The sequence below is a fragment of the Myzus persicae genome, unplaced genomic scaffold, assembly GCF_001856785.1.
Source record: "Myzus persicae strain clone G006 unplaced genomic scaffold, MPER_G0061.0, whole genome shotgun sequence".
In the NCBI taxonomy this organism is placed as follows: Eukaryota; Metazoa; Arthropoda; class Insecta; order Hemiptera; family Aphididae; genus Myzus; species Myzus persicae.
In genome coordinates, this window is record NW_019104055.1 from 1,184 (window position 1) to 145,362 (window position 144,179).

Genomic DNA, 144,179 nt, shown 5'->3' on the forward strand with positions numbered 1-144,179 from the left:
GAGAATCGCGTGTTGTTCCGGTGAGGGGTAGGTATATACCTTAAACTACTGCATTGACATGTTTAATCTTTCACAACGACGGCAACGTCGCCATTGTCGTTTTCACTACCTACACATAGAGACATAGAGTAGTGGTGTTGGGTCGGTCTAAAATTTTTTTTTACTCACACTTCTACCCTACGGTATTATAATAGACGGTCCCTGAAACGATTTTCAAGCCAAAAGCATACTACCTACCTACGTATTTTAAATACCAATATTATTGTTTTATTTTATTGAATTGAATTCAATAAATCGATACTCGCATAACCTACTTTACCGTTCGTAATTTGTTGATAAATTAATTCACATTAAACGGATTAAGAACTATTGGGCATACCTACCTAACTCACCCATGGTAACCAATAACTTTATTGTTAAATAACTGTTCCGCATCTCCACGGCCGACAAACCAAACTCCGAAATCCAAGTAACATTCAAACACATTATTTTACAGAATGACACTCAAATATGAACAGAAAAGATAAAAACTTTTCCGACCAATTACACTGAATTTAATCAATCAATAAACATAATACATTTTTTAAAACAAACGGGACTGCGTAGGATAAGAAAAAAATTGCCATGTAATATCTAATAATTATATTGTTGTGAAATCTTAAGGTCAAATTGTATTTTGTGTTAAGTTGTGTACCTATACGATCGATTCTACGCGGCCACGGCGACTATTTGCATGCCGAGTAAAAATATAAGCGACGAAAAAACGTTTAAAAGATCACTTTGTTTGGACATAATCAGGGGCGTTTCACAATTGGCGTGATATGGCCTCTGAATAATGGTTCTCGAAAACTGTTATTTTAATCAGCACAAATCAATATGAACTCGGTGGACCTGAGTTCTACCTCGATCCACCTTAAAAATCGTGTTTTTTGAATCATCGTGTACGTGTCACGGCTGTTTATAATGAGGCACCTGTATCAGTTTTGGATCGAAACGAAATGACGCAGCTGCTTTTGTTGGTATCGGTCTTACGATTAACAAATTGTGTGCATTCACACTTTAACGGATCGTTTCAAAAAGTACGGTTAGGGCCTAGAAAACAGAGTGAACAGACCAACTTCCTGTGATTTTTTCTCTAGATAGGGAATTAGGTACAGGTAATATCGTTTTAAAAAATGTTAAATGTTTAAAATGTCATAACCATCGGTTTCCAGACGAATCTTGATCATAATTGTCGAGTGATCTCTTGCACTACCTACGACCTAAGTCGATTTTCGAATAAAATGATTAATTGTTGGTCTTAAATAAAAAGAAAGACTCCCACCCTAATGGACCACCCGACAACTGCAGCAGTACCATACATTTATACATAAGTATATAGGGTTTATCGCGAAGTTCTGACATATGGTCCATATGTCCAAATAGTATACGAGATATGTCAGAACTTCATGATACACCCTATATACGAGCATATAGTTATAAATAACCTCCTATTTGTATTGTCACGAATGGAGTACATAGTATACATTTTGCCACACTAACCAAATTCATTATAAATTAACCATTTCAAATGTATATATATGCAGGGTTTAATGTTTGTCGGAAAACAGACAGTGGCTGTAAATTTGATTTTGATACATACGAGAATGTATATAGGTATTACGTGATTTGTTTCTACGTATATGTATAAAAGAAAAAAAAGATATTTTTCAAAGTTTCTTTATTACCCCCCGTGACTTAAACCATGTTTTATTTATTGACCGGTGCACTTTTAATTAAATTCTATGAACGCTTTTGCTTTACACAATTTATTGTTTTAATTTCTATGCGTATTTATCCAAAATAAAACATAAAAATATTATTTAAACTCAAATAAATTATCTTATTAGGGCACCACGGGATTTCAATTATTTTATTTCAGCGGGTACGGACGAACCTAAAAGTATTGTGGTACTTAAAATAATAGTTATATTATGCTATATTGTAGCAAAAATTATTTCAACCTTAACTGAATAAAGTCAGTACTAATAATAATTTAAATTGTACGTATTATGATGGATTATCCTCGGAAATATATACAGCATTCCACTATAAGGTCATCCAAATTCAGAATACTTTTTTGTATATTATGTACGTATACTGAATTATTTTATAATTCAAATCCATTGCATCAATTATTAAACACAGTAACGAATTACATTCGAAATCTACCATACAGCAGACCCTAGTACCCCATAATTGTTTTTAATACTAAATTTATGATATATCTTCTATAAATAGAAATCATAGATGATAGACATGTTTACAAATATTTTTTCAACTTGCCAAGTGGTTTTGTGAACCCTTTGATGCGTGATTTGATATTATATTTTTGATATAATCTGGCTGTAACAATAATATACTATCAGATTTTATTGTAGTTAAACATATTATAATATTTATTATTATACTTACCGTTTCAGTTTCTTTAAAATTCATCATATAAATCTTCATGTATAATCTTTTATAATATTAATGCTCTTCGGTTATTTAATGATTCGATGATATAATTAAAACGTTATAATATTGTGTTTACCAAATAAAAAATTCATTGTTTATTATTATTTATTGCTTAGTGTAATACGATTATTTTCTTTCATTAATATCAAATTCTATTAAAATGACGGAAAACTTATCAACTCGGCCTTATTTTTATTTTTATTTATAAAATGTGTTAAGTATTTCATACTTTGTTACCATATTTATTCGGTTTCAGAGAGAAATTTAATATTATTTTAAAAATGTACTTAAAGTTTTTTTGACAACATTAATTAAGATTTTTTGTTGTACCAAGTTTTCATGTATACCGACAAAGATTCACGAATCACCTTAATTATTATTTTTAAGTTTTATTTTTTATTTTACATTTTAGTGATGGTTAAACAAAATTAAAAGAAGCCAAAAAGAAAAAAAAAATAGAATTGTTATAGCTATAAATATTTTACTAACTGTAGTTTGTTATTGTCTTACTTTCCACGTTCAAGGGCTTTTTTACCATCACAAATTAACTGTTTTCCCTACAAGTATAAGAGTAGAGTGACTATCATTTGATAAAGCAGTATGCCCTGCCTATGAAACCTTTAATTTGTTGTATCAACATTTGGAGTTAAAATGTCGACGGATTTAGATATTTACAAGAATGTCTAACTATTTTGTAGGAGAAAAAAAATCGAGTGGACTTGAAAGTTGTTTGTTAATTCTTATGTTATTCTACTATACACTAAACCATTTTACAATTATTTAGATTCATTTTAAGCTATTGCCTATTTAGATTTTAGAACGTATCACTAATAGTAAAATGAATTATTAAAATAGGCAGTTATATAAATAAATAATGAAATATCCTTAAAAATAGAAGCGTATACTCTTTTTCTACCACATTTCCACTGAAATAAATTTTTCGTATGTAATGTCGTAATATTATTGAATTCAAATATAACTTATCTATTACTCAGTAACTTACACAATGACGAGGTACACTAAAGACATGACTATACAGCAGAGTGACTTCAACAGTTTTTTTCTGGATCATAATTATTTAACGTATCTACCAATTTTTTTACAGCGCAAGTTGTAAAGTCATAATATTTATTCTAGAAATAAATACGTTATTATTATACTCGTTTTTTATTTATACAATAATTTGCGTACCTACCGTGGGTTGGATTTTTGTGTAATCTTTATATTCCTGTAGCGTTTTAATTACTTTTTTAAATTTTAGTTAAAAAAAATATTTTGTGGATTTAATATTAACATTTTAAACATAATCTCACCACAAAAGTTTGGGAATATGAAGTTCATCGATTTGTTAAATACTCATTAAAGTTAGAGTTTGTAAAAAATTATATTTTCAAGAATTTCAATAATTTTGAATTGTTGATAGAGCAAGTGCTCATAAATAATCCAAAGAAGCTAAAATTTGTGTTTACTCTTTATGCAAAGCAATTTGTAACTTATAACTTATAAGCATTTAAAATGATATTATATACATTGAAGTAAAGTTCCTAATAATAAATTATAAAGTTCTTGATCGATACACGCGATGTAAAAAAACGAATGTATACAATTTGTCTTATAAAACTTTAATCTGTAATTATTAAGTAATATAAGAGTTAGGTCTAATATGTTTTTGGTATTTTCAACTAATAGTTAATAAATTATATCAACAAAATTAGTAATTGTTTATTTAACATTTATTTTTCATGATATCCTAAAAATGTTTTGAATTAAACTCATTATTGAATGCCACAGAATTTAGTTTCCTTCATAATCAATGCATAATCATGTACACTGACTCACTCAGTGCTCTCAAAAACTTAGATAATTCCCCCAAAAACGACCCTATATGCACTCAAATATTGAGTATACTAATTAAAACAAAAAAAATACATTAGATTCCTCTGGGTACGTAGATACAATAATACTACTTTAAATGAAATAGCAGATGATATATCCGAAAAGGCAACCAAAGAACGTACAGCTGATTTTTGGAATATAACAACCCACTTTGACACAGAACTCCTAATAGTCCTAATACATATAAACCTAAACCAAAGATGCCATCTAGAATGTAGATTAATAAAAACTTTACCGCGGACATCCAACCATAATAAACAGATTAAGATTAGGTCAAACCCTTATACACTCACGAACATCTAATGAACCTAAAGGAACAACGTAAATTCACCTCATGTAGCACCACCACAACTACATAAAAACACCTATTGACCGAATGCCTCCTGGCCAAAGACACAAGAGACAAACTGATGCACCCCTACAATCTATGCGAAATACTATCACCCAACACAGAGAGAACATCGACTCAACAACTCCTCAGAGAGACGAACCTATTTCAGAAAATATAACAAAAACACATATTAGATTAAATGACATGTATTTTCAATAACTTAAAGCTTAATGTATCATTTTAAGATATTTTCTATACAAATTTAGTAGTAATGTATTTAAGAAATTATAAAATATAACGTGTTTCTCCAGAAACGCCAATAACCCTGGTAGCTGAGGCTTAATTTAAATTCAGAAAAGTCTTAAAATCTAATCAATAATCATGTCATAATGACTAGAATTATGTCAGAAACGCACAGATTAAATAGGGGTAAGTTATAGTATAACCTATTACCTACCTAAATTATTATATAATTTATTATGTATAAATCGTTATTATAATTATTATAATAATACTACCGTTTTTTGATGGTATGATAGAAATATTCTTTGTAAATCGTAATCGTTCTGTCGTAATTGTTCTTTCATATTATTATTATTATTTTTATGGGTCTTTAAATCTGAGTGCAGTTTTATTATAAATCTAGATTGCATTTGAACATTGATTTAAATTTGATCTTCGCGAAGGATTAGTTGCGACTTGTCTTTATAAAAAATATTACTCATATTTCAATGACAATAAAATTTTGCTAATTAAATTTCATACTATAATAAACTCTACTGTTATTTAGAAAAACGTAATAGTATAAAACATAATATATTTAATGACTGTAAGCCTCGAGAGATTTTAGAATGTAATACTTAATCGATTTTAAGCACCAATAGGTAATCTAGTATCATCACAGATGATCTGGTACAGAATCATGTTAATGCGTTTGAAATCCAGAAACTCTAGTTCACAATGGGGTGAGAACATTTCGCATATTTTTTTTTTTTTGAATATATTATAATATTAGGTACTGTATTAAGCTATTCGAACTACATCCTGAATTATTAGGACTATTAACTTTACAATACTCGATTAATGTACTGCTGTATTAATGTATATCGATTCGGCAAAGGTACTGCGATTAATGCGATTAATATATTTACGTTTAACGAGTACAATTTCCGAAATTCCCATTCTTCGAATCGGACGCAAACCGATGTCGTGTCGTAGCGATAATCCATATACGTTCTACACACGCACCCATGACCTGGAAGTGCCACTCAATGTGACAGACATCTGCCCCTTTAGAGGCTGTTTGATTATACAAGTCTTGGTGCAGTGCATCCCCGATATATTTGTTAGGTGGTTGTTGATTCGTCGGAAATTTTCTGACCACAATATGTATGCTTTATTTATTGATATTTAATTTTCCTTAAAAGTACTTTAACCAGTGATAATCGTGGTGTTGATTCATTCGGTCATCGGGTGTAGTTTTATTGGAAGTCCCATAGTTTATAGAGGGGGGGAGGCATTGGGTGGATGTGGACCATTTGTGTCTTGCACCACCAAATAATATTATACCTATACTTTAAAACCGCTCCTGCTCTGAATACTGAATGGTCGAATGGTCCGAATACCGAATCGAATATAATATTATGGACTTACCGTGGAAACATACCGAGCACGACGGTGTATACATGGTATACTAATTCGATTCAGCGTGTGGTGGCCGGCGTTTCATATTAGATAAATTGACGGTCCGGGGGACGTAGTGAATAGACTTGGAGAACTTCCAACATTAGTCGTTTTTAAGATACTACGACGTAAATGTTAAACGCCGAATTCGATTCTGCTTATAAATTTATAATTTTTTTTGTTTCGATGCTGAACAAAGTTGTTTAATGTAATGTATGCGTCATTTCGTTACTATAATAATAAATTATACATTATACGTGTTTACTCAAGATATTTATTCGAATACCGGTAGTACTAAATGAAGAATCATTTTATTTTTCATTTATATCATTTATATTCTTGAAATTCAGAAACCAATTAGATCATCATGTTTATACTAAATAATTTTAAAGTATTATCCCTTTTCCGCAGACGCGTTACATTTTAATAATTCTAACAATAACATAAGTTATTATCATAAACCTTTGATTTAAATTGTAAAGTTTAATAATAACAATATTATAAAAATATTTGTATATTTTTGTAAATATTTTTGTGAATACTATTTTATTTTTATTCAAAGTATTATTGAAATAAAAAATGAAATTAATTTTATTTAAGTTTGAGTGGATTGTTTAATTATAAGTGCATTATTAACTATAATTCAGTAATATAATTATTAACTCCACACTAAATGTTTAAGTTTTTGGAATAAAAAAAATCTTTATACTTCGGAGCTCATGTATATATGGTTAACAACTTCTGAAAATTAATTTATATAGGCGTTTTCTTGATTATAAAATCATTACTTTTTTTAGTCAACTGTCTCTTAATTAATTGTATCTTAAAGTATACATTTGCATTTATCATAGTATCCAGAGTATTATCCACTAACATTGATGACCAAATAATGAGTATACAGTATAATAATATCATATTAATTATAAACTGTAGTATAATTATCAATATATTAACTCAGTATTTACTTTTGAAGGAAAATAAAAAGAATAATCGATATTAGTATATAATAGTATACAATATTATTTTAGTTTATATATTAATATAATTTTAGTACAGATTTAGGTTAACAGTAAAAATTGCCAATAGTTCAAGGTATTAGGAACTTCTCTATGTTATTGTACTGTTTACTTGAACTATACCCACCCACTATTCAGCATAAGATACTACATAAGAATATAATTATATTACTTTTAATTTTATTACTATCACTATGATTGTTTTCAATTTCAATGCGAATTTAAAGACATTTTTCGCTGAATTCGCTTTATAACACCACGGCCACATGTCCAACAATAAAATTAATATAAATTCGTATTGTTTATCTTTGAATCGTCAATCGTCATCGTATACATAATATTATTATACGCGTGCCTACTCGAGCAGCTATTATAATATTGTTTTTCTTACGTACACGTCAACTGGAAATATAGCAAAAAAAAAATCATGTGAAAGCATCGAGATAGTGTTCGGAGAATTTACGCGATAATGTTATTGTGTACATTTGTATATGTAGGTACTTTATTATTGTATGTCTTTCGATTAATCATAAAAAAAACTCACACTTACGCGTCCCAGAGATAACATTGTTAATTACATATTATATATACTTTTGTTCGTTCTCGCCGCAACAAAGTCGGGTGCGCGCGTGCCTCTGCCTCTCGCCTTCTTCTATCACTAACCACCCTCTTTCATAGTCTCTTCGGGATCTGCAAAAACAATCTCGGCAAACGTGACGGAGATCCACCTCGCTCTTGTATATATTCAGTGTACGACGAGCCGCAGTGAGGTGAGCAGAGTGGCTGGCCGGGGGATGGGCGAATGATTTCCCCAGACTAATAGCCTGGCCGAGAAATTCGGTCACGTCTCAGGTAAAAATCTGGCCGAGACGTAATACGACTTTTAATTATTGCGAATGCCCGTCGGCCGTGACGCGCTTTTCGTACCTATGTATATACATATACACATAATATATATATATATATATATATATATATACATCGTATTTAGTACATATAGGTAGGTATGTGTGGTACCCACCCTCGGGCTTGGACGTCGTCGGCACATCACGCAAAACCTGTGGCTCTTCTGCAAGTCACATTTTGTCAAAATAATACTCATAATATAATATTATAATATTATAATATAATTATCTCTAGTCACACAATCAACATACTCGCTGTGTAGACTCTTGTAACCAGCATAATATTGTTATAATACCCTGCGCCTGATTAAAAAGCTCGGTGCCCATAGGGCACAGCCAAAATATATGTCGAGCCTTCCAATATTTCACTAGGTATAAAAAAAACATTCAAAACAGTTTCAAAAAGTCTTCAAATCACAATAATGTAATATAATTTCGTTGTTAAAGTATTTGTTGTAAGCCACTGGGTAATAAATCTGCACGTTTCCACTGAGTGGTTGTTAAAAATGCTAAGAATTTATTCGTAAGGATTAGGTTTATAAATAAACAGGTGACACACATTGTAATATCTGACTATTATTTACAAATTTATATCAGTGGTAATGATGCAAATATGAGCTCTGGCGTGTATTCCCGGTATTGTATAGGTAATATTAGTATGTATATTTATAAAGTTCTACACTTTCATGACATTTATTATTTTTAAATATTTAATCATTTTAATCTTTATGAAAAAAAATGAATGTATTTATCTAATTTTTAAATTCACAATTATTACAGTGACTGACAGCAGGCACATCCTCAAGTGAAAATGATAATAGGAATGTTTCGTACACACATACACAATTTAGGTTATATCAGTTATGATATTGTATATTTAATAAATGCGTCATAAGTTACAGCCTTACAATAAATGGATTATTTCAGTGTACAATTAACTATTATTTTTATTTTTAAGTAAAACTAATAGTCTTTCCTACATTTATTTTTATTTTCGGGAACATTTTCGATCAGCTAAGCGTTCAAACTAATATTTTCTTACCACTTACAAAGCCAAAACTAGTGTGGGCGTTCCTAATTTTTTGTATACATTATACTTGTATTATAATTTATAGTGTATACATATACATCTTTGTCAAATTTTTTTTTTAAATAAAAAATATAATTTTTTTTAATTTTAAAATTTGAATGACAACCGAACAAAAACCTCGTGTCACGGCTATGACCTACGAAGGCTATTCCTTAATCCAGCCCTTAATGCAGATGTCTACGACTGTCTCACAGTTTTCGTGCGCACGTACGTCATTTCAGTTGTACTCCTGGCTATACATGAATATATAATGGAAATCAGAAAGCCACTAAAAATACTTGAGTTACTGCAACAAACATGAATTTATAATACCGAAATGATTGATGAAAAGAAAATTAATTTGAACAAAAATAATTGACGGTAGCTATAAGACGGCGAAGTGTCTATTACTCCGTCTTGAGGTACCTACTATAGTACATTTATTATACATATATGTTATGGCGTCAATTAAATATTTTTATACGACGTGCGTGCTCTTAAAAAATAATACATTGTGTGTCTCATATTTCTTATGTCTATTATATTTTTGAAATGAAGTATTCCGTCTTGGTCGATTATTATATTGTGTATTGAAGTGAACATTAACATTTTAATCGAAACTATTCCAACGACCATCAGGTGCGTCATCGCATATTATTTTATCCTAACGAATTTTGATAATTTCTTCAGCTGATGAAAATCTGCTCGGAGCGTACTCAGATATTTTAATTGGCCGTCATGTCAGAGTAAAATATCTTTAGAATACATTGGAACGGTCGGAATCGATAAAATTGAATTGTTTTGTCAAACGCATCCTCATTCTCCGCCGTCATTGCTGTATTTCAAATTTCCATATAGCTATACATATATTTTTGCTTAATGTTAAAATCCATAAACAATGCATGTCATTCTTCATTTTTTTTCCATATTGACGTTTGTCGAAATGAATAATAACCGTAGATTTATCGCATATTTCCAGGACTCTTAGGGGGGTGTTGTCAAATCCAATACAATTTAATATTAATCATAGTCCTTTTTTACATTATTTTTATTGTAGACTTAAATAATATATAAAATAGCAAACTTTTCAATAAATAAATTTTTTCAGGTTAAGTTTGTTCAGTTCTATATATTATAATACATAAAATATGTATAAAATGTTGTTTAACATACTTTTAGCTGCACAGGCGAACTATGACTATATTATAATTTAAATATCGTATAAATACGAATACAATAAAATAAAAACAGTATATAATATAGTTAATCTATAGACTATAATGAGACTTTAACAATATTAAACTGTTCGTTGTTAATACATTCTATGTGTAATGGAACACTGCCATTAGATGTGGACAATAAATTTGGCTTATCATCTCAAAAGCCAATAAATAAACTAATTTCGTTTTTTCCAGACACGTATTTCGTAATTGTATTTGAACTATATCCGTGACATTTGATTGGTATTGGAATTTCGGTATTTTTTTATATCGCAATACAATGTATAGGTATATTAAATTCACGTGCAATAGTTTTTGGCCTTTATTAGGTCTCGGTTCTTTTTTTTTTGATTTGTCTTTAGATTATAGGTGAATTTAATGTGTGCAAAAGAAACCAAATCGTATAAAAATTAAACACGAAAACCCCAATATATTCTTTTAGTCTTTCAGTACCGAATTTGTACACACCTGTGTATTTCATACGCACTATTCATTGGCAGCCTCCGTGTGGATGTATTATTATAATTCAGCACAACTTCATATTCTTATTATTATCGTTTCTACTCGCGATTTTCGGATTCTAGGGATAGTTGTGTAGGCAACTCATTATGCGTTCGGCCGTCGGCATGTGGTCGTGTTAATCGTAAAATATGATCATTAATGTGAGCACAATACGAGTATTATATTATTATAGAAACAGCCGACGGTGATGGGGTGGACTATTTTACGCAACCGCTTGCATATTCGCACTATTATATTGTCTGACTTATTTTATATCATGACATTTTAGGAAAAATTGTGCATTTCAAAAGCGAATATATTCCCAACAATCGCTATTAAATATTATGAGTCGTATATACGTAATAAGGATAGTACGTATTGTACGGATACTTAATATTATATTTTAGCAGTCCAATAAAAATCGATTTCCTTACGAACTCATGACATAAGGTAAACCGCATGCCTTTCCCTGCACTCGACACCTATTCAGACAAATTTATAACGTTGACATCAACTATAGCGTTTAGTTGGGAGGCTGATTTTCAACTAGATGGGTAAGCCACGTCCTGTTTTCGCCTATGTCTACGAGGAAAGGACCTATAAAATAGTTTTGCATTTGGTCCTCAAAATTGTATCCATCAAGGTACATTCATTCCTGGTACTTACGCATAACACATAGGATTCCGTACAGGCTTATGCTTTTTCTCTTTTCAAGCACTCAGGTTTATTTTTTGTATTTTTGTCTCGCGCTCAAACGAATTTGTGAAACGTAGCAATATTTTGTCTTATCTTTTCTTTTTATTCACTATAGACGCAATTGTGTCAATTGTCATTCAATGTTTTTTTCTATCACGTTTTTTTTTTTTTTAAGTTAACATATCACTGTACATTTACAGAGAAATACATTCACGGCACGAAGCATCTGTACCTGCACGCCACGTAGACAAAATAATTTTATTTTTGATTTGTATACCATTTTAATAATATTTTATTTGATAGTGACACGCAGACACGTTAAATGAACAACTAGTATTATTCTTATATAAGTACTTGTACTATAAATTGACTAATATGCTTTTAGAACATTTAACTATTACAATAACATTTTCATAATATTAACTTCATCACACAAGTTGTCCATTATTCGTAAATATAATTTTGTATAATATGAAAAATTCAAATTGATTAAATTGTGAGTAGGTATTCCATTATCTCGTATTTGCTTACAATCATATAATGAGATTTATTATTGTATGTTATTTCTTAATGTTTGATTTTTTTGACTGTAGTTATTTCGTTACACATAAATGTAATGGTTATTTTATTTTTATATCATGTCTTATACCGTTGAACTGTTTGAATTTTGAATTTGGTATTCCTTCTGTATTGCAAATTAAATTTAAATGGTATTTTCAGTTAACGACTAATATACCTACCGCCTTTCTAAAGGTCTCACTTTAAAAATTAATAATTAATTTTGTGATAATAATAACCAACATTTTAATTTTGTTTATTTTTATTGAACTTTTTTTAGTTATATTTAGCTTTGATAGAATTTGTTGAAGTTAAACTATTGTTGTTCATTTTTTTCTTCTCCTGATAGTGTTTTATGGAATTTTAACATAATATGTTAGCGTTATTGATTATAACAATTTCTGAAATTTTGGTCTAACATTTCGATTGATACAAAACAATTATAAATGTATATTTTATAGGTATGTTACTATTTAAAACAATTTATGTTTATACATTGTGATACACCAAGTATTTTTTGAATACTCCGCCCCCTCCCTTTTTTCCTCAATAATGCAGTTATTCAAATTCTGATTATTTAAATTTTTAAATATACTTTAAGACCATATTTGTAGTACTTAAGGAATTTCCTCTAGAGATACCAATTTAAAATGAGAACAACTTCATCAACTATAAATTATGCAGTAGATAATTTTAATAACATTTTTAACGTATCAAAATCAAAATTTTGTTCGAAATGTTTTTGAGTTATTTAATTTCGAGTTCTAAGGTGATGTGAAAATTGTAGTAATTTATATTAATAATTTGTAAAAATGGCCCAAGTATAATAAACACCAGATCCAATTTTACGTCTATTTTATATTTATGTAAAACCTGTTTTAAGGAATTTTATTCTTAATACAAACATTTTAATAACTAAGAAACTACTCTTTTGAATTTTAAATGTGATACATAAAAACCGTCAAAAAAATTATCTCTTATTAATTTAGAGTAAAAAAGGTGGGTTGTAATTTGAAAAACAGAAGTTTGTTTCACCACAGGACACTCCTTAAGTAGTGACAAAAATTCAAGAGTTTGACAATAGAGTCTCTGAGAATATTTAAAAATCCCAAAAATCAGAATTTAAATAAATTCATTATTTAAGGAAAAATAAGGGTGAGCATGCTTGGTGAAGCACTCTGTATAAAAAAATAATAAACTGGGGCTTTTAAAATAATATTTGACATATTTATGATTAAGTTATTTTATACATTTAATAAACGTAATTGGATTTATTTTTTTACTTTGTTTTATGAGCCATTTAAATAACAAAGTTCATGCAAAGATGTTATGTATAAAGAATAAATTAAAATGAGTTAATACATTTAGAAAACAAATATATATATATATATACTATATCTAATAACTTATTCAAAACTTTACGGTTAAGTATAATAATTATTTTATCAAACAATGTATAATATTCAATATTTCTTGTAGGTGTAAGTTAATTTAAAGGCAACTTTATATCCTGTATAGGCGGACTTTGGTATAATGATTTAATACTCACATTTTTTTCTCAAACAATTTTCGTGTAACCATCTCATTAATTATTCAAATTGAAAATTGAATATCATTAATAAAATATAACCTGTGTGGTCATACTGTATGGGAACCATGGTTATCCTTATACTTTTGTTGCTACATCGGTAAATGTGTTGAAGATCGTAAATATTTTACCACTTACTGCTTATCGAGTTTTTTTTCTATATCGCATGACAACAGACAAAGAAATTATTTAAGAAAATTTTCACACAGATACTAGGAAGCAGTGATAAACTGATATTATTCATGTCGTTTTGTAACATAACAATTTCACGCTGTAAATAAATTTACCATTGCCCACCTATTAGGGACCATATTAAAACTGTATAAAACATGTTTTCTCAGGTATTGAGAAGACATTGGTAAAATATATTAACACTTAAAATACGTATTATTTGTATTAATGAAACAAAAAATTTAAATTTACACAGGGTACCGATTTTTAGATTAGCTGGGTTAAAAGCGCAGTATAATCTACAAAGGGTAGCAGTTATTCTCCGTACCAAAATTTTTGCAGTATATTCATCACCAATTAAAATAAATCATAAATTAATAAAATCACAAATTAAGCTTTTAATATTGTTTTTATGACAGTAAAATATATTGACTGACCTTTATTAAAACAAAAAAAAAAAAGAAAATATGTTTTTCGTGAATTTATTATGTTATTATGTTATTACATGTTATTGATGTATTTATTGTATTTTTGATAAAGACAACGATAAATATGTGGGATAAATTAAATTGAAATTCCTAACACTATTTCAAATCTATATCAACCAAATAATATTTAATTTGTTTAAATATGTATCAGTTATTCAATAGTTAATACGTCTTAATGTGAATTAAAAAAAAAAAAAATACATTTCAGTTATTCCAATTGTATCAAAACGTATGCACAGAGTATTAATATATTATACGAATTATTATATGTGTTAAATCGTTACGTAAAACGTACTTCTAATAGTTATTAAAAAGTTACAATATATGTATTTTACAAAATTATTATGGATAGTGGATACACTTATACGGTATATATATAATATTGTACGGTTTCAGTCTCAAAATCTATTGAAAATGGAGCATGCCTACTGTAATAAGAAACGAAAACAAGTTTTGGCCCCATCACATTTTACAGTTACATGAAGTAAAAATAATAAAACGAAAAAATGAACGTGAAAAATAGATTACGACGTCAATAACCGAATACCGTACCTTGTCAGTGTACCTACGTAAAAAATAAAAAAAAAGTTGCGGTATACCATTGGTTTGACCCCGTAGGGATATAAAATACCCTCTTCAAAACGTCGAACTTTCACCCACTAAAATGTGAAGTGAAACTTGCCCACAATACTGTCTTTAATGAATGTGTCCCGCTTGTGTTCATTTATTTTTGTTAACTTTTAAAGTCCAAAAATAATATTTTATTTGTTGTATATTTGTTACGTATGTACTTAAATAATATATTTTAAGCTCTTTTTTAAATTTTCGAAGATGAGTCAACTGCTAAATTCATATGGCTGAATTTGACACTGACACTGAAACACACACACACCATAGTAATTTGACTTCATAATAATTTGTCACTTACGGCATAGAATCGTTTATATTTGTTTTTTTTTCGGGATCTATTACATATTAAAAGTGTTAACGTTTGGCAATTAAATAAATTGTGTGTACAGCAGCAATCGATATAAGTTAAACTTGGGTATTCTAAGGAGCATTGAAGTAATGGTAAATAATTATATAATAATAATATAAGATTAATTAAATTTTATTTCAATCTAAATTGACTACAATATTTTAATTTTATATTCCTACCTAATTATTGTTCTGTTTTAATATACGGAACAATTTATATTAAAAAAATAAAGAGTTGATTAATGTTAATTAATTAATAAATAAAGCTTTAATTTACATAAATATTATTTACATTTATTTTCCAGTCGTTGAAAAACAAACAAATTACTCAATTACATAACATATTAAAAGTTATGGATTTTTAATTATGTTTTAGTCCGATGGAGACGGGTTCGGTGACCGCTATAGTGTAATATACTAATATATATGTAAAGAACAGTATATGAGATTTGAAACAAGTCTGGGATTAGATCGATAACTGCTTTCGCATCACAAGACGTGTAACTAATAATAATGTTCGCTAAAAGTGATCTGGAACTATATTGTGGCTTAGAACTGTGGGTATATGAACACCGGGAATTGTAAAATCTCAGAGGGTAAATCCTCACTGTGGCTGCGTAATATATAAAATATATATATTATATACAGTCATTCAAATTTGTACACGAATAGAATTTCCGAGTAGCTCAGAGCGAGTTTTCTATACAATATAAAATTCTACTAGTTATTTCGTTTCTTTTTGTTTTTGCAATGTTATTATTGAACGATATAAACTTAAAACGATACGCGTAATAAAAAAAAAACATTTTAAATTATACATTTTTATCGCGCTCGGGTAAAGATTTTAATTTGGTATTTAAAATATGTTCCCAGGAAAATATGATATTTCCTAGTCACAGTGAAACTATACGGAAAACATTTTTGGGTGTTAAGCTTATTATTTCAATATTGACATCATTAATAACGCATTATTTGAAATAATGTACATTTTTTTTTAAATCAAAACTTATTATAGTTTTAACTACGTATGTCATAACAGTCAATTTTAATGGGGGTTTTTATTTTTAACTATGATTAATTTTTGCATTCATTTGGAAATTTTCAAACCTAACTATTACTATAATATTGTGCACATACAAATTATAATTACTCACAATTATTGGAAAGTAAATATTTAAAAAATGTTATTATCATTAAAATATTATTTAATAATACTACGATTTTAGTATGATTTACACTACCAATTAATAAATTTAGACTGCATAATTTTCACCTATACCTAAATGCATAAAATATATAATACACTAAAAGTTTAAATTTGACACACACAAGAATTTCAATAACACTGCATAGGAAATTGGTTCACGAACTTCGATTACAATATGTGTAACGTAAATTCATAACCCTAAATTTAAATACGTATTAATATGACGTTTTTTTGATAATATTCATGAAGTACGCAAAACCGATATCATTACGAAACATGAATTGTAAAATTAAAATAATCGTAATCTCTACACTCGTACTGAAATTGATTTTTAATTTATTAACTTTTATTAAATAATCACTATTGGTTTTTTCGTTTATTTTTATTGAATAAATCCTGCTTTGGAAAAACATTTAGACATTATTATAGCACCATACAATGTATAATTAATATTATTCTCAATATATTGAAAATTTTAACAGGCTGTATTCAAGTAGTAACTAATAAGTAATAATCAAAAGGAATGAAATCAATATAATAAATTAAGATTACATAAACTTAATTGCCATATTCATTAGACAATTTGCTAAAATAATATTAATTATACATTGTCATCTACAATGTGGGCAATATTTTTATTAGCTTAAAGAATTGAATGGTTTGCATTCATTCTCTGAATCTGGGCCTAAACGTTCTGCTTTAAGATGACTTATTTTTAGTTTCTCTAGTTTGTGTATTCAAATTGACTGCATCCGTCAAATACTTGATTGATTGTTAGAGTACTGTCTCACGATTGACATAAGGAATCCATGTATAAATTTATTGGTTTAATATGCCCAATTCTGACCAGATTACATTATTTTTTCTATTGAGATGCTGGGTATTTGGGTTTCCGTTCCATTTTTATTTTTTATAACCGAATGTTGAACTCGATTAAACTTATTTGTTTAACTGATTCACACAATTTCCTCAGAGAAAATGTGTATTTTAAATTTTTGTTTTGTTTTCTAACATCGGTGTATGGATAAATGTTTACGAATCGTGAATCGGGGCGATCTGTTACTGTCCTTAAAATAAGTTCTATTTGTCTAAATGTATCCACTAATTATGTTTATTTCTGATGTTTACCGAATAATATACAACGAAATTTGGATTCAATGTTCAAATGTTGATTCTTCAAAATTTGTAACAGTAAATTGATAAATAATATCATGGTGTGAAATTGTACAGTATTTGATTTCCCATTGTTTTAGGCGGTTGTTGAATTAGCGAAATACGTTGTAGGATATAACAATTACATAACATAATATATGCTGTATACACAATATGTTTATTATATACATATATTAGACCGTAATCCTATGTGATGGTAATTAGTCATTATTAATAATAACTAGTCACTATAAAGCCAAGGCTATTTCGCTTTTAGGCAATCAACCTAATATTATTCTCGATATATTCTATAATATAGAAATTTCATGAATCACGCAACTGTTTAATAACTAGGTATGTATGTATAATAGTTGATTAAGTGCTAAGTTTATAGTTGTAGGTATAAAAATAAGTGTGATAAGATATAACTTATGTGTATGGCCAGTGACGTTCAGTACAAGTGGGCGAGGAGCTGGGGATAAAAACCTCAAATTTTTTTTGGATGAGCCAGTGTTTCATGAAATTTTCAGATTTAAAGCCATGCTCCAAAATTAAAGTCTAAGGAAGCAATAGTTTAAGTGTAAAAAATTGAAGTAAATTATTTTTTTAATGTTATAAAACGGTAGCTCATTAAGTAGAAAATGCGTTTTAGTAATATTGTATTAATATAATTTTTATTTTATATATTTCAACGAATTAGGTAACTTTTCAGTGTATTTTTTTAAAGTTTTTCCATGGAATTATAAAGTCTTATAAGATTTAAATATTTATTTATTTTTTACAATTTTTAATTTTCCCAAAAAACAAATGAGTAATAACTAATATTATAACTGATTTCATAATTTTTCAATGATCACAGAAACCACAATAATTATATATTTTATAATTTTCATTATTGCACGATACTTATTTAATGTAATAAAATATAACAAAATTATCATATTAGTGGTGATCGGCTTTAGAAAAGGGGATCGAATAGTTTGTATAACAATAAATACTTCTATTATAGTATACTATTACCATAGGCGTGTTCAGACTTTGGTGACCGAGGGGGCACAATTAATTTTTAAATCATGAGACCTATTTTTTTTTAGACATTTTTAATGTTACAAAATTCACAATTATAGGAATATTTTTTAAATTATGATCAAAAAGTATAACCACTGTCAAAACAATAAAAATACATTAAAACTAAATGAAAAACAGATACATAATATTTATATATAATTGTTTTATAAATCCATTCTTCTTTCATATGGTCTTAATACTTTAAAATCGTGAGACCTATATTTTTTTTACACATTTTTAAACATTCTTTATGTTACAAAATTCACAATTATATGAATATTTTTTAATTGTGATCAAAAAGTATAACCACTGTCAAAACAATAAAAATACATTAAAACTAAATGAAAAACAGATAAGTAATATTTATAATATTTATACATTGTTTATTAATCCATTCTTTTTTCATATGGTTTTAATACTAATACTCAATGACATCATCAAAGTTTATATTTCTTGCTCGATATTATATAATAATATAATCACTAATTAATAAATGCTTAAATATAATAACTCAAATATCAATAAAATGTTCTATTATTATTTATTTGTGTGCAACAATAAAACAAGTTACAAAAATTACAATCAATCAAATCTATAGGTAGGTACTGCAGAGTGCAGGGTACCTTCACACAGCACAACTTTTTTTCCCCTGGCATTTTACTTGAGGCACAGTCCGCCGGGGAGGCCAGTGCCCACCCGGCCCCTCCCGTAAACACGCCTATGGATAACACTTTTTAACTACTATTGTTCTATCAAATACACTATAAGTATGTTCGAATTATAATAATACCCACAGAAGTTAATCCCTGCAAAATAGANATAATCACTAATTAATAAATGCTTAAATATAATAACTCAAATATCAATAAAATGTTCTATTATTATTTATTTGTGTGCAACAATAAAACAAGTTACAAAAATTACAATCAATCAAATCTATAGGTACTGCAGAGTGCAGGGTACCTTCACACAGCACAACTTTTTTTCCCCTGGCATTTTACTTGAGGCACAGTCCGCCGGGGAGGCCAGTGCCCACCCGGCACCCGGCCCCTCCCGTAAACACGCCTATGACTATTACACTAGATTTGTTCCACTCTTCTACATTATTTTTTTATTAGTCTCGCGTACTTTGAGTGAAGAGTATGCTCGCTTATCGCACACAAAGTTACTAAAGTAATTTAATATACCATTATATTGTATAGATTATTCATAGTTCATGATTTTAACATGGACAACTGCAGATAAGCGAAGTTTGAGAACTATATGAAAATATTTATTTGTACACATAATAATATGATTGCTATAAAGACGTTTATTTGTGAACACATTTTATTATATTCTATATACAATTTTATTACAACCAACATTCTATTGACAGTCCTTAAATATTATTTATATTTTACGTTAAAATTGATTTTTCTCATGCACGATTTATTGAATAGGTAGGGGTATGAATGAATGATTTATTATAGTAATCATTGTTATGGACCAATAAAATGAATGAAGCGTTTAATATTATGACGTAGGGGTTTCTTCACATATGTTCAGTCGACCATAGTCGTTCAGATGTTTACTGTTTTTGTCGAACTACCTATATAATGATTTACCAATATTTTTATTTTTTATTGCCTGCACAAAACTTTTCAACGACTTAAATGTGTACAAATCAAACATTTTTTTATAGGTTTTAATAGAAAAGTCAAGCTGACCAAACTATATTTCAGTTTAACAACAACATTACCTACCTATAATAGTTATTTGTAGTAGCAATAATTTTTTTTTTGTTTTCGCCCAGCTTAAATATGTCTTAACTTATATTTATAAAAATTTTTTAGCTTATCGTAAAGAGTGTAATGAACAATGTTTTAGCCTGTTTAAGTAAACAATTCATAAATATGGTATTGGATGCTTTAAGGGGCAATCCATTTATATGAATTACAGTTAATTAGTTTAACAGTTTGCGTACAACTGTACTCATTATTGTTTCCTCTATCTAACGAATCATACAAAATATTTTGTTGAGTAGATAAATTATAATACGATATTTCTGCAGTTACTATTGTTAGAATTTGTAAATAAAATAATATTTATACATTGTGTTGAAAATGAAACACTGTTATTAGTTTAAAAAACAAACAAAATGTGTAGGCTACGACTCGATTGATATTTTTTATTGTTTCGATGTATTCGTAGATTATTGACTTATATAATAATGTCAGACTTCCTTTGTACGTTAAAAAGCTCATAACATTACGTTACTTAAAAATAAAAAAATTCAATTACTCGTTGTATTACTAAAGGATTGGTTTAGATATAAACTTATACTCGTAATGGTACTCTCATAAAAGTTATAATATTATATCGTTTTTTTTTTTAATTTCTATGTTATCCGTAAATACAATGAAAAATTAAATATTAACAACTCATTTCACTCACATCGTTACTTTTTGTATTATATTAACTCAATGTGAATAATGATCTGAATATCTACAAGGATTTTCTTACCTCTGTACATAGTTAAATATTTAAATCATATATTCAAATTTTATCAAAAGTATTTTTTAAGCTATTTATCGGAACTAGGAACGTACATTTTTATTTTATTTTCAAACAATACAAACTATATTATTCAAATGTGTACTGAACAGTTATGTTTATTTCAAGAAAATAAATTACGTCTTTTGGTTCCATAAAAAGTGTGTTACTGCCTATTGCCACTACAGGAACGTATTTCTGTATGAAAGGTGTTGTTCACATTTGTATTTATTTTACAACCTATTTAGAGGTAAGTTACTAAAAATATATATAGTTTTTAATTTATGGTTTCAACATTATTAAAATATGTATACATGCATAAATTATATATAAAATTTGACCTTTTTAAAATCATAATGGTTTCAAATGTCAGGTTTCACTAAAACGTTTTGGAATTATCACGGGGACATTTAATAAAATATTAATATGTGTAATACATTTATGTTTCGTCACAATGTGATATTTACATAATAGTGGAAAATGAAGAAAAACCGATTATTTTTTTCCCCTATAATAACTATCATTTTTTTTTTATCCCGGATAATATATAATACATATCTAGAATACTGATGTTATTGCATAATATTTTGTATTAATAAAATAAACATATATGGAATCAAATTGTAATATTATAATCGGTTATACTAATTTAATAAAAAATATCTATAGTACATAATACTCGGGTTGAAAATATTTTGTATATTCAAATAGAAACTTTGAAATGAAATAATAATAGCTTTACCGTGCGTACACGTATTGTATTACTATGAAATACAATTTTGAACAAACGAATTATTGATAAAATATTACATTTTCGAATATTGGATATATTAGCCTTACAAATGATTTGGAAATTCAGAATTGTCAAATCTGGACAGCAGGATATGTTAAACTTACGGTTTTTGGGTGAAACTAGCAGCTGTGAAATGCAATTTAAAAAAAAACAAAATACAAAACCGATTATATTACAGTTAGCTGCAGACTACGTTCATACTCTCTTTGCATGCGAATATAAATATTTGTATAGCAATACAAAGTGTGTGTACCTAAATATATTTGCTTGTACAATGTAACACGAAAATGCCATAACAGATTATATCTGTGCAATTTGTACGTATTTTTAAAATTAATAAATAATATCAGGTAAATTTAAAGAAAAAAAAAAATTAATTGAATAATTTAAATAACATTAATATTATATTAACAAATTTTAGATTAAGGTGAATAATGTATATATTTATGTTGCATTATAATGTTATAATGTCTATTATTATTTTTATAGTGTTGAAGTATAATGTTATTATAGAACAAAGTTTATGTACATAGTTATAAACAGCATGTAAGGCTAAAAGATATTTTTGAATTCTTAGAAAAGTAAATGCATAATACATAATATTATACAAAAACGAATAGCTTAAAAAAGTAATACAGTTTCTGAACTTTCATTATTTTTATGACCATGTAAGTAGAGGTAGATTAGGTACTCGTAATATTATACGGAATAATTTCATTTAAAAAAAAATGTATTGGAAAAATGTATTCTGTACTTTACATGTCTTAATCACATAAAGACGTCTTTATAACGAAACATTTTCAGACACATTTATATTCAAGTCATGTACAATATATAAAATAAATTACGCGTTTCAACAAATAATTATTTAAATCTACCAAAAAAAAGACTGGAATGTTCAAATGATCAAATAAAAATTATACACCTACTTCCAGACGATTTTCGAATAAAATTGATGTCTAATACTTTTATTAAGGTAATATATTCAAACGAAAAAATCGGGGAAGTCACTCTGCTGTATAGTAGGTTTATAGTGTACCCCGGTATTGAGTAGGTCACTGTAATATAGATGACTTGTTAAATTGTAATTCAATGGTAAATAATTGCATCTGTCAGCCTATATTTTCTTAGGATATTTCGTAATATGTATATTTTATATCACTACTAGTTATTTATTTTTCTATTTTTCACACTGTATGCGTTACCTGTTCCAAAATGTGGCGATCGGGGTAAAAAAATGGACATTATTGTTCGTAAATGATTTAAAAATAACTAAATGTAAAACAATATTACTTTTATAATTATTATAATTATTTTTTAAATGTATGATGTAAACGTAATAATAAACTGGCACTCTGGATAAGCTGTATACCTATGTATTGTATATAATATAGGTACATCACGCAGTGTTATTTATTAAGTACAAAATTTTACGTTGCATTAAGATTATTAACAAACACTTGTGGAAAAAAATGTTTATTAAAAATAATTAATTATATGGATAATATGGTATACTGGCATACCGTATAACTTACACGAGAAATAGAAACCGTCTTGGGAAGTGAAATAAACCAGCAGCCTAAGTTGGTTTTCCAGATATATAACTTTTAGTATTTTTTTTTATTTGATAAATCTAATGATATAATATTCGTATATCTAATATTCGTTGTAAAACTGTCTCTCTACTACGAATGTTTCCATTAAAATATAAAAATATTTTTCACATAATTGAATTTTTAATAATTTTATACACCATGCCCACAGCCCTATTGAGTATGCCTATAGTACATAGAAACTATTGTTTTGTCTTTATTTGTCACATCATTGTCAGTATTCTTCAATCCTTATCAGTACCTGTTGATACCTCTATAATAACTACTATTATCTGCTTTATACTCGTCGATACCGGCACAATATCTGCCAGCACTTGTTGATGTCTATCAATGCAACTAATTAATTGTTTTGAGGAAAGCAAAATATCGTCAGTATAAAAATCAATATCATGGAGGTACTTATGAAATATTAATAAAGCTTTATTTTTGTTTACTAATAAATAAAGTTCAAGAGGGCATGGGAGTATATTTTACAACAACAATAATAATTAAAATATTAATTATGAGTTAGTAATGTGGTTATTATTATGTTTATATATTTTTTTACAATCTATACAATTAATTAACACAATAAGTTAATTTGTTCAGAGAAAAAAAAATTGATGTGAGATTCATATGGCCAGAGAAAATATTTGTTGACACAACCATATTATAATTTACATTATAGTAACAATAAGATTATTGTATGTTATCTAGATATCTAAATCCAAGTTTTGTTTTTATTTTTTTAAATAATATTATATTATCAATAAAATTATTTTAAAATGTAACATAAGGACAACATACGTGACGTATCAGTCTACACGTACGTCCCATGGAGTTTTATTTTTGAAGTTTAAGCAGTAAATATTACACTCTGATGTATCTCTTTATTATTTATAGTTCTTAATATCTAATGATATATTTTATCATTATTTTACTGTAATTGTATCATTATATTAATAAAATAACTCGATTGCACAAGTATACAATTTCGATCTGTAAGTTGAGTGTAGGTACGCACTACACACTACACACTACACACTACACACACACACACACACACACACACACACACACACATTACACATATATATTTTATCTCCCCTAATAATAATCTACCTATTATCTATCTACTCCAATGTCTGTTTTGGCTCGTCGTGCCTGCGTTGTACGATTGAAATTTATCGGGATCTTTGGGACGGATCGCACCGTGGACGGACCGATATATTTCGTTTAAAACGTTTCAAAATTGAATTAGCCCATTGCCCTCCGTATGCAGTACGGATATGCAGGTCGGCACCAACCTCTACTACCGGTCTAATAAACCAACCGGCCGAATTTATTGGCTACTCTTTGTTTTTAAATATTTTATAACCACTCTTTCAGATAACGCGACTCCTTGATTGGTGCGCGCGTGTGCCGAGTTATTTTTTTTATTTTTTTAATTATCTCTAAAAGCCTTTTACACCGCATTGGGATATAGAACGCACATAACCGTGTCCGGCCGAAAAGGACGTCTGCCGGTCACGCTCGCTTTGGTATATAATATTGTCGCGCTTTACCACACACACACCAGCGACTTGTCATTGAATTATTCAACCAAGGTTGATTATTCGCGGCGCCGCCAGCCCGACGACTGCTCCGGTGGTACATACCTTCTGCACCAGTGCGTATACCAGTTACCTCTTGCGGCTACCGTTGGGGTCGAGAGGGCTTTCGAAAATATATCCCGCCAACACTGTCACCGCTAAACAGACCGCCGTACCGAAACCAACTACGGGTTTAATAGATTTCGGTTTTTTATTTCCGTTTATATACCTTTCTCGTGCAGTAGGTACCTATACCGCTATGTGCGTTAAGGTATATATAATATAAAGAGAAAAAAAAGTAAGTAAACGGAGGAAGCTTCGGAACTTTTGATTTACCATTATAATTTACGACCCGCGGCTATACGACTTGCGTGGGTGTGAGTGTGATTGGCGTGGTTGTGTGTGTATATATATTGGTGTGCTTGAGTGTGTGTCTGTTCTATTTTCACTTTATTGGTTTTTTTCTCCCTTTACTTCTCCTACTTTGTACTACGACTATATACGCACACATCTCTTGGAATCAATTTAAAAGGTCCGAAGGTATTAAGTCTGGTCGGTGACCGCCCGCGGACCCGTTCCGCGTCTCTCCTCCACCGGGCACGTCCAGCGCCCTTTTCGCAAACGCAAAACCTATAATATATAAAAGCTCTTCTCCGACGATATGTGTGTGTGTGTGTGTGTGTGTGTGTGTGTGTGTGTGTGTGTGTGTGTGTGTGTGTGTGTGTGTGTGTGTGTGTGTGTGTGAAAACAATGACTGTCGCGTGCTTTTTATCAACCAAAAACTTCATTCGACCGTAGCTGGCAGTCCCGCAGCGACCGCCGACTGCGGACGATTCGTCACGGTGTCCAGACAATAAATGTATAATTCTTCAGACATCTATACACATAAAACAGTTAAATTGGTATGACGATTTTATTAAACAATATTCATGTTATAATAATTAAAAGAATCCGACCAAAGGTTCAATTATAAAATGAAAAGATCTAACGGTGGTAAAACCTAAAAATCCACAATATAAAGCGTAAGAAGCCACTCCTCCAACACCACCATATTATAATATTTTCTTATAATAATATCATAAAAAATGTATCAAATAAAAGTATGGAGTTGAAATTTTATATATTGATTTTAAACTAACCGTTATTATTATTCGCTATTATTAATTTTTCAATATTTAACTCGTATTTCTATAGGCACACTGTTTGTGATCAAATAATGAACAGTCAGGTTGTTAACGATAAGTCGATAACTAAAATAACTGTGACTCTTCGACGAACTTTATTTAAAATAAAATAAAATATATAAATTGTACACAATACCTATTGAATAAGAAATATTATAATGATGTAGAAATAAGCGATTGATCATTGATGTCTAAACAAGACGCGAATCCTGCATTCAGTGAAATTCATAGCGGATGTACAGAAATTTTATGAGAATAAACTTATAAGATGTGTAAAAGAAAAATATTGTTCAAAGAAATTTTTTGCTAAAATGAAAAATCGTATTCTACAAGAAACGAACGTAGTATTTACCATATGGCTTTGAATATAGAACATTTGACATATATATTTAAATAACTAAACCATGAATCCAATGTCCATAGATATTAGATATATATATATATATATATATTATATAATATAATATATCATACATAGTAAAAAGGTATTTAGGGCGGGGCACAATATTTTCTAGTTTTCCCATGAGGTTAACAAAAGAAAACAGACAGACCTACCTTAAAATACAGAGAGGTTCAACAAAGCATGCCAACCAATTTTTTCCCTATAATAATGAATTTATCAAATTTGGAAAATAGGTTGAAGTATCTAAATCGAAATTGTTTAAACCAATAGTTTTGGAGTTATCCAACTTTGTGTTCTACGGATAATAAACAAATGGAAATGAGTGTGGAGTAAATGGTATATTGATAGTGATTTGAACGTTTTTTGTAATTAATATTAATACATCAACTTAGTAAAAATTGTTCGAGTATATAAAATTTCTAAGTCAGTACTATATAATATAAATAATATTTTTGTAATACGACATTTAAGGACCATTATCCTTAGTATGTATAGTAAATTCATTCAAATAAACCAGAAATTACTCGTCCGAATTTTGATATATTTGCATATCCAAATCATCTGCATAACAATTTCCAGTAAAAAAGGTTAGTTGTCGTTTGAAAAAAAATAAGTTTGTACCGTTACGGGACACTCCACGGTTCATATAAAAATCTAAATGATTGTAAATGATGATATTACTGTGTCTCCATAAGCATATAGTATTCCAAAAATTATAATTTCAATAAATTTATTTTCGAAATAGTCTTCGAAGGAGAAATTGGGAACGGTTTACCTAGCTAGGTATAATAATGTAATAGCTATTAACTGTTTATATACAGCGAAACCTCCAAATACCGGACACTCTCGGTCGCCAACATTCGGAGATTATTGGGAGGTGTCCGTTGGGTTGGGGGATGTTTCACTGTAATATTACATGCTGGCCGAGAGTGAAGACAGGAACCGCAGGGATGTCGCTCATACGTGGTGCAGGTGGTTGCACGTATGATTACATATAAATTCCGACGAAACGCACGCGACGCGAAACATCTTGATGAATACGATTAAACGCCACTAACATTATTTAGAACGTGTACGCGTATATTACAGCGGTGTCCGCCCCTGTTCCGTATTATATGCACGCAAGGGCATAATAATTTATAATTAGTCCGCTAAAATTATACACGCTACAATAATAATATATTCTATCCGTCAATTACAGCCCACACACGTATACATCGTACGGCTGGGCTCATCGTGTACATTTGTATTTATTTTTTTGTTCAAGCGACGGACGGACGGAAAAAAAAAAGTATATAAAGAGTAATACAATTATTGGCATTCGATGAAAAATAATTTGCATACTCTAATTAAAAAAAATAATCCCTAGCTCTTAACACATAATAATATATATATTAGAGTATAGGTATGTAACATCAAATATTTATATATACATCGAATTTACAACACGTTCACGATTTCATAGTTACCTATACCTGTATGTAATATTAATACTACTGCAGAGGGTAGGGGAAAGCCAACTGAAAATCGTATTTTTTTCACCAACAAATTTGATATTTTTTTTTCATTAATTGTTCTATTCAAAATTAATTAAACTCTATTAAACTATAATGCAAACTGGACAAGACCATATTATTATTACATATTACGTTTGTTCATATTTATTCTTCATATCTTTATAGCTACGTATCTGTAAATTTAATTAAATGTGCACTGTACAATTCGATTTTGATAACTCAACTACCTATATTGTAATTCGAATTATAATTTATAGAAATGGAAATTTAAAATTATTATTCATCGTTACTATACAATATTCAAACCTCTGGGGTTTGGATGTTTGGAATAATGCAGAGGTATTTTCAAAAAAAAATGTAATTATTTCAAATTGGTGGACGTTCTTGATTATTTAAGATTCAACGAAATTCATCGTTTGTTATAGCAAATGAACTATACACATTCTCAAGTCTCCATTAAATTTTTTTTGTTAAAATTATTTATCACATATTATAAATAACAATTTAAATATTTTAAAAATTATGAACAATTATTATTCACTGTTTTATTTTATTCTAGTTTTTTAATTATAAGATTCCGTTACAATCGTGTTTGCTGTTGTTTATAAACAAGTATAAAACTGTTTTCAGCAACTTTGTACTTGATGTTATTAACTATTTTATTTATTTATTTTTCACTATAACCTCAACAAATTAAAGAACATTCTTTCAATTGTTGTCGGTTGTGGTTAAAAGTGTAGGTACTGAGAAACGGATCTTGTGTCTTAATCGTTTGAAGATAATACTTGCGGAAGGGGTGGAGGCAACAGATGTTTGATCACAAAAATAAATTGTTATTTCTTTAAATCTAAACTTACCTTTGTAATAAGTTTTAATGTTTTCGGACGAATAGCTTTCAAAATACCACGTTTGTACACGATATTGTATATTATGTTTATATAAGTACATAAATACTGTAGTAGCCCGAGTAAATAACACAGTTTTTCAGATTCTTCGAGCCCACTAATCCTGAGAACAAAATTATGTCATTAAAAATATTAATGTATAGGTACAGCATAGTCGGCGTATTATCCCATATTATTATAGCTCTTGGACAAGGAATGCAGTGAAATGGGGAAATACCACTAACCACCTACGTAAGATTATTATTTTAAGGTTTAAAGTTTTAAACATCCAACATTTTCGTCAAATTAAATGTTTTTAAAATATCTCACTAAATAGTTGTATATTATAATAATATAATTGTAATCTAAATAATATTGCAATATAATTACTGTTAAAATTATGCTCATTTAGTGGCTACCTATTTATACATTTAAGTGGATTTGATGAAAATGAAAGAATGTGAAATAGAAATTCGATTTCGTAGGGGTGTTATGCTATTGAATTATCGCATATTCGCCATTAAAATTGGATCGCCCGGGTCGTGTTTGTAGGAGACTTGTTAAAATCCAATGCATTTGTCTCATTATTTTTCGAGTCCGCGTGCACGGTGTATGGTAAGAGGGAGTGTTTTTCTATATAATTTGTTGGAGGGAGAACGATATAATAAACGACTAGTCTCGATGGTCATTAATGCGATTTTTTCCCTCGTTCCACGTTTTCTCCGGCAAATGTAAAAATGCGTCGAATGCGATGATCGTACAAGAGGCGCAATCAACGGACGAGTCAACAATAATAACAAATTAACGTCAACCATACTATTCCGTCAGTTTTGTCGAGACAATCGAGCAGCATTATAATATTACATCTATTCATGCAATACCTATGGAATTTGTGAGAGTGTCGACTTGTATGAGTATGATAATAGCTGCATGTTAACAACGGTGGACGTCAACAATTAATTTTATTCGCATATAGTGCAGTAGGCTGGTTGTGACCGATACAATATATGATATTGTATACAAACAGATGGGGTGACTTTTTTTTTTAGTTTTTTTTTATACCAATCCACTATTTCGCACATCGGGACATTTTATAATTTTTTTTTTGAAACATTTATTAGCATAATATGATGTATTATAGAACAATGTTTTTTTTATCACATACCCTACACCACCCTCTTTCACCCATATTATCAACAAATATCACTTATGATCGTTAAATGGTTTCGACCTTCATGGTTATAACGGAGAACCGTGATTTTAATTTGAATAATAAAAATGATCAGAGATAATATTTCCAAACATTCTTATATACAAATTAAATATTGTGCATATATTGGACTTGATGTTTTTTTTTCGTTTTTATTTAGTTTTATGATTTACGTTGTTATGTGATGGTTCTTTATTTATATAATATATTTTTAAAAGTATTTTGTTCTTTACTTTGCGAAATAGTAAATCGAAAGGCTTATTGGTGGAACATTCGATACTGATTTTGTTGATTAATTCAAAAGAATAATATATAAATATATAAGAAAGATTAACATTATAAAATTAATTATCAAAAAAAATATCAAACAGAAATCATTCGCGTGTGCACATCGAGTTCCGGTTGAATGAAAAGTTAAAAGGCAGGTATTTGTGTTACTTACGGGTTTCCATTAAATATTCGTATACCGCAAGTACGTATATAAATAAACCGTAAACCGACACCAGGAAAAGTTTTCAACTTTTATAAACACCTTTTTAAAGTTAATTTATCATTATTTATTACGCTTTCCGTTTAATATCGTATAACACGCAATGAAATAATTCCAAACCAAAATTGAACTGAAAAATAACCTATTGATTTACGTGTGTGGGTTTGATTCAAGCCAAGTTCAAAATACCTTTTGTAGTATTACTATAGGAATGAGCAATTTCCGAAAACACAACGTGACGGGAATTTTCGGAAATTCCCGGGAACATGTAGGAACAATACAGAAATTGCGGGAACGAATTAAATTTTATACATAGTAAGGATAAATAATGGTGTATTTCATTTAAATATCAAAGTTTATACAGTTATACTTCTTAAAAATATAAAAATTAAAAATTAGGTTCAATTCGAATATTTATATTGTATACCTTCACTGGCCGAATCAATGGTATATTAGCGGAATCGAATTGAATGCATTTTATAAAATAAATAAGCCTTTTATATTGCTTTAATATTTTAAATACTCAAGATATCACTGTTAAATAAATAGATGTGGTGAAAACAGAAGATACAGCTGAAATTTAATATAAATTATCAAATTATACAAGAGAAAATTATAATAACCAACTATACATTTTCTTGGACATCTAAATCCTGATAAATATTTTCGGAACATGTGAGTACTAGCTAATGTGGCTGAAGAGTAAAGACCCGGACTTATCGACTCGTTTGAAGAGTTTGGTATTTTCTTACTGTTATCCTTTTGGCTAATTTTGCATAAGGACTTGCACCTGCACCAACATAAATTTCAGCTGCACGGGAACTGAAATCCAGAGATTGCGGACAGCGAAGAAGTGACGCAGGTCTGGGGCAGAGCAGACGAAAATATGGGTTAGGTTAGGTTTATTAGTGTTATTTATCAACATAAATGTCTTTGCTGCACGCGGCTTGCCCTAGCTATCACCAATGTTTCCAGTTTTCTTAATTTTGATCACTATGTTGTGCACAGTTTAGTTTCAGTCAATAGACTGAAAACGAAAATGTAGATACTGACTGTAAATGTCGATACTCACAGTTATTTATACAGAATTGATTTTAGTTGTAAGATAATTGACCAATTTAAACGCGTTGATCGGCGCTCAAACCATGGTAAAGTAAACAGGTATTTCAGCAACTCTCTGATAAGCATACAATGTCGATTGGCTTGCAAATGTTATCAATTATTCCACCACGATAGAGTAAACGTAGAATTGATAACATAAGCTCAATCCGACCTCCAGTTTATGATTACTAGAGAGTTGCTGACATACCAGCTGTTTAATTTACCGTGGGTCAAACGATCTATTTAGTAAATGTGTTGTATCAAACTAACATTTGATGAGTTAATCAAGCGCTATATTAATGACAGCTGTATAATTTATAGTGTAAATTCTAATATAGGAAACTCAAATGGACCACATTTAACTGTAGGTACCTATAATGATGGATAACTAGCCTCTTCTACTCATAGTAACACTATGTATAAGGTTATTTTAAAATAACCTAAATATATAAAATAATATAGTTGTTATACTTATGTTAAAAATACATAAATCAAGAGACGTGACTTTCTAAAATAGCAACAAAATAATTTAAAGTAAATCTGTTTTTTTTCTTTTTTTCATGGTCACAATTATTTAAAAACATAATATTTACATTATAATTTTGCTATAGGTACCTATATAGCTTACGTTGTTTTATATTTTCCAAGGATTTCGACATTGCGTAAGTACGACATCTTTATATAGTCAAGACACGATTTGTATTTTCTATCAAGTGTACAAGAAAGAAGATTTAAAGTATTGGATTATTAAGCAATCCACGTGTTTTTTTATTTCTATGAAAAAAGTTATATTTTTTTATAATATCAAACCTCAAAATACGCGCTTCATATTATTTTGTGTAAAAGGTCATTATAGGATCTATCGAAAAGTATGTATTATATCCATTTATATATTGTATGGTCGCTCTTTATGATCATTTTATGTGAGGCTTTTCGGATTTCCTTCGTTTTCTTTGTATCCTCATCAATCGTTTACAGATCTTCCGTTTATCTAAGCTCAACGTGCAAGTTCCGAGACATTTCGGTTGTTGGATTATATTGGACAAACATCGTTCGGCAATACCTGGATGTTTTCGACGTTGTCTGGTTTAAAAGTGTGGAAATCGATTATAGTGCATATTGTCATTGACCTTACAAAGTATTTTATTTCATCCTGGATTACCCGCACTATCTCTCCAATGACAATTTATCCCTGAAATGTTATTCGGGTAACCTTTGCATAATCCTCCGATAAATTATAACAATTAGTGCAAAATATATCCATACAAAGTTTGGGATAAAAACTTAGCCAATGATATTCTATATTTTTTTCCCTATAAAATTTCCGAAATTTAAAAGAATTCATATTACCTCATGCCCAAGGTTGATCTTAATTTTTTTCGTGATAAGAAATACACTGATAGAAATTGACCTACTGTAAATTTGATGTTTTGAGTATTCGCTACACTCTTATTACTATTTATGATCTATCTAGATTCTAGAACGAAATCAAAGAACTAGAGCAGTTGTGCGTTATGAATAAATGACATTTATATTGTATTTCTGATAAAATATATTCATAGAACTTTCTCGGTAAATTTCGTTTCTAGTCTATAATGTTTAAGATGAAAGAAATAATAATTTATTTACAAGTGTCCTTTTCAGCAGAACACGTGTCTGCAATACGTTGATATATATGTATTATTTCCATTAAAGTATCAGTTGTTTTTTTTGCTTCTATTATACTTAAAACTCGTACATTTTACCCGGTTTTCAATCATTACAGAAACTTCTGATGTCTGCTTATATGTATAACAACACGTAAAACTGCTGGTTTTTGTACCTTTAAGTATTTACAATAAAGTTATATTTTGATTTCTAAAACGTTTTCATGCTTCGCAGATTTGCACCATGTTGTTGTCGTCATCGCCAGGGGAATAAAATAAGTGCGAAATGCGACTGATTGCATTCCACCCTGCAGTCGATGTATGATGATAATAATATACCTCGAGTACTACGACTAGTGTGAACACACTGTGTGCAGTGTGCGAGCGTGTGTGTGCTGGATAGACAGAGAAATAGGGAGTGACGGGATGAGAGAGTAAGACGACTTTGTCATTTTAAAAGACCGGATGGGCTTAGACGATATAAGCAATGGGCGGGAGGTGGATGATTTTGTTGCATCGTGACGGAACTCACAATGTTTATTGTGGACCCGAAGGGGTTGTCTGCGAGGTGCAGTATATAGAAGGTCGACTATGGTGGCAAAAAAAATATCGATTCGTCTAGTCTTCTATCACACACACACAAGCAAATAATATTATTATGTATAAAGTATTTTTGTCCACACATAATACAATATACGTATGTGGTATGACTATGGTGGATTTGACAATCGCGATAATTTAAAAATGTTATTTCAACTCACGAATCCTCACTGGGTATATGTTCGACACAATATGCATGTGTATATAGAGTCATATAACAAGCGTGTCGGCGCCTAACAACGGCGGCGGCGGCGGCGGCGGTGGCAGTGGTTAAAGAGCGAAAGGGCCCTCAGACTTGCGGAACGTGTTGACCGCGTGAGCCCTGCACACTCGGTGGGCATGGCGAGGAGGGTGGGTTGGCGTGGGTCAATCAAACGAGCATTGGTGGAAATACAACTTTGTAATACCCTCCGCTGTCCACGCCATATTTTAGTCTGGAGCCGAGGGAGGATTACGCCACTGTAATACAGCCATCCCAGTCGACGAGCTCTTCCAGCCACCCACCCAACGGTCCGCGCCGTACCTCATAATGATCCTCTACTGAGACTGTGTAGGTGCGTGCTGTACGCTGTTCGGATAATAGCCCCTAAAACCGAGTTCCGAGTTTTTCCGGTAGACGTTCGCGGAGACGACAATCAAAACGCAATCGAGTCGAATAGCCCGGCATAATACATGTGTTTGCCATTAGGAAATAGTAATAATAATAATAATATAACAGAAATGGACAATAAAAATAAAACGTTTAATGTGTACAGTATAAAATCCAAAAGGATACGTTTGTATGTTTACTCTATATATAGTCTATAATATTATATATTATACGTTCTTAATCCCATTCGTACTATATTATTGTTATTGTTGTTGAATATTATAGTTGTTATTGTTACATAGTTATATAAAATAAACTAAAACGGTTTTAAATCCATTCCAACTACAAAAATAACGTAAAAAAGTATATATTTTTTTGTTTGTTGAATAAAACCATTAGAGATTTAAACAAAAATGAAATACGAATTAACAGCCTGCGATGATTTTTGTTACCATCAAATAGATTCGTTTTACGACTGGTGAATGTTGATTCGTACTGACGTTTTTTTTAACATCATTATTTGCACCCCCTTGTGAAATTAAATGTAAAAACGTTATGTCAACAACGTAAATCATCTCTCCTCTAAAAATAATCAATTGGGTAGGAAAAAATGATTTGGTTATATAGGTTGTTATTTTTTCGTGGAAATCGTTTGTACCAAAATGGTTTTTAATAATTTTAAATTTGGTAGAATCACTTTATATATTCAGACCGTACTCCATATTCAAAATTAATTTCAAACTAGAATTTAGGGTACCATTCACTTCTGTTTATTATGGTTACATATGTACAATTGTTTTCAGTTGATAAAATATTACGTAATTTGTTTTAAATATATTTTTACTAAACGATCAACGTTTTTTGATCTAATTTATTACATAGGTAGTTGAAAAAATGTATCATTTTATAATGTTTTTATTCTACTTTTCCAATATGTATATTATCTGTACATTTTAGTTATGGTTATTTTATACAAATAACAACTGTATTATATAAATATATAATATCAACTTCAATTTCAATAGAAGTAATGCTTATTTTTTACCGTATTTTACTTCATTAGTAATATTACCAATTATTAATCATTGTATTTTATTTTTTTATGCTTTAAACGAAGTAAAAAATAAGAAATAACAATTTGGTAACTTTTTGTACATATTAAATAAATATAATAAAGAGTAAAATATATGCTTTTTAAAAATCACAAGCTCGGCAATTAAAAATTAATTATAAATTTGTAATGTAAATAAAAGTTATTTTATTGTGTACACAATATATATAATATTTTATTCTTTCACATATTATTATTTACGACTTACTGACTACCGTAATACGTTCAATTAAGTTTCCTACATGTTTATTTTATAATAACATATACATTTGTAATATTTTGAGTTTCCATTGTCTACAAATAACGAAAACCAAGCTTATTCTAAAATTTACCAAGGTAAATAATACGACTTACTCAACACCGCGAAAATATTTATGGTGAGATTAAAAATAAAAAATTCAATCTTTAAAATAACAGTTTGAATGTTTGATCAATATTACAATATAAAAATAGCTTATAAAACAATAACGGTTATTGATGTTTTAGAAACTGCACGGAAAAAGTTCATAACAATTTTAACTGTGGCTTTGATTAGAAGATTGCTATTTTTATTTTTTATTTATTTTATAAAATAATGAACTCGTAAAATTTGTATTTGAAATTGAGTGGCCCAACATTTTTCTATTGGTACAGTTAGGCATGATCGGTTGTCTGACGTGTTTGTACACTATATACACTATATTCTGACGCATGATATAGGTATATTTATAAGTTTTTTCTGATTTCATATTTGTTCGGTAACATATTAAACAAATTTTATTATTAAATATGCATGTATATATTATATATCTATCCAAACCCTTATAATTATTTACTGTAGGTTTATTAATAAAAACACAGCTGGATATATCGAGTAAGTACAACTTGTGTACCTCGCACATCAATGCAGGTAGTTAGTAATTAATTTTAAAAATGTAAGTAAAAGTGTTCTAAAATAAAATATACGTTCATGAATTTTGCATTGACTTCGATGTTTGAATTAAATATTTAATAATGATCTGTAGTTAAGTGCTGAGTGTTTGTTTAACCTAAATATATTTTCAATAATTCAATAAGGCGATTCAAAGACATTTTATGATTATTTATGTTATTTTTAAGTGACATCAAATGTGGACAAATAGAAATAAACTTAAAATACTTCTTTTTTTATATGTATTTATAGTTGAAAATGACCAGGAGAAAACTATTTTTCATAGTTCTCAGTTTTCTAGTTGCTTATAAGATGTTTATCAGTTTATTATATTATACATAAAAAAACACAAGTGATCACTACAATTTTTTAGAATTACTTAATATTCAATGCTTTAAATCATCAGCTTTTAATATTTTAAATATTTTGCTATATTTAATACTCAATATTTTTGAATGAAAGTATTCAAATAGGTATTGGTACTGAAACACTTAACAAGTATGCTGTCGTCTTAAAGATTCAGTCAGCTTGTGAGTGGGTAATAATATGCATATAATATGCCTATTGCATCTCGGTTTACTTACATGACGTTAGGTACTTCCGTTTCTGGGACTTTCAGTCTTCAAGTATAGCAAAATATAACATGATAATATGTGTTAAGCTCTGAGTAGAGAAAGTGTCACAAACATCTTTGCTATACGGCAGTTGTACGTCCGTACTTACTTATGTACTACGGCATTTATTTCGTTCATTCGACTACACCGAAAAAAAATGTGTGAACTGTAACGCTTCCACTTAATATGCGCAGACAGAAGACGTTGAGAAATATAATGATGTACTCTCAAGAAAGAGCCGCGCCACCGTGAATAATCCCAATGATCGTTTTTTTTTATTAAAATAAACATTCCGAGGTTAAAACGGTGATTTTTTTTACGAACGTGCTAAACACATTTCATATTATGCAATATGTAGTTTAAAATATAAAATAATACAATTATTATATAACGGTAGAACTTAGTGTATGTACACGTGAGCCGATATCACATATGATCCGAATCACAGAAAAAAAATTATAATAGGGAACGTATTTTTTTTTATTTTGATGCTCGAACATATTTTTACTGCTTTTCGCTTTCGGGTGTTTTGCATTTCACAGTTATAATGAAATAAAGTGTTATGCGCACTGTCGACATCACTTAATACGATATAAAATTTGCTTTTAAGTTTTAACAAAAACTATCTACTACATTTCATGTAAATACCCAACAAAGCGTTTTCACTATCGGAAACATTTATTTTAAAAAAATCATATTTTAATAAAATAATGGTAGATTTCTTTTTTATTTTATTCACAAGACTGAATAATATTGTTATGCAATAATATTTATTATAATTTATTAATTATAATAAATTATAAGGGTTCTTGCCTCTTCTCCCTTCACTTACTAACCTCCAATAGAAGAGTCAAGTCCTGTCGGCTTTCCTCCCATTAAAGCACCATTCTGCAGCTTGAAATTTAATATCATTAATTTAAAATGTTAAAAAAAATATATGTGGAAGATAAAATATACAGAACTTTTTTTATGTAATACAGAGTTATAGTAAATCAATATTAATGTGAATATTGATAAGATAAAATAAAAACTTGTTTTGTATTAATTTTGGATTTATTACGTCATTTATCGTAACATATATTACGCTCTCCGTAATCCAACGCCATAGTGATAAATCCAAATGATTATTCGTATAAAAATAAATAATGTGAGTTTAAAACAAGATTTTTTTAATCAATGTAGTAACTTCATTATATTTACGTGACTTACATATTATTATAACATTATTCTTTAATGGTAACGTGGTATGTGCACCCGCGGCATCACATAACATTATGATTCACTGTTTTCTAATTGTTTATGCTTTATTGTTTATCAGCGTAGTATTTACAAAGAAAAAGTGATTACAGATTTTTAAAATTCACTAGAAGTACTATGATAATGATATTGCAGTACGTTCATAATATCTAGAATATAAGGTACACTCTAAATAAAAAGTATTACAAAACGGTCTCAAACTACATAAATTTGGTGTCATGAAATTTCAACCGTTGCTTAAACTTCATGTTCAATATACGTTGTCATAAACAAACATAACAATTTACATGTCATGCCCCTACGATTATCTATAAATGTCAAATATTTTATATCAAGATGACTAAAAACACAGTAGATACCTACACGCACACAAGAATAACTCGTTACAACATTGTATGATGTAGTTCTGAAAAGTAAATCATAATAAACTTTTTATTAGATTCTGGTTCTTTGCGAAATAAGGATTCTCTCAGAATTTATTTGGATTTTCAATATAGCTGAGTTCAATTTACATTTTTCTCTTCGAGAACTCATTTTATTTTACCGGGAATATTTGATCAAAACCAGTTTTTGATCGTGAAATCGTTTCTGTTTTAATTCAAAAACAAGGTCTTACAAGAATTGTAGTTATTATACGAGAGTATAAGTATTTGTATTAGAATTTTCAAGACATTTTAAAAATATTTAAGCTTTTTTTGAGTTATTTATAGATTTTTTTTTAATGTTCTACTCCTTTCATTTTTTCCAACTTTTTCATTAATAAGCTTTTTGCGTAAGAGAATTTTTTTTAAATTAAACACTTCAGATTTTAAAATTAAATACTAGATTCCTTATAAGTTTTTTTTGTTGAAATTAAAAAAGGTTTAGCGTTAAGCTAGTCTACGGAGCAACTAATTGCTAAGCTAATTTTGAGACATACAATCCAAAAGAATAGATTGAAAATAGTTTAATTTTTATATATTTATAGAAAATATCTAAAATAAAAACAAATTAAATTCGCTTCTTCAATACATTTATAAATATATTGCATACGATTATTATAATTTATAATTTAATATTTATTTTTTAGACAAAATCCATAAAAAAATCATGTGCTTTATTTCAACTGGCCGCAATTAAACTTAAATTTTTTTCTGAAGTTGAAGTGATACTTATAATGTTCAGTCTTCTGGCTGTGAATATTATTATTGCATACAAGCTCCAGTAATGCAGTGTTATAATATTATAATTCTGTGATGGAATATTAATCATAAATTTGTTTATATTAATTACTCGACAATATCATCAAAATATTATGTTAATATATTTATTTAATAATCAAGCGGTTCGTTTAATAGATGAGTTATTTCATCGTGCAATTGTAAATTAAATTTATTAATAATATTTGTATAAATATTTATTAAAGACAAACAATACAATAACGATTTGGTTAGAGAAATATAATGAATTGCAGATATTTTGAAGTCCACTTTACAATCGATAAGATAAAGCTCTAAAAAACTTCCAAAACAAAAAAAAAACTACACAGTGTGTAATTCTAACACCAATAGTTTCTGCATTGCCTTCAGAATCTTAAATAATATATAACACCGCCATGGACTTGTGTTTCTGTAGGAAAAAATATATATTTATCGTTAAAGGCTTAAGTGCCTCCCATTCGACCGTACGCATTTAAATATATTATTAAAGAGGAAAAAAATATTTCGACGGCCCTCTGGTGACCTATTGTGTAAAAACATCTGTGAGCACCGGTCGTGGTGTTGTGACACCTTCCTATCGCTGCAACACCTTTGATGTAAAAAAATAAAAATGAAAAAGATAACAAAAATAATTTTTCGTTATAATGAAAATCTCTGTGTAAGAGGGAAAAAAACGTCGTGCTACTGCGCGTTTATTTATTTTTTTTTATACATATTTTGCACCACGTTCTTTGTTAAGAAAATGACATAGACCGTCGCCGTCTTGAAAAGAGCGGAAAAGTAAAACCTCTAGAATATAATATCATCAGGTGCGAGCATCGTCTATCCAACAAAACCGGCACTGATCATTTTTCCAGTTCTTTCAGAGTTGTGATACAGTGTTGGGGGTGGGGGGAGGTGAGATTCTTAAAACTTTCGCTTTGCCCCAACCATCTCTCAATTATACTCTCTCACACAATTCACAATAATCGGCAGTTGTTCTCATATTTTTATGGCGCGAATTCGTATATTATAAAATATTATGTAAATATGCATTTTATAACACTGTACAATAATATAATAGTGCAGTCAAAAAGTTGGAAATTATTTTAATAACTTCGTCACAAACAATTTTTTTTCGAATTCAGTAACGCGCACGGAAAATCTATTTATTACATTTTATTTATACAGCTCTGGATTACGACGTAACTTCTACAAATACTTTGCCAATTATAATGAAACGTGATCGATGCATTACATTATGCGTAGGTATACGTACCTATACACTTTTAACAAATTCCTATATACATCGTTGTTACACTGTAGAGTGACTCACAGAAATACTAACGACTATGGAGTTTCGGATTTCCAGAGGTCTAATAGCTTAGATTGTATAACCGTCACAATGGAATGAGCAATGTACAAAAAACGACATAATATTTCATGGCAACAAAATCAAACCGACATCATTATAATTTATAATATATTATATACACATTATTCACTACACGATCCAGCAGTCCGTACGCAAACCCAGAGACGTTAGATATACATTATTTGTCACCGTCCCGACAGACAAAGTTGCCAATTACTATATCGACCGAAGGAGGGAAGTCGACTCCATAGTCGCCGGGTCGGGTTCAACCAAGCGGTTTATAATAATATATTATAATAGATAGGAATTGTATTTTTGTTTTTTTTTTACGACCACGGTAACCCGCGGTCCACGGTCAGCTGATGATCAGTTTTGTGCGAGGAGGGGCGGTGTCCAATGGATGTGACCCCTTTGAGAAAGTCTACGGTTTTATGGCGGCGATTGATGTCCGGCAATCGTTTACAAGGCGATCGTGCGAACTGTTCGTACTTACGTCATACCATTATTATTATTATTGCGCAGAGCTCACTAAAAATATATATTGGGCCAATAGACGGCACTCAGTGTATGCAATTTAGCAGCATGCATGTCGTTCGGAGAAGTTGTGCACACACTTAAGAATAATAATTACGATAATAATAATTTACAAGCCCTCAGTAATACATTAAACAAAAATTATACATTTATAACACAACATAATGTAAACTGATGGGTAATTCCGTTTTGGACGTCCTGCGGGTTTTCACGATGATTGCCTTTCATTTTTTTAACACGTATTTTGGACGGTAATCGTTTTTTCGGATCCCCAAATGTTCATTGTTTTTATATTTAAATACATTACCGGTAATTCCAGTAACTTCATGGGAGTTTATTCGGTCGCGGTGTTATCGGCTGCATATGACGCTATGCGGTAGTGTTCATTTTTAAATGTTTTTATTTACATTTTTTAGATTCCTAATAGAGCGATGATGCATGTACTGATTTAACAATGATACTTTTTTTTATTGCGTCTGTCAAAAGTAAAAATTCATAGTACTAATTTAAATGTATAATACAAAATGAAAAAGGGGAAATGGATTCCGATGAAAACCATTTTTTTTCTTTTGTAATTCCAAATTGGAAAACTGTAAAATTCAGATTTTCTCCAGATATTTATATTTATATTTACTTAGGTAGATATAAATTTTATGTTACTTCAAAGTTTTTTCGGTTTTCTTTGATTTATGTATGCCGAAATGTATATTCGTGAACAAAAAATTTGATCATTTGCTACAAGGTTGAAAGAGGTGTATGGCTCTTACAATTATATACAAAGTTCTTCATAAAATGTCTTTCTGCTCAGAATCATTTTTTGGTATTTATGCAATGATATTGTATCATTGAATTTAAATTTTAGCTCATCCATTACAGTGACATCAAGGTACACTACATCTACTGTACATAACAGCGATTTTTTTTGTTGTATTTACATAGTCTATCGTAATGTGCTTCGCTTTTGTGATCGGCTATATTATTATGATTGTTAAATAATTCCACTGTTTCGACTAATTCCAAAACCACAGTGTTCATTTTCCGACAATAGACCACGGAAACCACAATATGAAATTACTTAAATCAATTATGTAACCGCTTTGCTATTGCCACGAATCGATAATAATGAAATATTTGTCTTAACTGTTAATCGATTATTACATAGTCTACAATCTCAATCGTACATATATGTATATTATTTTACTTTAACATTTTTTGCAGCGGTCAAATCGCTTATAGCGCCGAAGCTATGAAACGCGAAACAATAGTAAGTTTAACTATAACAAATGTAGCGTAACATATTTTATAAATACCGTTAATAATTGGAACTCGCCTACTTTGGGGCATTATATGGATCATATTTTCTTAAAGATTTATCGACCATACGACTCGAGCCATTACTAGTGCAGTTCGGTCCAATATCACGATTAATCACGCAGTCTCGTAGTCGATCGCTGTATAGAGTTGTAATAAACATAATAATGTTAAAACATATGATCATCGTAAGCTGTCATATTAGTATGGAGACGACTGTGTATGGTTCACGAGGTTTTCGATTAGAAATCGCTTTTCGTATATTTTTTGTATAGTCTTATAATATATTAATAAACAGCGATATGATGAAGCGGACTTTGACGATAACAACACAGGCGCACGATATATACGACAATGCGTAAAAGACTTGAACAAAAAAAAACGTATTCCATAAAATACAACTCATATACATAATGCGTTCTCTATAAACGACGACGGGCAACCATCGGCCTGGCCCCGCGGCGGCGGTGGTCTTTCTCGTAAGCGGAAAGTAATTTCAACGATTCTGTTTTACATAAATTTAAATAAAGGTTTCGGCGGCCGTTTCTCACTATTTGTGCTCGATCGCCGCCGCCGCCCAATCACCGGCACGTGTACAATATATATTATATTATGTACACATATATAAATGTGTGTGTGTGTGGTAGAGTATATTATTATTATATTATACACATATTGCGAGCGGTTTTGGGCTAATAATGCGCAGACGAGAGGACACTCGGATAGCAGACCATATCGGTTAGCGGCGATTTTGCTTACAAGGAATTTTACCGACCAAAACATGAATTTGAATGTTCTTCGATCACTCTGCGGTTGCATTCATTTTTTGGACTTTTTTCTCGTTGCAAACCACGGAGATGGGTGAATAGTGATGGACGAAAATCACTGCAGCGATTTTAAAAACGTAGAACAAAAACGCGGGGAATAATTATAGAGAACGAGAATGAATAGAGTTTTTTTTATCAGATTGCGTTTTTAATACGATCGCTTGATTGGCACTCATTTCACTTTAACATCAGCTAAATAAGGTAATGTAGGTTCGTCTGACGACGTATTACCCATACCTGTTTCTCACTGAATTCTTTTAGAATCGCGACATAGAGCTCAATATAACCTACGATATCTGTACAAATTAAATCACTATTTTGTGTAAAATGTCCTCGACGCGTGACCGTGGTTCACATGACTTGAATCTTATTTAATATCATATTTTAGATAGATGTCTAATGTAACCCGTGCTCCCGAACGATCGTAGAAATATAAAACTCGTAAATATTACGTAGTTACAACATTTCTACAAAAACAATAATATTCGTGAAATAGGGTTTCACATCCTTTGGCACTGCATCAAAAAACTGAACTCTGACATAATATTACAAATATAAAATACGCGTCGTTGAAGCAATAAAAATGTGTCTAGATCGTATTTGTTTTATGCATATTTGGCTGGCAGTTTTCGAATAATGAGAAGGCTTATGAGGGATTAGTGAATTTCGAAATTCGGATGACGGGTGTGACTGCGATATGAGTGTAGCACCGCGTGTTGCAGTAATGTGAGAAGAAAAATGCACGAGTTAATAATATTATTTAGAACAATTTATTGTTATTTTTTACCGCTCTTATTATTTGGAGCGTTATTTAAAGACGACGTGTGGCATATGACTTATATCGTCACGGTGCACACAATATACGCACGTGCGCTGGTACAGTTCAAATTCACAACAGCTGACTAATCGTACGAAAATTGTAGTAAATAATTTCGTTATGCAAGGCGTGTGACATGGACCCGTAATTTCTTGACGTTTTCCTATAACATTAACACGGTAAAAACTAGAAACACGACGGTGTGTCGTCCATCCGCTGCTTATCTATAGTACTACTTATATTATTTCGTTCTGTCGGATAATATTCTAATGCGAATGTTTGCGGATTCAAACTGCAGCAGTGATAGGAATATAATACAGATTGTCGTGCAGCAGTCGCCACGGTGGTATACGACACCATACGGTAATGACGTCAATATATAATATAATAATATGCCGTGTCCCGATAATGGCCCTACATTTCACGACAAATTACCAATTTATTATTGTTATATTATTGCATCACGTTTGAACCACGTCGAGTCAGTCACGTACTGTATTTGCCGTTTCAGCTGTTGTAGGTGTTGTATTGTTTATCGCAGGAAACGATAACAAATACGTGGCCGTCCGCCACCGCTATGACAATAATTCGTCTCATAAATCTGACGCTATGGTTTCGATTTTTTTCCGCCTGGCACTCGACTATACTTAGAGAGCACGTTACACGAGAATTCCGTTTCGATTGCTTTAGTTAAATCGGACGCGAAAAGCATATTATTTCGAACGTAAATCACGCACAGACCATATTACTATTGTTACGTGTCGGATTAATAATATTAATAAATACCTGCTCTGATATAACTATAAACTTGGTATCCGGTATAGTTCCTACCATGGATAATATAAGAACGCATATAGACTACTCGACCTCATCCCACGGACATTAATTGGACAATTATTTGAGATTACAATACACACATACATAATACATATATAACAAAATATAACTAATGATCCCTTGCGGAAGTGGCAGACCGTCTTTCTCTCTTATACGTAAAAGACAGCTACCCACTGCGTTGCAGGCCTTGACATGGTATATCCATTCTTATATTATTATCCATGGTAACTTCCTGTTTTATTTTATATATTATTGTTAGCAAAATTATTATAATAAAATATCGAGACATCGGGAAACTAGTCTAGCCTGCTATATGATATTCTGCTTAAAACCGCATCATTATTTAGAGTACTGTTATAAAATGGTGAACAAATTGTTCACCTAGTTCCCACAGGCCATAGTAGCGTGACGGTAAAATGTATAGGTGGATTGCGTTGTAATGAGTAATTTTGTAACATGCGAATACGTATATTTCAATCTAAACTCACACTTTGTCTATAAAATAGATTCATGCAGAACCTTACAAATTGTCAACCATACACGTTTTCAACGTTGCATATTATTATCAAAATAATAATACAATACATTATAGTATTGCACATAATGGGTACATACAGGTGGTACCTATATAGTATTTTGTAATATCAGACCTTTTCAGAATTTATTATCTAAACACTTGGTACTCAACAATATTACATTGTTTTTTACAGCCAAGAGAAACAACGAGCATCAAAACTATAATATTATACAGTACCTAGTTACATATTTTTATACCGTAAAAAGGGGATTTTAATATTGTTTAATATTATACTACAACTAATACACCCATGTATTAATTTTTCTATTTAATGTATAATCAGCCACGGGTGTATAGTGAACATCTGGATGGGCCATGATTTATTTAAAACGTAAATCAGCCAAATATTGTCCTCAGATATTTTTGACTAAAAACAACCTATTTTCTCTTCCTATTTATGATTTAAATTTATATCAGTTGATTTTTTTCATATAATATAATTTATTAACTAACAATAATTAAATAACAACTAAGGGTATACATATAACTATTCGGTTTCTCCAAAATAAAAGTGGAGAAGTGTGTTTTGAAAGATGGGTAAACTCCTGTCTCGCCTTGAATTCAACCCTGATTGTAACTGGTTTTTGTAGGAGTTTTATTTTATGCGCTACATTGATAGTAATAATAACAATGAAAATAGAAATAGCGATAGCGAAGCTGATCCAATATAATAATATCATAGCGAATAATGTTTATAGCCGTCTAGCGTTCGATCGTTGGAATTCGAATTAAAAATGTCAGTTGTGTTGCCGGCGTGCTCGACCTATTGATTCCGATTTCGATTAATAACACTTATTCCTTCTTTGTTTTACAGTGCTTGTAGCGATCACGGGCTGCGCTTCCCAAACCATTCAGATTACACCAAACGAAGAAGAGCCGGTAAGAGAAGAACGATCGAAATACGGTGTGACGTGCCACGGTCCAAACCTCAACGAATTTCAATGGCGTGGTCCCGCGGGTATAATATCGCAGAGCCCGCAATTCAGGTGAGATTTTCCGCAGCTATGTTTATATTTTACTCGTACCGTTAAAACAGTGTTTAGAAATAATATTTTTACGCCTCCAATGCCAAAGTATCGGTATTTTACTCTTACCGTAGCTTTTCGATTGAAAAATAAATTCGTCTTCAGGCCTATACCTATATGGACAAGATTCGAGCAAAAATAAAAAAAGTATTTATTTTAATTCTGCGTGTTACATTTACAAAAACAACTATAGTATAATATTATAGTATTATAAATCACGATTTACGCGGTGAATTTAGTATAACTATTAGTAATGACTGTTTATTAAAATATCTGAAAAATAGTAATGTATTCGAAAATTATTATACGATAATATTTCAGATATTATTGTGAAATTCCAAAACCTAATAAGAAATATTTTTTTTTTTGTCCGTAGTTGGTATTTTATGGGTCGATCAAGACATTGCCCGGAAAATTTAATAACGTCAAACTATCATCGAGAATATCATTAAAAATGTGTTTCGAGAATTCAAACTCAATATTTATTATGATTTGTTCAAAGAGATTCGTATCATTAATGTTTTAAATCGTTGTGGACGTAGTACAATTTCGTTTTTCCTCTTATCTCCTTTGACTTGTTTTACGCACTTAACATTTTTTAATATAGTGATCACATTTGAAAAACGGAGGCTGGGCTCAAATACGATAATTGGGTGTTCCTAACTACGACGGTATCAATTGATAGTAAAATCCGCAGTAAAATCTATATTATTTTTGTGCACACTAATGACAGTATCCTGTTATAGTCGCATAATGTTGTAATTGTATTTTATTGCATCTGTGCAAATTCACCAGTAGTATAATTCTAGTAAAATATATAATATTTATATAAATAAATGTAAATACATTTTTTAAGCATTCGATTATCACGAGAAAAATTAATCTAAGAATTTCAAGTATAGAATATATATCGTATTATATAGTGAGGAATATTATAGTACTATATCCCTATCAACAGTGATAATTTATATTTCCTAACTATTGGCTCTTTGTATCAATTTATTTCAAGGGTTATTAATTACTATATTTCATTTTACTATTACAACAAGTGTTTCAACTCATGGTTTAAAATAACATTAGATACATTTGCATTTCAAATGCACTAATATTATTCAAGAAAAACGATTACAGTGTTATTGTAGGATAACCAAACATCGATCGCATTTATAATAATATCAATAAACTAAAGTACACAAACAACATAATATTATTATATTCATTTAATTCAAATATTTTAAGATAAATAATACATTTGTGTTAGTTATATAATAAATCATATCTAATCGATTCGTATTTTAACTGTTTATTATCATGTATAGAAATTAAAATCAAACATATTAACAATTAATCAACCTTAAGTTTTTTATTTACTCAATTTGATAAAACTTATATACTAATATTTGTATTTGTATTTGAATACCTATATGCTGTTAAGCATAAATTATTTTGCCTATTTGACTCCCAAATGAGCATAGACGTTTTTCGTTGAAATTGTTTCCCTATATTGAATTTATACGCACACGATATTATGCAAATATAGTAACCATATATACATTATTGCAAACGAACGGTGGCAAATAATAATAGAAAACTATTTTGCCGCATTCCTGTATATAAAGTTTAATTTGCACACCAAACACCACATTATCACAAATTAGTTTTATATATTATAACAATATAATGAATATAGTGATAATATTGAGTTTAAACACACTATTATTATAGGTATCTGTGGTTTTGTGTGCATTTTGAAGGAAGGCCGATTATATTTATATATTATGTTAATATTTTAATCTCTGATGGGACCGACTTAAGATATTTTAAGATTGACCACGTTGTTATTTCGAATAAACATAATGACTATAATAGTGTATTATTGATGATATATATTTAATTAAAATGATAAAAAAGCTGGCTTTTATACATTGGCATTATTGAACCAAGCTACAGATATGGAAAATATGTCATGTTAGTTGGTCACTTACAAAAAAATAAAACAACGTTCTTGACTAAAATCCCTAGCACATACCACACCACGCTGTTTACGACGTAAATTTTCCGACCACCACTCCCGAGCCGAACGCTCATTTGGCGTAGGTAGGTAGGTACCTCTCTCGATGTGTACAAACTCCTCTGGGGCCATATATTATATTCGAACACGTACTGTGTTATTATATATCTTGCACGCTGACGACACATCTGCGTTTTTCAACAATATTATTAACGAACGAAATACAATTTAATGACTGTATTATATTATATTATAGGTAGGTATAATATGTCCAAACAGTAAAGTTAATTAATTCTAATATTCGGAGTAGGTACTATTATATAATATAATATTATAAATTATAATATTATTATCCTATTTAGCTGTCCACTGCGATTCCCACCGGTGAACATAATATACACAGTTATACCCACACGAAACGCCTGTGTGACACGCACGTTTTTATTTTTTTTTTCCTACTCCCTAGATCATAATCAGCTATTTAATCAACACAATACTATACCTAATATTATTTGTATTATTGTATCAATACATAATATAATATTTTACAATTACATTTCCACTGTGCAAGTTCAAGTAGACCCGAGTACACACATTATCATGATTATAATATTGAACGACTTTATTTTTTTTTTTGTAAATGAAAACGCACTTGATAAAAATAAATATATCATATTTATTTATAAATACGCGTATAGTGTATTCTGTGTTCAGTATAAATATTACTGGCTTAGGTTCTGGACGAAGCGAATGATGTATTAGATTTACAACGATGTGTTTTTTATTATTTATTTTTTAGTTTTGGTCTCTGATCATTTTTTTTCTTGTAGATTGAGTGCTTCTAACGTTGCATTTGACCTTATCCATCGGTTAGACATTTTTATCTATTTGGTACATTAGCGTAGTCGTTTTTTGAATTTCTCAGTAGTTTTCCGTCTAAGAGTAAAGAAAAACTACTGAAAAACCTAAACGTTTAAATTTATAGCATGCCCGAACTTAACGAAATCGATCTTGGTTATTTTGCTGCAAAATAATTATCTTATATTTAGTAAATTGTATTTTGTATAAATTAATTATTAAATTATTATACATGAGTAAACATTTTTAATTGTATTTAGTGTACTTAATTTGGGAATAAACTTTATGAAAATATGATGTTTTTATTTTATTTTATTGTTATAAGCTTGGCATTATATATTTGTATCTATAACCTCAAATTTATACCATGCTATAATATTTTGTGAACCATACAAGTTTTAACAATTTTGAAATTAGCAAGATAATCTGTTTTTAAATTTGGATAGTGGTAAATTTGTTGAATTCAAAATGTTACATTTTTTATATTTTTTTAATTTAATCCGTATGTAAGCTTTAGACTTACTATTTCAGTTCAAAAATATACTATTATATATGCATTGTTCCATTCAGAATATTTAATTTTTTAATTATTTGCATTCTTAACATAATAATAGTTAAATAATTCCATAGTTATCACAATAAACCAAACTCTATTGAGAATCATTTATTGATGGCCAGTGATTAATTTTAATAAATTATTTATCGAAAGTGGAAAGACAATATTAAATTAATATTAATTTCATTAAAAACGAAACCATATAAAAAACAATGATTACAATGAAAACATGTTTATTAATAAGAGTCGAGAGTCAATTATTATTATTACTATTAAATTATATTGTACAGAGGTACATTGATTTTCAACTAAACTAAAAAACATTATTTTCCTTGTGAGCGAATACACATTTTGTACTATTGTAATACTACGGTAAAGGTTGACTTGAATAATGTAATTAGATTTTCATATAATATTAGGTACCGAAATTTGTACAAAATATCGAATTCACATTTATGTGCTGTATCGTTTCATATCCAGATGGGTCGGGACCGTTATAATAACATGATAACTTGTAATTGAATAAAAGAAGGCGGCATGCGTTGATTTGTTTATTCATGTTTTTTCGAGACTTTATTAGGTTACGTATCTATTTTTTAGATTAAGTTACTTGTTTATTTATTGTACATGTGAATAATAACACAATTTATTACGTATTAACAATGAATGTCTTTGTAGTTCCACGAGAAACTTATTTTCATGTTATTATAGTATAGTTTATCATAATACAAAGATAATACAAGATATAGCTTGTGCACGTTTCAGGGATTTATTAAAATAGAAGACTTGGCAATAATTTAAATACTACGATCGCGGTAATGTTCCACTACAGGATTTGAACAATATGGTTGCATTTGATTTATATATCTTTTTCCCCGGGACGGTGCAGAAAATAAAAACTTCTACGGTGCATTTATAAGAAACATCCGTTTACGACGGTGAAAAACTCTTTGGAATTTAATCGTAAATATTTATTATGATATAATAATACGGAATTCATTCATATTGATTGTATACGATGTGGGCCACCGTGTTTTCTCATTTCCCAATAATTTTAGTGGGCAACGGGCCCGCGTTACTCCATCAACTATATTTGAATTATATAAATATTAAAAACCTAACCAACGTAAAAATATATGTTTCACCAGAATGTGCCCATGTATGTATTATATTATTTTAAAACTATTAGTTTTTTTTCAATTTTATATTATTATTATTACCTACTAAAAATATATATTATGGTTAAAACTTGTACAATTTTAAAATTTTAAATTGCAGTACTAACTTCGTATGATTATTGTCAAATCTACCTTATACGCATACAAGTAATTTTATTTATTTATGTTAATTTATATTAATTATTAACATAGGTACATTTTTTAATGAAAAAGAGACTAATTATTATTACCATACAGTATGAGCAATGTTCAAATAATAATTGCATTACTTACGTAAATATATTAAATCCAATTTACTGCCTCATTTTTTTCATCGTGAAGTATAAAATAAACAGAAATATATTATACACGTCATATTAAATGTACCTCCAAGGTAAAATAAATTGAAAATATGATATGCTGATATTCGTGTAATTTGTATAATATCTATATACCATAGTATACGTAATAAACGTTATTAAAAACGGTCATACTAAATAATTGAGAGTTCCAATATATGTTTCCAATAAAGATATTATTGTTAAGCTTTGTGCGAATAACATCGAGTTGTTCAAAATAGTTTGCACGAAAACCAAAAAAAAAAACAAAAAATTATATTTTTTTAATTATAATTTTTAAAATATATTACCTGCCGATGGAGTACCAATATTGATCATCATTACTTACAATAAATTATTATTTACCCTTATAACTGTTTCAACCATTCATAAATATGCGTTTACAATTATTCATAAAAATTAGAACTTCTGAAGAAAATCATATGTATTTTGTAGGTTGCTGTAAGAACAATTAATTGTTCGTTTACATTTTAATTAAAACGTTGATAAAAATTAATGTATAATTATGCATAACATTTTCTTTTATAAATGTTTGTGAGAACAATTATTATCATGAATATAACTATACATTTACAAACTTTTCGACATTCACCATATTTTTTATTAACTTTTATAGTGAAGAGAACCAAAAATATCTTTAGAAATGTCTATAAATAGATCATAAAGAGCCAAAATATCTTGAAAATTATACAATGCTTTTAAAAAAGAAGTGTAAATATTTTTGGAACATTTCTAAGATCTACTGCTATAAGTTTTTTAACAAAATTATTTCGTACAAAAATGGTCTTATACGTATTTTATACCCATTTTATCCGTAATTTTATTTTATTTTTTTTTCTTCCGATTATTATGAAAATACTGAGTACTGAGGATTGTATTACTTTTGACTCCCAAAGCATCAACAATAGATCCTATTTGATTGCGGCAACTACTCTCGAAGTTGAAGATGAGAGTGTTTTTCCTATAAAAATGTTTTTAAATTTTTTAAATGAATACGTTGTTGTAATAATACGACCTACATAATATCGAATTGTACATTTATATAGCATAATAAATCATATTACATTAACGACGTCGATGACTTCGCAGGGTGCATTCGCAGAAGTTGGCGATGCAGCGCAACCAGACCGGACTTCTGTTGGTGTTCGAGACGGTCAAACAGGAGGACGTGGGCGGCTACTTTTGCACTGCAACTGGCATGGACGGACGTGGCCATTCCATTAGCATCACGCTGACCGTGACCAGTGAGTATAATAATATAAAATTTCTTTGGTCGGTTATCGGCGCCCGTAGTTTGCTTCACAGCCCATCAATCACTCCGCCACCGGGTAGGCCCTACCCACAGTCGGCCCCGCGATACGTGTGAGCGAGCGTTATGGACACGCTTGTAAGATAGTCGATATTCTTGATATAATGTGCCCACGATACGTGCCGCTGTTTCGTTTGGGCGGTACCGATCGATCGATCGGAAACTCGGACCTATATCGACGTGTTTTGGTGCATAGTGGTTTTAGCGGTGCTCTGACTGTCAAGTTCGCGTTAGAGGTGCTACGATACGTATGCGACAGGTGATTGTGGGGAGGGGGAGAAGAGAAAAACAAATAACTCTCGCCGGGCTGCCATCATCCCAGCCGAAGATGATCAGCGAGAGCTTATAAAATATTATATACCTGTGCGATACCTGAATCCCCCTCACTCCCCTTTTCTCTCTTAATCCATCACTCACGCACGCGCATGTATAGACATGTATATAATATAATATAATATATAGTGTAATCTTGTTCCAAAGTGTTTTTCGAATATAATCTCCGACCCTTTGGACAAATTGCCGCACGTTAGAGTTTAACGCGAGACGGAAAATTGATAGGACCGCCGAGTAGTTACAAACTTTTCGCTTAAACACTTTTTTCAATTTTTTTTTTCCGGTTTTTTTGGTATTTTCTTTTTTTTTACACAATTTAACTTCAAACGCACGTCTTCGCATTGGTGTGTATTTTTTTTTTAAATTTATTACTTTAGGAATTTGTGTACAGTTTTCTTGATTAGAATGCTGTAATGTCGACTATATGCGGTAATAATCGAATATCAAAAACTCATTCATGTTATTATTGTCAGGTGAAACGCGCCAATAACTTTTCTAATGACGTCAATTACAGTAGAGTCTACAAAAACGCATTTATTCAATGTCGGTTATTTTTTAAAAATATTTTGTATTTAAACGTTTATATTTATTTTGATTACAATATTTGAATAGAAGTATTTTTTTTTCATCATTATCATTATTATTACTATACTAGTTAGAGTTTTCTCCTTAAACATCAAACGAACTAGCAATGTCATTTCGCATTCATAATTGCTTTTTAATTCAAAAAGAAACTTCTGCGACGACTTGTAATTTGTCGACTATGTAACTGCAGAAACTAAAGTTGTCTCCCTCGTGTGGTGACGTATGCCAACTAACGTCGTAACGACACCAATAAAAAAATAATAATAAAAAACGAATAAAATAATATTATTGTTTTTAATCATGAAAACAGACTCTTCGTGTTTTCTTATAATACCACATTATTTTGTACGTGCCAGTTTGTGTACATTTTTATTGTAGAGAGAAAAATATATGTGGAACTAACCCATTATGCACTACGATATAAAGTGAATAATAATATGTAATAGGATATTTATTATAGCAGCATTGTATAAATTATCACAGAATAAATGGAACACTTAGACGTCATTATTATTTTGAAAACATTGTGTATGAATAATTTATTGACTTTTATTATTCGAAATATTACACGGTTTAACTTAAACTTTACTCATTTTCAACATCAAATCAGTTTTTTTTCATGACTTGTAAAAATAAGTTTTATTGGAAAAAAGTTTAAAAACCATTGAATGTAATATATTAATTAAACTTTATAAAATTAAGTTCGCCGATGAACTTAGAAGATTGTCTTAAGACATTCAACCGCTTCGACAATACGACGTGTCTCCACATACAGTTTGGTCGAATATTTTATGGTAGACTATATGATATTAATATTTTCATCTTGCGTGCCTCGTGAAAATGTTGTTATATTTACCTGTGAGTCATATTGAAATCGTATGCATCGTATACAATAATATGAACGTGTCTTTAGTTATAATGTCCCTATCAGAAATAATGTTTTTTTTTAACAAATTTGGTCTTAGGTTTACCTTTATTTATTGCTTTCAACCAAATGCCTCGTTGGTCCCAGAGAGTAGATTCCTAAGCCTAACCTCTAAATTTGCTATTATAATATTCATTATAGACTTTTATTATTCAATATAGAGTAAGAAAATGTTAATTATATTTTATTTGTTTTGGGAACATATTATTCCTATCCTTGAAATATATTTCGATACAGAAACCGTATATTATATTACGCAAAAAGAAACGACATGACGAAATCCGACTTTATATCTGTCGGTCGCTTTATGTCAATGGTGGATTACAAGTAGGTAATATGAGATTTGAGATAGCACTCATGAAAACGTCAACGTTCTGTCGTAGACTTTATTTTATATAGATTTGTTCTTCCCGTCGCATAGGTACTCTTCTGCTGGTCTGTGCAAATCGCTAATATACGACCGATGTGGATTTAGGATTTGTTTTATGAGCATATATCTTATGCGTGTTTCGAGAAACACTGAATCATGCCGATTTTTCGAAAATTCGTCGGTGTGTAAAGCAAACGCAACACGTCTTATATAAGGTACGTTTGGGTGTAAATGTAGGTAGGTATACAAATAATAATAATAATATGTTCGATACAACCACGACGGTGGTAGCGGCCGCAGTCGACGACGGTGCTTTTTCTCGATTCGCGGTCGCACGTGTTTCGAATCGTGTTTCGAATGCACCTCCGTGCAAAGGTCTTGCTCGGTAAATATTCGTCATTCCTTATTCGACTGTATCGTGTGCGACAAACAGGCTCAGGACTAGTGCGAATGCCCGGAATATTGTTCGCATCAGTCTTCCAAGTGGCTCTCACACGTATTCGTGTTATATATTATAAAATATACTCGCCGTGGACATTCGCCTAATACTGAGCACGAGAAAGTCATATTTGGCCGTCTAACCCGACGGCGGAACGCTCGACGCCACAGGGTGGGATGTGGATATTCTGCGGTTGTAGTTTGCACTGGTGGTGGGGTGACATGGCGCACAAGTCCGGCAAAAATTAATTCGAGTTTTTTTTTACCTCCACACGCTTGAGCCATGGAATGAGAATTTAATTTAGACTCGAATATATATACCGCCATTCCGTTATTTGGGCATTTGTCATCTTCGGTGTAGAAGCGCGCGTATTTAGGAGCGGCGAGGGATTAATATGTTCATAGTTGTCTATACCTAACCAAAAATGATTTATGATTCCTGGTAATAAACTTTATTCCTTCTTAATTATGACAATATAAGAAAACTTTACGTAGAGAGATAAAACCTCTTGATTGTCAGGTTGACTTCGATTAAATTGTTCCGTAAATAAATGTATAAATAATGTAATTAAATGTAACTGACAAACAAAAGTTGTTCCAACTATAATATGGTTGATAGATTACTGTCTTGTGGTAGTTGATTTTATTAGCTACAAGCATTGTCATATATTTACAAGGGTCACAGCGTATGTGTATATTGTGAAAATACCACGCATCATCATCATCATTATCGATACTGGTTGACTGACATAGTAACATCATAATAATTTGATATATAGAGCAAGTAATAGGTTTTATATCTTATAGAGTCGAAACAATGGAACATTTAATTGTGAAATACTAGTAAAATGCAATTCTTTTGAAATGCCGCATTAATTATATTGCAATAAATATCTATAATTTGTATTGTAGACCAAACTATTTTATTGTCCCACTGTCACATTACACACTTTATTTTGGAATTTGGTTATTTTAATTTATTCCATGTGCATTATAATGAAACAAAACTAGATTTCACCACTATTATCATTATATAATATATATTTATAACAGTTTATTCTAGGAAAATGCATTATGTAGTAATAATACGAAATGCTCAGAACAAAATATTTTATCTTTTTTTTGTTTTGAATTATTTTTTGTTATGATTATTATTTATTCATGTGATTTTTTTGATTCAAAGACGATAATCACAACCTAGGTGGGATAAAAAAAAAATAAAACCTACTCGAAATCAACGGCTTAATGACCAATGACCGAATATCATCGTATAGAATATTATAATAAACAACATCAACCGTCTATAACATATCTGTCTATTTACCTAGTATACGCAATCGAATATACAATAAAATATAATGTGCATTCTGCACAGTTTATACTTATAGTTTGATTGCAGCTATAGAAAAAAAATTTGATTATTACAATTTTTTTCTGATATAGTATACGGATGCACAATGCACACGCGGATGGTTTCGATTTACATATTTTTACCTTCGAAACTATACTTACCGTACCCACCATTATCACGAACTGTAAAATGAGTTACCATATCTCCGTAATGAGGTTTTGCTATTTTGTGTGAACGCGTGTGTGTAAATATGCGATAATAGACGAAAATTTCATTAAACAACGACGTACGTCGATAGCAACAACAACAACAACATATTATAATAACACCATTATCGTCAAACGCGAATCATGGTTATAAGCGGCAACCACTTTTGTATCCGGCTATTATAAACCTCTCTCGTCTGGTAGCAGGCCGTCTAGTGCGGCTTACAATTATTATTGTAATAACACGCGGTCCTGCTGTAAGCTGAACGACTGATTTAAGTGAAAATTCGGCTAAACGTGAATATTGACGTTGCACACATTATACGCGATGAATACATTTGCGTTAATGAACTAGATCGTGGTGTCCGACATACGGTAGACGTCTGCCTGGACGTATAACAACGTTGATTGGTAATAATAATAATTCCTATTATTTAGCATTTACTGCCTCTCAAATCTACACAGGTAGTTTATTTTACTCGAGTCGCCACGAGCGTTTTCAGAGGTACTTAACTTTATTTGAGTACTTACACTGTTATACGAATGTATGCAAAACACTGTATCCTGAGATAGCATAAATATTAAATATTTTATCCAGTGTCCGAATTGGAAATTATTGAATAGAGGAGCTAAATCTAATAATTTAAAAATAACTTCGTTCCAAGTGCAAAATTATTTAACACAGACCCGTACGGGCAACGCCCCTTACGCCCTTCTCCAACCCCATTTCTATATTTTTAATACTAAATTTAAGCTTAGTTATAACATTTTAGCTTTATTATATTTCAAATACAATATTTTTTACTACTATATAACATGCAAGTGATTATAGGTTTATATATTTTTATATTCACTTTATTTTTTTAAATTTTTCCCAATATTACGTTTCATACATTCAGTCACTTAAAAAGTCATTTTTAATATTATTATTATTCCCATTTTGTTTGCAATAATATACTTACATATTTCAGAAGAAAATAAAAAAATATATTATGATCAGTGATAATATCTTAATTTGTGGTGCAGACACATCTGTGTCAACTGACAATACTAATCCCTAGATCTTCGGAAACACAATAGTTTATTTTACATATCTGTGCACTACTAAGCTAGGCAAAGAACAAGCGTGATATAATATAATTAAACTCGAATAAAAAATATAATATGGTATTAGATAATCAAAACTGCAGAAAAGATAAAAAATATTTTTGTTATGAAAACATAAAAAATTCATAAGGTAATTGATAATAATATATAATATACTAATATCATTGAGACAAATTTAAATCCACTCCACATTTTAATACAAATTATTTCAGACATTAGTTTGTACCATCTCCCTTTCAAAAAAAAAAAAAAATAGTTGGATATTTCAATGAAAATAATAGAAAAGCTCCACCTCTCCCCAACCCAATTCGAGCACTGGTCAGGCATATAAGTTTTAGTGAAAAATCCGATCATCGATTATTATATCGATGTTCGGAACTTGCACGAAATAGCTAGGAACAAATGAAATATGATTTATGATTTATAAATACAGTGGAACTACGATAAGTCGTAATTCAAGATTAGGTTAGGTTAGGAAACTTAATTTATTTCTACTTATCAAGGTTTTCGATTTATCGAGGTACTGTATTATCATATTAGTATAGTATAATAATATCAGGTATTCAGTTGGCTGTATATCTGTGCATGCACCGTCTAGTCAGTTAACTGCATATACCTAGATTTACCGTACTACATCTGAATATAATTTTATACTGCGTTTGGTTTTTTTTTTTTTATGAATTTTCATAATTTATTGCATACAGAACACATCTGATAATAATAGCATATTTGAAATAAAATAACTTCCACCAATTAATTCCGTAACCGTTTTCACAGATTTCTATATTATCAGTAATATTGTAATCGTATTTGTCAAATTCGAATGCAATAAATTCAGTATAAAAAAGATAGTCACTATATATTATTATGCAATGAAACAAACAAATAAAATATTAAGTCAACAATTCAGTAGACACATAATATAATGTAGTCACTATTAATAAAAGTTTAAATTGATTATTATTTTATTTTTTTGATGAACTTACATTCTAATGTTTAATTATGTTTTGTTTTTCATAATACATTTTGTTAATACTTATGATTTTTAATCAAAATTGTGTACATAATATATACTATCACATACGAGTAGTAATGCATAATGTGTAAATTGCAATGTGTTTAAATGTGTAATGTCGTTTGAGTTTAGTTTACCATATTATGCAGACTGCATCATTAAAAACAAATACGGTACTACCAACAAATTCGTACAAGAATTTCATTAAACACTTTAGTAATGTAGTTATATAAGCAACTTTATAGTCTATCACAATGTTAGACACAGTGCCGCAACAATAGGGGAGGCAAGGTATGCAATGCATTCCCTGGCCAGGTTTTATGTTATGGTGAGGGGCCCATCATCAAAGCGAAAAATTAAGCAAGTTATTATTTAAAAAAAAAAAAAATGGAAAATGTACATTCTATATTTCTATAATAGATTAATGTCACAATCAACCGCCAAATGTTGAATAAATATCCGATAATTTTGGGACCACTGATAACTGATAATCTTTGTTTACATGTACGATGGTAATTCACATTTGAAAATTAAAAATAGGTTTATTTATAACTCTCAACATAGACACACACAAACAAACGCTCGGGCCATGGACACACAACACATTTATTATGATATAATATCAGTAATCAGTAGGTATACTTAATGCCTACTAAAATTGTAATTCGTTAATCGTTTATCTTTATGATTATTATTATTACATAAATTCTCGAATACTTCATGAGCATTGAGCACCTCAGCACGATGGAATAAAGAAATCTAGTAATACTTTAATGATAATATTGCGGTGATACTCGTTGAATTTGATCATTTTTGTGTGTTATACTTAATTTTTAACTTTTGTAACTGAGTCAAGTTTATTGTTAATCGTTATCGTTTTATTGAAACTTCTGTGAAGAATGATGAAACCAAAAGTCCTTAGTGGTGCGGCTAAAAGGAAGAAAAATAAAGAGCAAAAAGAAATTATTTTAAAAAGTAATAAAAAAATTAAAAATTATTTTAAACCGGATCAACTTGAACAAAGTAAGTTTTATTAGAAATATTTCATTTTTTTAGTTTAATTATTTTTATTATATTACAAATTGCAAAGCATACACATAACTAGATATAATATAGTAAACCAATACAATAAATTATTTGAATTTGTTATGTTAATGACCATATGGGAAAATATTTTAAAACCTTTATCAATTGTATCAAAGGTATTACAATCACCACAAACCAATCTTCACAAGGCATGTGATTTATTGCAAGGAACAATTTTGTCAATTGAAAAAATGAGAGATGGTTATGATGAACTTGTTGTATCAGCTACTGGATTATGCCATAAATGGGGTATATCTATAACAAAACCTACAACCCGTAAAATATATTCAAAACAATACTGTGGAGAAATTCAAGGAGATAAACGATTAGATGTGCCTGAAGAAAAATTTCGTATAGCAATTTTTTATCCTCTCATTGATACAGCTTTATTTCAGTTACGTGATCGATTTAAAGGACTTCATTCCGTTTCAAGAAATTTTGAATTTTTACTTCCACAAAATATAGTTACTATGAAAGAGTCAGAAATAGTTAAATCTTGTTATGATTTCATATCATTTTACAATAACGATGTGACATCAGATTTAATAAGACAACTAATTTCATTAAAAGAATTTATTAAAAATACAAAAATTCAAACTATTCAAGAATTGACATCTTTTATAATTGAATATGATCTTTCATCTCTTTACAGTGAAATTCTCACAGCTTGTATTATATATTTAAGTCTCCCAGTTACTGTAGCTACGGCCGAAAGGTCATTTTCCAAATTAAAACTCCTAAAAAATTATCTTCGGAATTCTATTTCGCAAGATAGATTAACTGGCATAAGTATACTTAACATAGAAAAATCAAGGACAAAAGAACTAGATATTGAAAAATTGATAAATGACTTTGCTAATTTGAAGTCAAGAAAAAAAAACTTTTTAAAGTAAAATCTTTGTATAATACCTATAAATTATAATAGTACCTATTGATTGTTTATTTTTTGTTATTTAAATTTGAATATAATATTGTTTAATAAATGAATTACTTTTTATTAATTATTTGACTATTTGACTACTGATAACTGATGTATTGTTGGAGATGTGTTTAAAAATATGATGAACTTAATATAGCCACATTACTATACTGCTTGTCAAGCAGTATAGAGCTTGAAAAGTTTTAAAAATTTAGGGCCATACATTTTGTCTAGTATTAGGGATCTGCCAAAGGTTATCTGTGCACTGACTTTTTTTCATTATAATGTATAATGCAAGTACAGGGGCACCATAAAGTTTTTAGCATCAGGGCCCTACAAAACCTAGTTGCGGCACTGGTTAGACAAACTATAATATTATGGTGACAATTCCAATGAAATGAAATTATTAAATACATATTTCAATAATACAATGCACTGCGATCACCGCGAAACGATGGGCAGACTAATGCCGTTTTATTGGCCGTTGTTGCCAGTATGAATAATAACAAAATTTACCTAACCGCTGTATTAATAAGCTTACTTAGTTCTGAAATTAAAAAAAAATTATGTAAAACCATGCTATATCTTTGTATGGTGCAATACATTGTAATAATATTCGAGTATTAATTCATTGTTCATTGTGAACACAAAATTTATTATCTAACTATACTCGAAATAAATCGTTATTTGCTTAGAAATTAAAAAAAAATCAATTTATTTTTCTTCTTCTTCTTCAAATAACATTTTTCTAGTCCTTGCATACAAATTTAACCTTAATGGTATGTTACTGTCTGCTAGAATGAAATGTTATTTGATTTTTGATGCATCTCACGTTCTTTTGTATTGTCTTTCTCTTTCCTCTTCACGACAAGTACTTTTACCAGCGCCTTTTTCGCTTTGGGGGTACGCAATCGCGAAACTTCTTCAGTCTCTGTTCTAAAAACACTTTTGAGATATTACTCTCGTAGTAGCATGCTAATACTTATTGTTTCTTGTGACTGATTACTTGCTTTAATATTATTTATTTATTTCGAATGTCCATAAAAACAAGTTCGGTTTTTAAATTGGAAAGAATCGATACTTCAATTTAGATAAATAAATTGATCGTAATCAAATAAATAGGTAGGTACAGATAGTTAAATACATTTTGTTGCTGTATACTTTAATTTATTTAACATAATATCAAACTATTCATTTTTTTTTTTTTTTAGTTTTGGTTTCTTTTCTTTAAATTAATATTTCATCCATGGTTTAATAGTATAATAGTTCTATTTACCCAAATATTGTACGAAATGATTGTATACTACGTCTTTAATTCCCTATAATTTTACCTATGTCGTTTACAATTTTAAAATATTAATAATATGGTAGAGACAACTTTCAGATTAGAATGGAGTATTGGACGTCATACAGCATGTATTTTTTATCCTCATGAAAAATGATTGAGATACTTATTTTAAGACTATTGGTGTTTATCCTAGTCGTATCTGCCATGTGAGTGGTTCCAAGTGATATGAATCATTTTTGTTTATAAAACGTAAAATTAATTTAAACCTTTAAGATTTCCCAAAAAAAGATTAAACAAGTGCTAAAGTAAATTTAAAAATAAATAGTACTTTTACTTAGAATAGTGATTTGTCGCGGGTGTTGATGATGTGCTCCCTGTCGAGGAACGTTTCAGCGTGGGGTATTTATAGACATGGTTTGCCTGCTTCAATATTTTTAGTATTATTGTTGTAAGCCTAACGCCATCCGTTGCGTCGAGTGTCGTTTTATATTAAATAAGTTTTTTAGAGTTTACAAAGTTTTTTTTTTTAATCTTGGTCCTTGACACGGATGGCCATAGAGATCATGACTAGTATACTTTTTTTACCTATCGTATTCAGCAGCCTTTATGACTTGGTATTAATATTACAGGTACATTAATAAATAGGTGACTTATGTATGTACATAACATTTCCGCATGTTTATAATTAATTTTTGTGTGCTTCTGAAACCAGCGTATGTGTGTTTAGTATATTTACAATGATATAAAATGCTCTATTATGTAATTAGTTACTGCCCCCTGTCGAGAAAAGTGCACATTTCCTTTATTATTGTAATTCTTAGAGTATTATTATTTATTACAAATAGCTTTCACTTGCTGTATTTTTTTTTTTTTTGTAGTAATAAATTTATTACTATCAACCCATATAAACAATAGCATTATTAAAACGTACAGTCATAGTAATAAAAAGTGTGATGCAGGAAATATTCGTTTTATTTTAAATTTTAAATTTATAATAAATCATTATATTAAAAATAAGATTTAGTCTTGGCGTTTCTCTAGTTTTCGTTATTTTATTTAGAAATTTGTAATTAAATACATTTTCTAACATTAGTTTTATTGAGATCATCTAAACAAGTTAATATAGGTAATTGCGTATTTACAAATATATTATATATAGACGACAAGGTTGATTTTAGAATAATTTATTTACTATGTTAAATAAATAATATATATCTTGAAGTTTAAACATCATATAATATTATAATATGTATAATGTATAATATTTTTTATCTCAAATGTCAAATTATTATTATTATTATTATAAAACACTTGAAAAACAATTTGGTTGTATAAAATGAATAGGACACAATGAAATGGAATATTCTGTGACATAAAGATCCGTGTCAAAATGTCACAGTCAATTAATGAGACATGAACGTAGATGCTGTAGGTATAAACATGTCACAAGTACTTAATGTATTATTCAAATTTAAAAATGTAATTTATCAAAATAATATTTTGAATTCATATTTTTTAATGGAAATATATCACATAATATAATATTATGTAGCAACGTGGGCGATATAGTGACCTATTACGTCAATAATCTGATTTTCTACACTAACATTTTAACCACATAATTTTGATTATCTATCAAAATATGATGAAATATTTTTACATTCAGAAAAAATAATGTACAGAGTATGAACATACTTTTTAATGTATAGCTCTGACAATAATATTACTGGTAATGAAGTTATAATAATATAATATATGGAGTACGCATAACTATGTTATGTGACATTCAATATTAGGTATAAAGTTTATTAATTCATTTTGTATATAGAAGTTATAATGAACATTGCAATACCTGCATGTTAATAGGGTTGTATTTTACATTTTATTTGACTGTGTGTGTTTTTTAATGTACTTTACCTTTTACTGTCATAACTTTGGTATTGAATTGCGCTGTTTTTCTAATAACTAGAATCTAACTAAATAAATAAAGTAGTTGTTTTTACAGACGTCCCGGTGCATTACTGAAGTTCGGTAAATATATGCTTACTGACTGAGTTTGTTCCTGGTAGATATTTTGTCTAGAACGATAGGAAAGGGATCCATAAACGTTAGACTGGCGTCTTTATAGTTCGTACTGTATATTTTGTGGTAGTTTCATAACCTTCGAATTAATTACAAGTTTAATAAAATATAAGCAATATTAAAAGTTCTTACGATACGGCTGATAAGTTTGTTATGTTAACCATTATTTCAACAAAAAATGAATTCCAATATTATTCGCACGAGAGAGAACTTAAATTAAAATGCAAAATAAATATACATATATATATATTATATTATGATTCTAACACTTTTTCAGTTAAATTGTTTGAATCAAATTAAATAAGTTGGATAAGTTTCACAAGTATAATAACAATAAAAAAAATGTAATAAGCAAAGTACGTTATCTGCCGACTACTATCAACATCTTAACATCAGCACAATATAGCTGTTACGGTTTCAGTATTTCATACAACATAGTAGAGTGCATAACTGTTCAAGCCGATACAGATGCCCATACAGATACCTATATATAAATCAATATAAATTTTTGAAATCAAACCGCAGCTAAGCCGTATTCAGCAATAACTTTATTTTTGTTACTTATTTCATTCGTAAAAAAAAGTATAAGTGGATTACAGGTACTTGTGCGTATATATATATATAATATATGTATATGGTATATACGCCTATATTGACTGAAAAGGTTTAAATCTTTTTGTGTGTTATTTGAGATGAAATAACCGTTCGGATGCAACGTATGGCTGTACTTTGTGTGCGTACGTGAATATATATATATATAACATATTATATTATATTATGTAGAATATACAATATGTATATAATGTAGTATAAAACGTATCGTCGAAGTTAATGACTTTTTTTACAATATAATCCACTTACGCATTTATACATGAAATTCATTTTCGGAATGACTTACGACCGAATAATCTGTTTAGCGAGTATAATGTGTTCGTAAACATTTTATACATAAACCGTTATAACAATAATACGTGTATGACGTATGTATTAAATGCATTATATTATTGTGTGTGAAAAATCGAATCGCTCGGTCGGCACGCCAAACGAATGGCACAGCATAATAATGGTATTATTTATGTTATTATTGTATACCATAATATCATATTATTATTATTATGTGCGTACAACGATGATGACTTATTTATCAGACACATTCGTCGGCAAACATTAGGTGGTACAACCATCATAACGATATAATTATGTAATGAGTTGTCTCTGTCGAAATCGTTTCGGGAACAATTGAATCGTTTAGAAATCCTCTATAAGACGGTCTGAGTAAACGGTGTTATTCTTGTACTATATATATTATGTATATATATTATACACGTATAACGTTATCGGACTGAATAATTAATTATCGACTTTTACCGTTCGAACAAAGAGTTTTGTGTGGAGGTTTCGGAAGTACACCGCCGGAAAGATAGAAAAAAGCGACCTCTTATTTGAAGTCTATCCTCGGTTTTCTGGGTGATCAAAGGAATTTAAATTGTTTGTTTTTTTTGTCTGACGATCCAACCCTTTGGGGTGGGAGGATTATTATTATTATTAATATATAATATTGAAAAACCATCAGTGTGATATTCATTAGCCTTACCTCCACATCCCGAGATAACAAGTAGCTTTTTAGTTTGGCGAATCTACGACAATTATTCTGTTGCATCATTGTATCAAGTTAATCTATTTTAATGTCCATGACATATCTACTCATATATTATATTTGACGTTTATTAGATTCATAATATTAACTGTTCGTGAATTATAAATTATAATAGTTATAGTAAAATATAATGGGATATGGGAATGCGTATTTAATAAGAGCTTATATAATTGAAAATAATCTTAAAGGAGCTACAGTAAACGAAAAAAAAGTGAAGATTGTTCCAAAAGCCAGACAACACTGAAGAAATATGGTTTCTTAATTGATCTTAATTTAAAAAAACGGATTATGATTGATTAACTAATTTAGTAGGCGATTTTTTAATATTTCAATGATTGTTAGTGTCATAATGAATAATATAAATACAAAAATATGATTTTTTTATTCATAGATATCACAGCTGAAAAAATGTATATTTAAAATCGCCTCTATTAAAATCTAGTAAAATTGTTAATCAAAGAAAACACCACTGTCTGTATTCCCTTCAGAATACAAGTATAGGTACCTCTCAGTTGACGAAAACTTTTCGAATTTGAGCATCCCTGCCCTCTTGAACTGATCATATCTGGTTGTTCTGTATTTTTATAACGATGACATTCATCCACTATGAAAATCGTATCAAAGCAAATATTACTCCGACGTGCAAAGGTAAAGTTTCCTTGAGACATTATAATTAATTAACTATTGCTAAGAAATTACCGAGAACGTTAATCCTTTTATATGAAGCCAATAACGCGCGTTAGATGGAAAATATCTTCCAACGCAATGTACAGAGGAAATAAAAATATATGAATACATTGTGCAAACTACGAAAGTATTTTCACTGCCAAAGTTTTAAATTCTATACAATAAATTACTAAATACCAAGGATTATCCGGATTCCGGATTCTAGTTTTGAATTACACCCCACTAGAATATCGTAGCTTATCCAACTTAAACATAATATATATTATTATGTGCTCTCATTCCGTCGAAAAGGATTTTTTTTTCTTGGTATCAAACTAACAAGAATTATTGTGCATCGGTATATCATGTACAATGTACGCGTTTTAAATTCAGTCTCTTGCATTACATATGTATTTATACCATACCATTTCGCTATTAGATATAATTTATTTATATATTTTGTAAATTATAATTGATAATCGAGACTAGGAAACGTATTTCCTATAGTGCAAACCCTCTAAGCCCGCGTGGCGGTGACGACCGGGGGAACACAAACACGTTTGTATTGAATTAATAAATAAACAATTCGGTTCAAAAATAAAACGTTAAAACCATCGACGTTTTCTATACTTAAAAAAAAATACATAAATAATAATAATAACGTATACTTTTTAAAACCTCAGTAAAATAACACTTTTTATTATGAATACTTACATCATATATATGTATATAAATATAGTATATAGGTTATATATAATATATATATAGGTAGGTACACAATACGGCCAGTTTTTCATTTTAGTTTCGTTTTCTCCGTGTGATGAGTTAACAAACAATGCAAACATTAAATAAAATTGTGATTTGGTATAACGATAATAATAACAATTATTATTATTCACGTACAGCCAGCGTACGTGGACATACGGTAAAGGTTGTTCCGAAGTTAATTTAGTTTCCCAATCTTACGCTGTTAATCTAACATCCCGAATTGCCGTAAATGTGCTTTTTGGATTCGTTATAATGAAGGGCACATAATATAACGATTATGAAACAAAAATCCCATTGTAAATCATGAAAATCTAGCTGTAATTCAATGTGTAGTGTGTGACCCAATTTATCGAATATAAATGATTTATACATGAATATGAAATAAATATTGTGATATTATTTAATTTTTAATTTTTATATTTCTATCGTCTTACTAATGCAAACCAATAAAAGCCAATTGATCAATTTTACTATCTTATTTTTAGTATTAGTCATAGTAAATTGACTTGTTCATTTAAAGGTTCAAATATTATGCCAGGTCCATTATAGGTTAACTATGGGATTTTATTTTTAAGCAAGATTTATGCAATTATTAAATCATTTAAAATATCGAAAAAATCCTATGTACTTATGTTCTTTTCTAGAATTAATGTGTTGGGAAACAATGACAATTTAATTCGTTTTAACTTATAATTTAACCATCAATGGTATTTGATCAACAGATTTGAATATCTAATTTATGATTAAGAGAGTAGGAGTGGTCATTTATTATCATTAATTATTTGGTATTCCACCCATCATCGAGGATTTTCAGGAATTCCTATCAACCTACATTCCCACAAATTTTCCAACCCTAATCATGATAACATTACCGCATCTGGCGTCTTGAAGAATTACCAGGCATTTTAAAACATTATGTTTGATGAAAGGGCTTGTATCATTTTAGATTCTAAGCGGATCCATGCATTTCTAGATTTTACAATAATGATATACGAAGATGCTAATATTATAAAAATTCGGTGATACGTCATGCGTCTAAGGTTTTTTTTTTAGTTACGCCAAAAATAGAAAAATGATTTTGTCACAAACTGGTTTTGCGTAAAAAATCCAGTTTATCTTCATCTTTATTATTTTTTTTGTTTTTCCTGGCATTTCTTAAAACTTCTTTGAATTTTGATTTTGACCTTTTAAAATTACCTAGTACAACTATAACCATATTCATTTTCCTACCAAAAAAAACACTGAAATTAAAAATCGAATTATTATTTTGTCTACTTATTGTGTTTATGTATATAATAAATAATAATGACAAAACAAAACAAAACAAAGTAAAGCTATATTAGCAATGAGATATTTTCGATTTTTGTTATTGAATTAAATTTGAGTATTTATATGTAGCTAGGCTTGCACATCGTCTCTCTTTCAAAATAATTTGTAGTATACAACGATTCATCATATTTAAATTCATATTTAACACACCCTTTACAATGTATGTCATTTAACTACTGAAAATCCGAGCGGCACCCACTTGTCCGCCTTTTTTTAATTTAAATTTTTTAAGTTTGGCTTTTAATTGGTTTTTAGAATATTATAATTGCCATTGATCATTGAATACAATATCCATTTATATTATAGTTATAATAAATATAAAATAATAAAAATAAACAATTTTGTCAATTTTGAAAGCCGTATATTTACAAATTACCAAACTAAAATATATTGTATAAAATGTCAAACTCCACATGAACTAACAACTTGATAGATTACAACTATTAATCAGATTACGTCTTTCCCGCTAAAATATTATCGTGCGATATGTGGCAGTTAATCACATTCAATAAAATGTAGAAAATACACATGGATATCGGTAAGGATTTTGAATTTACTGAGAGAACTTTTTCATCTTCGTATAACTTAAATAGTTTGTGTATTAAAAACAATTTGTTATTATATCTGAGTAAAGTCCTTAATATCATCACGTTCTCGAACTTGTCTCTGAAGAATTTTCTACGTTTCCAGGTGTTTTTATATTGCTCCTTTTTTGAAATCATTAAAACTTACTATGAAAGCGAATACAATTTTTTATGTACAAAAATGTATTTATTATTATTATTTGAAATTTTGAAGCACTACTTCGTGATATAAATTAGGCATAAGCATCCATCAATAATGTTTTGTCTCTTTATTTTGCCCTCACAACTCGTTTGATCCAAAATATTCAGTTAATACAGTACATCGTAGTTGTGTGTCGTTTGGGTTGCGAAATAAATGTCCATCTATAGAATATTATTTATAGGGTTCATTATTTCTCGAGCGCGGTTTCCTGTTTGCAACCGCGCATTTGAGCTGTTGAAATTAGTTAAAGCATGAGACTCTGAACAGTTTACGTGCGCGTATATTATATTATTTTAGTATAAAATAACAATATAATGTATAACATATTTTAATAAAAAAATATCCATGATGTGCATACGAATCGCTCGCATGTGTATAAGTGTATGTGAACGTGTGTTAATGGGCAAAAGCTATTTATATAAATATAGTGAGATATTCAGCGGTGTATGTGAAGGCGCGCACATTGGAGTGGAAGTTTTAAACGACGGGAGTGATGTTTATTAACCACAACGACGTTTCCCGGTTTCTATTTATTTATTTTTTTTTTTATTTATTCGGCGTTTGTCGTATTCGAAAATATATTGCGCTTTAGTTAATGGATTTCTTTCTTATCATTACAGTTTTCGATTACGAATTGCCAATCTATTAACTTGAAGTTCTGTTTTTTTTTTTTTTTGATTTCTGTCGTACTAAAAAATATATAGGTACCTATTTATACGCACGCCAGAGGAAATATTATATATGTGTGTGTTTTTAATATTTTATTATTTATTATATTGACATGGGAGCTGATGGATGATCCGGTTGGAATCTGGCCGCTAAAGGATTGCCTGCATGTTATTATTATTACTATTATTATAACGTCGTTGCACACAGCATTCACAGCAATAATATATAATATCCCGAAGCAGTGGTGCCGCAGTCTTTAGGTACCATTTAAATGTCGACAGACATCTAGTGTGCGACAGACGTCATTACGCTTGAGAATATTGTTTCGACTTTAAAATATTGAAATATGTCGTCCAACGCCAGATGATAATAGAATATATTTTATAATATCGCTGGAGTTCACCCGACACGCGATATCTACGTGTGGACTACCGCAATAACAATAATGGTGAGTGGCGATGCACCCTTACTACTGTATAGTAATCACCCCGGGCGGCGCACCACGTTCCTCCATAATTCCGCGGGTTAGTGTCAATTGTCTGTGGATGGTACATAGATTTTGATGTGAAACATAAATGTATAAAATAATATATGATATATAATACTTTATACATTATTATCAACATTTTTTTTTCTTCACCTCATAATCTATTATACCGATCGTAAATTTCCTTCACGTTTGACGGTGCGAGAGCACCACAGGTGCACGGCACGGAGTATTATTGTTATTATTATTATTATTATTATTATTATTATTATTATTATTATTATTTACGGGGTGTTTACAGCTTCAGCCTTGGATGAGGCCATCATCCTGCAGTATATTTATAGATATATTATATTTTGACGAGATAAGAACTACTTAACCTTTATTGCTTGAACTATAAAGAAATGCATATCAAATAATTGTCATACGTACTATGAGGTCAAGATATATACGTTCAATTAGATAAGACATATACAATTAAGTTATTCTGTATAATATTACCTATCGTTTAAATTTATTTATTAATGATTTTCATTTATTATTTTTCGTTTCTTCTGCTCTTACCTTTACTTCTTACCATTAATATCATTAATGATTATTGGCTGGGGTTCGGGACTCCTTGCAGTTGAATGTTTTTTGTGATAGTTGTAGACTATATTCTAGGTAGAATATAAATGTGTTTTGTGGAGTTGAAAGAGTTGGAGGAATGAAAATAATACAATATTTGAGTTAACATATTTTCCTTCACCATACAAAAAAAAACATATTCAACAAATTCAGCCATTTTTAATAATTATTATCATCATATTACGGTATATTTTCAAATGCATGCCATTTTTATCATTATTACTATAATTTTGAGTACAATAAGTCCGAAACCCTTTTAGTTGTTAATAAATGTATTTATTCAAATGTTATTTCATTTGTAAATTAATTAACCGTACATTTTTTTTTCATAATATTATTAAGTAAATGTTAAAATGGGTCTGCTTATTTTAATTACATTTTTTCGTAATTTTTATTGCATATTTGCGTCTGCATCTTAAACATTTTCAGTACAATAATTACCTATCTAGGTATTAATATTGAACCCCTTCCGACAATCAATTTTAGGATTTAGTTGTTATATATGTATATTGTATACATAACTATTAAATCTACCAACTATAAACAATACAATACGTCGACAATTCATTTAGTACAATTCATCATTGATAACAATATTGTTATTTGTTATTCATTATTATTGTTTTGCTAGGGTACATATTGTGTATAAACATAACATTCATGAATTGTACTATTTCGAAAAAAACAATACTTTTCTAGTCCTTTCAAGTACATCTAATGGAGTAAAATATACATTTATAAAAGACACACACGTCGTTTGAAATACATTTGTCTTTGTTTTATTTTGAAGAAAAAATTATACATCTACATCACAATAAATCTTTTATCATAATTGTCTAGATAACAATTTAAATTTAAATATTTTTTTTTATAATACATGTATACGCAATACGCATATAGTAAATACATATTTTGTATTAATCTTGCAATTCCCCCTCCCCCCCATATATTTACAGTATGATAGATGGTAAATGATATTTAAGCTATTAAACACTGAATGTAAAAATCAAGCTGAACTTCGCTCCACAATAATTATAGAGGTTAGGTACATTCTATAATAACCGATGAAATAATAAATCTTAAAATAACATTTTCACACAATGTATCATTATATCATAAATGATTATTGATCACCACACGCACGATACTGCTGCTGATAATAAAAACAAATATTATTGGTTTATTCCGATGATTTATTATAGCATGATGTTTAAACCATGAAACATACTACGGATAATGATGTAAAATTGTAGCCGATTTTCGAAAACTTGCACCCGGGGGCAGATGTCCCTCTGTGCCGCTTTAATACAACCCTGACGATTATTGTAAGCTTAACTTGTACCTACACAGGGTGCGTCACCCTTGTTTTCTCATTTTCCCATACTTTAGGTACGGTGAACACGGTAAAACAAGATTCACCCTTCCCACGACAATTTAGGCCGCTATCGAATTATGTAAATAACTATACGCAGTGTTGTCGGCGGGCGTGACGTGTGGGTGTGACGCGTTGTCTGAAATTCGATAATAATAATTGCATATCGGCAGTCAGTTGCAGCGTCTTTGTTTTTGCGGTTTTAAATAAGCAAAGTAATACTCAACGTTCGATCGATATATACCTGCAGTATGCACGCATTGGAGATGTACATGTACTTCAAGTCAATCGGCCAGCGGCAAAATGTATGAATGTGCTAAACTTTCTATGGCGAAACGATTGCTGCGAATATAACGAATATTGTTTCGTACGAATATTATACCACCGCCGCGCCGGTGATATTCAATCTCAGTTTATACGCATTTATGAAATACATATAATATAGGTAAATAATAGCAATTAGAGAAAAGGCTTAGGGGGACTTAGCCTTCCACTTTTGTAAACATGTTTTTGTTGAAAATATCAGTTATATATGCCGAGTCTATGGTGCTGATACTATTTTAGCCTCCCAGAAAAATGTCCTAATAACGCCTATGTAGATACCTAAGTATACAATATTACTATAAATTAATTAAAATATATTTAAGATTATAATTATAAAAAAAAAAAATTATCCAATTACTGTAACAATCAGCCAATCAATGCATACTATAATGACGTATTTTATATTGTTTATACGCAAGGAAAAAATAATATAATTAAATGATATTAATATTTGTATACTTCATATTAAATATTGTGTATATAACACGGGTTAAATGATCGTCATATCCCCTCACCAAGCACCCCATCGCTTATATTATCCGCTAATGATATATATTATTATATACATATAGACACGTCTAGAATTATACGCCTATCGTTCGTACGTGTGTAGGTATGTGCAAATGTATATTATCAATAATCCATCTCGACCCGACAATAATGGCCGTCGTTTGAGATATTTGCGGGGAAAACTTTTTAATGACTTTAAACGCGTGTATTCGTACTCGGATACATGTGCATATATTGACATTCATCCGAATTGAAAATCCATTTCGCCGAGGTTACGGTGCGAGGCAAAAGAAACTTTTTGACGATTCTTGACTCCGCCGGCGATAACCTGCAAACTGTGCTCGAAAGTTTTTACGATTTTTTGTGAATAGTAAACGGATATTATGTATTCAATGGTGTATGTGCTTATAAAAGCATCACGGCGATATATTATTATGTTGTATTGCATTGAAAATTCAAAGAAATCAAATCAAGCGACATTTAAATTATCGCAAATAGATGTATAAGAGACAATTTCTTTGTAGGTTGTGATTCTTATAGCTGAAAAAAGATTTTCATTTTAACCATTGTAAATAAAAAAATAATTAAATAATAATTTGTCAAAGAATGATTTTTAAAATAAATAATAATAAAAATGTTCTGAACTAAGGTTATAGGGCATTAAATGAATTCAAAAGAACTCATTAAATTTAACTGTATGAAATTCATAATAATATAAAGTTTTAAAAAAAAATAAAGTGATCTATGATTGAAACATGAAGCATTAAAACATAAAGTATACAACTCAACCGTTCATTTAATATTTAATTTACCAGCCAAGTTCGCCAAGAATTTATATTAATGAAATATTTATACGAGAATATAAAATAATATAATTAAATACATTTAGTATGCATTTTATTAGTATAATACCATCTTTGAATAACCCAAAGTATTCGAATAGAAAATACAATTTAAATAATATCTGTATAATAATATAGCGATACTAATGTATTATTAAACGCGACAAATGTGTTTTAAAAAGTTAATCACAACAAATTCAATCAATATAATGTTATTATTTAGTCGTCGATTTTATATTTTAAAATCGTCATAGGTATTGTATTTTTTAAATGGAAAACAATTGGTAAAAATCTTGCTTTTAGTAAATCCGTGAAATTTCAATAAAAATACTGAACAAAAAAGTGTTTGTAAAATAAACAAATATTAAACTTTAAATTAAATTGAAATCAATGTGTGTTTTTATTATAGTAAAAATATTTTAAGTTGAAAAAAAATAGGATGAAAAAAGTTTTCATATTTACTCAGCTATGTACTAAGACGTCGAAGAAGTTTTAGTTCGGTAATTTATTATAAGTAAGTAAAAAGTACGTGCATTTTAATTGGTGAACACCTTTTAAAAATACATTGAATACAATTCATAAATTTCAAAAGTTTTAAAAACAGAAACTCTTAAAAAAAGCTAAACAATAGAGATTTGTTTGAAAAAATTAACTTTGCCTAGTAGATTTCAATTTAAAAAATAGCGAAAAGAAATTATTGACTGAAAATTTATGAGAGGATCATAAAAGTATTATATATTTATTATATTTTTAATTAAAAAAAACCTTTAAGTCGAAATACAATTAGCTGCATGTAAAATTAATATTAATACAATCAATTTATTTTGACATTTTTTCTCGATTCTTTTACAGACAACGATAATTTTATTACGGCTTTAAACGTTTATGTAAGTGATTTTAAACGTATAAAAAATTGATTGAAAAATAATAAAATTGTGTGTTGTATAAAAGCCATTTTATTTTAAAAATATAAAAAAAATATTATTTTTAATTTAAGAATACAGTGAATATAAATTAATTTGTATATATTTTTTTAAATCTCTGATTGATTCTCAAAATATCAATATTTTGTGAAGACATATAATAATAATAATCAAATGTAAAAATTATTCTGAACCTACCCTTCTTTCTGAGAAAAAGAAACAGATTTTCTTTAAAAGTATCTTCTCCAGTTGCTTCTGGTTACAACTCATTATACTTTTAACACTAGTGCAATATGCAATATTATGTACTTAAAGTTTTTTATAATTAATAATATTCATTTATTCCATCACACTTATGAATCGCTGTCTTAATCCTGTTGATCAAAACATTCTACACTATCGACAAATCTGATGACGATCCTACTACTAACCTAACCTACGAAAAGCGGGTCGATGGAAACTTTACCGTGCACATCGTATCCATCACGGCCGGTGTCGATTACAAATCACAATATTGCTTCTGAAAACGGCCGTGATGCGTGCACTGCAATATTATATATCAGAGACGATGTCCAACACGCGCCTATACGTCTGCACCTCTATCAATATAATATAATCTAAGGATACGCGTAAACGTGTGTAATAAGATCGTGTGTGTACCCAGCGTAAAACATTTTATAACGTCGTGTCATACTTTCACGATAAAGGAATACGCTGTATATAAGTGTATAGTAATCATCGTGTTACATTATTATATTTCGCATAGATCTCGCGGAGGCGTCCTGTGGTCCTTGTGATTTATGTAGTATATGCATGACACGACGTCGTCGACAAGGACACTGGCGGCTCTTGTACACTCTGCGAGTCCTGCGGGGCAAGGTACACGAGTGTTTGCGAGTATGTGTGCGTTCGGGGTAAGGTTTTAAAGCGTGTGTGTGTGTGTGTGTTCAGTGCAGGTGGTCGTAAAACATCGGTCGGAGTTGATGAAAACAAATTTCACGCAAATCGCATTAACCGTGAGTAGGAGGAGGGGGTGAAGCGGATGGGATTATGGAGCATACACCGACTCTCTCTCTCTCTATCTCACTCTGTGTGTGTCCTTCCCACACCTACACCACCCGTCACGTCGTCGTCGTCGTCGTCTTCGTCGTCGGGGATCACCAATATTATGTAGTGTTTCTGCCGCGTGACCCGAAACCGACTAAATTGGTGTGGTAAACAAGACGCTTATATTATTATGTAGGTGTACACTGTATACACACGTGCACGCGTCCCCGGAGCTATAATATTGTAATCGTCTATATTATCCTTGTGTGCAAAGGTCTATCTATAATACGAGCATTTATTTATTTGTACACGCACACGCACATGCACACGCACGCACACACAAACACACACACGCACACACACACACACACACACACACACACACACACACACACACACACACACACACACACACACACACACACACACACACACNCACACACACACACACACACACACACACACACGCACACACACACACACACACACACACACACACACACACACACACACACACACACACACGGTGTTCCGTCTACGATGGCAACACACAGTCTATTATAATATATACTCACGTATAGCTATATAGCTCACACGCCACGTGCACGCTTACGCGCTTTATTTAACGGCTCCGGGACACCGAGTATAATATTATAATAATATATATATAAATATTATAGGTATGTATACTTGATAATAGCGCACACATAATATCATCCACCGGAGGGATTTTATCCCACGGGACTTTTGGCGGCGTGTAGATTTTTTCGCCGCTTAAACCGCAATGCACAACACGCCACGCGTCCTCGGATTGTGCCTATAATATTATATATTTATATGTAATAATGATTTTGTCGCGTCCTGGAGATTAAGTGTTGGACGCAGGCTCGTTTCAATGCCTATCCCACGTGAACTTATATAAACTATATAATAACATATACACATCCGTGGGACTGACGTAATAAAATATAATAACGATTATGTACCGATAACGGTACCGCTCTTGTCTTTGTTGTACAGCTGTCGTCCGATAGCCATCAGGTCAGACACAGGTCTGCAATGATATTAATCACTGCAATTGTAATTGTAACATGAACGCGTATTACACACACCCACATTGTGCTTATACGTAACCACACCGAGATGGCAAAGCGTAATACAGAGTACCTATATTGCATGACGATGGAGTTGGGCACTCGCATTATAATATGTATTGTGTGTCGTGACGAAAATTACGTTTAATTAATATTTATCGCCGTAGGTCTTCTTTAGTTCATGCCGGCGACCCGTACCCAGCGAAACGTAACATCGATTCCGTGTTCAGTTGTTTCAGTTGTATGTACGATAAGGTGTGTACGATTGGCTTGTCGTGTTTGAATTTAAATTTAAATTTAAAATTAGGTATACCGCATGTCATCCAAAGTCCGATGTAGATATCAGTCCTCGCGTAATTTGTGTGATTTCTACTGAAGTGAAACCGATAAATCTTTGATCATACTCTTTGATTAGTGTTATAAATATATATTAATTAATATTAATATATATTAATAAACTATACAGTTTTTTTTTTCAATAGACGTTAAATTATTTTCCGTTTATATATTTACACTAACAACAACAATAATTAATACCTGCAACCCACATAGCATCGAACACAATACTCATATCTCACTAATTTATTTTAAAATATGCTAAATAATTTTTTTCCATCGGTTCTTTACTATATAATTATAGTGTTTTTGTTATTCCAAACAATGTGGCAAAATTATTCAATTTTTTGTTATAATATTTCATGCTCATCAATTATTGTTTTTGATTTAACGTATGTTTACTCTTCGATACACTCATAATAAAAAAAAATTAAAATACCCACGTGACAATTTTTTTATTGATTTTGTTCGTCACTGTATTGGGACTCACATCTAGGAGTGAGTATTATTTACATTCACCAATAACGATTGTGTGATGCTATCGGTAAGTTTCTACGACAAACTGAATTCTCGAGAAAATCGTTATAGGTATTTTCTGAAGCGTAGGTAAAGTGATGGTTTCTCTGGAAACATCCAACGGTTATTTTAAACCCCTTTGATACACAAATCCTAACGTTTTTGACAGTCTGATCTAACACGACACACACAATATGTATTTGCCTTTATACTTGCCTATTCTTAAAACGTCGTTTCCAACATTTGTTTTAATTGATGTCTAGTTTTATCCTTTTTTTATAATAAAACATTGAAAAGCTTAATATTGTGACAGATGATTTAGATTATGATCACGCGGCGTCCCGATTAGGCAATTTCGGTACACTATCGCTATTTTTTAGAAAATATTATTATAAATTATAATATGTTTTTTTTTAAATAATTTCATTAAAAAAAAAATATTATCACACAGCGTTATAACTGTAGATTGGCTATTATAAATTCATTATGAATAGTACAGTTTCAAACCCAACTCGATTCCAAAGAAATTGACACGGGTTCCTTATTTTCAAATGCGTAAAAAAAAATAATTAACAATACTATACTTATAACCCAAGGTGAGGTACATACAACCAAACCGAAGTGCCCCGGAACTGCCATTACTATAATAATATGATTTCTGCCGTGTTTTTTTTTTTTGTTCTTCACGAAACGGTTGGCTTCACTTTTATATTTTTAACAGTCGACCACAAAGTTATAATAATAATATAAAAAATTCTTATTAAAGCTTAAAAACCATTCAATGTATATGCTATAAATAATAATAATATTAATAATAGAGTTACAAGTAGTAACCTAACGGAATGTAAAAAAACAGAGCTCATGGAACGAAATGTGGCGAAAAACAATATATAAATACACAATATACATGTATAAAAAAGTTTTATTACGAATGAAACAAAGTTTACAACATATTTAATACGAACAAAAGTGTTAAAAGCCTTTTCTTTTTAAGTACGCTATTACTTTTCCAATTTAAAATGAAAAAAATTTAGATCGTTAAACATATTTTTCATTTTAAAAACATTTTCAAAGGTTTTGCTATACATATACTCAACAAAAACTTTGTGCACTTTAAAAGGTCTAAACGAATCATAAGGTGAATTTATTCCACTATTACAATAATTGGAAATTGCAAATAAAATGGAATATGATTTTAAAATTGTATCATTTTTCATGAGAACCACCTAAAAGTCAAAAACAAAATCAGCTTTGTGAGCTTTGTTTTTAATATTTATAGATTTCAAATACAAATGTATTTAATTTTTCATTTCATATTTAGAATTAAGTACACTTGTATAATATAATATTTACAAAACGTACATTTGTAATTTGTTTTATTGATTTTGTTATTAAAATTTTACATTAACAGTTTTAATACTTACACAACGTTACAAAACAAACTAAAAAAAATATTACATAGAAAAAAAGTTATCCATTTCATTTTTTTAAGTAAATTAAATGTATTTATATTAATGTAACAATATATATATATATATATGTAAATGTTGTCTGATGGAACTTAACGAAACACAAATATATAGTGTTTTAAATACTAGGACAATTAAAAAACGCATTTATTTTACAATAAAATAATTATGATCATAATATATTGTGAACACATTTTCGGGAAAACGCGAGTGTTCTACTTATCACATGTAGCACTTTTAAAATATGCAGTTGAACCTTGATTGTACATACTAATATCTCAACTGAAAGACCCGTAATCCGTCTTCAATTCGAATTTTTTATATTATTATTGTAATTTCCTAAAACTTATTGATTTATCAATACTATAGTTTATGTAAGAGGTTCTCTTTTATTTTAACTATATTTTTACGAAAAGGATTGTTATTTTTTTCAAGTCTTATAACAGTTGATAGTTAAGTATACATAGTTGCTGTCTAATGAAAAATAATGTTTCGAACCAGCACTCGGAGAAAGAAGCATTTTACGGTTGGACAGTGAGAAATGAAGTTATAAAACCTTAATGATGAAAAATTATAAAAGATTAAGTTCAACCCTTAAAGAAAGTGTATTTTATATAATAGTAGAGTAATTCAATAAGTTCATAAGCTAGATCAAGCGAGTCCACTATATGTGACGAAAAAATGTATATTAATAATAAAAAAATAAAACTGCTATAGATTTCGATACGAACAAACCCTTAGTGAATTAAAAAAAAAAATTATAATTTAAGTAAAATAATTAATTAATTTCATTATCACCAATGTGAGAAAAAACATAATGAATTTTCAAGTATTCGTATGTGCAGACATCATATGAAAGTACCTACTCCTAAATATTATTCCAAGTAATAGCAAAATTTTGCGTTATAAATTCAAAAATAAATATGTTTGGGGGCCGACAAAACGTTTTTTGGTTTCCGACAGATTTTTAGTAAGTTTTTCGTTGTCATGGTTGCTTAATAACTAAAGCATATTTTAGGATTCATAGGTTTACTTTAAAAAGGAACAATATCGAGTAGTGAGCTATGGGTTTTTGTACTAATTTAATGAACACAGTATTTATATTTTTTGCTTTATTTTCAAGTTAATTTTTGAAAAATACCTTATAAAATATTAATACTATCCTAGTGTAACGGGGAGGGACGATATGAGAATAGAAAATATTTTACAATATTCTTTCACAGTATTTTATAATATTTGTGAATAAAAATATTTCTTCCCGACAACTTAACCAACAATAAATGCTTGAAATATCTATGTACAAACTATTTTTTCTTTTGCTTTATTCGTATCTAACTCTCTCTTCTTCAGTTGTAGAACTCGAAAAATCGTCATTTGAAAAATCATATCATGACTGTTCGCTTTCAGTGCCAAATTGTATTAACAATACGATTTGCAGTGTTTCCTACTTCCAGTCGCAATAACTCTAAATAATAAGAGAAACCTTAAAGTATCGGGTAGTTATGACGAGAACTCTGTGCCCACTCCGTTGGCTAATGTATTTGTCTAATAATAATAAAAATAATAGGCGCATGGTAAATATCGTACAACGCAATGGCATAATAATAATGACTGCGATAGATAAATGCCGGGGGAGTTAGAGTAAATAATACATATTTGGTACTCACACACATACCACTTGCACAGTATGAGATTTCCTCAAGATAATGGTATTGTAAATTATATTATATTGTATAATCTATTATACTATATTGTCTATATTATATTGTATTATACGATATTGTAAACTTAAACTTAGTAGCTGTATAATATGTATAATATAGTATACTGTTACACATCATAACGAGGTTGGAGCGGAATGACAAGAATTCCGGACTTTATAAGCTTATAATAATATAATCACTTTTTGACGATTAGATTAATTAAAAAGTGACACTGCAAACGGCAAAGATTATCGATAAAATATAATATATTACATAATAATATATTATAATTTTAGAACCACAATATATACCCTATAACCTACGTATTTCCTATGTCGTCATGTCTGTTCGTAATTTGCTTGGTGTTCACTGCAGGCTAGAGAAAAAAAAATGTACCTACTTGACAACAAATTTGTGTTGAAATTGAAGAATCTTGTCCAACATGCCGGACTTGTATCAGTCGGTACAACATATTATTATCGATATATGAAATACCTTAAACCGTTTTATATAAAATAAAGTTAAGCTAAATCCCACCCCCAAAAGAACACACACATGCGCTTATATTGGATTTCATTAGCGCCATCGACGGAATTTCCACGCCAATACGTTTAATGCCCGTACTCGGACAAAAGGCTTAATAACGTGGTATAAACCGATGTGGTGGTCACCGTTACGACCTCAGCTATCACTGCCGTGGCAACGGACCTATGTTAAGGGGGATAGTTAAGTAGATAAAATTGTTTTTCCATTTGTTTGCGATTTACCCGTTAACGCATTAATATAAAATTGGTACGCGTAGTGCGTACGTAAGGCATACTTTATGTATTATTATAAATTATAATATACCAACAAATTGTTCGGTAGCATATTACCCTATAGGTACCGATAACAATACGATTTATAATATTGTATATTATGCTATATAATAATAATAATAATAATAATAATAATAATAACAATAATACGATATTGATCGATAAACGAAATAGACCATTTATTGTTAGGTACTTGACATTTTTTGTGAGCTTTCCCAAAGTATCAGAGATTTTATATATATTATAATAATAATATATTATACACACCACGTTATTACGTCAGTTATCGAATAACAATCAATACACCTTCAATTTGTCAAGGTTTTAACGGAGGTTGATAATTATTATGTTCCGAATCTAGTTAAATTCGAAATACTTTCGATTTTGGTATATAATTTTATATTTTAGGAAAACGTTTTCGGCTCGATAACTACTTAGCTTTAACATCAAATCCGTTGAATTTTAATGGCTTGGAAATTTAAAACATATTTTATCCACAAGATAGTTTAGCTAGCGTGGTTGTTTTTTTTTATAAATTTTTGAAAACGGAAGAAAAATGAAGCAAAACATAACTCAATAAAATATCATTGACACTTATTCGTATAGTTTTTCAAAAATTGTTTTGCAAAAAAATAAATATTAATTTATGGTTTGACATATTTGACAAGGACCAATACAGTTGAACTTTTTGATCTCCGATAATTCATAGTGTATTATGGTAAACAAAAAAAAATATTTAATCCCTCATAACGCTTAACCAAATGTAATACAATGCATATTTTTTTGATTTGGGCACCAACACACATCCGTTGGGTATTGGTGCACGTGTGTTATAAAAGCAGTTTTTTCTTACTTTTATTTATTTTTTCTTGCTGAACATGGAATTCGTTTTTTGGCGTAACCCTTATCGTTTTCCACCGAATTTCACTCGACGGTTATTGACAAAATCCCATTTTTACGTTTATTACAATGCCAACGATGTTCGCAGGGAACACGGAAAATCACCAGCTATAAGAGACTATTTCCTATCATTAGTTTTTAAATGGGTTTTTGGAATCCGTTTCTTGCCATATTTTTTTGCATAGCGTATTCCATTCATTTGTTTTTAATCGAATATAGTTGAAAAACAACCAGAGAGGTAACAAACATTGCAAATAAATCATTTTATATCACATATTCACCCCCGTAGTATTGCAGAATACCTGGTTTAATATGAGACACACGAAGAACAACGTTTGTGTCTAACTGACATCTCAAAATATTAGCCTGTGATAATTTTTCCAGTAACTAGTGGGGCTATAACTACGCATATACTACAATATTAATTGCCATAATTCTTTTTAAAAAACAAATTTATAAGTTCCGATTGTATCTGAAAATGTAAATACAGTTTTATCCAGTGGTTCAAACAAAAAGATAGAGAATATTATTTTTATTTATTTATTTTATTGAGATGAAAAAATAAATACATAAAAAGTAAATATTTATTGATTAAATTACTATAAAACTAATCAAAATTATCAAAATTATTTATTTAATGTTATTTCAACTCCATTATTTGTGATGTTACTCTGTTCTTAACTTATTTACTTTAATGATTAAATGGATTTTTTACATCCTGTAATGCACACCAGATATCAACTTAGTAATTAACCATGTGTAATAATATAATGTGCCTGTGCATAAAACTACATATTAATTATTATGCAACAGGAAATATTTAGTTATAAATAATAAACATGATTAAAAATAAAACAATTATTCAAAGAGTTAATGTTCACCAAAATCGAAAACTTTATTGTTCCCTCTATTACCTATATTTACATGTTATTAAAATATATCCGTGCAATATACCTGGAGAATACTCATCTCGATTGCTCACCCTAACTTACTGTAGTGGAGTATCTATGTGCTATTATAATAATGTATACATTTCTACATATTTTGTATGCAATAATAAATCATGGCGCATTCGAAAATCTCTCTAAAGCACCAACTGGATGGGTTTTAAGGCCTAAAAACATAATACATATATATCAAATCTGAAAAAGTCGTCACGTACCTACATAACTAAACCAAAAACCACGCTTGATTGTAAAACCAATACAAGTCTATTACCTCGCTCCACTCAGAATCTAAAACAAAATATTATATTTATATGATGTGCAGCATTCTTATAATATAACCATAGTATGAGTGTTCAGTAGAAATAATAATTATATAAAACAAACACTTATCATAATAAATTTGTTGTCAATATTAACATAGGACGAGTACATAACTTGAAGTCGACCACGACAGTTGCCATTGACTGATGTCAAACAGAATTAAATAAAAATAATTTAAATATAAAAATATGTTTACATAAATATTATTATATTATATACAAAATAGAAACATTAGTAAATGTGTACCTATGGTATGACGTTGTTCTATGAATAGCTGGTACCTATTGTTTAATCGGATATTTTATGTTGTCAATATAATATGCGAAAAAGTTGCATAATATCAGCTGCATATCAGTGTTGAAACTTCATATCGCATATAGTAATGAGTAACGAATACCCTGTCTGGAGGTCATGACAAAATAATTATCTAGTATTATCTGCCATTGGCATTGCGTGCGGTTTCGAAAGCGTAGCGTGGAACAGAAATATACAACTAGAGAGCGAGAGCACGATGTCTTACATCCACTCGACTGAAATACAATTATTTTTACGATATTAACAACTATACCTACCCCTATGTTCTTTTGTGAACGAAATATAATAATGACTCATCTTCCCTTTAAATGTTCGCTTCGCGACTAGTGAATTATTATATTTTTCATTTTAATGTTGTACGTACTGTAGGGAACATTTACATATTATAGAGCCGCCGTTAGTACCATTAAAATATTATTATTTTGTTCGGCGTGCGGCGGAATACAAGTACAACTGCAGTGCTGTATTATAGATCGGCATTTCCCTTCCAATATGTACCTTGGTACCTCCTGTAGTGGTTAAGTCGCGTACCACGGTATGTGCGATATTAGTCGTTTTACGGCTTACGTTAATCGAGAGATCCACTCAAACGCAATATAAATAACATATATATTTGTACAATCTACACATATATATATATATATATTGCAATAAAATCTGTGCGATTTGCTTGATTGACTGAAAAATCCCGTTTTCGATAAACGTAGAGCTCACACACACACACACACACACACACACATATATATATACGTTTCTTTGATGTGCACCGTATTGTTATATACACACACAATCTGACAATGAAACAATATAAGTACCTACCCCTGTGCTATATTTACCACCATACCGGTACACGTGCGAGCAAATTGCGTCTACAACGAGGCGATATTATAATGTTATTTTGTAAATCACAGAACCGTCGGTTTCCGTTAATATATAAGTATACACTATACAGGGTGTATTAGAAAGACCTGAAAAATGAAAAATTTTATTTCAATGTCAGAAACGTATAAAAAAAATTATGAAAATTTACATGGACAATCGTTTATAACTTAAGATTAACGTATGTCGTAAGGTAATTATTTCCTCAAAAAAAAAAATTATATTCTAAACAATTGCAAATAAACTGTGTTTACCTTCATAATTTTTCTAAAAGTTGATTTCTAAATTTCCTAATGTTTTTAATTTTATTTTTCGTATTAAAAATTTTTAATTAAAAATTGTATAATTTAATTGAAGTGAAAAGCTCTATAAATTATAAACGTATGTATAAAAAAAATGTTTAAAAATTGATTGAAACAAAAGTAATTTAATTTCTCAGGTCATTCTGTTACACCTTGTATTGGTTTTACAACAGGAAATCGGAAAACTGCGATCTGCCGTCTGTATACTGTGGAGTTCATCGGGCGTGCGACACGTGTAACCATAAAAAAGTTGACCTTAACCGAAGGTTTTTTTTTTTGTATGTTTTCATTTTTTTACGAATCCAATATTATAATTTGTTCATGAATCGGTTAAATTATCCGACGCCACTGTCGGCACCTATACAATTATATGTCATGTCAGCGTCATAATACATTACAAATTAATAATAATATATACGAGAAGACCGATCGTTTTTTTTTAGTCTCGTTCGATTTATAGCTAATTGCTCTCGTTCAAAAATTCGCCGATGAAATATTGAGTTGCATATTATATTTTTATTTATTTTGCTTTCATCGAATATTTATGATTCTGATTTGTGTGTGTAGTCGACAAATGTAATTAAAATCAAACACAGAACGATGACGTATGAATACCGATGAATCGGATATAACAGGCTTCGGTGGCGTGTGGCAAGGAATTACCATTATATATTATTGTATATTTTAATATAATATTTTGTAGGTACGTTTTAAAAAAAAATTATAAAAATATTAATAATCACCGTTATTATCGATGGCAATCGTTTTATCGTTTTGGAACATTTTTTTTTTTTTTTGCTCAAAGTAAAGAAAATACAAACCATCAAATTTGTCGTTTTTGGACGTAATCCTGTAAGTGAGTATATAAATATCAATCGACGGATCTGCCGTACAGATGAAGTCGTCGGGATAGGCATGTTCAAGGCCAATTAATAGAGATTTTTTTCACCCCTCAATATTGTCCACGGAATATTACATTAGGGTAGCATGGATTGCCGGCTACACGTATGTGGGTGGGTGTAAACGCATGTAGGGTGCACAATTCATCCGCTGTCGCCGTCACTACCAATTGCTGGAAGCGATGTATAAGGTATGGAAATCGGTAAATCTTTTAGGGATTATAATCATATAATAGAATATTATGTGCACGTATTATAATGTTTCTACTTTCAATATTTCCAATATATAACAGGTACATTATATTATGTAAGCTATTTATAATTAGTTCACACTCTAGTGAAAATTTCCCCGATGACCCATTATCGCACATATTTAGTTACAAACTACCCTCTTACACACTGCAGGCGCACAAAACCTCACAAGCTCACTTGAATTTTAATACATTTATAAACGTTGCAGACTGCATAGGTAGGTATATACACGCGCCAGGTAAATCGATACTTGCGCCAAATAACCACGTGTAATAAATTAAAACTCTCCAAAGAATTATTAATGGATCGAGATATTATAATAATATATAATAGTCATATAATAAACCAAAGCGATAAATTTTGACGTTTGTCAAATGCTCTTCGGTCGAACAAGGTAACTTATAAAAATATATAATTTTCCAAATGGCTTTTCTCCGGGTGCGTCGTCGTGTGCGTGTGTGTCTTCGACGTCGTCTTCGTGACCTTTTCGTGTTGAAACTTTATATATTACTCGATGTCATAAATCGACATTGTCCGCGTCGACGGCGGCCGCCCCATGTGATGTCTTCGGTAATGTGGTCCTTAAGTTTTTGGAATATGTGTAGCGGTCGTGCCTCGTAAACTACAAACTTCTTTATATATATATATATATATATATATATGAATGCCTGTGAGCATAAGTATGTATGTGTGTGTGTGTGTGTGTGTGTGTGTGTGTGTGTGTGTGTGTGTGTGTGTGTGTGTGTGTGTGTGTGTGTGTGTGTGTGTGTGTGTATGCATGTGACTAAAGAGAAAACATCGAGACGGTGGGGCAGAGGAGACTTTAATGGTCAGCGTGTGTGGTGTATTATTTATATGTATATATATTTAGGTTCGCGGGTGGGTGTGAGTGAGGGTGTGTAGTGCAGCAATTCGCTTCGGTGGAAACACCGCGTTATTTGTGCAATGCTCGCAAAGTGAACGACATGAAACGCAACGTTTTATTATTGAATTATTATCGCACGCACCGAATAAAGGCATTCTTCCGGGGGGCCAGCACTAAAGGTCGTATATGCAACAATGCCCGTCCAGTTCGTGCACTATTACACATACTCGGCGTTTGTATAATATCGTGGCCTAGTGTCCTCCACATATCCTATACACTCGGCTAACGGTGTGATTTTTATTTTTTCCAGATGCATTACATTATACATTTTTACAAACGTTGCATTTATTCGGAATACATTATCCCAACACCTAATAATAATTTGTTTTATTATGCAAAGTACCAACAGTAAAATTATGCCCGTGTTTATTACACTGTTATAATGTTATTGTTTTATACCGGTCCATAATAGACACTAAATTTAAACAGGAAAACATATCTGCTACGAAGAATAATTTCTCTTAATTTGTATCGAGTTAAATCGAGTAAACAGTATAAATAAAAATTCAACCACACCGTAAATCATTTCGTAATCGAAACCGGCCAACGTTATAATATTGTACTCCTTTGATTACTAATGCATACATATATTTATAAATTATAGGTACAGTATTATTATGTACATAATAACACCATAATTATTATTGTATTTATTTAGCAAGCAATTTGCTTTGTCGGCGTAATGAAAATACACTAGAAACTCACGAAGCGTATAAATTTTGTGTACCGTCCGATTATTTTTTAGATTCTGAGCTGAGCAATATAAATGTACCTATTGATTTATTTTACAATGATGATTGTGTTTTGTGTTTGAAAAGGCTCTTTAAAGTTAAAAAAATGTGGTAATTGTTTTTATTTAAAATATTTAAATAATTAAAGTATTTTCAAAATTTAATGTAAAACATGCATTTCACACAAATATATTATATAGATACATCGTTTTTCATCAATTACGTAAGATATATATAGCGTTAATAATGTAGTTTTGGCAGTTTGATAAAAATGTAATACGCGTAAATACGTTTGGATAGTACTGACCGATGATCGTTCTAGATTATATTTGTACTACTCAACCTACCTACTGTTATTGCAAATAATTGTCATTTTTGTTTTCAATAAGCAACTTGCGTTCGACATCGCATATTATATTTTATACTAAATACGAGTATTTGCTTTATTTTTAGAGTTGAGTAAAGTCTAGTAAGAGTTATAACTCAATATTTTTGTAGAACGGATTAAAATTGATTTCTTTATTTGTATAAACAAATCATGAATTCGTATTATTCGTAGATTAACCACTATTACTTGTACCTATACAACCTACTCTTATTCAGCACATCGTTATGTTTGATTAAAATATTAAGTGATATTGGCCAAAAAGGAATTGGCACTATCGACTATAACACAAATCTAGCTGTAACTAACATTTAATTAAACTGTTTTTTCTCAATAAAATTAAAATTGTGCATGATGTACTTAACGCGTGAAAATTTTGAAATTTGAATTCTTCTAGAAATAATTATAATGGTATCTCTTCACTTAGGGCCGTTCAAAATAGTCATTCGTTGTTACTTAAAAGACAAGTAACATGGGACACGATATGACAGTATGGTATTATAGTACAGATGGGTCTTCTGAAATAACCACTGGTGAAAGAGTGTCATGCGATTGTCTGTGAAATGTATAATGGGAAAAATAATGACTAGAATGTAATTCGAGCGCCACATCGCTTTTGACTTATCGGGTTAATCCCCAGTGTCATACTGGTCGGCATCATCGGCTGCGCAGGAGACTTAAAAAGCTTCTTCCTTTAAGTTTTGTTTTTATGTACACCGTCTGGCGTGGGGTTATCGCCAAAGAAATTGACACGTCTTAATTTCCCGTTCGTCAGTCTAACGGGCCGTGGAAAGCAATATTATCACTGTTACGGTGGCTGTACCAATTCCGATGTACTCCACTGCACCGTCAATGTGCAGCTGACGCGAGTTTCCTTTACGTTTCCTTTTCCTTCCCACGTTTTGCTTCGGATCCGATGCAATTGATTTTATTAGACGGCGAACTAAGTAGATTTTCAAACTACTTGCTTATTCATAGAAGTGTCTCGATTTGATGATAATTTTCTTTTTTTTTCTACGGTGCCAGTGCAAACGAAAAGAAATCATCCAACGTACTAATAAGCAAACCTTTATTATGGACATAATAATTCAAAAACTTGACAGTTAGTATAGTTGATGTACAAAACGAAACTATTGTTTTTAAATAATACGCTATCCGTCTTTCTTTAAGAAAAGCCTGCGCTTTGTCGAGTGATGTATGTTGACAGAGTATTTTAAAGTCTTCATTACTGTTCAGCGACATTTTCAGACCAAATCGTCTCCCAGCAGTGTCTCCCGTTTCAGATTATAATTAATAGTATTTTCATTTTTCATAATTTTCATTCGACAATATTATTTTAATATTATCGGCTAGCTGTAAGTACTATATATCACGCTGTAGTGAATTGTCAAAAATGTCTGACTTGAATATTACTATAGATAATTACAATATTGTTGTTTTATATATATAGAGTATAGACATCTATGCACTTTGCCTTTTGTTAAAATAAAGTCAAACACACAGTCCAACAGGTGTAACATGTAAATAATGGCCAACTTGCTATATTTGAACCGACTATACATACTTTAATACGGTGAGTAGTATTTACCATCACAACCAAATATCGCACACTTAAAAATACTTTTTGAAAAAATTGTAAATAGGTGTTTAATACTAGTATAAAAAAAGTATTTCAATACATTACTCAATAAGTATTTAAGTATAAATACAAATACACTTAAAAAGAATTAAATATATTTCCAGATACTTACATTAAATTCTTTTTTACGTTTGCAAAATAAGCTTCTTTATTCTTAACTCTGGATTCAAGAAAAATAAAAATAAATAAAGATAAAAGTTAAAATTTATAAAAAGTATATTACGATTTATAACCTAATATTACAAGTCTTTGTTTAATTAGTAACATAAGGTATTTTCAGAACATAATTACCATATAAATATCATCAGCGTCATTCTCCTTTTTTATTTGGTCGGTATATACAACAAACGAGACGATATTCAAAATGTATATTAATGTTATTTTTGAGTGACGTCAAATAAAAGATACATAAAAATAAACTTTCACAGACTTCAATTTCTCTTCGACTGCCGGGCACTAGTTTTAAATTACTTCAATACTAGATCGTATGTTTTATTTATGTATAGTTGTAAATATTTATCATATGAAAACCGCTTCAAAGCGTTATCAGTTTTTGTGACTGTTTATACGACATGTACATATTTTATCGAGTAATTGTAGTATAGTTTACAAAGAATAAGTGGTGACTACAATTGTATGAAATTGCTTAATGCTTAATGCATCGAATCTCGGTGGTTTTAATGTTTAACATATATATTTGTACTTAATAATATATTTCAATATAAAATATAAAATAAGTATTCTAACGGTAAACGACACACGGCTTAGTAAAATTGACTTTTTGAGGGCCACCACCTTCCCTACAGTCAAAAACCGAATAAAACCATTCAAACATAAAAACAATTTAAACAAGGCAAAACCACACCATTGCAATAAAACAACATATGTAGACGAAGATGGTTTCACACGTCTAACATCTACCAGTACACTTGTCCAAGTCAATTAATTTGTCATGCATAATATAATATACCAGTACACCGTTGTTTCTAATGCTATTGTTTTATATTTATTTTAGAAAACCTAAAATATGTTTTGATGAACATTTAAAATATTTTTAAGACTACAAACCAAGATATTAGCCCAATTTTATATTAAAATTTTGCAATTGCGTGAGCCATCAATAATAGAAGAAAATATTTTAAAATAATGGAAAAAGGGAAATTTAAATATCTTAGAAATAATTGTACTTGTTTATATATTTTGATTCAACTTAAAAATTGGCCATGGGCCACATGTGACCCATGGGATGCGGGTCGGGCATCAGTGCGATATAAAAAATAAATAGGATATTATATGTGCGAAATCCGGAGTATAATAAATTATAATAATAATTATATATTGTATTGTATTTGTATTTTATATAATAATATTATGTATAATATGTATATCACACAAAACCTCAACGCTGTAATGTAGCTATTTTGCCTATACACGACGCCGTTTAACATATTTCAATAAAATAAAAATATGAATAGTAGTAGACAGTATAATAGACTGATACCGTCCGGGATAACTTGATTCACTCAACTATGAATAGAGTAGTGACGGTGAATTATATTTAAAAATTTTAAAACGATGATAAATAAAACCATTAATCTCGATTACCAATTTAACCGCTTTGGGAAACCTATCCCTCCAAAGTACGATATTTCATTATAGATACCTACCAGTGTATTATATACTATAAATTATTGTATTGTAGTTTTCAAATATAAAGATGATTTAAAAAATGAAAAAACCACGTACATAACATTTTATACAAAAAAAAAACATCTTAAATTTATCCAATCTTTTATAATGAATAGGTATGTGATAAAGTTTAGCATTATAATCTTTAGAATTACATCAAAACATGAAAACTACAACCCTAACTAACCACTAAAGTAGTATAAATCGTATGTTCACAGCAGATTTTTATAGGGAAATTTTGAAAGTTCAATGCAGAATATTCCGCCAAAACTCGTTCATTTTACAGCGTAGCACATAATCATAGTATTTCTATAAAGTGTAACTTAAGTTCATAGCGCCTTTTTACAGGGATTTTACACAGTATTTGACCGCCATTTCGACGTTCACATAAAAACATGATAATATTATCACACATGTTGGTTAAACAAAAAATGTTTATCTTGTGTTCTTTTTTTTTTATTTTTTGAAACCTTTTCATAAAATCAGACATAATTATTTTAAGTCATAAAAGAACATAATTTGTTTGGATAATTATTTTGATAAATCATTGTGAAAAGTATTTATCTGCTGATGAGCATACATTACACTTTTTCAGAAATACTATGGTCTTGTGTTATACGGCAAAAAACAAGAACATACAAATATATTATACTTCTCGCTCAAATAAAAACTATTTTTATCAAAAACGAATTAATCTTCACGTTCACTTAACTTTTAACCAAAAAAAAGAACGATGAAAAATGATGTCTACAAAATACATAAACACATATCGAGAAATGTTTTTCCGGTGTACAAAGTTCTTGGTGAAACTTCTTATAACCACAGTAGTCTCAAATTTATATAAAATAAATATCTGTATAAAATCAATGAATTATTAGTTTCGATAAAAATAAAATTTGATTAGATTGTAAAATGTATCCAAGATATTCGAATGACGTTGATTTTCACATTTAACTATCAAACTAAAATTGTGTCTGGATTTTAAATGAGTACTTAATTAAAGCGATAGAATAATAATGATCTGTTTATTTTAGCTGAAATCATGTTAGAAACATTGTAAAATATTGTAAATATCAAAACAAAAATGATTAAACTTTATATCACTTTATAAAAATGTACCAAAACTTTTATGTTTTAACACGCTACACAATACGGAGTGAGCCTAATCATTAGATTTTTATTTAAACTATTTAAAAAATAAATTTGACATTGGTAAATTAAATATACGTTAGTTATTTTAATTAAAACCTTTGGTAAATTATTCACCAAACAGTTATTTACGGAATCGTGACATTTATTTAATCGGACGTGACACAAATTGACGAGCATGTGAATTAAATTGATATGGCTTAAATAGTTAAATAACGATATAACCAGCATATTATTATGTATTTAAAAAAAAAATTATTATTATTATTATTACTGTTAATTGTTGCGAATATATTAGTTGAGCGATTATAATACAATTATTTAACACGGTTTGTCCCTGGGACGTGTGCTATAAATTCGATATCGAAATGTAAAAGTCTCAACTCCTTTATTGCTGTAAACACTGTGCGTATTATAATATATCGAAAAATACATGTACATTAAATCCACGAGAGTTTCCCCGTCTTTTTCTGTAACGTCGCGTTACACGGAAATAGAATAATATACGTCATGTAAAATGTTAATACATATCAGAGTTAAATATATATATTATATTATGGCGTGTGAAAAAAAAATTCACGGCATGGTAGCACGGTACACTCGCACTCGCCCACCAACCCATCCATCCACCCACACACACACCGATTCACCCACACGCATACCGATTCACCCACCCTCCACAACATCGCCGGGGAGATACTTCGGTCGATATATTGGACAAATATAAGTATAATACAAACACTTTGTGTGCGTAATACAACGAGAGAAACCGTTTAATTTCAATTTCGAATTCAATTTCAAATCCAAAACAGACACGATTTCGGTCGGAAAAATAATTTATAACGAACTTCTGCGACCGTCGATGCTATATCATGAGTTTGCTGCCGTTTGTCATCGTCCCTGACCCCGGTCGTGCGTACACAGTCACCGGACAGTGATAATAATATTATTATCATTTTGGCAGCCGCACTGCAGTCAAAAATAACTAGTTTAGTGTAATATTATATAATATTATTATAAATTTAGTTTTTGGGAATTATTATTTTTTTATGTTATCGGGCTCGGGCATGGATGAAAAGTAACCGTTTTTGTGTAAAATTAAACAAGCGGCGGCGGCCGGTGGTATATTATACGCGATACCTATATATATATGCGTTAAAGTTTTTCTCCTCGAGATTATTCAAATTTACATATACCTACACACTTACCATATATATATATATATATATTTACGTAGTATATTCCTTTTAAGTAGGTATATAAAAAGTTTGAAAAGTTTTCTACCGTGTGATACGGCTCCTTTACTTAAGTTTGTTTTCACGTCGCGGACGGAAAAAAAAACTCAAATATAAATAAACTGGAAAAGACAGCGCGCTAGTGACAAAAAAAAAAAAAAATAAGAGAAGAATACATGCGTGTTGGCGAACAGTAAAGGATAATATTATATAAAGGAATATTGCCCGAGAAATGGATAGCGCTATACACATATATATATATATATGTATATATATATATATATAAGAGAATACCACAGCTCCGACGAAGCCTATTTGGTATATTTTTCTTATCTGAAATCGTATTCGGGTGCGAAATGTCATTTTCTATACATAACCTACCTATCTATCTATCTGTGTAAACTGTTTATATATAATAATAATAATAATAAAAGTAATAATAATAATCCTAATACCGGTCGGACGGTGGAGCGGTAGAGCGATCGCGCGCGCGGCCAACGCGACTATGTCAGTAGTCATTTATTTTAAACCGTTTATGTCGACGGAAAGGAAAATGTGATTTATACTCGTGTGAATATATATATATATAAGTATCGGGTTTCGAATGAAAATCGCGTGATGTGGGCAGGAAAAAAGAGAGGACCTGTACGGGGGAATGTAGGCTCAAACGAAAGTCACCGCCTAGCCTCGATCAACGGAGGTGAACCGTTCCCTTATTTTTTTAATCAGCTTATATAATTTATAACTCCAGACGAGTTTTCCAACACGCTATTCCACTCCGCCACACCTCCAACCGTCTCGCTGTCATTCCGTGCCCCCGGTACGTTATAATATTATTTTATCGTCAATTTGGGTGCCGGCGCGCCGAGGGGAGGGGGGGGGGGTGGCTAGAAATATAATAATTGCCAAACGCGACGTTCACATACGTATCACCTAGTCTTATAGTAAGTGTAACATTATTTACTGTTGTGACATCGTAATATTTTAACAAGTACTTGGTGACGACCACCGCCGTTTGTCGGATTCGCCTACTGCCTGTACATAACATTGGTTTTCGTGATTTTTCTTTTGCAGTCTCAATTATTCACCTGTACCGAATAATTTAGTTGTAATATGAAAAAAAAATGGTCTCGTGACTATCCGTTATTATCTCTAACAGACCATTATTGCATGCCAACGATATCATATAATTGAATACCCTTGGTCGAGTTACAATAATTATTGTATAGCATAATATGCGTGAGCAATGTGTTTCTGGATAATTGACTATATATGTTCTGGAACAATTGATCCATCTTCTCCAACTTCTCCCTTCCAATTATCGTTAATAGTTGAATGCTTGTTATAATTTTTCCATCGATAATAAAATAGGATATAAGTCAATTGAATCCTTATGTATGTATATATTACATGTGTGGAGTTTAATTGCATAATTGTAAATGCCAACTAACGAATTAGTTTGTAGCCTTTATGTATTATGTTCTTCACAATTTTAATTTTATTTAAATTTTATCAAAATAATAATTATTCTAGCAATTGAATATGTACTCACGTATGTGTAAATAAAACGAAACATGAACATCCGATAACCATCGTTAAATATTTGAACACAATGAATATAAATTCTTTATTCGCAGTGTTGGTAAAATGATTTTGTCATGGGGGAGGGGCGGGAGTACGGCTGATTTTGTATCACTATTTAACTTTTTAACTATTTGATTAGCTATTAACAATAAAATGTGTGGCTATAAGATCATAAATATTGATAAAAAAGATATGATGGATCTCCTCCCTCATCCATCCACCGTTTGACCACCACTGTGTTATTAATCTTTAATAATTAAAAACAACTAATTATATAAGAACAAATTCAATATTTTAATTATTAATATTAAATATTATGATATAACGTATTCTAAAAAAGCTTTAAAGGATTACAGACAGGATACAGGGACCGTGGTTATTGGGAAAACGTCTCATATCGTTGTCCTAAGACAGTTGTTGTGTAATAATTGTGATATTAAATTTGAGAACGATAATAAATCATCGCGAACGAAAAACGATTTCTAGAGCTGTAGAAAATCACGCTTACTGACATCCCTTTAAAATGTTCTTCATGACTTTCAAAAAGTTGGCACATGTTGTTCTTATTGTGGTGTTCTCAGTCTTATTCGTATTAGCCTCTATATTATACGATCAGGTATGGAAGTATAATGATAAATAGAAAATCATACCACCACAGAATGCACAGAAAAATCATGTTCATAGCGCTTCCTATACGCATTAATATCGGGTAAGGGTGATAGTACTCATTTCACTCATTTCCTCTCAAGTTTGTGATGATTATTTTTTTATTATTTCGAAGTAACAAACGATCACTCGTCCATCTTGAAAAATCAAACCTGAGTAGGATTTGGTTTTGCACAAAATGCCACTGCAGCATTTTGTTTTAATAAAAGATCAACGTGTTCTGTGGTTTTTCACAATTTTTTTCAAAATCTTCTTGGGAATTGAAAAATTGACGTTACAATCCATGTTCGATTTCCAATCTACATACATATTGTGCCGAATGAAATATCTTGATCGTTATTTATGACCTCAAATAGTGTTTTATGTTCAAAAAAAAACTCAACATTGTAAAATCAATAGCACCACAGCACAGCTCAGTCTACAAACTGTATACACAATATTGACGGCACGACTAGTTGAAATTTACACTCCGAGGTACCTTTAACGTACATTTTTGCCTTTCAAACATTGTATATGTGAATAACCTGACCCGGTTGAAAGTGTGCTCTGCGCGAAATGTCACATGATCAACCTTTTTATGTGTATGTGTACATATATATAAACAAAAAATGTATATATTTAGAAAGTAACCCATTATAAAATGTATAGGCACATAATAAAGCTCCAGGGTTGAAGTACTCCTCAACGAGTGCAGCCGCGATCCGCACATTCATGTAGATTGAAAACTTTAAAATAGTAAAGCAGCCGTCGATCATTTAGCAGTTATGTGTACCACATAGAACATAGGTATCATAATATACTGTTATATAGGACGACATTTTAAATCACGTTTATATTTTAACTTTTTTTCCTAGAAAAGTTTGTGTGTTCGGATATGATTTCATCACGAACTCTTCGATGAATACCGTCCCATGTTACGAGCTATATAATGATAAAAAAATAAATAAATAAAACGTCAAAGAAAAATATTTTAAAAACCCTGTCGTCGCACCCACGCTGTCGTCAGCCATATTTAGGTTTCTCATTCGTAATAGACTAATAAATAATAACAATATAGTTAACTATTATCCTACGTAGGTAATAAAAACAATACTAATACCCGTGGCGGAATATTATCGTACACGCCCTACGAAATCAGTCCGGCCCGCCACAGCGTTCAGGATTCGCGTTAAAAATTGGTTTCTATACCCGCGACTACGACGATGACGTGATATCGCACTGTGGTGAAATATAGAGTTAATTAGGATTAGCAATGTCGCGTGTAATGAAAATAGCGACGCGACCTCGTATATCATTCCGCAGTACAAAATCGATACCAGTGTATGTGTATGTGTGTGTGTAAGCTTCCAACTATATATAAGTACATAAATGTGTATTCGAAAACGTTATAAGCACACACACACACACACACATTCAACGACGACAAAAAATATAATACATGACCTCTAAGGAAGCGAGTGTAAGATTATATCAGCGTTGAACCCGTGTCGCGTTTGAGGGGGTCGCCCACCCACTGTAGGTCGTTGGCGGTGTCATCTCATTGCTACTTTATTTTTGTGTCTTACCACATCATCTTATCTAAAATAATATGTGAAATGTAAAAAAAAAAAGTTAACTATACCGTGTGATTCTGTTGACAGAAATATTGGAATTCGACACGCCTGCCGAACAGATCACCAACGAGTACACAGACTACTTCATCAAGTGTAAGGTGAAGGGCAACACAAACCCCACTTTTATGTGGTCTTACAATGGTCAGACATTAAAAGAAAAAACGACAAGTTAGTACTATTATAATATTATTATTGTTATTAATCATGTAGTATAATAGTGTTTGGGCACCCTTATTATGACCGTTAAACCACGGTGAAGGTTGCAATAATATAGTATAGTATAGTAATAATATAGTAAGTTCAGGAGCTACTGACGGTTCGACCTTACAAATTTTACCTCTTTTGATTTTTTTATAATCTAAAGAGTTAGTGTTAGGCATAAACTTGGGCTCAAGCACATGAAAAACAAATTTTAAATAATTTTTTTTTAAACTTCACAAATTACTTTTTATAGGTTTGAGTCTGAATTATTGAGTTCCGTTTTTTTATAACACCTTTAAATGATTCAGAATTATTTGGTGTTAGTGGTAGACGTGGTAAATTGGTTGATTTGTCCCGATATGGTTTACACTTTTGCCTATTTTTTTGTATTGTATTCAGGATGGAGGCGCGATTTTAAAGACTATAAAAAAATCGAGTGAGCTGAAATGGGTTTGGTCAAAAGCTCCTGCACTATACATATTATATACGTACTTGATCGAATAATACTATCATAACATTATTATGCTCTTCTCACACAGGCGGAAAGTATTCGGTGCTCGAAGGCGGGCTGATGGTGCGGAACGTGACACACCTGGATTCGGGTAAATACACTTGCAGAGCTTTCGAGACCACTAACAAGTCCAGTGTTTCCGGAAGTACTGTAATCGAATTAAAAGTCAGACGTGAGTATGCACTTGATTCAATGCCAAATAAAATTAAGGATGCCTACTTAATATACTGCAATAATTGCATAAGAAAAATATGTGAGCCATTAATCGTCTTCCGTATTTAGTAGTACCAACTATATTTATTGATCGTATATAGATCGAGGAGACCTATTTTTATTTATGTACCTAATAAATATGTGCCACTACTTTCCCTTTACGAACTATTACACTATATACTATTATTTATTGTTATGTATTACACTCAACTGTCAAATTTATATTTTAAAAAATAATTTTTTCGATGAATCTGACCTATATTTATATAGTCGTTCGTGACATTTCTTAATAAAAGAAAATAACGATTCCCTACTGAAACAATATTATATTAAAAGTACAATATTTTTTTTATTACGAAGTTAGTTGTTGAAGTTGCATTGAAAAAAGATGCGTATGGATTTTTGAATTTTTATATTATAATATAATACGTTTAAAATTTATATTTTAGTTTTGTGGAAGTTATTCTTGTAATCTTTCGGTAGGTATTAATATGCCTTAACACTGCAAACATTGGTGTAATTTTACATACAGCCATATATTTATTATATTTATTTTATTATTTTATAAAAATGATAGGGATACAAATTTAAATATAGAAAAAAAAAATAAATACATTTATCACAACGTAAATTATCATTTTTCTAAAAATTTCAAATTAATAATTAAAAAATAGATTATTTTTGGGTTTAAACTTTAAAGGTCTGATTAGAATCAGTGATCCAAGATGTGCCAGTATGTCATGATTAGATTTGTTATGACACGTGTAACATTAGATTGCGAGTACTCGGATGAATAAATTAACAATATTTTGAACTCTAATTTCACTCTGCACCTTACACCTTTAGAGAAGTATTTATTTTAATATAAAGAAAAAGTTTATGTTTACAAAGGAGAATACCTAAGTTGTTTGCTTAAATCATTAAAAATGTAAAATATCTTGTTATTCATACTTTTATAGTAGGTATTTAATAAATGAATTACAGAATATATATTATTGTTATTTTAATAAATAGGTACCTGATCAATTATGTAAATGATACATAGGTATCTATTATATGAATTTAACTTTAAAATATCATAAAACCTAAATAATTAATGGATATTATATGGATTTTTTCTTTAAACTATTTTCATAAAATTGTTTTTCTAAAGAGTAAGGGAGTAAAAAGTAAATAGATAGGTAATTAGAACCTATTAAAATTTAAAATCCAAAACGAATTATTGTTGATTCTTAAGAATGAGAAAATGTCTTACACCTTTTCTGGATTACAATTCATCATCTGTAAATTCCACTATAAATATAATATTAATTATAATAATTAATTGCAAACACTGAAGCATTACAAAATAATAATAAATACCATCCACTATCAGAGTTATTGTGGCATTATGTTTTCATCACTATATTCTGCTTTCTAAAACTCAAACAAAAGCTCTTCAATTAGTCGTACTATGAAAGTATAAATAAAACGGATATGCAGTCTTCGTTGTCTGATGTAGTATTATAATCCTACATCATGATAATAACATATATTATATTATTTCTATATCTATATGATATATCATACCAAGTACATACACATAATTCCAAGGTATCCGTGGTATTAATATATACCACATTATATCCCCGACAGAATGAAAAAAATATATTAATATTAGAAACTTTCTAAACCGTCAATATAATTGAAATATATTGAATTAGTATTTTTTTCTTAAAATATTTTAAGACCCTCGAGTTAAGTTTTCAGATTTTTTCATATTTTGAATTTTTTTATTTTGGTTTAAGAAGGCGACGGATTTCGAGTATAAAAATCAAACATATTTTAATAACATACGTACCTTTGGATTTATGGCTTATTGTAGTGGAGAGAGTAGAGTTTGGTCGGTAGACACGGTCGGATTTTATCGCCAATAGAGGGGTTCATATTATCCAAAACTGACAGTAAAAATATGGTCTCTACTTCCAAGATCCTAAAAGTTTACTGTATAAGATTAACTTAAATAGTACGTTCTTTCGGTAAATTTATTTGTAAGAAATATATGTCTGCAATATTTGTCTTTTATGTTTATCTATATCATTGTACAATGGAGATGATACTTTAACATAATATCCTTTAGGTATTTAAGTTTATTACTATTTTTATATTCTAAACTTTAAAACGATAATGGCCATCGACTAAAGTTTAATATATTTAATGATTAAAAATTGAGCACTCACACACAAATATCGCAATCAAAAATATAAATGACGAGTACACTGTTGTCACTCGATGTCGACCACTAACTTAATTGATGATTCACTGATGTGATCATCATCAGCTCAATACAAGAACCATCATAACAATAAAATAACATCACCTATAAAATTATTAATGTTATCACTTATATTGTGTTTGCGTTCGATCAATATAATAATGCCTATATCACATTTTTTTTCCCCGCAGACAAACCGGTGTTTTTGAGCCACATGGAAGGTGATCCCGTTGACCTGTACGTATTCCAGTCGGACTCGGTTAATTTAACGTGTCAGAATTCAGCTGAACCAGAGGCAAACATGTCATGGAGTTTCAACGGAAAACCCTTCATCAACCCATCCGACCACTACATCGTACGTATTTTATTACATATGCTGTGTATATATAATGTATAAAATGTTATTACTATGAACCTGGTGTACGGTATGTTACAAGAAAAACATAATACCTAATTTTGTGGTCTCCCAGGTTAGGTTAGGTTCTCCTCGCCATATACCGCGGTGCCGTTTCAGAATGAAATTAGAACCGCCGGTCGAGGTATAAAAATATTGTATTTTCGCTGGATGTGTAATGATTTCGAAGGCCGTACAAGCAAATGTTTTTCGGTACTTATAGTTAAACGATTCGATCTTCGTTTTTGAAATTTTTAGAAGCTTAACTGACTGACTTAACCATTGACCACCAGATGTTGTTTTCAATATTTTAATTGGAGTATAAAATTATGTATGATTGCATGACTTGCATAACATTCGATATTAAAACACCATATTATAACAACGCAGTTAATTAGTATGATTATATTTTGGTATATTATAAATTACATTACTCCTTCAGGTTATGTAAAATATTTTATTTACATTTTTTTTTCTTATTTAAAAAAATGTCATGCGGGCGGAAACGTTTGAGACGGCATTCATTTATAAAATGTTTCGCTGATATTTCTAGTTAAATACTTTTTTTATTTGCGATTTAATCGGAGTATTCGTGTGAAGTGCCACGTTTCGAACAAATCAAGGGATATACTAAATATTTAAATAATATACAATATATTAATATTGGAAAACATTGATTTAATTACGGTTTGCCGCACACTCCTTTCTACGTTTCTGCAAATATGCATATATATGATACATTCCATAGTCAAACAATAATATTTGCTGAGAATTGTTTTTGCTATCACTTCTAAACAATTTGGCTTAAACATTTACCAGTCCCATAATATATTTGAAGCTAACCCATATGGTCATTGAAATTGAGAGTGAAGTTATCACAATGCGGAAAGGGTGACAAAATAAAAATAACTGTGCCTTGGTGTATTTTACGAATTCTTCGATTAGGTAATTTCTACAGTATCGTATTACAAAATACTTAATTATATTATAGTTTCAATATAATGCGTGAACCATTGCGTGTTGTCAATAGTGTACTCTGTGCTCACAGGTATTCGTGTTATAACTTTTTTAATGGTTCATATTTTATCATGTACAATATTATAATATAGTGAACCCTTTACCATATACTGTATACCATAGTATTATATACGTATCGCGTGTTTGTATACGCCCTTCCAGGTGACGTTCAACAGACCGGAAAAGTTGGGATCGTACTCGTGCACGGCCGCGAATAATTTGGGCAAAATCACCAGACGGTTCAACCTGATCGAAGGGTTCAAGCCGAAAACGCCCAGCGGTCTGTCGGTGGCGCGTGTCGGCGACAACTACATCGAACTGCAAGTGGTGCCCAACGACAAAGGGGACGAGTTGATTGGCTACAGAGTCGAGTACGTGACGAAAGTCGTGGAACCCAGCGGAAACACTTTCGAAAGTTTCGACATGATGAACTTCAATACCACCGAAGGTACGTGTAACCGACTCCCCCCCCGCCCCTCCCGCCCGATGCCCAGCTCGTGCAGCGGCAATTACAGCCTATGATATAACTGCAGCAGTACCTAGCCGAAAGAAAGTTGTTGTATAATAATTATTTATTACCATCACACGCCGCTGCTAATACTAATACTATATACTTAGGTATGCTTACAAACTAGCTAACTAAACTCGTAGTACGACTATATATTATTTTATTACTATACACGCGAAACCTGCTGCTGAGATGAGCCCCGGCGGCAGTTTTCCATTAATTTATTATTAATTATTACTATACTTCGCATAATAAACGAAACGCTGGTACTCGCGGTGCGTGTTTCAGGTCCTTTTGCACTAGTCAACCTCAAGCCCAACACCGAATACATAACGAAAATCCTGGCCAGGAACCGGGCCGGTTACAGCGAATACACCGAACCGATCGTGGTCCGGACGTCGCCGGAAATCGTCAACAGCGGCGGAGTGCCGGCCCTCTCCGACGGGTTCCTCTTCCGACAGCTCCTGACCGTCGTCGCCGGCGCCTTGTTCTCGGCTAGCCTGTAAATGCCGCCGATCGATACAAACAGTCGCATAATATTTTAGATCTATATATTATTACTATACGTACAGCCTTCATAGAGATCTATTCAAAGCTTCTATGTATATAGGACAAGAGCCATCACGATAATATAATAGATCTGTCTTATCTTTCTATAATATTATACATAACACTACAAGTTATAATATGCAGCCACCACCGCTCCGGTGTAATATTATACGGTCATCCGCTCGTCGTTATAGTTTTATCGGGGCGCACGATTCCCCGGCCGCTTGTTTTATTTTTATCGTATTTTTTATAGTAATATTATAATATAATACATGTTGCTTGATGTCGTCATTGTGACATCAACGATATTATAACAATATATTATTATTATTATTATATACTATCCTAGTCGTCCTTTTACTCTATATTAATACAAAATATTATATCTGAATCGAATCCGTGTGAACAAATAAAATAGTGATAACATTCTATATACGCGATGATGGCGTTCCAATAACATTGACACACTTTTCAAGGTACTATACGTCATATTCACACACACACACACACACACACACACACCGAAAACCAAAACTCACGTTCGACGTGTATATCTCTTTCAAATGATACGTGAACAGACACACAGACAAAACAGACACTATATAGACGTGCAAGATTTGGCTTTTGTCGCAGTTACCCATTTGTCGGCGACGGCTGTGGGTAATATTCGCGTGTTCGGTGGAGAGTGCGAGTAAAATAATATGTCCACCGCCGCCGCCGCAGTGCGCAAAACTGTGTGTTTATATATTTTATTTTATATACGACACACACGCCCGTCATTCCGAAATAGTAATAATAATATTGCCGTTATTATTGTTGCGTCGACATATTATTATTATTTGTTTTTTCGCCGACGATACAGTCTCCGCTTTTGTCGCCGCCGTTAAGATACTTCGTCCTATCAACGACGCCTATATTGTGAAGAATAAAAAAAATTAATATACAATTATTTACGCGCTTAAGGTTTTTTTCTCCTCCGTAATGCCTATTACGACGTAATGACATTACGTAACTGTAAATATCGAAATACCATAATACTATATTCTATATATTTTACGTGTACTCTAGTGACGATAATCCCAATAATATTATATTATATAGATAGGTATTGTTAGGATTATAATAATATGTATTATACTAATTACTAATACATGCGCGCATGCTGTTCGATTATGGTACATATTATTATTGTTTAAGTATGGTTACTAAAAACAACTCCGATCCGATGAACTTAGTGGTACCTATATCAAAAATATAATATTGTCGACGCCGCGTAGTATAATATTCGTGCGTATTGTATGCGAATGATGTAAAACGTATCAAATATTATAATATGACATTGATTATTATTATTGTAAAATACGTATGTTAATATTACCATTACTTTATATTATATTATTATTATTATTATTATTATTATTATTATCATTACAATTATAACTTTTATTGCCTATTTTTATTTTGAACTTGCGACGCCAGGATAGGAACTCCCACCCCTCCTGCAACGAAAAACGATTACTGCATACTAACCTGTAACATATAATAATAGGTACTCATATTATTATATATTATACATTATACATGCGATAAAAATGAAAAAGAAAAACGCTTGACATGAAAATATATTGGCTTATGCAATTTCGTATAAACCCGTGTGTATATATATATATATATATGACACGCCGCGCCGGCGCATGATTTATTCGGTTTCTATACATTTTATTTTTTCCCTCGGTTTTTATCATTTTAATAATAAAGTGTACACTCTGTGACACACCGTGTGGCCGCCACCACCGCCGCCGCCTTAACAATAAAACGGTTTTTACGACCAGAATCTGACGTCGAGAACAACATAATATACTTTGAATATTTATTAGGTACGTCCTCCCCTCCCCACTTTCCGTTTCTCCACGCATTGGTAGATATATTATTATTATATCCGCGCCACTACGATGTCCTTGCGCCTCGACAGACACCCCGCTCCAGATTTTCGTCTGACCGAGTCGAGCCAAAGTACACGTCGTCAGTCGTCGGTGGAGGGTCGAGGGGGTGAAGTATTTTGACGTACCTTTATTGTATACCACATATATATACAAACTCGATCGCTTGGTGGGAGGGGGCTAAAGACCTTTACATATTATATGACTGCGGGACGACGTTTCAGATCCCGAGTGGAACTTGTATTTTTCTCTTTTTATTTTTTATCTTGACATCGTCTTCCCTCAGCCGTAATAATATATTATACCTAGACTGTTTGTCCTTAAAACGCCGAATTCCTCACGGTAAATAAACATCGGTTAACATAAAATATCATACATTTTATCCATATATACAGCAACATATTTGGTATAGAACATTAGATAATAATATTTATCATGCACCCGCGGATCCTAATCTCTTCTGAACGATATCGCTTTTTATTTTCCTACCTCCACAGTGAGACGCTCTGTATCGTGTATTTTGATCACATTCGATCTTGATTATTGTTTCTAACATTTTTCCGTTATAAAACAAAACATGTCCATTGAAATGAGCTTGCAGTGTTTTCATTGTGAACTTACTACCTATGTTAGTACCTATATCTAGAACATATATAATTTTCTGAATCCAAAATTTTCCATCAGTAAAAATTATTTTTTTTTTTATTGTCCTTAAGGGCTACGGTGTCTGCTTAAAATTAATAACTCACCCCCTCCCTCAACAAAAAAAAGCCGACGAATATCTGTGGGTGGATCTGGGAGTTAATATTAAATTGATTTGTACCAACTTGTTACATTGTGCTTCGCCACTGTATGTGTACTCCTAACGCATTGACGTGGATTTCGGCCGAAGATCACACAAAAATCAAGTCAAAATCGTTTTGGAACGTTTGGTCAATGACGAGAGGTTAGAAGGTTAGGTCAAATACAAGAATAAAAATGTGTTTAATTAGGTTAAAATATCGTATGTGGTCACCTCCTTAATCAGCGACACTTGAATCTTATCATTATTTGCGCTAGCCATATAAAAACCGTGTCAAAACGTGATCAATGATCGAACATTGATTGCGTGTGCCCCAAAAGTTTCAAAAAAATAAAATCGACGTAATATTTCTTCCCAAATTTCCCGCTGCGCACTTGTATTTACCAAGTGAAAACCGTTTTTCAGACAGTTACATTTTTTTTTGTTCATTTTTAGCATTCGACTTTGTAAAACTATTATTATAATTATAAATTTTTTTCAAGCATTTAAAATATATATGTATTAGATTTTATTGATTTTAATATAATATATTCTTACTCATAATAAATTTTATTTTATATACGTGTCTCTATATTTTATGAAAATAAAAAGTAGCAATAGTGTAATGCACTAATATATTTACGATAACATTTAATATAATATATATTATATTATGTACGTTAAACTAGTATTACGTCGCCAAATTCTTAAAAAAAAAAAATGTGAATTTACTATATTATGCATGATGTTAAAAGTCAAAACCTTAAACCATACTATATATATTAGTTTTCCCATGTGAAAATTGATTTTACAATAATTCATATTTTCATAACGAAAACAAATGTTTATATATAGAGAAAAAATCACTAATAAATGTTTAATTGATAATTTGTTTTAATTATTTTTTTGATTTTACAGAACCTCATAAAGCACGCTCTACTTTTCCTTACCATTTTACTTTTAAAATGTACAATATAAACTATTCATAGAGAACCTATTGTGTATATTCCAGACATTATATTATGATTATGTAACGATATTTGCACATTCCCATTTGTCTATTTTACAAAGAATCTGGCAATTCGCTTGACAAATATTTGAAGTACTTAGATACTTACCAAAAGAGTAAAAAATAAAATGAAACTAAAAGTGTTGTTCTCATGAATATTTTATATTACTATTTATAAGTACATTAATAAATTTAATGCATCATATTATTTGAATGGCGGAGAGTCTCGATGTGTCCAACGCGAATCTGGTGACTATCTAAGAGACGTGGATAGCATTAGGTTAATTATTGTAAAACAATAATATCATTTTATAATAATATTATGTTTAATGTTTATTCGTACAGATCACTTGGCTCATCGACAATATTAATGAATCAAATTTGTGTTGGATAAGTTTACTTTTGCACTGGCTGCAACTTTCGGAATAGTTGTGGACACACACGCAATAATAACAATATATTATATTAAACGCTTCTAGACACGTGCTGTACACTGTGGTGAAATGATATCTGGGCATTGTTGTTGTTGTAGTTGTTGTTGTTGTTGTTTTTGTTTTTGTTGCCGTTGTTGTTGTTGTTTGGTGTACTTGGGATGTGCGTGGAATCAATTTGTAATTTACTCGCAAAGTTTTCTAAGTAAAGCCATTAGCACTCAAAGAGTTCAATATGCCACGCACGTACATTAATTATTATTTTTTACCTGCAATCAACTACCTACTGATATACCTATTTGATATAGTTCTGTTTGGGAAAAACAAGAACTCGGACAATGATTATCGTCATGTGAACAGCTGGTAATGATATAACCTGATGAGTCGAAATAAGGTGAAACAGGGTAAAAGTGAGGTGCTCACTAACCGCTCATTTCGATTGTCGTAATTAAACGCGTTATAACAATTACGGACTTAACACCCACCAGTTGGCGATCGATTGGTTGCCGATGCTATTATATTTCACTAACAGCTCATTAAAATACATCGCAGTTAACGACTTTCTCACAAAATGTGTTATATAAATTTGCTATACAATCAAACTTCTCTTGATTTTTAATCGATTTTCATCACATTTTTTACTGGTCGGTGAAAATATATGTAAAAATGTTATCCGTTCGTAAATGTTATGCTATACAAATAATATGAATAAAAGCAAATAGTACCTTTAAAAAAAAAAATCTTTCTGAATAGAAATATGGTATTCATATTTATTTAATTTAAATGTTTGTAACAAAAAATCATCAAATTATAAGTAAACAAGATGCAAATATTGAAAATTTGCTTACGACGAGTATCGTTTTATGTTTTTAATAATTATTCGTACCGAGGGAAATAAATAATGATATTATACTGCAATGTATAATATTATATACAATAATAGTAAAATCCGATGTTAATATATATTTTACTAAGTACAGCATAAAGTGTTCGGTGATTTTATTTCAACATGCTACTCTCATTTTTAAATTGTTTCAGTTCATTCTTATTATTCACTTTATGGTATAATATTAGAATACTTGTTGATGGGTTTTAAGTCCTACGACTCGCGTTCATGTAGCTAAATTGCCTATTTAGGACGCCGTGCTATAATTATATTATTGTATTAAGAATATTAATGAATAAAGAAGAGCCATTTACATTATACAACTAACATTATGGGATACTGGAAAAATTGATACATTTTCGTTTTAAACGCCAGGACCAAAAAATAAAAAACTGTGTCGAAAATGTATATTGAGTATAAGAGCAGACTTCACATTTTATGTGCTCGTCAGGTCAAATATTATGACGAATAGAATATATATAGTATTAGTATAATATCATATGTATTTATAGTCAGAATATTGTATTGTTATTCAAAATATTATGTTCAATTTTTAATTAAATACATTTTCTGATGAAACTGTGTTTATTTCGAACATGAAATCTTGTTACGAAATAAACTTTTTTTTAAATATTAATTTTTAATGGAGAATCGTAATAATTAAAACCTATATTTTAATATGTGATGGATAATGACATATTCATATATTATGAGTAATTGTGGTTGTAATCTTTCAGTATAATCATTGTCATATAAGTTTTCCGTAAATGGGTCAATAACCTTATGTGCCTACACACCACACGACTACGACTCTATTACTGTCGTTGGCACGTGAGTGTGCGTGGTTCAGCGATGGCGTTTGTTGGAAACGCTTTGTCTAATAAAACGTGCAAATTCGGTTATAAGGTAATTATATTTCACACGTGTTGTTGTTATTATTATTCTATGCGTTTATTTTGTCATACTCGAAGTCACGTTTCCCGTTTGAAGCTTTTGTCGTACAGGCGCGTCTGAATCGTATAATATAATAATATATTGCATAAAAAGTCAAATCTCGTCCTTATAGACCAAACTTCTTTTTATGTTAAACTCGCAAGGGGAAGTGTGGAAACAATATTTTTACACACACCCTTCAAAACCCCGAGGTTTTACAGCGGATGTCTCGGCTGAATATTGAATGTAAAACTTTAGGAAGTACCTATGTGAATAGTTATTTATTGACATTAAAATATACGGGTACTTATATTGATAAACTATTTATTTACACAACCGTGTGTATTCCGAGAATATAATTGATTCAGTTTAAAATAAAACTCGGCAAAAGTGTAATTGCTAGTATAATATTATTATAGTTTTACTACTTTCTACAGGAACCGTTTAAATTGAATGGCCCATAAAAATTATATTTAAACTAAATAATTACATCGATTTACCACTTAAAAATAATAATTATATACTAATACTCTTAAATAAAATCCACCCTTTAGTTTGGTAGAGTCCCAAATCTTTTTACATTTTTTTTCCCAAATCGGATTGCGGTGTTTTCTATTTTTTAAACTATAAGTATCTTGCTAACATTATTTAAACCCCATTAGGTTTTTATTACCTATTACGCAACGTATAAAAGAACACTATATTACATTTATTTTGTTTTCATCCACATCATGAATAATTCGAAATAACGTTATATTGTTACCATTATAGTTTATAGTTAGATATAGATTTCCAAATTCTAATAATTGCCTTTAATATACCCTGTTTTATTGAAATTTATTATTACACTCCTTAAATCTTTAAATATTATGACGTTCATAAGACGGTCCTCTTGTAGGTATAAAACGATACATATTTTAATCAGTTGTATTTTTATAATGAATTTAATTAAACAACCACATTGCTATGTTTGGGGTGATTTGTATACATAAATATTGCTACACAAACACTAATACCTGGATTTAAATTCCCTAAAAACAATCGAAAAGTATCCGGAAATATTGTATTTTGACCTCAAAATTCTTTTAATAACTTTAAAAATGACAAATATATATTTTTTTTATTACAAAAAATCAATTCAATAAATACTTTAATATAAGTTCAATAATATAATTAAGAAATTTAAAAAAAATTACCTAAAAATAATTGGAAGTGGATCATCTGCAATTGGGTCTTCACTGAACTTTACTAAACACTAACCTTGTTTATTGACTCAATGATTATTATGTCACATGTGCCATGCTGCTTAAATTCTGTGGTGGTTAGTGGTTACTGATTGGTTACTCATCTGAGAACGAACAACCGGATGATCGGTTTAACACTAGTGCCAGACGGCAACTGGTGATGAGTGATAGATCCAATAACGTAGTGTATAACAAAATTACAACCTATACTTAATAAGTGATTAGTTATAAGTGTTATAACTTATAACGTATTAATTATCACTAATATTCCACATATAAAATAGCTATACATTTATTTTAACCTCAATCAAGAAAAGTTTAGAGTGTACTTATTTTTAAAATGGCTAAAGATAAAAAAATAAGTTAATAATTTAAGTTTGTATTCCAAGCAATCTAAATTGGAGCAAGGTATAAATATGATTTCATGAAGTAAATAAAATATTGTATGATATAAACATAATTTAATCGCACTTAAATACATCATTATATGATCCTATATTATACGATATTATAAATAATAAAAATTATCAAATCAAATTAAAAGTTACTAAATGGAATCTAGCTGTGCCTAAACTCAATAAACGATTAACAGATTATGAGAATTTTCATTTTATTGATTCTAAAAAGGGTGTATTTTATTTAGATCTTTAATTTAATAAGAAATGTTATCAAAAATTATATAGTTACATATACTATACTATGATTTGTAGTATAGAAAGCGAATCTAAATCATCATGGTTTTTTTTAAATTCAGGATGAAATTACAGAGTAATAAAGTAATAAAAAAATAACATAATAGATCAAGTAACGATATTTTTTGGTATATTTATTACTTTATTGGTTAATTTAGATACTATAAACAGTTACATGCATGACTACGTAAAGTTTCCAATGTAATTTATGTGGTACTATACTGTCTGATTTTGAAGGTTTTTCTATTTCTATAGATCATTAATAAAATATAATAATAAAATGAATTCTATATTCACATTTCACTGTCTAAAAATACCTTATGTAACATATATTGTTAAAATACAGATTGTTTAATTATTTATTTTTATTTTTATCTCAAGACTTTTTCAATCATCTCATAACGTCTACCTATTTTTAGATAAGTACAGTATATTTTATTCATTAACATTTTAAGGTATCCGATATCGTTATTATATGGCTGCATTAATTATGAAATATTTATAAGTATGAGTTCGTTGTAAACTTGTAACACAATACAGAATGTTTTCTATACAAAATTACCGACTGCTGAAACAACAGTGAAAGTTGATAGTACCTACACTTAAAATATTATTAAAAAAGTATTTTGTTTCTTCTGAGTTCTGTGAGACAATAGATCGACTTGGAAGTGCATATTGCTCGTATCTCACTGACAATCTGTAATCCACAATATTGAACCTACTATTTTGAACTCGAAAAACCCCGCAGTGTAGATTATTAATGTGAATTTGAACGATTGGCCAATAATCTGAATATTATAAGAAAATGCAAAAGTCCGTTGTCAAAAATTCAACTATAACTGTAGTAACTAATTTTCAATTAACAAATGTCGATTTCATACCTGTTATTTCCGAAGTTGTTAATTCATAGAGTATGCCTACCTAAAAATACCATGCATAAAGTATTTCTTTTTAACATTTTAGGTAATAAAATATTTAAATCGGTAATGATTCAAATCTAATAAAAAATTAAAAAATAGTAAAATGTCCAATAAAATAGATCTTCTCAAATCAATAATTATTAATACAGTATAAAAAATCATTTTTAAACGTTTAAAAAATGAATTTTTTTTTAAAAAACGATGACAAACTTGTATTATTATATTCTTTTGACAACCATAAAAAATAACCCATTTAAAAGGTGTTATATAAATGTAACCTAAAAATAATTGTCATAATAACAAAAACTTTAGCATTTAAATATTACTACTTGGTTCGTATTTCATTTGTATATATCAATACATCATAATATAAGACGTAGTAACAGACTAGAATTCACCAGCTGCTAGTTCTATAGTAAATGATAGTACTTACTATTGTAAATAAAATATTAGTTTTGTAAAAAAATCGTCAACCATATCAATATTTAAAAATATATTTTTATTAAGTAATTGTACCTAATCAAGTTAAAATAATAGTTAGTAATGGTTTTCATTTATAACAAAACAAAATATATTATATTATAAGGACGACAATTTCACTTAAAAACAACATTTCGTTATAAATGTTTTAAATTTATAATTATTATTTATTTTACATCACAGTTCACACTTCACAGATACTTCGAATAAATATTTTTTTAAATCATTTCACATTTATTTTTATCTTTCTTTTTTAATAAATAATTTTAAATTCTACAAAAAAATAAGTACTTTACATTATTTTAACAATATAAGTAACCCAATTCAATTGGACCACAAGAGTTTGTTTTAAATTTTCATATTCAAACGTTCTTCGAATTGGCGGCCATAAATAAAAACCAAATTAAAATTAAGTAAACAAAGTTGTAAAATTGTTAAAATTTTTTTATAAATCAGTTACTTCAACAAAATTGCAACAAAATTGAAAACATTGCAAAAAATTGTACTTACAAATTTTCGATTTTAATTCATACTTACATGAAACAAACTTAAAACGTATTAGCAATAAATTGGAACAATAGAAGAAAAGTTGCAAATGCAACAAAATCCGTGCCATATTCAAGTCATTTTCCATCATATGGCAGACTATAGAGTAGGGGTCACCAATTAATATTTTTAAACGGTCACATTAAGTATCTAAAATTGTTTGCGGCCCATCAAAATTACTGACGTCAGTCAAAATCAACCAACAAAAATAATAAATTACAACACTAAGATGTTTTTATTTTATTTTTCATCTAAATGGCAGAATAAAATTTGATAGGCCCCTGCCATATAAAGTCTCAGGGCTGATCGATTTAGAGCCTAGACCAGGAAAGGCGAACCTTTTTGTTCCAGCGTGTCAATAAAAAATTTGGTTGAATTTTGTTTTCCCTGGGTGTCAACTACTTCAATTTTTTTTAAAAAACTTAAATATTATCAAACCTTTACACATTCGTGTGTGTCACTAAAATAGTGTGCGCGTATCCCTCTGTAGACATAGGTTCGTCATCTCTGGCCTAGACTATGATATGCCCGTGATCTAAGGTAGGTACACTAAAACATACATCTATATAGCGCTGTATCTAATCCTTGTTCAAAGGTCGGGTGAAGTCGGATTATACAGCTAGAGTATGGTATTCACAATATTCGGAATGCATTCAGTTGATCGATTAATAGTGTTATATTTATTTTTAATAAGATTTATCTTATTATTAATTTCTAATAATTGCCTTTAGGATCACTTACATTTACTATGTGAGAAAGTCAGTTGTATTCGCATTATATATTACATTGCAATAGTCTATCGTAGTAGATATATAATATAAATACGAGATGGTACTCCATACCTATTTTATTATTGTTTATCATTTTATTTTATTATGTGTATTATATAATATTCATTTGTACAGGAGCCTAACATAATATTATAACGGACGCCAACAAAGATTTGTTTTTTGTGAAAATACTCGTTCTGTGCCAAAAAAAAAAAAAAAATATTTGTACAAAAATCAAATTTTGCAGGTACACGGATCCCTGTTCGATCGGAACAGACAGTAGTCACGTGCGAATTACGACCTTCATAATATTACGATTTGGCACCAAGAACCAAGTTTTAATGATGGCGTTGCTGTATTAATATTATACGTCGCTTGCGGGGTTAATTTTTGGCCAAAAAGACCAATTAAAAACCAGATAGTAAAATAATTTAACGATTAAAATAATAAAAAAAAATCACACACATAATATACCAAGGATAGATCGTAAAATGCACGTGCTGGCTTATATATATAACTATTAAATACTAATTGTACGGACTGAAAATGAAAGGTCGTTCGATGACTAAAGGTTACGTGGTATAGAATATAGGCCATACTCTGGGTATATTATCTCGTCCTTGACATTAGTAATACGATATTTGTGTGAGCTTGTGTTGAAAAAATAAAAATTTGCTTTCGGTGGAATGGCAATATTTTTTTTTTTTTTAGTAAGTATCATATTTAAACCAGTATACGAAAGTAATTAATTTTTACAATTTTGGTATAAAAGTCATTCGCGTAATTAAACATCAAAATACACTACCATGTGCGTGTGTGTGTGAAAATCCGGATTAAGGATCATTTGTGAGCCCTGGGACACCATACACACAGTGTGCACCTTACAACTCTATAATTTCAAAAAATTATGTATCATACATTTTTACAACTGTTTATATTATAATAATTGAACCTATCACAAATCGTGTACTACATACAGTAATAGAAGATAAAGATGACAATGATCTTTGTTTAAAATGTAGGTAGCTATTTTACTCCCATTTTATAAGCTGCATCATATTATTGTTATTAATTGTTAGGATATCAGTTTAATATTTATTATCAATAAGTTATTTTTCTAAGTAAGTAATTAAGAAAATTTGTATTTTATAATTCCTACCTACAGAAATAATTTTATTTTTTTGAAAACAGCTATTTACGCATTAAAAGAAATATTTTGGGAGGACAAAGATGGGTCTCAGAAATCAATGGCCCCCGGTATCGTGCCTCCATCGCCCTCCCCCCCTTAACACGGGCTTGTGAGTATGTGTGTATGTGAGTATGAGTAGTATTTTAGTAATGAACTATTCCTCAGCAAACAGACCGCTTGTAATTCGACAAAATAATAATTATTATTATACGCCAAAAGTGTCAAATTCCTTACCAAGTTATGCCATCTCAAATTCGATCTGACTTTGAAACTATTAGAATTAAAAACGAGTTTAGAAGAAATTGAAAACCTGGAAACAATCTAAATGATATCCAGACGAGAAATGTTATTTACTAGGGATCTGTGATACTATACAGTCATGAAACGGGACGGGTAAATATCATATTTATGTTACCATCACAGATTCTGACACAGAAAGACACTGACCACAAAATTATGTGTATGTAAATGCATTTATTTACTTTATTTTCAAACGAATATTATCATGAAATACCGAACGGCCAAACGTACATTATTATCAGTTTTCAATCATAATAATAAAATGGCCTATTGGTGTACAATGCAAAGTAAATAACGAAATTAAAATGTATAAAATACTAAATTTAGTTATCAGATTGGTCGATGGAGTAACTGGTCGTGACTATGTTTACAACACCAAACCTATATAAATATTAAAATAATATGTGTCCTGCGACTACCATAATGTAATATAGTTGAGTGGTATACTGGTATAACACTAGCCGGTACTCAATACAGCTCCAATAATAACAGTTTCGACTACATTCATTTTTAATTACAAATTTTAATAATTGCTTGACATTGAGTTTTAATTTATATTGCGCTGCTTGTATATTATTATAAATCTGCAGGCAAGTTTTTACTTCATTTAAAATTCAAAATATCTTTATAAAAACATTAAATTCAATCGCAAAAAAATGTAAATTTCGGATTATTTGCACTCAAGTAGGTTCTTAGCGATTGAACAACGTCGTTACACCGTCGTCGATATTATTCAACTCAGTTATTTTGGCCATTTTCATGTAAGCTTCACCAGGGTAATAAAATAAAATATTACACTTTGGCGTGTGAAAAAATATATTATACTTATATCAATTAAATTTTATTTGAATTTTATTTTAACACATAGTTTGTAGGTATAAGCGACCAACAGCATCTGAATCAAAATACCATTTGTGACATACAAAAATTATGTAAATATGAACTCAAACTAAACTATAATCAAAGTAAAAGTGATTATAAAAGATCAAAATGTGGTCTATCAATCATTATAAAACATAAATGAAAAAAGATCCCTTACCGTCCACAATTAAATATGACACAATAAAATCATCATTATAGTGGTCGTAATAATATTATTGTAACAATTTTTTTCAGCACGAGTACAATAGTGGTAGTACCTATTTATGGTATTATTTAATTCAAGTTTTGTATGCATTTATGTTTTTTTTTTTCAAACAATAATTTTTTTTTAAGTCAATTATTTTACTTCTTACGCAAAGAAGCTTTTTCGTTAACGGAATAACACAAAAAATATTTCTTTTCAGTTTCGCATGCTTTGAACTCGGGTTAAAAAAAGATACTATACTAAAAGCGTATGTTTATTTTATTACTATTGTTGATCAAAGGTGAAAATATGGAAATACCATTAAGTGCAATCCATGTTCAGGTTTAAACAGCTCTGTTTGAGTTTTAAAATGTTTAAGAAACAACATAGCTTAACACACATTAGTAATAACGTTGAATTGATAAATTTTTAAAAGCTATTGTAATTACACTAAATATACATTGTAAGCAATAACTGTTTAAGAAATTGTACTTTGGAGATAAAAATAATAACTATTAATAAAATTCCACAAAATAAAGTATCAAAGATAAACGTTTGCTAATATGTTATTGCATATTATATTAAAGAATAAAATTGTAATAATACTATTCCGAAAATAAATATAATATTATACCTACACTACAAAATTACTTAATAGAGTACCTATTAGAATATATTATTTTAAATCATGAGCTAGGTAGTTAAAAAATGTTAATTCTCAAATTGTTTTAAACTTATTTACATTTTAACATTTCTAAAACTCGAGTATATACCGAAACATGTATCCCCTGTGGTAGGAAAAAAATCGAATGAAGCGACAAAAGGCTTACGATATTCATGAGATTTTCTTAAGCTCCTTTAACCAACAACTTTTCACTACCTGTATTTTTATTTGATTCCGCTGCAAGGACAGTTTGCAAATGTTTGCATGAAAATTTTCTATTTCTAAAAAATAGATGGAAACAAGACAAGGATAAACCAATGAATAAAATAATATCAAAAAATGATTTATATTCACGTCCATCATTTATTGCAATTATAAATGTTACTAATAATCGGAATACTGTGTGGCAAACGAGTGAACAAGAGGACGTGTTGTACTCAATATTACAACATGCTGTTGTCATCACCTGGACTTTCATTTTCGAGGGGTGCAATTTATCATCGTTAAAAAAGCTTTTACACATCGTTATATTATGAATGAAATTAAAATAAAATACTCTAGGGCGTTAAATTCATGCCAACTAATGGAATATGGGTGTATCTAATCTGATATGCCAATTTCAACAATATTATCGTTTTAGATATCGTTTTATTATAACGATTGACGAAACAGAAATATTGAAACAAGAGTAACAGAAAATAAAATAAGAGTGGTATAGAGATGAATCAAACCAAACAATTTATTCAAGTCATGATCATCTCAAAATTTGTTTAAGTAGGTATTATTCCAACCAAGTAATAAAACCATTAGGTAGTTTATCTATGATCTACAAACTAAAATTATTACAACAAGGGCCCATCAGACGGTTGGATAAGCAGGAATACCCTCTATGATCTTTTATTGTCTTTCAAATGGAATAACGTACCTAGTAATAATATTAATTTTTATTTTATATAAGATTATAAAACTATTCACTTTTTTGATATCAAAATTATTTTTGTCCTAATAACAAAAACAGAAAGCTCTAAATAGTTTTGCAATTTAGTTTTTCAGTGGTATCATGTTGATAACTCTATATGTTTAATGTTTATCGATACCTACATGCATGCATTAAAACTATTTACACTATTGAAAATATAACAACGAAATTATAAAATTTAAAAATCTTACCAATTGTTTTATTTCGTTGAAATAATTGTACATAGATTAACGTTATAAACAAATTGGCTTTTATTTTCCTTTGTGTTAGTAAAAATTGTACTACTAAGTACACTGTTGTATGTAAACTATGAAATATCCAGATGTTGGTGGGTTTTTCAATAACAGTTTAAAACAATTTCAACAATAAATGTTGTGATAGTTTTATTTCAAGTTGAAAACGCATAAAAGTGTACAACACAGGTATACAACACAGAGAGTAACGTGAAGATGTTCAGGGGTCAACGTCTATGGTACATCTGAACATGCTGTACTCGGGGACCCAGGCCCACAACGGATACCGAACAATAGTGGCACCCTAGTGGGTAGTACGTTTCCTATACCTATAATGTTTGGATATTGGATATATTATTATTATTTAGCATCAGGCTTGGTGGTATCCTTTCTATTATCTTGAACCGAGCTCGAAGTCTTGCAGGTTTTTTTGTAGTGTGGTCGTGGAGAATTATTGTTTTCGTAAAATGCTTCATGGTTGCATAAATTGATTTGAATATTCGTCTAGTCGAACTCACCGAATTAGAAGGATATCAAGTGAGTGCTTATACTTGTACTCAAATGACAGTTATTCAAATACACCTATACTGTTTCATAATAATATATATATTGTGTAAGGTACAACTATTCCAGTCAGTCAATACTTTAATTTTATGCTGTTATTCAGTATTCTATTTATGCGTTATGAATTCGTGGAATTCATAGCCCATAACCGTAAGTATACCAAGTAACAAGTGTCACACATATAGTGTCGCACTGCAATGTCTATAAAAACAGCCTCATCCCACCTCCCAGGCGAAACCATTCTATCACCACTGCACAATAATAAAAACAAATGTTTCAGTTATTACAAATATTAAAATTCTAATTTTAATTAAGCTACAAGGAATGAAACAAATTATTGACCGACGCATACAATCCTCATACCTGTTATGAACTTACTTATTGACTAGGTACTGTGAAATCCAGGTAAAATATGGCTCCGTGCAATCTTGTTTTGATACATTTCTTAATAGTACAAATTTGATCGTTATCTTAGTTATTTGACCTACTCGTCTAAGTACATTTTTTTATCTAATCATGAAAAAAACATATAACCAACAATTTTAACTAATTTATGTAATTTAAATTTACTAACTATTGCTTTTGTTGGCCAAGTTAAATACATAATTTTACTAAAAATACATTTTATGTAGTACAAAAAAAAAAAGTTATTTTATTAAACTATACTATAATATTGTTTTAAATAACTAATATACAATACAATTTAAGAAAACAAAATTAAATATATGTAAACACAAAAAAACTTTATGAAAATCTACACAAGTGTTAACATCTGATCAATGTTTAGCGTTTACTCAGGAAACTTATATTCAGTAAACTTGACAGGTATAGGTACAGGTGTATAATACTATGGGCCGTTTGACGTACTTTATTATTATAAAATTAAATTATAATGCGTTGTACGAAACGTTATTATAATCTTTTTCAAATACCTACGAACGTATTGTAGCAGCTTACTCGTCACTCGACGATATAATATTGTAGTGTGCGTAATACAATATTATAGAATATCGGATTTGCCGGTGGACACAGATATAGCAACAAGTTTTGAATAGTATTTTAAAACGCATCTCAAGTGTTTTTTCGCCTCTTAAACACGCGTATTGAATTTTTACCTATGTATTATATTAAAATCTAATAATTATTATCTTTCAGACCGAGCCCGTGGCACATTGTTGTAAACAATATAATATATACCGGGTGATTAATTTAACAAGTCGTCACAAAATAAAAATATATTTTTTAAGTTTTTACTCTTTTAACTTATGACATACAGTTTTAATTTCATCTTCGAAACCAGAATTTTTTTTTCTGAGTATTTCAATACATGAAAATCAGATTTGGGATAAGTAGTTTATGACTTTATGAGTAAGTTATAAGTATTAATACTATTAATATTTTGAAGAACTGACTAACGGAATTGTAGTAGACCAACATTTTGAGTGGTAACCGAGTACCACTCCACTCCGCTCATCCATGTTTTAAATACTTATTTTAACTCATAAGCTACTTTTCCTAAATTCCGTTTTTATGTACCGAAATACTTGGAAAAATATTCTATTTCGGAATACGAAATTAAAACTGCATGATGAAAAAAGTACCTGAAATCATCTCAACAAACTTTGGGGATAGAAAAATATTAAAAAGTATCGTATTTTAACTCCTAGTAATCATGTTTTTTTGTCAAAAACCTTAATCTTTTTTAAGTAATGAGTGCTCAACGATAAAATAATCACCCAGTATACGTAGTCGTTCACACGGCCGTCGGAATGTTTTTCCAAGATTACAAGATGCTGTGCAGTGAGTAGCTCTGGGAGTGTGTGGGTGGGTGGGTGTGTGTGATGCAGCTTTATATGTACTTATCAGGACCGCCACGACCACCACCACCACCACCGTCGACTCCACGACACCGTTTGTCGTGAGAGCCTTTATTTTTTTCTCCTCCACCCACACACGACGACGACGATGCCGTAACGAGGTGATAAATAAAAATCGAGGGGCGACGTGCCGCAGCAGAGACAACGTCGGAAAACGGCCAGCGGCGGCGGCAGTGGCGTCGACGATTTGTTTCGACGATAAATATCGTTTAACCGGCGCGGCGGCGCGGCGGAAGTTTTACGACGACGCTTAAAAACTTGTTCCCGTCGGCGGCGACTAAATTATTATTATTATTGATACGGCGGCGTTGAACTTCGGCGTCGTCGTCGGCCGTTAATGATAAGACGCTCGAGAGAAACGCTTTGCTTACGCTATCTGCGCTCGGAGGAGAGCGTATTACATCGTCATACACGCACGATACCATTATTATATCACACGAGTATATTGTATTCTACGTCGTCATTATAATATCTGGAAGAGAAAAAAAACCGCTGATAAATCAATATATTATTCTATTTTAAACTTTTCTTTCCGTCGAACAGATAGCCATTATAATAGTATGATTTTTCATAATATTATAATAATGTGCGATGGCCTACACTCGCGTATCTATACGTTTTCGTGGGCTACAGAAAATATAGACTTGAGCTATTCATTGCATTACTGCAGAGACCGTTCGTTTGTTGGAAAACAAAATGCCAGTACAGTAACGTTTAATGCTGCATTGGTCTCAAACATGTAGCCAGCGAACCCTTTAAATGTGGCCCTTGATGAGAATTTATTTCATACAATTAAGCTGAAAAGTTTGATTGCTTTTTTATTATTCGTTACATATTATATTGTGTTTAAATTACATTTATTTTTTTATTTTTTATCAATATAATATTATTTGACATTCGCAATGTAGTATTATCCATTAATTTTTAAAATATATATATATTTTTAAATCCTTCGTTCGAAAGAATTACTGATAAGATAACTTGTTCGTAGTAATTGAAATGCGATAAGAGTAATCTTTTTTTATATAAAGATAAATCGTATCTGAATTAGATGATTTGTAACAATAGACCTAATACTATTATATAAGGACTATGTATAAAAATATCATTACGAGCGGCGTAACAAAATTTCGCAGTAGTGTATGCAATATTTAAGAAAAAATACAATAATCTACGTATCTATGAATCTCACCCTGCTACCCCACACAAATGTTGGTACGAGTAAACGAGTTATCAAAAAGCGCTCTCTATGATTTTACGCTTTCCATACACTCATCATTGCTTGTCTAGCAGTGTATGGTTATATTTACTTTATTTGTAACCATCGCCAGAAATTCGTTTATTGTAATCGGTGACTATTTCCCCTTAAAATTACGATCGGTGATAAAAAAAGAAATTCGTTTCACCTGACTGGTCACTTTGGTGACAAACCGGTCACTCATTTTTGTGACCATCTCCAGTAGACGGTTACAATTAAAAATCCTCTCCATAATTATCCTCTCTTAATTAATGGTACTTACGTGTTATAAATAATTATTTAACAAACAATGATAACATGATAATATCCAATATAATGTTATTATAAGTAGCCGATAAGAATAAATATTTGATAAAATGATAATTATTTTGGTACAGGAGGGGGTCGGCTAATATTGATATTGGTCGTCAAACGAAAATGAACCATACCAACGGTCAATTTTTGGTTGTAACCGTTCATTATTAATTTGTCACCGATCTAATCTAACAAATGTCTGGTTGGTGTTCACATATAGGTACTGTATACATAGTCTGTATATGTGTGGGTAACTCGTTCGTCAAAATGTATAATATGAAAAATAAATTCAGAAAAAAAACTACAACAATTTTTTGTCCCTGAAACTTTGATAAAAAATAAATATATGGCCTGTTGGTTATTCGACTTAAAGACTACTGTTTTAAAGTAAGACACTTTATGTTATGGAATTCAAAATTTTTCAATATTACCTATTCGTTATTAGTTATTACCCATTACATGGCATATTAAAAGATATGTAGGTAAGAGGTGACAGGTTCATCGCGGTATATTCTTCAACGTATAATGTTTAAGATTTTGTGATAATCAGGTTAATGGAAATGGAAAACAAATTATAATAATAAATTAATCGATTTAGACAAAGTTCATCCGATCGTAGCGTATAATATTTGTACTCGTGAAATCGTAAAACGCACTTTAAACTGACTTTAACTACCTATAGTGACTGCTGTACAAATTGATAAATTATAATATTGTCATCGCCCTTGGCGGTGAGTGAATATTTTCCACGGAAATAATTATCGAGTTTCACTAAAATAGTGGAAAACCGTTGGCGTTCATAATATTTCCCATTAAATGATTACAATTTGATATTATAATATTATATTGTATGCATAGTGTAGGGGTGGCCATTATATTATCATTTTTTAGATAACTACAGACACACATCATGTGGTGCGTCGTAATTATTATGTTTACAAATTACATTCGTAAACTACTAAAACAATTTTGCATACACAATGTTGTTCTATAAATATTTTTGTCGCATACAGATATTATAGTATATATATGATAATACCTATAATATCATACAAATATTGTAGATGTATTGTTATATTATCCAATGAGCAATGAAACTTGAGAGTTCTGTAATTCAATTACTATTAAATAATATTATTTATTTTATCACTCACCATTACATTTGAACACTGTTATATTGCTCAACGAGCATGGAATACTTTAAATTAATTGGACAAATTCTAAAAGTATAATTCGATTGCACCGTAAGTTTCGGTGATTTCGAATGGAGCTTTTGATATATTTTTATTTTACAAGAGAAAACAATGACTAAACCTATTTTATTGAAAGCACTTGAACCAATATTGTTTTTACCATATTGTTGCAATCTTTTCGTTCATATTGACGAAATGTTTTGTTTATATTTTATCTGCGGAATTTACATTTGATATAAACGCATGCGTACACAATTATATACTGATCGTATAATAAAATAAGTGCTTTTTGTTTTTGTTTTGTACGTAATGACCGTGAATTAGTAATTTCACTATTTGTTTAAGCGCACAAAATAAATAAATGAACCGTTCATTAAATTTTAAGTCATTACTCAAAAATCTGGGGTGTCTACTGTCTATCTCACAGCACGAGTTCGCTTAAAGAAGCACGTGATGCTATTTAAGTCAATCACATGTCAAATTTGTGTTTAATGGTAGGTACCTAAATACCTATGATTGGTACTTAATAACAAATATTTATCAAAAAAAAAAAAAAATATTATATACCAATAATAATAATAATAATATATTTTAGTGTATGCAGTTATAGCAACTGACAATGTAGTATACTAAAAAATAATTTATCTTTTATTTTTATTTTCATTACTTTTTGAACAATAAGTCAAGGTCATAGGCATTATTAATTAGTTCGAGTAATTTAACGCAATGTCATCAAACTGAATATTATAATTTCGAGCTTAAACATCTAACGACTTAGAAAACAATACCAGTGTGATGATCGTAACGGTCGCTATTCGACATTTTCTCGTCGCTTTAATATAATAATATTTTTATAATCGTATTGTGAAATTCACTGCAATTGAATTAAAGAATGGTCGCCCGTGAGAGGTGTAGGTTTCACGGCTTATTTTTGGCACGTACATATACCTACTCGTATTATATTATTACTACCTACCTATATAATATGTATATACCCTATTTCATATTTACTAAATGGTATATAAAGACAATTAATGTCACCCTTTTGTTTCGTTTCCATCCACCGCTATATTGATCAGGTCAACATCGTTTCTCTTTTTGGGGCTCTCGCGGTCGGCCGTCACATTGTTGTGTTTTTAGTTTATTTTTATTTTTTCATCAAAAATTACATTTATGGTCGTCAACGATCAACGTTAGTGTAAACAATGTGCCTTTCATCGTTCATGCATCGTATACTTATGTACAGGGTGATTCATCAAGCATTCTCATCTACGCGCACCTTTTATTTCTATATTGCAGTAATTCACATTCAGATTTTTTTTTGGAATTTGTTAGTGTACTAAAAAAAGTACTAGATTCTTAAACTCCATAATCATAGACACTTACATAGATATTTAAATATTGTTCAAACATTTTCAGAGTGTCTTTGAAAATGATCAAGACCTCCCTCCCCTGCATGCATCAACAATACAAAAGTTATGATTGTATGTAATCACATGAAATGAAAAGTTTTTATTATAATACCTAACGAACAATCTATCGTCAAAAATTATCTATAACGAGAAAAACCACGTTTTTTGTGCTTTATACACAACAATAATAGCTTATGGAAGAATAACTTGTCTTTAACTGAAGAAACGGAGTCTTATCTTTTATTTAAGCAATGAATAAAACAAATAGTCGATTAAGAAAAACATTTCACCAATAAAATTATTTTTACATCGGATTCTTTTGATTTTTTTTTCTCAAAAATAAACACAGTTTTATTTCACTGGATTCGGCTTAATACTCGTATTAATTGCTTAACGGTTCCTTCGAATATTTTGCTGTTCTTTAAAGCGTTAGCTTACTTAAAATGTATTTTAATTTTTTTATACAAATTGTATCATAAAATAATATGAATAACATTATATTTTATATTTAAATAAATACAGTAACTGTACCTAGTGTTGTAAAAACACAAAAACGTTTATACTTAGTATAGTGAAGTACTATACATATATCACAAATTTGTTTTAAGCCAAAAAATTAAGAATTTATTACCATTGAATAGTTTGATTTTTTTCGATTTTACTACCATTGCCGAAAAACTCATACTATTTGATTATACATATAAGTAAACAATCAAATAGTACAGAAATTAATTATTATTTAAGTTTTAACAAAAATAATAATAAATATAAAATTTCTCTTTTGAAGTTAATTCCCAATATTTTATTCAGCAAAATAAATCTGAATACGTTTATAAAAATAAATTTAACTTTGGTAAAAATCGCTCACAGTAAATACAGGCAAAGGGTATATCATGGTTTTAAATTATCTAAACAGAATATTTTTGGTAGGTTTTGATTAAAATCACAATACCACAAAATGAACGAAAAAGTATTAAACATTATTATATTCAAATGGTATTATTATAATATCAATCAAAGAATAATAATAATAATTACAAATAATAATAAACGGGGGGACGAGGTGACCGAGTGGTCTGACGCGTCCGCTGGGACGCAGCCGGTCGCGGTTCGATCCTCGGCCACCGGGCGGCATTTTTCTCCTGACAAGTCGCGGTGACCGGAGAACAAGTGCTGCCATCCTCCACCCCCGGGGCATGGCAGAAACCTACGGATGCCCCATTCGAAATTCTGCCAAAAACAAACACACACGTGTTCCCCCCTACAGTCCCAAAATATACAATACAAACCTACAATACAAATCCTACTACAGCTAATGGCCTCAGTTGCCGAAGCTTAAGATCAATAGAAAAAAAAAAATAATAATAATAAACGGCCTGCACCTACGACCTGTCTACAAATAAAATAAACATAAATTAGTAATTTTGGGTAATTTTCTATAAGCGGTAATACTATGCTCGTGAATTATCATGTTATACAGATTGGTGGTAGTTCTATAAACTTTTTTGAGCCATTTTAAAGCTTGTTTGCAAGTTGTGAAGCCAGTGACGCTATTTTTAATTTTTTTTAATTGGAATGCCAAAATGTAAGCGGGCCAATATTTCTCCATCATAATAAATATATAAAAAATGTATGTATGTATGGCACATCGTGGAAGGTTATATACTTATACATTTAATATTTTAATGAATTAACAAATTTGGAAAGTTGGAAGTTGAAAATAGTTTTTCCATGCATGCCCATTGTATATTATACATTTATAAATAATAAATATACCTTACTTCCATACATATTATATTATTATACATTTATACCTACGCATAATAGTTTTCATATTCTTTTTTTTATTTGTTAAAAAAATCTTTATTTTTACTGTACGTAGAAATAATATATATTGTTTAATACGATATCTAAAATGTACAATGAAAATAAAAATATCTACCCCCCCCCCTCCCAGACAATAGGCAATATAAATAAATATATATAATAAATAAATAGGGGTGCCAAAGTACACTCTCCTCAATCACAATGCCGCTCCACTTTGAAGGTCTAATTTTATTATAATTTTATATAAATAATTTAATAATAGGTACTCGTAATATTATCTATTTACATTTTACACTACACGTACATAGGTACGTTAAATAATTTAGAGATCCAATTAAAAGGATCCTTAAAGTTTAATTAGTCAAATTGACTTATATAGGTATAAAATTATTATTTTTAGTGATGCATAAACATATCAATATTTCGATTTGGTATTGAACCAAATTTCTCGATATTGATTAATGATTATCATACGTATATTCGATATTGATAATGATATAAATTCAATACATTTTCTATTTTCTATTTATTTAACTTTTGACAGTAAATAAATGTTATTTGGGTAACATGGGTAAATGTTATTGTGGTATAAAGAGAATGTAAAATAAAAATATACAGTAGTTTTACAGATAGCAAAAATATATTTGAGTGTAGTAGCAACAAGTGTCCCCTGCGAAAGTTTGTTCAGTGAAACTGGTCAAGTCATTAACAAGAATAGAAATCGGTATCACCAGACAGGTCAATCATTATTATTTTTTTTAAATTCATACTTGAAATAAAAAGAGGGACCAGACAACGTGATTTTAAAATATTTAAAAAATATCAATTATAATAATATTATAATTTACAAATATTTTGCAGGAAAAATTAATACTGAATTCAGAAATATAATAGTTTAAAATGTAATAATGTTTTTTATAATTTAATATTTAATTAATTTTTCTTTTTTAATTATGTACCTATAGCATAAATTAATAAATTAAACTTCTTTTTGACTATAAGATTTTTCAAGAAGAAATTATGTAGAGATAAGAAGTATAATAATTGAAAAGTAAATAATTTAATATTTAATTCCATATTATTTTTGTATTGTGTAAAATATAAAAAAGTAAATTATTATAATTTTTTTTTACCTTTGAGAAAAAAAATGTACTATTTAATAATTGTTTTCGATATCGATACTAAAAAAATGTCTTTTGGGAACACTAATTATTTTATTAATGAGTTATATACCTACCTAAAATAATTTCAACAAATTACATTTTTCGCTCGTGAAACACGTGTATTTTTGAATGTATTGAGATTTCTCATCTATTATAATTCCTACGTTAAAATCAAGTCCTTAATAACCTAACCTAACCTAACCTTAAAAGATAATATTATAATTATAATATGTATAAAGAAAAGTGACGAATAAGCTGACATTTAGCACCCCATGAATAATTTATAATTTATTTACTTGAATATTAATTGTTATTAAAAGTATTTAAGTAATAATATTATCATAATTTTATGCTATGTGGATGCTGATTACAAAAACCAATATCGTATAAGCATGAAAGTAGATATACTTACTTACTCTGCACTCATAGGATAATCTTTCCTTATTCTATTTTATATTTTTTAAATTATAATTAGATCCTCAACAATTCGACTTCAAATATCTTAATAATTTTTCCGTTTTTACTAAAGATATTTTTCCATCTCTGATATTATATACTGTTTTAGTGTCTTGCTATTTGTTCGACAAACGTTATATGATGAGTATGTTATTATACCATACTTTGCTCATATTCCTCCGCTTACACGTGAATTTACAATATATATATATAGTATATACATATTATATTATTACCATTTTCGTGATATTCGTACGCAGACATGATTATTACTTTACCCGTCCATTCTATATTTGTATGATTTTATTTCCTTTAAATTGTAATTCATATTCTTTAACCGTCCGAATGCCATAATATGTTTTCCATTTCAGTCGGTCCTTCGTTTGCGACATTTTAAGGATTCTCGTCTTGTGCTAGCCCCGAGCCGTCCACCCCTAAGATTGACCTGCAATATCAATCGTCTAAAATCATTCGTACACCATAATATGTGTTTCGCCGAATCGTTTCTACGTTTCCATCGTATAGTGACATACTGACTTCTGTTATTGTTTTAATAGAAAATATATTACCTACGTATTTCATATTATTATGTACGTGCGTACCAGCAACTAGATAGGTACAGCGTACAAGTACGCAATACACGCTTGTAGGTACCTATATATAATATATTTCATGTAGGTAAACAAAGTGATTTCATTCATGTGTCGAGTACCAATCTCTTTGAATCGTATTTCTTTTCCAGTTTAGGTAAAAAAAAGTATAATAATTTGCAAATTACGTGTTCAAAGATTATTAAAAAATATATATATGTAAATCTTTTGTTGATTTTTTTTCTGATCCTTTGATCCCCTGAGTTTGTTGTACGCTTTAATTTGTTTTCTCTGACTTACAAATAAAATGTTTTTCTCCTCATGCCGCTTGCGTGTACGGGTATGGAAAAAAAAACTATTACCTTTATAGCGGCGATCGCCTCGACCCTGGGGACCTTTTATCCACCGTCGTGTGGACCTTGTTTTGCCTAGTGAAAGGAACGAGTTTTGGTGCTGATTTTGTTGCTGTTGATAGACTAATTTCACTAATGCACAGAATTCTATCTCGCGTTACGTAGTTATTTGATTAAACGCAAAATAATTTAAGCTAAATGAAAAAAAAAACTGTCGGTTCAAAGTATAGTGTAATTGAATGCTAATTGATTTAAATCCTCTGGGATTAATGGGTCTTAAAAACTTCCGATTCACTATATTATATTGAATTCAAAGCAAATCCAAAGTATTAACAACAACAACAGTTTGAAATTTATATTACAAACAAAACGTAGTTTTTGCCTACAAAACTTTAATATTAAACCAACACACCATACTCGTAACTATTATTACAAAACTTATGTTGTACTGTTTTACTCGTATATGGTATGTATTTTATAATCGATCAAAGGTTAATTTAAAAAAGTCACTGAGGAGTGAGGACCGTATTACATAACATAATTATTACTCATTTAATTATTATAAGAAATTATTAATTATAATTTTTCAATGATGCACTGTAGCGTAATCATTTTTTTATAAACACAGACGGAGGGACAAAAAAATGATAAGCCAATCAATTATTTGTCATACTTAAAAGTCTTAAAAAAAATTTTCTGAAATTAAATTATATTAGTTTTATTTTACAATCATGGGACCAAGATTTTCTATGAAAACTAGAATAATAGATATAACTAGGTGAAAAACAAAATGTTCACACTTTATGAGAAAATTATCAACTATATAATCAAAATCATTATAAAAATATCCCAAAATGTCCACAAAAGAAGTGACATTTAAGATATTTTTAGGTAGTAAATTTAACTTTGTTTAAGTACTCACCGGTTATTTTGTTTGAACAATCCCATAGTTGGTTATTATAATTATTGTAAACACTGAGTATCAAAAAACTACCTAATAGTCATAATAATAAGTACCTATTTAATATTTAACTACATATATTTTATTCCTCGTTTAATGTGATGATGTTATGCAAGATGTGATGCCTACTTGGAGTGTAGAATGTAACCACCTATTCAGTTTAAGGTGACCTATATATTAGTGGTCCTGGAATTCAACTTCATTATGCGCCTTTTCTGCTTATAACTGTCAAGTAGACTACTACAAACATATTTGTATGAAAAACAATTTTATTTTAATGGAATATGAACACATTTATGATACTATTGTTGGTTATTAATTTATTATTTAATTTTCCTGAACCATTAAGGCATATTATTAAAAATATCTGTTGACTAATATAACTTAGAATATATTATTGAAAAATACGTAAAAATTATGTATAGTGTATATTTGATAGTTTTTTCTTCTTAAAACAATGAATTACTATAAACGTTTCTGAGGTTTAGATGGACTTACCTCTTGTAATTGATTTAAAACATTATAATATTTGAATGTATATTTTGTTCTTTGAATATAAAAAATTGAAATAAATTCTATCATGTAAAACACCCAGTAGAACTCATAAAATATAGGTATATTAAATTTAATTCCTTCGATATAAGATATTATTCATATAACACGCAATTTGAGTCACTTGACAATGATCAGTTATTACTTATTACAACTCGAAAACATTAACCAATAAAACTAATAATTAAATAATATTATTAAATTAGTAACTTATTTCTTCGTAAGTCTACATTGCTTAGTCGCAGAAGTTACATTTAACTTACACAAAACGATTCAAAGCTTCATTTTCACTAAGAGCACTAAAATCTATTTACTTATTTTTTTTTAACTTTATTTTTCTGAAGTGAGAATTGGATTCTGAACACGTTTTTCAGTTCTCAAACATAACAAGTTTTAACATGGCATAACGTACAATTACCCATCACATTTTAAATATTAACAATGACGTTAATATGAAGTTTTGCAGATAAAAAATGTCTGGATTTTTTTCAAATTATTCACTAAGGCTTCTTAAAAGTTTAAAAAAAACCATGATGAGATGTTCATAAAAACATTGCAATGCAAATCATGAATATAAGTGGTTCAATTTATACATGTATAAAAAAATAGGTAGTTTAATTATTTATTTATAATATATTTACTAGGTACCTTTTTTTCTATTTTTGTGGTATCGATCAACAGAGGTGAACCGTTTGTTTGCGCCTCACACGCTACTTACCCCAAGGTGCTTATATTTTATATTATTGAAGAGCCAGTTGCGATGTTTAAAAAATGTGTAGATAGAACCGAATAAGTTTGTTTTAAAAAACAATTAAAAGTCACTCTCGCGAAAATTCTTGTTCACGTAAACTAATTTTTGGTTATTGCTTTTCAGCTATCAGCCGTAACCGTATTTTATTTAATAAAAATCATCTCTCGAGCAGAACTACTTGACCTAACACTTACAATACTTACATTTTCTATTGGCTAAGTCGTTAAAATACGAGTAAGTATTAATTGTTCAGATTATTATAGTTTGATATTAACTAATTATCCTTAACCTTATTATTTGTCAATTAATACCGTATATACAAGCTGTCGCACCATGATGTGCAGTTTTTTGTGATGAAGTTATTGAAACTACATTAGATATACCCTAAAACCAAAAAAAAGTTCCATTTCCTTAATTATAATAATATATTCTCCACGCTGATAATAAACGTACTACGTAGTATATGCGCTTAATGACATTAAATGGTTAAACTGAAATATATAACCTCTTTGTTGAATCTGTTTTAATGTGGATAAAAGGGAACAATTTGACCGTTTTCGATTATCAAGCTTTATTGTAGAGAAACATTTTTTACGCTGTTTATCAAAAGATTTAATTTTTATATATTTTTCTTATCTTGGTTTTTCTGTGAAAAGTGAAAAAGCCATTACAATTAATACAGATAAAAATGTGTGCTTCGTTTCCTAAAACGCAGTGATTTTGCCTTATTATTACTTTTACCCACGCTCACCATACATAAATACAACATAAATACAGCGTAGATTTATTTTTAAAAACTACAAAACCACAAAAGAATCTATAGGTTTATTTTAATGTTGTCGTAAAAACACAAAATTTAACTTTTCACACCTGTTTGATTATATCTTCCGCAGAGACAAACAAGGTAATAATTTATAATCTAAATCTAATTTTTTAAATATATTTGAAAATCATATTGGACTGCACTTATAAAGGTATCGTGTGCAGTTAATGCAGGTATAGTTTAGGAACTTAATTTACAACCTGTAAGGTAAAAAAATTTCACTTGATTCTTACTATTAACTAAGGATTTCTTTCGGACATGTTACAGCTTTGTTACACTAAATTGGAATAGTATTGATATAATGATATCCGTGTTAAACAATAGTAGGAAAAAGGGCAGTGGAGTAAAAATACAAAAAAAAAACCAGTAGTGACCATAGTTCAGTAATGAACTGTAACCGAAGATTGAAAAAAAAAACAAAAACAGGGATGGATATCTTCTAAAAAAAAAGTAAAAAGTAAAGATAATACTAGATCAGCTTAAAACTTCCAATCTTTATAGTCTACCTACATAAGAAAATATAAATACCTAGATTAAAGATTTTTTTTAGCTTATTTTACAAATTTTCTATTCTAAAAATATATCAATAGTTTAATAATTATTAATATAGCTAACATTAAGAAATAATTATAAAAATATATCAACTTATGTTTAGTTGGATGTATTCGTCTTGATTTCTTTAACAAGTAGTTTTATTTATTTCATTGCCATACATGATTATTATTATATAATTCAAATATCACAAAGGAATCAATTGGAATTCTATTTCACAGTGAATTTATATGTTATTTTTCGTTACACAGCAACTTTCAAGTATTCATAGAAAAAATGTATTTGTCAGCTGTCTATTGAGGAGACTCAAAACTTTTAAGCTGTTGAAGAGTTTTTTTTATAATATGGCAACGATTAATATTTAAAATTATCCCAAGCTTGATGTTATAATAAAATATATAAAATATATATAACGTCTTCATGTGATTATTTTGACAATGTAGATTGAACACTGTCATTTATATCTAGTTGATTGCAACTTAAGTGTAGTCATGTGGTGCAAAATTGATGCCATAAAAGTAGCTAGTGAATCTCAAGAACCTATGCTGTACCTGGCAAGCATTGTCGGATGTATGGGGATGGATTCAATACTATGGCACCATATTCAATAATTGGCCGGACTAATGAACATTATAAAACTTTAAATGAGGAAGTTATTAAGACCCTTTAAAAGTCTCATAATTATTATTATTATAAAAATAAAGCTGGTGAAAAAAACGAAGAGACAGTAAATATTTTTGTAAGTGATTAATGTACAAGCTTTTCTGAAACAACTTAATTTAGCATTCTGTGAACTGAACGGATGCAAATCTGACGAAAGCTCAAATCACATCGTCAAAACCGCTGTGTCCCCTCGTGTAAAATAACATGAAAATCTACAGAATCCAGTCTGAAAACCAAAAATCTTTTGAAAAATCTCTCTCGTTGATTAAAACTTACAACTCCAGCAATTATCAACCATTTTTGATTATATAAAATCATATTCGAACCTTGCGCCGCTGTACGATATTATTCAACCGCGTTCTGAAAAAATTCAACGACGCTTAGGCATATAAGCAGTACCTATATAAGTCCACCCTAACTTATTTTTTTTATTCACAATTATATAATAATTTTGAAACTTAAGATAATTAATTGATTAAATTAGTTATATAATAACTATATGTATTTGTGTAATTGAAATTTCTAATAAAATATCTTTATTAGATAGGTAACTACCTACATTTTATAGTCACCGTATTTAAAATATAGGTCTTAGGAACTTGGACTTTTGCACTCTATCTTTTCTAACTTGTTTAATTACTAAAAACAATTTTTTTAAATTTTTAAATTAATATTTCAAATAATTATCAATAATCATTAAGTTAATAATTATAACAGATGTACAAAAACAATAAAAATGTTGTTGCTATAAGACAAGTATAAGTGTTTGATATAAATTATATACGTTCTGGTCATCATAACGTATCTGTTTGTTACAACGAACACATCTAATAATTTATATTTACAGTCTATGCAAGTTATAGCTTGCTTTTCGTTTGCAATTTAAATGACTGAAGTACCATTAATCGTAACATGTCAAATAATATCACATCATTTAAGATGAATCTGCAACCATCAACAACCAAATTGATGCACCAGGTGTTCGCTGATCTTCGGTCAATTCCTTCAAAACCTCTAGGTATTGTGGTCTTCCTGGTCCACGCTGGGCAGTTAGTTCAATGCAAATAGTACTTATGCCGGCGACGCGCTCGTAGTCGAGGTGCCGTCGGTGACCAAATCGATGCTCCAGGCATTCACTGATTTCAGGACAAATCGACCGAAAACTTTGACAAATCGTTGTCTTGATGGTTCGCCGATGCAGCGTAGGGCAGAATTTCGTTATATACCCAACTTGGCAGTGCTATAGATAGCTTCCGCAGTCTCCGAGAAGTTAAGTGTGTTGATCAATCGTGTACGGCCTTCTGACTCATCGACAACGAATCCTTCAGTCGTGGCCGCTTGCAAGCCCATCCCGATTGAAATGGTGAGTCATACAAGGCTACTACGCAGCAGTTATGGCACCTGCCACTGCAAAAAAAGTTCCAGATATCGAATCCGTGTCTTCTTCATCTGCTTCACCAGAGGTTCAGCCGACGTCGGAAACTCGTCGAGCGGTTTCAATGCCGAACATGGCTGTGCTGCAGTTTGGTGCAGTAGAGTTTGCAGACGGCTCAACAAGTGCAGCAATCGAATCTACATGCAGCCTGACGAGTGCGGTTGAGTTAATAGGTGACTTAACGAAACTGGCTGTTCACGAAACGGATAGTTTGAGGGATCCGGAAACCGGTGACAGTTCCAGTGATGGTGCAACAACGGATCAGACGGCATGCATAGGAATACCTAGACAACGCCGTTCATTTTGGAGCCACACAAAGAGGTTCGTCAGACTAATGTTATGCTTTGGCTGTATGCCCCACGATTAAAAGTATCTTTAACCCTGATAATATAGCCCATATCCGGCATAGGGAAAGTGGCTCGCCCATCGCCCAATATACCTTGGTACATTGCAATAAACCACTCTGACCCTAATTTGTCGGGGATGTCTGGTCCTCCAGGTTGGGAGTTGAGCGTAGGGCTGACAACCCTACCTCGGAAAAAAACTTTTGTTAAGAAACTCCTCCCTAAAAAGCCCCGGATACCTATCTATAACTCAGAAAATAGACAAGGAAAACGGACCAGCAAATCTGGATTTTTAAGATTATGAACCTGGAATATTATAAGAACATTATACAAACCTGGAGCACTCCAAAACATTCGGGCAACCAAGAACTATAGGCTGGAAATACTCGCCCTCAAGATATGAGATGGCCATAGTATGGCAACCTAAAATTAGCCAATGTAACCTTATTTTATAGTGGATCAAACAACGGGAAGCATGAAAATGGTGCAGGATTCATGATAAAACATTCTTTACTAAACCTAGCGAAAAAGTTTGAACCAGTCAATGATGGCTATCTTACTACGACTGGTAAAGTTTTTGATATTGTGATGATAACTGTTACGCACCAACGGAAACAGTGGATATTGATTTAAAAGATTCCTTCTATGAAACTCTCGAGAAAATTTTCAATAGTATATCTAGCCACTCTATAATAATCGTACTAGGAGACATGAACGCACAAGTTGGCCGAGAAAGAGTATTTGAAAAAACGCCGGGCAAAGAAAGTTTCTATCTACAATGCAACAATAATGGATTAAGATTAGTTAGTTTTGCAGCATCTAAAAACCTTTCTATTAGCAGTACAGTGTTTCAGTGAAAATAAATTCATAAACACACTTAGACATCTCCAGACGGAAAAACTAAGAGTCAAATAGATCACATAATGATTGATAAACTACATAAATCGTGCACAAGTCAAGTTAGATAATTCAGAGGAGCCGACGGAGATACAGATCATTACCATGACTACAAGGCCAACTTAAAAATAAAATTATCCAGAATGCGATATAAGACAAAAGAAAAACTAGACCAAGACTAGGCACAGATAAACTTAAAGATCCAGAAGCAATAAAAAACATACCAGAAAACAATATCTAATCTCTTAGATAACAATTCAAATGATTCAAATCAAAACTTAAAATATGAATAGAAAGAAAAGTAAAGGAAGTGATCCAGGGTTTAATAAACGATGCAAAGTAGAATTACAAAAATGAGATGAAACAAGGAAAAGAATAATACACAACCCAACACTAGAAAATCAAAAAGAATATATTTCACATAGGAACAGAACAAACAAGACAATAAGAAAGGGGAAAAGTTTAGCTGAAAAGAATTTATCAAAAGTATAGAAGAATATAGACTCAACCCGAGATCCTTCTTTAGGAAATGGAAATTAATTAAAAATGGTTTCAAAACTCAAATTACGATGATAAAAGACGATAAGGGCCTCTTAGCTGACGAAACAAGTATTGTGAATAGATTTAAAACCCATTTTCTAACCCTCCTGAGAAAAAAAAAAAAGAAGAATTTAATGAGGAAAATGAAAACTACCCAATCTACTATTCGGTACAACCAGAAATGATGGCACCTAACCTCGAAGAAATAAAAATATTGAAGAATAACAAGGCAGAGATAGATAGCATCAAATAGTAGAAGCAGCGATATCCCTAAATGGGCTATAGAAGATGAAAAAAAAAAGCCCATGATAATATATAGCTATTAAACGCGTTTCCGTCCCCCTTGTCCAACCTGTGTTCGGTGACCAATGGATACCGGCCAACCAGTTCACCCCGCACCAGCTCTGTGCACGGCCAGTCGACAAGCTTCAAGACGTGTATCCACTGGCCAGGCCGTCCTATCGTAATCCCTTATTGTTTCCGGACCTTCCGTCCGAATAGCTATACTCTATTCAGAATGAGATTGTGCCTCGGCGGCGACCAGTTTTCGTCCGCAACGGTCAGACGCTTCCCCCACCAAGGCAGCTCGTAAGACTTTCACTGCGGAACGAAGCCACGCCCATGCGCAGAAGTTGGCCGTCGAGGTACCATCTCATTGTAAATAGTTTTTGATATGCAAATATTATCACACTCGACGTTTTTCGGTTCCCGCGTTGTTTGAGGTGTTTTGCGCAGTGTTAATCAGTACCCACCGCTGGTGTGATTTTTTACGCTGGCCAACGTTTTTTCGTGGCAATTTTTGCAATTTTCTGCGGCCGTTAGTGCACGCATTAGCGTTAGTCGCGTGTATTTTTCGAGCACCGCGCCCACGAGCCTCTGTTGGCTCTTTGCCGTGTTTAGTGTATTTCGTGTCTTATTTAAATTAAAATTAAATTAATAATAATTTTTTACAAACTTAAATAAAAAATTCTATTCCTATAAATTATTAAAATACATATACTATTATACACATTTTAAGCGTATCCCTTAAAATAATTTAAATTTAAAATATCGATATAAAAAATCCATATAACTTTTGAAATTTTAAATTAAATTAAAATCTTAAATAACAATATATAATGGAAAGAATCAAATTTTAAAACAAATATGATTTTATAAATATTTATAACACAATAAATGAATAATAAAATTAACTCTATTAATAATAATTTTAATCAACCCTGATACAAAAGCTACTAAAAAGATTCTTTTACAATACTTTTGAACTATAAATCTATAAATTAATTTTTACCAAATACTGAAACTCTAAATAAATAAATTACTTTCATAAAAAATCAATGAAAAAAGCAAAACATTAATAATCTTAACTTAAATAAATTTTAACAACATCTTATCATTGTAAATGATATACTTAAATTTAGATATTTATTTAAATTAAAATATCTTTCTGAATACATTTTCCAGTACATTTACTTTGTAACGACTTGTCTCATTTTTAATAAGAATGACGGGCAGTATGTACATACTCGTATTTGAGATCTTTCTTCGTATTAGTTAAATAAATAAATTTACCATTAAATCCATTTTCATTTTCATTTAAAATCCACGGATTATAAGTTATTTAAAAATGTATATGTAATAAATAAATTAAATACATTTCTCCTATAGGCATTCATGACAGAGATGATGTATGAAATATTTAAAATAAGTCAAATTAATCGTGGATTATCAATTACAAAACAAGATCCTCTAATAAAACTAAATTATCTCCAATTTTTTTTTTCATTTAAAGAATATAACAATCATTTTTTTGTAAATTATTTATAATTTTTATAATATTGTATCTAAACCCTATAGTTTCAAATAAAATTAAATATAATAAAATAATTATAATAATAAACCTACATTAAATTATAATTTGATAAAACAAGTTTAATTTCAAATTATACTTATATACTAATAACCAAACTTTATTTGTATATTATGTTTAAGCGCAACTGCAGGCACATATTTAGTTTTTACTTAAATTAATTAAATTAAAAATAAAATCTAAATTTCTTTAATATATACTACTGACAATTATTAAAACCCTTTAAGAAATTATTAACAATCAAAGTATTTCAAAGTATCATCAAAGTATTTTTTTAATTAAATACAATTTTACGATAAAATAATAATAATATGGTTTTATATAATTAATATATGATGTTCGAAATTTTATTATAAAAATTAAAACATATTTGTACTAAAGGAAATGAAGATTTTCGCATATAAATTATAACCTTTAATGACAAAAAATAAAATTACGTACATGAACCTAAAATTGATAAATTATACCTTTTCTTTCAAAATTCGGTCAATCCAAATCATGTGCTAAAAATAATTGTAACCATTAAAATAATAAATTTTGTACTGCACATGCATGAACCGTGATAAAAACTTTAACATTTCACAAAATATGTATTTCGGTACTTCATAGGTCCCCTCCAAAAATAAATTAATTTCAATAAAAATTCATCTGAAATATTTAGTGTTACCTTAAATCTTAATCATCTGTATATGCAGAGTGATTCAAAATTTATGTTACAGCCATTTTATCATATACATATTCAAAACCGTGAAAAATATATAGTACAAAAGTGTTTTGATTTAGAAACGTCTATTATGATTTTATAATTTTATAATTGTTTACGATATTTTAGGGGAGTTTTGGGGGATCAACTTAGAAATTCAAACGGGAACCTACACTTTTTTAGCAAAAATAATATGAAAACATTTTTAAAATAAATTTGAGTGCATGAACAAAACTCTATACTTGAGAGCTATTTAAAAAAGTGTATGTTTTAGTTCAAATTTCTATTTGACGACCCAAGACCTTCCGAAAATATTTTAAACAATTATGAAATCATAATAGATGTTTCTAAATCAAAAAAACTTTTATATTATTTACTTTTCACTATTTTGAATATTGATATGATACAATGGCTGTAACATAAATTTTTAATCGCCCTATATATATTAAATGTATAGATAAGTATTACTATATAAGGATTTATATATATATATATAATTTAAGCTATATACATGTATATATTATGTAACAAGTATTAGTAAATCAAAATATTAGGGCGTTTTATGACTAAAAAGTATTATGTATTTACTATATATAACCTTTGAAGTTTGAAAAAAAATACTTTTTTAACCGAGTTAATTTAACTTTGAATTTATCAAGCTCAACATTGTTTTCGTTAACTTTTAACTTTAACTGAATGCAATTTAATTGAATTAACTTAACTTGTAACAGTTCATTATTTTTACTTACTTTCCCTTACTAACCTAACCTTATTGGTTTGAGTTTGAACAATTTTAGTCACCCGGGACTAAATTTATTTCTGAGATTAATAATTTCATAAATTATATTATTTTTTGCTAAATATGTGTCTTGAATGTAATTAATATTTAAATAATTAAGTGCCAATTTTTTTAATACTTCACAGGTATGAATAGTATCAATATGAAACTTAATTTTATATTAATTAAAATATAAAAAACACCATAATTTATTAATACTCTTATCACCAATGATTTCAAGAGCGGTGGAGGTTCATATGTTTTTATCTACAAATAAACAAATGCTTTTAACATGTTGGGGGTATTAAAATACACCGTGGTGACTAACGAAGGGTTTAAAATAAATATTGAATATATATTATATAGATTCTGTTATGTTAAAATATTTTATCAATACTATCGAGTTGTCCCTTAAAATGAAGGAATAACAATTAACTGAATTGACCTTAAAATATGAAAATATATTGTCACCCAGATAGATCACTTTATCCGATAGGTACTCATAATATCTACAACTATATAACGAAAAAAAACAGATCAATTTACTTCACACACGATCAAAACAACTGACTATAATTATAGTAGAAAATCATTGTCTTATATATTTATATAAACTGCAAAAATGTTCGAGGGGACCTCTAACCTATAATTCTAAAACCATAAAATTCTGAATATCCGTCGATCAATCTATCTGCAAGTTCATACAAACACAACATTATTATACGATCCTTTTGTATTTTCCACGAAAACGTTAGAATATACTCTATAATAGTAGTTACTTACCTATCTACCACATAGAACTACTGAACTATATGGTTGATTCAACAGACCCTATTCTCGTTTCCAATTTATTATCACCCTTAGATGTCTTGGAAATGCAATTATCGTGTATTTAAGTGTTATTACTTATGATCGTCATAATATACCCGGTGTGCAATAAGAATAGGCCATTATAATGGGGTAGTAGTCCGTAAATTTTACACTGCAGAAAGAGAATCAATTGATAAATACCTACAAAGATACATTTACAGAATTATTTCCCTCGTTATATTTCAATTAAATATATTTCTATTTTTTGGAGGGGTCCTAATCCTAAACATAGCTTATAAAAAAATATAAATTACTGCCTCGACTTAGTCATATTTTATTTTTAATATTCGCTATTAATTAAAATGTTTAATCTACCTTTTTCATTTACAAACCTTAACGAAATCACACTCTCTTCTTTTCGTGAATTACAACTATTTATTTATTACTATACAAATTTTGAAAAATATTTTTTTCTCTGCAAGTGTTAATCATTCTCAATCTATTGTGTTTAATATTTGATACTTAATACTGTATTACTGAGCATAGGTTGTAAATATTTGACATTTTAAATTATGCATAAGAATATAATATTATGGGTACCTACCTACAGAACAAGTATTTATTTTTCGAATTTAGAGAGTTATAAAAATAAAATATACATGCGATGAAAGAAAATCCAAGCTCAGATTTGACTTTGATTAACGTTTAAATGTCAACGCAAATGAATTTACTGATAAATCTATAGTAACAAATAAACTAAAAAATATATTTGCCGCAATATCCTATAAGCACTAAAAAAACCGATAAATTGTACCTACCTCAATATTACTAAATCATTAATCAACCACTATTTCAAAGATATTTGTTGAAACTTGCTGTTGATGAAATAGGTACTCTCTTGGATATAACTTTGATTTTTGTATTAATGTTTTTCACGAT

At 29.9% G+C, this 144,179-nt stretch overlaps 2 protein-coding genes across 2 annotated transcripts; both read left to right on the plus strand.

The window, feature by feature from the left end:
- Positions 1 to 47,304: 47,304 nt before the first annotated feature.
- LOC111038118 (neural cell adhesion molecule 1-like) lies at positions 47,305 to 108,308 on the plus strand. The gene is made up of 7 exons (XM_022321062.1): positions 47,305 to 47,496; positions 53,566 to 53,720; positions 99,892 to 100,032; positions 100,605 to 100,748; positions 103,235 to 103,398; positions 104,617 to 104,902; positions 105,251 to 108,308. The coding sequence occupies exons 2-7, from the start codon at positions 53,588 to 53,590 to the stop codon at positions 105,466 to 105,468; spliced, it is 1,086 nt and encodes a 361-aa protein (XP_022176754.1). The 5' UTR covers positions 47,305 to 47,496; positions 53,566 to 53,587; the 3' UTR covers positions 105,469 to 108,308.
- LOC111038117 (zinc finger MYM-type protein 1-like) lies at positions 60,385 to 62,418 on the plus strand. Its single transcript, XM_022321061.1, has 2 exons — positions 60,385 to 61,138; positions 61,318 to 62,418. The coding sequence occupies exon 2, from the start codon at positions 61,393 to 61,395 to the stop codon at positions 62,092 to 62,094; it is 702 nt and encodes a 233-aa protein (XP_022176753.1). The 5' UTR covers positions 60,385 to 61,138; positions 61,318 to 61,392; the 3' UTR covers positions 62,095 to 62,418.
- Positions 108,309 to 144,179: the final 35,871 nt, after the last annotated feature.

Bases quoted from the DNA above. Each gene is read 5' to 3' on its own strand.
- LOC111038118 (XM_022321062.1), top strand. From the start codon at position 53,588: ATGCAGCGCAACCAGACCGGACTTCTGTTGGTGTTCGAGACGGTCAAA. The intron at 103,399-104,616 runs GTACGTATTTTA...ACGCCCTTCCAG, and splicing joins ACCCATCCGACCACTACATC to GTGACGTTCAACAGACCGGA. The intron at 104,903-105,250 runs GTACGTGTAACC...TGCGTGTTTCAG, and splicing joins GAACTTCAATACCACCGAAG to GTCCTTTTGCACTAGTCAAC.
- LOC111038117 (XM_022321061.1), top strand. From the start codon at position 61,393: ATGAGAGATGGTTATGATGAACTTGTTGTATCAGCTACTGGATTATGC.